The sequence below is a fragment of the Manis pentadactyla genome, chromosome 1 (assembly GCF_030020395.1).
Source record: "Manis pentadactyla isolate mManPen7 chromosome 1, mManPen7.hap1, whole genome shotgun sequence".
NCBI lineage: Eukaryota > Metazoa > Chordata > Mammalia > Pholidota > Manidae > Manis > Manis pentadactyla.
In genome coordinates, this window is record NC_080019.1 from 200,202,881 (window position 1) to 200,308,964 (window position 106,084).

General features: G+C 45.2%; 1 protein-coding gene and 1 pseudogene across 1 annotated transcript; one reads left to right on the plus strand and one right to left on the minus strand.

Moving 5' to 3' along the window:
* Window positions 1–33,358: 33,358 nt before the first annotated feature.
* Window positions 33,359–78,711, minus strand: RPN1 (ribophorin I). Its single transcript, XM_036911543.2, has 10 exons — window positions 78,332–78,711; window positions 66,886–66,950; window positions 56,460–56,766; window positions 51,048–51,257; window positions 50,011–50,203; window positions 37,525–37,624; window positions 36,828–36,966; window positions 36,491–36,610; window positions 35,220–35,465; window positions 33,359–33,968 (listed from the first exon to the last, which is right to left on the minus strand). The coding sequence occupies exons 1-10, from the start codon at window positions 78,590–78,592 to the stop codon at window positions 33,786–33,788; spliced, it is 1,824 nt and encodes a 607-aa protein (XP_036767438.1). The 5' UTR covers window positions 78,593–78,711; the 3' UTR covers window positions 33,359–33,785.
* Window positions 78,712–82,315: 3,604 nt separating this feature from the next.
* Window positions 82,316–92,758, plus strand: LOC118925503 (cleavage and polyadenylation specificity factor subunit 1-like; annotated as a pseudogene).
* Window positions 92,759–106,084: the final 13,326 nt, after the last annotated feature.

Sequence of the window (106,084 nt, forward strand, 5' to 3'; positions counted from 1 at the left end):
ATGGAGGGAACGGAGGGCTGGGGGAGACGTGGGGCCACGGGGGCATGAATAATTCTCTCTGAAAGAAGCATGTCACAGGGAGATAGCTCAGCCAGACACTTCAAATAAAGGCAAGCAGCCGCGGTGACAGTGGACATTCTTTGCCACCGATGCGCTGCTGGGACCTAAGTGCTGAGATGTTGTGAAAGAAAGGCGCCTTGAACCTTTCACAGTTACTTTTATTTAAAAAAAAAAAATTGAGAGCGAGAGAGAGAAATACCACCACAGATGCAGGAATGAGCCTGTGAGCCCTGGGAAAGGCCAGATAACAAGTCCTAGGCCCTTAATTTTACCTCTGTTAAGGAGTGCCAGGGAGCCGGGTCTGGGCACACTCCCCACCTCTGCACCTTGGGCCCCTGCTCCCCCTGCCAGCAGCCCGAACTTCCAGAGCCAGGTCTGACGGGTCCCCTTCAGGTGAGGCCCGGCGGCCAGCCGCCCGGGTCCCTGCTCCCTCATCCGCAAACCGCTTCGCTCGGTCCTCAGTGTGTGACCTTCTCTTTTGACATACTCGCCTTCTCCGCCCAGCCAAGCCCTCAGATCAAGGGTTCTGTCCAACTCTGCTCCACGTTCCCCAGCAGAGCCCTGTGTCCAATATACAATGGTCCCCCATTAAATGTCAGTTGATGAAGACTATGATGGTGGCTTTTTGTAGGTTGGGGAAATAGGGCAATGAGTTTACAAATAATAGCATTCTAGTGAAAAACTGACCTCCTCAATGTCCATTCATAGAGTGATAATGAAATAAACTATGATAAAGCTCAACATGGGACTACTCCAGGAACACGGGAAAGAATGGTATGTTCACACGGACGGAGATCATGGAATTCATGGGCAAAGTTTCAGCTTGGCATATAGGGCACAGGAAAGGGTGCAGGGCTTCTCCCCAAATGACTGACTTGGGCTACCTCTACAGAGTCAGGATTTGGGAGGAGAAGGGGGCACTGAGGGATTTCCACTTTTTAGTATACACATTTGGGTATATTCTAGTTTCTCACAATGAATATATGTTACTTTTGTAATTTAAAAAATTATTCTTAATCCATGTAGTTTAGCTAAACCCTTTCCCAAGCTGGGGCTCCAAGACATATCTTTGCTCAAGAGAGAAGGAAGGCTTGGAAGAAGGCTGCGACAGCTGCAGGGCTCAAGGCGGAAGGGCAGGGTCTTGGCTGCTGTCCTCCTTTCCAAGGTCAGCAAAACATTGTCTGAAATCCTCCAAGCAGATAGCCACTTGCATCTCCTTGGCCAGAACATGTCACAGGGTCACCTTAGCTGCAAGGGAGGCTGGAAATTAGAGGCAACTGTGGAACCACTCAAGGCTTACACCAGGAATGCATTTTGTCTCAGGGAAACCCTCCTCTAGCCCAAACGGCCTCCCATCCTTCTGCATTTCCTCTTGTTTCAAGTCTACGTACAACTTTCTTCTCTTGAAAGTTGGGGTCTAAATCCAAAGGCAAAAGCTCACAGCTCACCCCATCCTGGCTCATGAAAACTTCCTTCAGCTACACCTGGCAGACAGATTTCTGTTGGCATTATCCAGCAATACTTCCTTTTTATTTCTTTTTACAAATTTCCCACCAACACTTCACAGTTGTGCATTTTGCAGCCATGAGGGGAGAGCCTGCCTGCCTAAGAATGCAGCCAGCAGCAAAGAAACCAGAAGCCGAAGCTCCTGAGCCAGCCATGCCTTTTTAAATGAATGAACTGATAAATTACGTTTTCCCCTCCTTCTGTAATGTTGGGTTGAGTTTCTGTCTATTAAAAAATAAAGAGAAGAAGAAGAAGTCCTGGCTACTAAAGAAACGATCTTAGAGCTGAGTTCAATCCCGTGCCCTGACACCGGGCGATCTCAGCCTGGGGGGTATGCATGGAGTGGGTCCTACATCTGTCTGTTTAAAACCCAGATGTGCACGGAGGTCACCTGTGGCCTTGGGAGCTCAGTAGGACTGGGTCACATCACCCATCCAGTGCTCTCCCCAAGATGTCTACAGGTCCCTGGGGGATTCCCACTCCCCTGAGTATTGTGACTCCATGTTACTCTCGTTCTTACTCATCCCTCTGTGCCTTCCCACGTCTCTACCCTGACCTGGAGGTGGAACTTTCCTTAATCCACTCCCTGTGCTCCTAAAACTGCGCATGTGGGACACCAAGGGACAAGAATTTTACTGAAGCTTTAGGACAGTTTAAATGACAGCACTGTAAACCTCAACCGAGTAGGAACACTCTCATTGAGAGTAACTAATTAAGAGTAACGAAGAGTCCAGCGATAACCCCATCACCAAGAATTTCTTGTTCTCCCTTCTCCAGGGGTCCCAGTCCCCCCATCCCCTGCCCCAGCTTCACAGCTCCCTGCTTTTCCAAATTTCAGGTAGTTTCTTAGCACAACGGTGTAGTTTTGTTTAGTCTCTCATCTTCTTCCAAACCCCAACTCTCGTCCTCCCAGCACCCTTCAGAAAGGTATTTCCCTGAGTGAAGAGGCTCCCTCCCTAAGAAGAACTCTGGTGCTGGCTGTCTGTATGTACTCTCTGTCTCCCGGCACTCTATTTTCTCCCAGAAGCATGGGAGTGTGCTGCCTGTTTGGGGATCGAATGCAAAGAGAACGTGGGCCCTCACAGGAAATCAAACCAATTTGATTGTGCAGGAGAAATAAAAGCCTGTAGATTCTCATCTGAGAGAACAGATATATTTACATACCAGAGCAGATCTCTGGTCAGAGTGTCATCAAGTTTATTCTCTCTGGCATTCTCCCACAATGCCGGCAGGCGATGCCAAAATGGCAGTGACATGGCTTGGGATCTTGGCTTCCTCTTAGGCGGTGTCGAGACATTCTGAGTAACCTACAGATATCCTCCCTCCACTAAGGATGTCGTGAATGATGGCAATGAGAGGCCAGGCTCCAAGCCTTGAAGAAATGAGATTGGAAGTCAGAACCGTCCTAATGAAGGGCGGCTGAACTTCCCAGCCAGCCCCGTCCCCTACTGACCGATGAACGCGTTATGGTCTGCAGTACTCAGCACGTCCGAGGCTGGGGGAGCTGTCTGTGGAGCTCCGGGGACTCTGGGGACACTCCAGGTGCCTTCCTGGGGGCCTCCCCACCCTCCCTGTCCCACGCACACCCTGCACCCCAGCACCCCTCAAGCCGCTGCTCCAGGACATGTTCTCGTCATTTCCTAACAACTGAACAGCCTCCTAACTTGGTTTACCTGACTCCAGCCTCTTCCCTGCCTGCTTCCCTCCGCAGCATAGCAGCAGTTTTCCCAAAGCACAAATCCAACCTGGTTAAAATTCATAAATGAGGCCAAGTCCCAGGACGAGGGTCCTTCCTGGCCCACGCCACAGTCCGTTCCAGCCCTTTCTGTCTCAGTGGCCTCTTCAACCCTGCAGTTCTTCCACCTGGGCGACCCTGACCCTGCTGCTGATGTCTTGGCCCCAAAGTCACCACTAAACCAAAATGCCAGAATGTCCTTCAAGAGGCTCCTGTGGGGTCTTTTTTGAATCTCTTCGTTCAAATGCTCCATTCTTGCTTCATCCTCCCCCAGTCTTGGGCCTTTTTTGTCCAGCCCTGGCCCTACCATTTTGCCATTCAACACAATCCCCAGGAAAGCCACCTTTTTTACTCGCTCTGTGATGCTTTCTGATGCCTCATCTCATGTGCCACAGAGACCGTCCTGACTGCTGACCACATGTTGCAATCACCAGGGGAGCTTTTAAAGCCACTTGGTTGAATTTGTCTGGGGTGGGGTGTTTTTGGAAACTCTCCAAAGGGATCCCGATGTACAGACAGGGTAGCACTAGCTGGGGTAATTCCTCTGTCTGCAGCATACACTTAGCAGTAAACACTTGCAAAACAAAGACCAGGCTGGACTTCATGCATTTTATTGATGCAATCCTTGCTACTCAAAGCGTGATCCATGGACAAGCAGCATCACCATCCCCGGAGTTTATTGGAAGTGGAGGGACTCAGCGGCCACCCCAGATCTACTGAATCAGAACCTGCATTTTAGCAAGATCCCCAAGAGACTGAAACACATTAAAGATTGAGCATCCCTGCTCTAAACTTGAAAATGCTGACAGACAAGCACGTGTATACTCCTTACCCCGGGTGGTGCCCGCAGGGGCAGGCAGGAAGCATAAATGAGCAGGGCAGCCCATGGGACGTGCTGAAGAGCGCTGAGGAGGGTGGCTACTGAGTGGCCCCCAGCTGGGGCCTCTGCCCGCTCTTGCCAGTCAGGCCCCAAGCCCAGTGGCTGCCAGAAAGTTCTGCTCTCCAAGAGAACCCTGAACTTTGGGTTTTCTTCCAGTGAAGCCTGCGTGTTGATCACAGCTGCCGCCCTATCCTGCCCCTGTCAGTGTTTTCATAGTGAGTGTGCTTAACACTTCCTGCAACTTATTTATCTGTTGAACTTCCCAGCCAGCCCCGTCCCCTTATTTATCTGTGGCATTATTGTTTCTTGTCTGTTCCCTTCTCGAAGGCAGGGTTGTTGTCTCTTGTGTTCACTGTTGAATCCCAGGGATTTAGAGTTGTCCCTGGCAGATAGTAGGTGCCAACAAATAGGTGTGGAAAGAATTTACTGAGCAGGCCAAGCCAGAGCACGTCTGTGGCTGACCTGCAGTCGGTCACTCGGCAGCTCTGTGGAAGGAAACCGAGGCACAGCCCACTAGCATCGGAGCCCTGGGCTGGGAGGTCATGAGGCCAAGTCCTTTGTCCTCAGGAGGCTCTAAGGTGCCATCCTTCTCTCCTGGTCCTCCCCATCTCCCTCCCTGCAGGATCATAGGTATGGGCGAGGGGCCCCTGCAGGAAGTCCCCTTGTGAGCCTCTGTGGCATGCTTTTGTGGGAAACCAGCAGGATGGGGTGTGTGAGGTGACCCAGAAGATGTCGGGGGCCATTTTATCTAAGCCTTTCTTTCAAGAAAAACCTTGAGCTTAGAGTTTTTATATTCTCTCCAAATTCTTTTTCCTTAAAGGTGTTCATCTGTGCAGTGTAGACCCCTGCAAGATCCCACAAGCGACCACAGTACTGTTCTGTCTCAGCTTCATGGTTTAATATTCTAGAAAGTTCTCTTGCTCCTGGAGGGAGGGGCCCTGAACAGAGGTCACAGGGCCCTTGGGGGACACTCTCTTCCTTGTAGGTCTCTTGCCCCTGCTGAATGGATCTTCCCTGTCCAGGGACCGTTGGCCTTAATGCCGTGCCCCTGAGGTCTGGCCCAGAGCCCCTCAAAGAGCCAGGAGAGAACTGAACACAAGAGGAATCGGGGTGAATTCTCCTGGGGGGAAGCAGGTCTTCAAGCGCCTGCTCCTTCGGGGCCATCAGGGCTGCCCTGGGGCTGGAAGATGGCCCCAGGTCAGCGCCCCCTGCCGAGCCCCAAGCTCCGGCTGCCCTGGAGCTGGGCCATGTCTTCCCTGAGGGGTGGCTGCCCCCGTGAGGGCAGAGACGGCAATGGGGTGGGCGTCTTCCCCCAGGGGAAGGGGAAGCTGGCCGGCGGAGGAGAGGGCGAGGTCGCGGGGGAGAAGGCTGTGAGGCCTGTCAGGATGTGTGGGCCCCAGAGGTTCCCGGAGAGCATGAGAAGCCCCAGCCAGGCTGCCTGTGCAGGGGGAGGCCTGAGGTGGAGGCGGAGGGACTGAAATGGGGCTTGGGGAGGGACCATATCAGCTATGCGGGGAGTTTTTCATTGTTGTTTATTGTTCATTTTTTTTGTTTCACTTTATTATCAGGAACTTTAAGCTTTTACAATAGTAAGAAGAATTCTGTCAAGACCTTTCATATACTCCCCACCCAGGTTCAGCAGTTACCAAGTCAGGGCCAATGTTGCTGACATACGTGTACCCCCAACTCAGGGCCAATGTTGCTGACATACATGTACCCCCATTCCGTAATAGTGTGTAGCAAATCCTGTACATCATAGCATTTCATTGTAAATATTTTAGTATGTATCACACCTTTTTAAAAACTAACATTATCTCCTTAACATTATCAAATACCTAGTGTGTTGTGGGTTAAATTGTATCCACCCAAAAAGACATGTTGCAATCCTAACCCACAGTATCTCAGGTAGTCATCTTATTTGGAGATAGGGTCCTTCTAGAGGTGGCCAAGTTACAGTGAGGTCATTGAGGTGGGCCCTAATCCAATTGAATTTTAAGAAAAGAGGGAAATTTGGTCATAGACACAAACATGCCCAAAGGAGGTATTATGGGAAAAGATGCAGGAAGAATGCCATGTGAAAATCCGAGTCACGCTGTCATAAGCTACGGAAGGTTTGGGGGTCCTGGAAGCCGGGAGAGGCAAGGGAAAGAAACTACCACCTTCAGAGGGAGTGCAGTCCCACCAGTACCACCTTCCTCTTAGCCTCCTGGCCCCCAGAGCAGCAAAACAATACATTTCTGTTATTCAAAGCCACCCAGTTTGCAGCATTTGTTAAGGTAGGACACTGATCTTGTCGATGGTTTGTCAATGTCCATGTCTTGTCAAAATTTCCAGTCATCTCCCAAACGTCACCATTTTTTAGTTTGTCTCTTGAAATCAAGATCCGAACAAGGGATCTTAAGAATTTCAATCTCCTTTCTTTCTTGCAATGTATCTGTTGAAGAAAATCATGTTGTTTGTCCCATAGGATTCGCCACGGAATGGACTTTGCTGTCAGCATTTCCGTGGTGTCACCTAATGCCTCACTACTCAGAATGAGTGTGGCCCATGGGCCACCTGCCCCAGCATCGCCGGAAGCCTGTCGGAAATGCAGAGCGTCTCGGCCCCTCCCCAGACCTGCTGGCTCACAGCTTCCTTTTCAGTCCGGCGACTCGTGCACACACTGGAGCTGAGGAGCACAGGAGCACATTCTCTCCTCTGCATTTCCTAAGACTGGTCATTGGAATTTAAGGCTTGATCAGATTCAGGTCTGATTTTTTACTTGGCAAGACTATGTCCCAGGTGGTGATCGTTACTTCATCAGGAAGGGCCTCATACCTAGGTGTCTGTCTGGTATAATGGAACCAGAAGGTGATCATCAATGCCTAGATCCAGATGCATTCATTCATTAGGTTTCCAAAATGGTGGTATTCTATTTCCACAACTCTTCATTCATTAGTAGCAATACATCCACAAAGGAAAAGTTCCTCTCATCTACCATTTGATTACCTAATGGCACAGTTGATACAGGAGAGAAAGGATAAAGGCTCTGTTCTTTTCCTCTTATGACCATTTTTTCAAAACAATGGTCACAGTGAGCTTTGCTACTTTGTGCTAGTTTTTGGCATCAGGTGAACTCGTGGATTGAAGCATAGTGATGTGTTTACAACTCATTACCATTCTTATTCTTATGGATGCTCAGGTGTTTGTCGCATCTTTGGCCAGTGGGAATCACTCAAGGTGGCCCCCAAGCCTTTTTGACATGACCCCAGTCATCTTGGGTGACTTCCATGCTCTCTCTCTCATACACCTGGATGTTCCAAACTCATCTTGTGTATCTCCTGCCCTAGATCTGGAATCATCCATTTCTCCACAGACCTCCAGTTTCATTCAGTGGAGAAGGGTGTTTAGAGGCCACCATTTGAGTGTAAGGGTGCTCAGTGCTATGGGCTTTGCCTTTTTGGAGGATTTTCATTGAATAAAACACTTTTAACACTCTAACATAAAACACATGAGTTCACGCTTCCAGTCAAATTCAATAACGTGGGATTTGTAACAACCTTTTCAGTTTCCCTGCATATTTCCTTTCTCCAAGCAACAAAAGCAAGCTACAGTCACACCGGGAATGATAGAATACCCTACACTTGCTCATCTGCCTCTCTGCCCACCACCTCCCCATGGCATGATTGGACTTGATGAGTTGTTGAAGGGCATCAGAGAAACCAAGAGAAAGAAGCACTAGCCGAAGTGGCCCCTCGAGTATGTGAGGAGGAAGCTCTGCAGACTGGCTGGCTCTCTGAGGGCCACAGAGCTGGTTGAGCTGTGTCGAAGTGACATGAGGTCTTGAAGGTCACAAAGGGGAATGACAGGAGGGGAGGCCCTTCTCAGGACTGCTCATGGGAGGCTTGAGCAGGAGGCCACAGGAGGGAGAAAAGCCTGAGGGGTGAGACCTCACCAGCCTAGGAAAGAGGCTGAGGGTGGGGCCCTGCACACTCAAGGACCACCGGTACATAAAAAAACTAAAGAATGCCTAAATAGGGTTACCTAAATTACAATATTTTAAGTGTTAGAGCTGTTAGAAAAAAGTACTGCAGTGTGATTAAGCTCACAGGAGATAATTAGAAGATTCATAAAAATATGTTTATATCAAGCTGAAATTACTCTAAAGAGTGAATCTTTGCAAAATACAAATTTAAAGCTGAATGACTAATGCCATCTTCTTTCAACCCTATCAGTGGATTCTGTGATTGTATGTTTGATCTTTTTTTTTTAATTAAACGATAGACTTTCTTATTTAGAGCAGGTTTCAGTTCTTGGCAAAACTGAAGCACAGAGTTCCCATCTACCCTCTTTCCCACATATGCACAGCCTCCCCCATTATCAAAACCCACCATCAGAGTGGTGCATTTGTTGCAATCGATGAACCTACATTAATACATCATCACACCCAAAGTGTGTCCATGAGCGTTCGCTCTTAGAGGTGTACATCCTGTGGATTTGGACAGATGTATAATGATACGTGCTCACCATTCCAGTGTCATACAGACTCACTGCCATAAACATCCCCTGTGCTCTGCCTGTTCATCCCTCCTCCCCTCAGCCCCTGGCAACCACTGATCCTTACTGTCACCATAATTTTGCCTTTTTCAGAAATATCATACATTTGGAACTATATGATCTGCAGCCTTTTCGGATTGGCTTCTCTCACTTAGCAATATGTTTTTTTATGCTATTTTTAAATTTTGGTATCATTAATATAAAATCACATGAGCAACATTGTGGTTACTAGATTTACCCCATTATCAAGTCCCCACCACATACCCCATTGCAGTCACTGTCCATCAGCATTGTAAGATGCTATAGAGTCACTACTTGTCTTCTCTGTGTTATACTGCCTTCCCTGTGCCCCTCCCTATATTATGTGTACTAATCGTAATGCCCCTTTTTCCCCTTCTCCCTCCCTTCCCACCCACTCTCCCCAGTCCTTTTCCCTTTGGTAACTGTTAGTCCATTCTTGGGTTCTGTGAGTCTGCTGCTGTTTTGTTCCTTCAGTTTTTGCTTTGTTCTTATACGCCACAGATGAGTGAAATCATTTGGTACTTGTCTTTCTCTGCCTGGCTTATTTCACTGAGCATAATACCCTCTAGCTCCATCCATATTGTTGCAAGTGGTAGGATTTGTTTTCTTCTTATGGCTGAATAATATTTCATTGTGTATATGTACCACATCTTCTTTATCCATTCATCTACTGATGGACACTTAGGTGGCTTCCATTTCTTGGCTATTGTAAATAGTGCTGCGACAAACATAGTGGTGCATCTGTCTTTTTCAAACTGGAGTGCTGCATTCTTAGGGTAAATTCCTAGGAGTGGAATTCTTGGGTCAAATGGTACTTCTATTCTTAGTTTTTTGAGGAACCTCCATATTGCTTTCCACAATGGTTGAACTAATTTACATTCCCACCAGCAGTGTAGGAGGGTTCCCCTTTCTTTGCATCCTCACCAGCATTAGCAATATGTTTTTAAGGTTCCTCCACGGAAACTTGCATAGCTTGCTGGCTAGTTTCTTTTTAGTATAGAATAAGATTCCATTGTCTGGATGGACCATAGCTTGTTTATCCATTCACCATCTACTAAAGGACATCTTGGTTGCTTTCAACTTTTGGCAGCTATGCATAAAGCCGCTATAAAAATACATGTGTAGGTTTTTTTGTGGACACAAGTATTTTCTTCCTTTGTGTAAATACGAAGGAGCATGATTTGGGGCTCATATGGTAAGAGTGTGTTTAGTTTTGTAAGAAACCGTCCCACTGCCTTCCAGAGTGGTCGCACAGTTCTGCGTTCCCCCCAGCCGTGAAGGAGGGCTCCTGCCGCTCCACGTCCTCACCAGTTGTTGGCCGTTCTGATGGCTGCGGAGCGTTAGCACATTATTGTTTTAACTTACACTTCCATAGTGGCTATGATTTGAGCGTTTTTTCATATGCTGATCTGCCATCTGTATCTCTTCTTTGGTGAGGTGCCTATCAGGTCTTCAGCCATTTTTTCATCAGTTTGTGCGTTTAGTTGTTGAGTTTTAAGAGTTTTTTGTATATTTTGGACAACAGTTCTTTATGAAATAAGTCTTTTGCAAAGATTTTCCCTCAGTCCTTGTGGCTTGTATTTTCATTTCCTTGACGTTTGACCTTTTTGGGGGAACGAAGAAGGTTCGAGTTGAAGACCACCCACATGCAATACCAGTGGACCCCCCCACCCCGCATGCCCCGTGGTCCCTGAGGGGGGAGGAAAGGAGTGTGAAGGAAAGGGAGGGGCTGAGGGAAGGTTGCGCTTGCAGGAGGTCCCCCCTCAGGGGGAGACGCGGGCGCGCGGGAAGCCTGGAGAGTCGGGGATCCACGGGGAACCACCTCCCCGGTGAGTGTGAGAAGGGCAAGTGCGGGGCGAGCTTGGAAGCAGCCCGGGCGCAGGCAGGGAGCCTGTCGGGAAGTGGAGTCAGTGTGAGGCTCTGTCTTCACGGCTGGAGTGACACGCCCGCGACGTCCTCGGGGCCCATCGCGGGGACTTCCTTTTGCCGGGAGCGCGGACCGTGCAGCCAGCAGGACCAGCGGGCTGAGGCGCGCGACCCCGCCGCCGTCACTAGGGGTCCCACTTGAGCTTCTCCGAAAGCCCGTCCCGGCGCGCTCGTCAGCGGCTTTCCGCACGGAGAGTGCGCTCCTGGTCCCTGCACTTGCAGCTGTCAGATCCTAAGAGGGCCGGCGACCAAATGCAAATGTCAGGTTTTGCTAGGTTCACCTACGCCACGCATCCTGGAAAATCAAGACCTTTGAAAACCCACAGTCCAAATCCAAACCGTTCCTAGGGCGCCGCGTGGGAGGGTCACATTCCAGAGAGAACAAGTCCTCAAATATTCCCTGACTTGACAAAGCGGGCCACTTGAAGGGCACCTTCACTAAATCGTTAGCATTTGAGTTCCCTTTTCAAAACCTACACCATCCAAAATAATCCGAGCTGAACATTACTCCAGGCTGGCGCCCAGCTGGGCTCTTCAGGCCAGAGTTGTTGCCAAGTTCACCCGAATTCCTCCGAACTGTGGTTCTCTCTCCCCTGTCCCTGGCGGAACAGAAGTTGTCGCCATGCCTCCGATCAGGCAGCCTCAAATCAGAAATCTTAGCCAAATTTTCTCAGCTCCCAGCTATCTAGAAATAAACACAATAAGGAACCTGAATTCTAACAGGTCTGATTCAGGGTGACTTTCTGCAACTCATTAGTGCCTGGAGAGCCTCCGAGGATCTCAGATTTGGTACCATGGTCCATTGGCCGGGAGGGTGGAAGGCGGAAAGGCTGGAAAAAGTGAAGGGCAGAGCGGAAGTAAGATAAATATTGAACAGCGTTCTGAGTCACCAACCTGCAAATGTCATGGGTAGAAAACACACTGACACGCACATCCCCATGACGACTCCCTGTCCCTCAAGGACAACTGACCTCTGGTGGTCCACGTATGTTCCGAAGGGCACCCGAGAGCCCCTGCCCCGAAATGCTTTCTCTGTAGGTCGCTGTGCCTAGCAGTCCACCATTAAAGATTCTCATCTGCTACAGTACAGACATAGAGAACCTGGCATCAGCCTAAATGGACACTAGTGAGAAGCTGCTGAAATAAAATATGATACCTCCATTGCAATGGAATGCCACACAGCTGTGAGAGGGGGGAAGAAACTCTTTATCGATGGTTCTCCATGAGGTAGTGTTCAGAGAAGAGATCAAGGTGCAGAGCCCTAGCATAAGGAGGCAGAGGAATAGTATTCAGCCATAAGAAAGAAGGAAATCCTGCCATTTGTAACAACATGGATGGAACCTAGAGGGTATTATGTTAAGAGAAATAAGTCAAACAGAGACAAATATGTGTGACCTCACTTATATGTGGAATCTAAACAAAAACAGAAAACATAAATACAGAATGATGGCTGACAGAGGTGAGGGTAGAGGGTGGGAAAATGAGGGAAGGTGGGTCAACAGGTGCAAACTTCTGATTATAATAAATAAGTCATGGAGCTGTACTGTATGGAATGCCCACTATAGTTAATAATACTGCATGTATGTTAGAATTATAATAGTTATATAATAACATGTTATAATCATAACATATATATGAGGGGTGTTAAGAGAGTAGATCTTAACAGTCCTCATTACAAGATAAAACAACTCTGTAACTATGTGATGATGGATCTTAACTATCACACCTGAAACTAATACATGTCAAATATATCTCAATGTTTTAAATGAGCGGGAAAATTTATATGCACATATGCCGTACCTGGGGGTGCTGTCTCTGGAACGCACCGGACCTGGTAATGCTGGCTGTCACTGCAAGAGTGTATATGGTGGGGTGGGGGACAGTGGGGGAGGGGACTTCCGTTGTGTGCTCTTGTGTACTTTTGGATCTAAACTGACATGAATGCATTATCTTTTTTAAAACGTTTAAGGAAACGAATTTAAAAATTGGATATTAGAGACATGGAGAGATGCACAAAGTTCATGATTAAATGAATGCAATTTGCTAACAAGGTACCTACTGGGAGTCAATCTGTGTTTCAAAAAAAATATTTATATAGACTTGTCAATACATAGAAAATGACTTGAAGGATACACCAGACAATAGGCTCCTTTTGGGGAGGCTGGGAAAACCAAGATGTCTTCCACTTTTCATTGTACCCCTTTCTGTCCTGTTTGATTTTTTAAAACAAATGGGGTGGCTGGGGAAAAAGGAAAGGACTGTGGGTGTCATGTGGTTCCGAGTCAGTCCTGGCTGCTGCCGTCCCAGTTCCTCGATGGTGGGCCAGGTAACTGCATCCTGGGATGCCCGTGCCAGCCGCCAGGGCGGCCCTAACGTGCAAATGAAGAACGCAGTGTGGGCGGCTCCCACCGAGAGCCCAGCGTGAGGTCTCCATCTTCATGAGCCTGTCATTAAAATTCACCGTGAAAGAGCAGAAGTATCCAAACTGTTGTTGAACTAGTGGTGGTGGGTACTAAAACCACACAGGTGACAGAAGTGCCTGGAGCTGAATGCACATACCACACACACATGGATGCACACACACGCCACACACGTGCGGACACACACATGCACACACAACATGGTGCAGATAGAACCAAGGAATTCTGCACAAGACCGGCGGACTGAGTCCAAATCGATACGCTGGTTGTGAAGCGTTCCTACTGCAGTTGCACAAGATGCCACCAGTGGGAGAAACTGGGTCAGCTGCACGCAGTCCCTCCCTGTGTTCTTCAACAACAGGTGACTCTACGATCAGCTCCACACAGATTTCCCTGGTCAGAAGGCACATGCAGCTTGCAGCTTCATGAACTTAGCTTGATCGGCAGAGGCAACAAGGCTGCAAAGGGCAAGAGAGAACGGAGGCTTCGTGGCCCCCATGATGTGCCCCATCCCCTCCGAGGGGACTGCAGAGGGGCCGCCACAGTGCCTTCCCTGCAGTTGCACAGGGAGCTGGGGCTGGGAAGCAAGACAGTGCGGGGAGGCCGGGTCTGGCAGACAGAGGGCATAGGGAAAGGGCAGCTGCCGAGGAGCTGTGCCCCGACTCCCTCCGAGGGGTCAGAGGTTTCAGGGTCTTGCATCTGGGGGCAGGCCCGGCTCCATTCCCTACTGTGCATTTGGGCAAGCGGTTTTGGCTCTGAGCCTTGCGCTCCTCACCTGTCGAATGGGGTCTGCACTGGGACCTGGCAGTATGCTGGGCGGTTAACAACCCAGGGATGGATAGTCTGAGAGTACCTGGTGTGTGGTGGGTGCTTAGAAAATGTGATTTCCTTCCCTTGGTGACCTATTAATGAATCAGAGTTGTACAGTCTTCGGGGGACGTCCCTCCCACCTTTTCCCTTTAGTGGGAGACACACCAGGAAGACAACGCTGCCTTCACCTGAAAACGCCAGCAGCACACTCCTTCGCAAGAGGGGCTTCCTTGGAGCAGTAGGCCAAAGTTTCCAGCCCACTCAACATGGAGCCCATGCACCCCAACAGCTGTGCACCTGGCCTCTGCCATCTCCAGGCTCTGTGACCCCAGGCCTGACACTTAACCCCTCTGTGCTGCGGTTTCCTTACCAGTAACCTAGGACCAAGAACCCCTAGCATGACTGTGATGATTAAATAAAATGGAGATAATAGAGGTGAAAGGGCCTTGCACACCTCAACGATTATTTACCAGATTGTTGTCAACCATTTGGTTAAAGAACAGATCTCCCTTCCCTGGTCAACTGTGGATGTGGACCAACATCCTGATGGGTCAGAGGTGAAGTGGTCACAGGAACACTCATACAGCCAGGCACAGCTGCAAGGGCTGGACTTTGGCTGATTAATCCTCAGGACAACTGTTTGCAGAAGTTACTAGTGTTGTCCCTGTTTTCATAGAAGGAAAATAAGACACAGAGAGATTAAGCCATGGCTTAAATTTCCCACATAGCCCCAATCTGCTGGAGCTGAGTAGCAGAAGCCCTTTTATGCGGTACATGCTCTACTAGTTTGCCACAGTCCCCACCACTCCCTATTGTCACCCTGACACTGAGATACTGTTTCATCTCTCAAGGCCCTCATACCCTTGTTCTTCTTATGGTAGAGACATAACTCTTGGTACCCAGGTCTCTCTCCACACTCACACAATCTGGTTTAAGGAGACTCACAGGCTAGGGAGTACTTTTCACAAAGACTCACATGGGTCTAGCCCTCCTGGAGTTGCTCAGTGTGGTAGCCAGGTTCCCATTAGTGGGAACTCAGCAGGAGTGCCCAGAAGGAAGAGATTGGTGTCAACACAATCCGATTTGAGAAGGACCCTCTACCTCCTCAAATTTTTTTACCTGAGTTCCATTTTTTTTAGCATAATTTCTTTGTGCTCAGCAGGGCCCTTCCCTCTTTCAAAACTCAGAAAGGCTGAGGTCTAACACTGAGCACCTAGAAATGAACGAGTTGGTGGAGATCTTTATTAAGAGCTAATCCATGGGCACACAGACGCCAGGGCGGTTTTCAGCACATCTCGCCTTATCCTGTCCCTCTTGACAACGGCTGTGTGAGGTAGTTGCTACTAGTCTCCCCAGTCCCCAGACAGAAAAACTGAGGCACACAGGTTAAGTCACCTGCCCAAGGTCACTGAGACAGGAGGCTGGCGAGTGAGAGCTCCACCTGCCGAGCTGGAATGCCAGAGTGACAGCCGAGAAGCTGTCTCCCTGCTGACGCTCTTTGCAGGTAAACCGGTGTCATCCTCACATGGCCCCGAGACTGGCGCCCTTCTACATACTTAGAGATGAGAAAACGGAGCCTGCAGGAGAGGAAGCCTCTGCTCACACAGTAGCAAGCATCAGGGCTAAGATGGCACCCATCACCCCAGCTCCAGGGCCTGAGCCCCCTCATGCTCCAGGAAGGGAGCAGGAGGTGACAAGGTCACCCTGTAGGCGCTGCCCTCACAGCCCTGGGTGCTGGTGCCTGGCACCATGCAGTGGGTGATGGCACTGGGCCTGAGCAGACATTTCAGAAGGACGGCAGTTTCCTAGGGCTTGCCCCCCAAAGTGCCAGGGCCGTGCTTGGGACTCCTGGGTGAGGGAAGGGTTCTGTTCCTGCCCCCTGATGCCCCAGAGCCATTTAAACTTTCTTCGTGTGCATCCAAAACACACCAGTTCTGATGTCCCTCAGCAGTGGAGGCGGGCTGCCCACAGTCAGCAGGCTTTACGGAAGTGGGCTGGGTGGACACAGCATTTCCTGGGCCCCTGTGGGTGCCGGCCTTTGGCCACACTGAGGGGAGGCAGGGGCTGCTGTTTCAGCTGCCAGGGAGTTCATGAGGCCTCTCCAAGCTTCATCCAACCTGTTGTGTGCCTATATAGCATTTCAGACACATCTGAGTCAACATGAAAATACTGAAGTGCACATTTTAAAAAATCAGGAATTTGGGTTTTTCTAGAAAAAAATATAAGGTTTACCAGCACTGGTCCCACACTCCCACAGAGTGCCCATTAGCTGGAGCTGAGTAGCAGCCACCCCTTCACGTGATACATGCGCTCACCAGTTTGCCACAGTCCCCACCACTCCTTAGTACACCCTGACACTGCAGCACAGATACTGTTTTCATTTCTCAAGGCCTTAACACTATTGCTCTTCTTATGATGGAGACATAGCTCTTAGTAGCCATGTCTCTATCGAAAATTGGGAAATATAAAGTAAATCAAAGGGCCCTGAGTTTTGCTTTATGGCAATGAATATTCATTCATATGGAGTCAGTGTGCAGATCCTGTCCTGCTCATTCATGTGCATTATCAGAGCTGCCCCATAAGGTTGCCAAGATTGTGCACTGCTCATCTTTAGGGTGCCCCACTGAGTCATAGTCTGTGGTCCACAACCCGCACAACCTGACACAGCAGTGGCCCAGGAGGCTTGGAGTTTGGAAGCTCAGGTCTCGGGGCCCTCAGCCCCAGTTCCACACTCAAGGCTGGTCTTCTGTGTGTCCTCTACACTTGCCCTCTGCGGGGTGCCTCTGTCTCTCACGAGAAAGCCCCACGGCAGGGCCGAGTCTGGGGTGGTGTCAGCCTCCACCAGGCCCTGGAACTTCCTGAAAGCACTTCAGATAACGCAGCAAAGATGACCACCAGCGACTGTGGCGCCTGGGACCTCGGCACTCCCCACAAACCTCTGAAAAGTGATCTCAGATACATCTTCTGATCTGTGAAGCCCCTGCATTCAGCCTCCGCGAATGGGAATTCCCTTGCTTAAGATAGGGCCTCAGACAATGGCTACCAAGAACCATTAAAAAAAAAACAAAAAACTTGCCCCTTGCCCCATTTACCTGTTCCTGGAAATTTAGCCTCAGAAAGTCATAGAAAGAAAGAGAGGAAAGAGGGAGGGGAAGAGGGAGAAAGGGAAGGAGGGAGGAGGAAAGGAAAAGTTATATTTACGAAAATGTGCCCTGGGCAGAAACAAGCTTAAATGAACATGGTGGGTATGTAGTTCTGCAGGGAAAAATTGTGTTTGTTCATTTTGTTTTTGTCGTTTCAAAACCTTTCTGCGATGTCACGTCAGTTTGATAATCTAGACTGAATCGGAGCAACCTTAACACCTGCCGTGTCGTCGGGACTCCAGGACACCCTCTGACCCCAGGCCAGGCCACCGGTGCTCAGGAGCAAACGCGGGCGCCAGACCGCGCTTCCCGCCCGGCTTCTCCACGCCGCTGCGGAGTGTCTCTGGAAAGTTCCTTGACCTCTCTTCCGCTCAGTCTCCTTATTTCTAAATGAGGCACAATAGCGGGGCCTACCTTGTAAGGCAGTTGCAGGGATCAAATGACTTAATAAATGTAGAAGTGTGTAGAACAGTACCTAGCTCTTAGTCAGTCCTTCTAAGTTGTAAGTAGTAGTGATAATCGTGGGTTGTGCCATCATATTTGACACCATCACACTTTAGTATCACCTTTCCCATCTTCCAACTCCAGCCCAAACTCAACTCTTCTACGAAAGGCTTGCAGCATTTGCCCCCGGCTCCAGATGATGGGCAGAGGAGAGAAGATTGGGTCCCGCAGGGCCACGACCCCAGGTCCCTGCACCTCCCAGCGGACCCTCTGGCCCTTCCCCCAGCCCCACCTCGTCAGCCTCCCTTCACTTGCCTTTGATGACCCCTCTCTCCTCAGAGCCGCCTCTTCCTCAGCCTGTCCCCACCTTTGTGACCCCCATCCCTCGAGGGGTGACGTGACACTCTGATCCAAAGTTAAACAGCAGAAGAAAACTTTACTCTGTTTTCTTTTTTTCTACTGACATACTTCAAAGTCCATCACAGGCCTCACATCACTTCCACATACTCCAGGAAGCGTCTTGAAGAAACACACACCTTTTCCGCATAGTCAAAATAGATTATCATTGCTAACAAAATAACATTTCATTATGCCATCTAAGAGCGGGACCACAGGCAAATTGAGCAGCAACATTTTAAATCTGGAATGCATCAGACATCAATGATAGGCACCAACAGAAATACAAAATGAGGTACAAAAATGTACAAATGTACCCTGCTGGGGGTGCCAACCAGGGACAAGACGTACAAGCATATGTCTTTTGATCCAGGAAACCCACTCCTTGGAATTCATTTTATGGGCATTTATCCTGTTGAGCAAAGGTGCATTTAAGGGGAGATATAACCCAAAGATGAGACCACAGAAATGTCCATCACCTGGGACAGTTCATTCAGTCAGGGTGGTACATGCTCTGGAGCCTGGACGAATCCCAGGAGAACTAAATGCAGTCACTGACCCTTGACTGGGTCTGTGTCTGAAGGAGAGACACACAAGGGACATCACTGGGTCAACTGGCAGCCTAGGATCACAGACAGTAGATTAAAGTACCATCCTGAGACTAATAACTGTGCTGTTTTATGTCAAAAAATATCCCTACTCTTAGGAAATGCTTGTGAAGTCTTTCAAGAGCCATGAGGCATGCAACTTACTCTCCAGTCATTCCCACAATGCATATACATATATGCACATAAATAAACATGCACGTGTGTATGTATAAGTATACATAGTACCGTGTGCTTGCGTGTGCATACAGATACAGAGAGAGGGAGAAAATGAGAAACTACAATGTAAGCAGTGGACAAATTGGTATACAGGTAATTTTTATACTACTCTTATTCTTACCTTTTTTGTAAATTTGAATTCCTTCCTTAATGGAAAGTTTAGAAATAAAGGAATGAGGCTGAGGAATATAGCCAAGATTCAGAGTCTCCAAAATAAAGGGAAAAACCGGACGCTGCAGCCTGTAAGGGTCATTAATGCTTAGGGAAGAGAGCGAACAGCCACGGGACTGACCCACAGGGCAGCAGGTGCCCCAGGGAGTGCTCAGAGCACAGTGGTGGGGGAAGGTCATCCTCATTAAAAGGATGAGCAAAAACAAATGGGTGCAGGGACTTACTTAGGTAGCCCCGGGAACCATGTTGCCTCTATTTCCCTTGTTAGGTGTGGCCGGCCAGGAGTCCCCACATGGGGCTTGCACACAGTATTGCCATAGTTTGGATGTGCAGCCAGACAGCCCCTGCACAGGAGGGACAGGGCTGGTCTCCCACTTCCTCATGGGCTGGGCTCAGCCACGGGCCTTTGTGGCAGCCCCCAGGGTCCTCCAGCCCAAACTGTCCAGTGCCATCTCGGGAGCATGTTGCTGAGCAGACAATCCGGAATCCCGGACTCCGGTGGACAGCAAATCCCATACCAGCTGAGCCCCCCTAACACCGCCCACGCAGGCCCGAGGGCTCCTCCCTCGTGGTCAGCGGGAAACCTGCAGAGGAGATGTGACCCAACCCTCCATTCCCTGCCCTGCTCAGGCCCTCTGAGAAGGCAGGTTCCTGAAGGAGGGCCGAGACAGTTCAGAGGATTTTAGGGAGCAGAGTGGGGACCCCTTGCCCTGCCAGTTTACCCACTCCATTCCCATTAGTTGGGGCCAGAATAACAAAGGAGCTTCCTCTCATGTGCCTGCTCTGGTCGGAGGACAGAGCTGCCCGGGCGCTGTGATGAGAAGGACTCTGAGGCACTGTCTGAGCTTGAAGGACAGAGCGTACTGATGGGTTACTGGCCATATCTGCAGGGTGTGGAATGGGAGGCTGGCAGTGCACAGACCACACATTGCCAGCCCTGAAGGAAGGCCTCTCCTTTCCCTACATTGTAAGCATAACCACCAGTAAGGAGAAACGTCGGGAGAGACGTGCAGAGAGGTTATTAGAGGGATTATTATTATTATCACTATTATTATAATTATTGTTACTCCACTATTATTACTCTTATTATAGCCACCAGCAGTCAAGCACCTACTTTCAGCTAGGCGCTTTTCAGATGCTGTTCCCATGACAGTCCTCACAATGTTAAGAGAATCAGCAAGGGCTGGGCTCTTGCTCATCTCTGGGTATCAGTTGAATAGAGGCATAAGCATCGTATCCCATTTCACAGCTGATGCAACTGAGGTGCTAACATACTTTGCAAGGTCCCACTGCCAGTAGCTGGTGGACCCCCAAACCTTGACCCCAACTCTGTTTCCCCCCACCCACCCTTCCCAGTCCGGGGCCTGGCCCCCTGCTGCTTGTTCAGAGCCCATCCCCACCCTGAGGCCCCTGATGACATGGGGGACACCTGCCTGCAAAGCTGGGGGTGCTGCTGGGAGGGCCAGCAAGGTGGGCAGGGACCCACCACCCTGCAGGCAGTGGACAGGGCCCCCTGCATCCGTTACAGCCCCCAGCCCAGCCTCTGCCCCCCACACAGCAGTGATAGATAGTTTGTGAAATACCCCGAGCTTGCGGTTGACCAAAATTCTGAAATAATTCCATTGAGACCGGAATTCATGCAATGTTCTGTATCCTGATGTGGTAAAGAAGGCAGCCCACGGGGGGGCAGGGGGCTGTGAAGGCCCAAGGATGGTGAGGCCGCCTCCAGGCCCTGCAGCAGGGGCTCCTGCTGCCCCCCCTCGCCCACGGGCTCCGGAAGGCCCATCTGACAGGAGCGGAACCCTGATAAGCACCACCTGACCAGGAGGCCCCAGGCAGAGAGATTAATGCACAAATTGTCAACAACCTCCCCACGCTGAACCCCCACAGGGGGAGCAGGGCAGATGGGGGGGCACTCTGGGAAAGGAAGGGCAGAAGAGGCCTCAGCCAGAGACAGGCAAGGGGACATCTGGGCCTGACCCAACCCCTCAGCCCTGGCCTCACTCCCTGGCCTGCGGCACCCCAGCCCCAGCACCCAGAGCGGGAAGACACCAAGGCGTGAGGCCCAGCCAGCATCATGGTGGCTGGATTTATTCCTGAGCTGGTGCGGGGCCTGGGCAGGTCCTTCGTGTGCAGGGGGAAGGATGGGAGCCTGTAGAGGCCCCCGTGAGCCTGGAAACTTCCACAGCGAGGGTGGCTCCTGAGCTCTGTGCCCAGGCCTGGGCCTCAAGCTGCCCAGAGCCCCACCCAGCCCTGCTGGCTTCCCGGCCAACACACTGTAAGGGGATGCGGGCTTCTCCCGGGCTGGCATCTCTGCTCAGGGCTGCAGGGCGTCCGTCTACTGCTGCTGGGCAGGAACTCCAGACTTGGCAGGAGGCCTGGGGCAGGCTCCTGTGATACCACGTTTAGGACCTCCTTCAGACCAGGCCACAGGTTCGGGCTGATGAAGTCTCCTTTCCCCGATGGGAAACCAAAACCTGAGGGCAGCCTAGTGGGTTTTCTATAAAGCAAAATGCATTTGTCTAAGGGCTACTCTGGCCTCTGAGATTATGAGCTTCCCACTTTTTAGGGGGTCAAAAACACCTTTTCTGTGAAGAAAGGATAGTACTAGCCAATCAGACACAGCAAACTGGAGACCCATGGGTCTATTTCGTTTGCTACTGGGGTAATTGGGCTTCCGTTTTTAAATCTTTAAGCCGTTCCTTTAGCTGAATTTCCAGCTTTGTTTTGGAAGCTCTGGGCCCCATGTCCCCTGTGTGCCCCAGGCCCCAGCTCTCCCACTCTGTTCCCTACCCTGCTCTTCCCGGCAGTGAGCCTGAGTGACCCCCATTATCTTCTGCCTCGCCTATGTAGAGTCAGGCATGCTGGACCGGCACCCCTGCTGTGTGTTCCACGGCAGGGGACCTCTGCCCAAGCCCCATGCCTAACCCTGGAACAGCTCCCCCATGTAACTGAATCCCTCCATGGGCGAGATGCCCTGGGGGCCCCCATCTCCAGGGACCCTGGCCTCCATGGGCAGGGCAGGCTGCAGGCCCTGCACTGGGTTGGACCCTCTGTGTGCAGAGGAGGTTTCTACCCACACAGCAGCAAGGACCCAGAATGGTAACCCTGGTGCGGTCCTGGGTGACACAGGCCCAGGGGAGCAGGCCTGGGGAACCTCGGACGGATGCCCAGGCCTTCATTCCTCCTCAACCTTTCCTCCACCTCTGCTCCAGCCCTCAGCTGCTGCAGGCACTGGCCACTGATGGTATTTGTGCAAATCCAGCTTCCTCAACAGACTGTCAAGCGCAGGGCCACAACTCAGAGGCCTGGAGCGAGGCAGGGGGCACACAGGAGCATGTGGAACCGGAGGTGGAGGGGAGCAGGATGGCCTGGGCAGATGGGCATAGAGGGGCAGCTGTAGTCTCTGGCCAGGGCCACCAGGGGAGAGTGCAGGGCCCACTCGGCCCCTTCATCTGAATTTTTTCAAGAAATGCGGAAAACTCCAATTTTTAGGTAATATCTCCTGACTTGTAAATGCAAGTGAATTCAACTTTGAGTAATGATAATAACATACGGCAGGAAAAGAAAATTCATCTGCCAGGTAGCTGGTGCAACCTCTCGTCAGAGGCAAGGCAAGTCAGCAAGTTCCAACCTACACACCGTCGATCCGTGTTGTGAGGACAAAAACCCAGCCTGGGAAACAACTTCTGAGTGTCTTTTCTGGAGCCAGGCCAGGGCTGGTGCCGGCCACCCACCTCAGGCAGACCAGGTGTCAGGGAGGTGGGCATAAAGCAGTGGACGGCGACAGATCACTGAAGTGCAGTGAAACAGTGTGAGCATCTTGGACAGGCGTGGAGAGTTTCCCAGGGAATTCCCAGGAAGCTACTAACAAAGCTTCTCTCTGGGTGGATGCTGGGCAGCTGGGACCTGGTAGGGAGGTGGGCCCTGCTGCTTTTCTCTTTACACCCTCTCATCAGCTTGAATGTTTACCAGGAGTGTGTGTCCGCAAAACACAGGATTCTTGTTTAATGAATCTGAACGGTACACTAATGCAAAGGAACAACATTGGAACTAGAATGTACAGAACGCCCAGCAAGGCAGGAACTGTCTCCGTCTGGGAGAGAGGAGAGCAGTGGCATTAAGCCTTCCGGAGGCAACAACAGGACCTGGGTTTTAGAAAATGAATAGTTTTTGCAGGCAGACAAGGAGGGAAGCTTCCTTGAAGACCAAGGAAGTCAGTGGCCCAGGGAACCTGGAGAAGGTTTCATGGAGTTCATGGAGGGACATACTTTAACAGGATAGAGGACTTGAATGGAAGAGGAGATTATGGTAGAGGGCACAGCACAAGTGTAGGCTTGGAGGGAGAAATGACCCTGGCCCATGTCAAGGACAATGGAGTCTAGCTGAGACTCCAGGAAAGCTTATCTCCCAGAGCCTCAGGGGGTTCCAGAGCTGGAACTGCCGCCTGAGAAGACCCCAGGGCCCCATAGGACATGTCCCAGAGTCGCCTCTCAAAGGCCCAGGAGGCCCGCAGTCCATCACTGCAGGATTAAGAGCTGCCTCAGGCCCCCTGCCAAGGTGCACCTGCAGGTCCTCAAGGGAGCCTGGGCCCACAGCATTGATAGATGCAAAAGCCCAGCAACGTGGCATGACTAGATCCCAACTGAAAGCCAGTCACAAGGTCCAAATCCTGCCAGGAGCCTTCTCACCATGGTGGGGACATTAGCTGTCTCTCCCTAACCTCCAGTTTCTTTAACAGGAACCCCCCAACCCCATCCTTGCTGTGGGGTAATTGTGAAGGGTAATGGTATGAGGATACCAAGTTCCCATCAACCGGCTTGGCTTGGAATACGAGCTCCCTAACAATTGCTACCAGTTACCGACACCCACTGTCCAAGCGCTTTACCACCACCAGTCGGCTTAGCCTCCCCAAGAGCCCTTTGTGGCAGCTCCTATGTGACATATAGGCCTATGTGACACATGAGGGAACTGAGGCAGGCAGGGTTACACACGGCCAACGAGTGTGGGAGCCGGGATCTGAATCCTGCCCGGCTGGCTCCAGCTCCAGGCTGTCACCCATCACACCTTTCATGCAGGTGCTACGCTTCTCCAACCTCCCGAAGTAGAATTTGGCACCCCTCGACAGAGCTCCTGCATGCCAGAGAACGAGCCACCATGGGCAAAAGGGGCCCACAGCCAGGGCGAGGGGCCCTGGCCTCTGAGCTCCGGGGCTGCCGGTCCTCCCGAGGTGGGGATTTCCTGGGCGGGGGCGCCCTCTGGCGGCGATGGGCTCAGAGTCCCCTCTGGCCTTGCTAGCGTCTTCAGAGCCAGGTGTGACTGGTGCAGCCCCTGCCTGAACCCCGCCGCCACTCAGGGCCAGGGCCCAGCCAGCCCATTGAGGAGGGGAGACCCAGGCCCGGAAAACAGAGTAGCAACTGTCCAGGGCCACAGAGCACATCCACGAGGAAATGGAGGAAGAAGCCAGACTTGAATACAGCAGCCGGCCTGGGATTAAGGGGGACACCAACATTTATTGAGTGCCTGCTGTGTGCTCTATGTGCATGGTCTCCCATGACCCCTATTAAAAGAAAAGGTATTCATGGCACTTGTTAAAGGCAGTAAGAAAGACTTTATTCAAGGAGGTGGGGGGCTGCTACAGTGGGGTCTTGTACTGGGGGAAAGTGACAGGCCTTAATCCTGCGTACAACTAGGAAAGGGGATTGACAGCCAAGGAGCAGGGTGGGATCAGCAGTAGGAAGTGACCAGGAGGAAACGTCAAGGTGAGGGGCTCTGCCTAGGCCCACCTGCCAGGATTCTCGCTGAAGGCCAGCCGGGGTGAGCGCCCATCACCCAGGGGATGGTTGGCAGCCAGGAATCTGATCAGACATCCGGGTGGGGCAGTCTAGCTAAACTGACTTAGCTAAAACTGGGCCGTGCAGAGAGGAACACGGAAGCCCAGAAACAGGGCCTCGCTGAGAAGAGTTCCGAGGAGGAGCCCGCCCTGTGGATGAGACCCGGGGCTCAGGGACCACACTGATTCCAAAGCCACCCTGCCAGCTGGCCTCCCACAGAGCCACCTCTTCACAGCCCGTGTCCCGTTGGGCCTAGCAGAGTGTGGCGCAAGGCATAGGGACTTGGTCTCCCAGAGCTGCTCTGGGGGCTGAGTTAGACAGACGGGTGTTCTGCCAGCATTTGAGCTGTACCTTCCCACCCTGCACCATACACTCCCATCCCCCGTCTCGGTGTTCCCATAGTAACAGATGCCCACCTAGTGCTCTCGGTGGGCCAGTCACCTGGCCCCTGTCACCTTGTTTGAGCCTCACACTAACAATGACTTTCAGAGTCAGGAGGTAACATTACCCCATTTTATGCATGGGGAGATTGAGGCAGAGGGAGGTGGGTACCTCACCTGTGGCCACAAGCCAGCGATCCCTAGGGCGGCCCAGCACCAGTGAGGCTGGGCTCTCCGCTCTGCCCACCCCTCCCCACTCAGGTCAGCCTCCGAGTCTGAGTTAGTTGCAAATGAAACTCTGTATCTCCACCATCAGTGGGAAACCAGTTTCCACTGGCCTAAATGAAAGGTAACTGTAAAAAGTAATTAGGATGTAAATCAAGCAGAGGGATTCCTTTCAGCCAGATAAGATGGCGGGCAGGGAGCCCAGGCTTCAGGAGCAGCTCTGTCTCCACAAAGGGATTAGGTGTGCCAGGCGTGTTAGACCCTTGCCGCCCCTTCTGGGACTTTCTCCCAGACCGTCCCTGGAGCCAGGACTTTCCTCTCCTCGCCCGGGCACCACGCCCCGAGCCTCTCCTTCTCACCCTTTCCAACACCACACATGGCTGCTCCCTGGGGACGCTGGTGCTGTGGGACAGACTGGAGCTTCACGCCAGGACTGCCATCTTGGATAGGGCTGCGTGTAGCTCCCAGTGCTGTGCAAGCTTCTCCACATAACCGTGGTTCTGCACGTCCCTGCCGCCAGGCCTTGCCCCAGACTTAGCCGATGGCGGTGCGGCCTCAGGAGAGTCGCTCCTCACTGGCTTCCATCCCTGCTGTGGACGGAAGTGAATGACACCACCTTCCCAGGTCGGCCGTAGGGACTAAACAGATACCTGAGCAAAGTGTGCAGAACAGAACGACACCCCCGGGGGCACGATGCTGGCCATTCATGCAGAGCCTAGGACCCGCCAGTCCTCCCTGGGGTCTCCTTGGGGATAGAGGGAGGATGGGGAGGAGCGGGGGAGATATTCTAGGGCAGAACATCATGGATGTACACACAACACGGATGCACCCCCAAGTGAGACCAGCAAGAATCAGCGTGTGCTCTAGAGCCAGGTGGACACACACACATGGAAACACAGCACATGCCTGACCAGGACACACACACACACAGGACACGAACACTCCACGGGCGGCTGTCTGTTGGCTGAGGGCTGGAGGTAGGGGTCAGGATGAACGAAGATGCAGCAAGGACAGAGGCAGTGTGTCCTGTTCTGAGGAAATAGATAAACCTTCTGTGCCCAGTGTGTGGAGATCCCCCAGCCCAGGCCTCACTCACCACCACCCTTCTCCAGCACTGGCAAGTTGTCTGGTCTACTCAGGGTTCAGGCTCCATCCCTGACAGTCCTCCCGCCTGTCCACAGGCTGCTGGATGCCCTCACCCGGGGCTCCAGGGGCCTATCTGGTCTCCCTCCTGGTTCCCTCCTGGCTCCGAGCACCCCATCCCAGTGGCCGGCTTCCTAACACAGGAGCCCTGGGTTCTCCCAAAGAGCTCCGGGTGCCCGTGGGTGAGAGGCTCTGCCTTCACCTTCATCTACTGTTCATCCAAGACTCTCACTGCGATCGCAGACCTACCTTGTCCACTCCAGGCCTTGGGCTGGGCACAAAACCCAGGCCCTGCCAGGGGCTCCCAGCCTGATGGAGGGAGACAGCTGCGCCCTGAGGGGGGCAGGCCAGAATGAAGGCCGCTGAGGCAGAGACTGAGCAAATGAACAGTAAGTGCTCTACAGGAGAGGGGCCGGCATGCGCCAGGTGGAACAGCTGTGTGATAACAACAGCATGCGGAGGGCCTGAGGGTGCAGACACATGCATTTCCGCAGGTATGGGCGCCCCAGAGCAGCCTGCATGCCCTGCGCTGGCATAAAGGAGCACTTGCGAGTGAGGAGATGTGGCCCAGACATTACAAGCAGGCTCTGGGCCCAGAATGCCAGGCCTACCTGCCATGCGAGCCTGGGCATGGTGGGACAATAGCATCTACTGGCAGAGTGGTGGTGAGGGTGACCGTGACCAGAGGAACTCCCAGCACCAACGAGCACGCTGAAGGCCAGCTACTATGTGACAGCGTTCTGGGAGCTTCTAAGGTGCATGAGGGCGGTTACTTGGCCCACTCCCAGCTGTGTCCCCAGGAACACGGGCAGCACCCAGCACATGGTGGGCACTCAGGGAACATCTGGCACATGTGAGTGGGCCCAGTACTGGGGGTGTGCATCTGCGTGTCCACCTGAGCATGTCTGTCTGGGGTCTGGGTGAGACCCATGGGTGTGGGAAGGGCAAGGCACCCAAACATTGGGACCGCTGCATGCCTGTGGCTGTATGCCCTCTGTGCCCGCCGTGAGGGTACACGAGACAGAGGCAAAGAGAAAGCCCCCACCTGCTAGCTCAGGTCAGGCAGGGCCAGGATGGATCTGCTCTGTCACAGTGCCCAGCACTCCCCTGACAAGGCAACAAGGAACCAAGGTGGGTCCTGCGGCACGAAGACCAGACTCAGCATCTTCCCTTGAAAGCCTGGCTCAGCCTGGGGAGAAGCAGGAATTTGAACACACACACATGAAAGCCCTGCGCCTTCCTCCTCCCCTAAGGCTTCGCTGGGGCTCTCCCTGCTTGACTGGCCCCAGCACCCCAGTGTCCATGCCAGAAGGGCCCTCAGACATCTGTCCTTGTGCAGAAAGACTTCAGTCCCAGAGAGGGCAGGGACTGGCCCAGGGGCTGGCTGCAGAGCTGGAACCTGGCCCTGGCCCCAACTCAGCACACTCAGAGCCCCATCTGCTGTCTGAACCCGGGAGCCATGGACACTTATAAAGGCACTTTGTCAACAGCTATGCTCTTCAAACAGAAGGGTGATGCTGATTATTCAAGTACAGGGTGAGCGAAGAGACTCCATCACTTGAGCCAGCTTGCTTGCATCATGTCACTGAGTCCTTCCAGGACGTAGAAGCACATGGTCCCAGGCTCCAGGTAAACAACATGAGACTCAGAGGAGAGCCTGGTCTCAGATGGGTTGCACACCCTCTCAGGAGCCTGGAGTGGCAATAACCACATCCTGATGCAAAGGCAGGGGACAGGGGCTGGGGAAGACAAGGAGGCGGTCGCAGAGGCTGCAGGACCTCAAAGAGAGAGAGGAGACGGGAGCTGAGGACTCGGGAGCCCTGGAGGGAATGTGTGCCGTAAAACATGACTTGGAGGTAGACTGCCACCAGGGTGGGGCAGAGAAAAGACCAGGAGGGAAGAGGCAGAGGGACCCAGTGCATTCATTCATCCTTACTACACCACCTCTGCTGTGCTGCCCTTCCAGCTCCCCACTTCCTCTGGTCACAGCTCGGCTGTCTCCTCCCAGGGATACCTCCCCAACCCCTCACACTCAATCCATTTATCACAACACCCTAATTGATTTCCTTCATAGCATTCATCAGTTCCTGCAATGATTTATTTTCGAGTTTCTTGCCTCTCTAAAGTGACACTTTATTCTACTTACCATAAGTAACCCTGGCGTCTTTTAGGAACAGCACCTGACACATAGTGAAAGTATTTGTTAAAAGAATCACAGGCATTGCCCAGCTGCCCCTTTAGCTCTGCAGCGAGTGAGCTCCCAGTCTGGAGAGGCAAGCAACCCACTTCAGAAGGCAGTGCCAAAGGGTGTAAGGCGCGGGCCTCCAGGGGCATAGGGAAGGCTGCCCAGGAGGTGAAGCTTCAACGGGTCTCTGCTGTTGTCTCTGTAGTGCTGGTCGGAGGCACCACCGATAAGCTCAGAGCTCTCCCCTGAGATCTCTGCCTCAGCCCTCAATCCCATCCCATCCAGTCCTGCTCTTTGGGGGTCCCCTTGTGGAGAAGCCTCTGTCCTGGATGGGCAACCTTTCCTCCCAATAACCCCTTTCCTTCCCATCAGCATTTAAATAGCTCCTGTCTTATAGTAAAATGAATCTTTCTGGATTCCATCTCCGCAATGGAAGTCAAAAATGGGGGCTGAAATCTGGGCTCTTCCCTTCCATCAGCCCCACACGCAAATCCTTCAGACACTGTGATCATGCCTCTTAACAATGCCCCTCCCCGCTGGCTTTTCCTGGTGCCCATACTACTACTGTTATGTCCACTTCTGTGTTCCCTGCCTCAAGTTCTGGGCCTGTCACTGTAAATATGGGACCAGCGACCTGACAGAAGTTGAGAATTTAAAGGGCCCAGATGGAGGCCCACACAGGGACTGGCCATGGTAGGGGCCAGGCTCTGGTTCAGGTGGAGCCGGGTCTGGGGGTTTCCTCCTCCCTCCCTGTCATCTCCATCCAGGCAGGTGACAGCCAGTCCCCAGATCCCAACCCAGCTCCAAAATGGCGCCGGGGGTCTGGGCAGCAGGTCCAAGCACAGGCGTGGGCCTGGGGGACTTTTGGGGGTGCTTCCTGTCTGGGCCTGTGGCCCCCAACCGCTGGCAGCGCGGTTTCCGGCGGGGCTGCGGCCGGGGCCTGCACTATCAGCTCGGCACCAGACGCCCGGTCAGGATACTTGTGGTGAAACTGTGAGGGCGCACTTGGTCCTTTGGGGTTTTCTCCCATGTCAGCCTCCAAGACAAATGGAGGAGGGAAAGTGACACCCAGCCTGTCTTCAGCTGTGTTTTTTCCCCTTTCATATGGGGGCCGACCTATGGGCAGCTGCCTGAGGCTGGGGGCCTGCCGCATGACCAGCTATGGCCGAAAGGGCAGCGCAAAGCCGTGACTAGGGAGAAGGCTGGGGCCAGGCCACTGGGGTGGAGCATGTTGGCCAGGGCTGGACAGATGGGCCTGGCCTGGGGGCTGAAGAGTGGTGCGGAGGCCCCCAGGAGCACTCCTCTCCACCCACCATGAGGGTCACAGAGAGGGTAGGCTGGGTCTGGGACCAAACGACGGGTGCCAGGCGTGTGGGGCACCTCACCCTGCACCACGTGAGGCCAAGCCTGGGCCTAAACTTTACACTCAGGGTCCCCACTTCATCCCCCACCCTCCACCTCGGGACTTACAAGGGGAAACTGAGGCCCTGTTTGCCAATAGGGAAACAAAGGACCAGGGAGGCGCTGGGCTACCCATGGCTTAAGATACTATGTCCCGAAGCCAGGGATGCTAGAGGCCGAAGGAGGGTAGGTGCGGGATGCCTCGCCCGTGGCCCCCAGCCCAGGATGCTGGGTGAGCTGCGGACTCTGGACGGCCTGGCTGGCCCGCGGCCCACAGCATCTGGAAGCCCAAATCCCCACTGCCCTTGCGCGGGGCCGCCGCAGGACTCGCGTGCAGACCCCAGACCCAGTTCTAGCCCAGAAGGGGGCTGCGGTTCCAGGACCCGCACCCCTAGATGGCGCCACAGCCAGGGCATTGGCTTTGGGGAAAGTCCCAGCCGCCTTGAACGTGGGTGCAGCATCGCGCATGCGCTGCTCTCCTAACCGGGGGTCCTCTGCGCCTGCGCCTTCAGCCTTATTTTCCGGCGCACCCAGTGACGTGTCCGAAGGGGCCGCAGACATGAGGGCGCAAGGCGAAACTCCCTCCCCAGGCCTGTGAGCGGCTCGCCGACCCAGCAGAGGGCGCTCAGTGACACTGACCCAGGTTTCTGCCGTTTTTTTTCTTTTACTGTTCCCGAAAGTGAGATTTAACCTAATGTAAAAGGGTTGGGAGAGCTGGTGAAGAAACCCGCCAAATGGCCGGCGATGGTGTCTGCTCAGGGTAACCGCCCTACGGCGCAGCTGCTCCTGAGCCGCCTTAGAGAAGCGGGCGCTGGTAGGCGCCGGAGAGGGGCGGCCGCTGGGGGCTGCTGGGCGCAAGCAACCAGACAATTCTAGGGGAGCAGGCGGAGGCTCGGCTCCGTCCCAGCTAGGGGTGCCGGAGGCCGGGCGTGTGTGGGGCCAGGGCCACCAGAACGCCACTGGGAACACTAGTCATGTGTTCCCAAGAGCCCCCAGGAACCCGGGCTCAGGCCAGAAGCACTGATTGGAGATCAATCAGCCCTGGAAAGAGATCAAGCTGGATGGAATGGAAATAATCTCTAATGCTTAACAAGCAGCCAGCCATATGCCACTTCACGTTTGTGACCTCATCATGTAACACGTCCTACAGCACTGCTCGGTTTTACAGATGAGGAAACGGATGCCCCAAAGACTTGCCCAATGTCATAGTGAGTGGCAGGATTGGGGTCCCTTTGCAGGCCGTCAGACTGCGAGCCCCACTCTCGAACAAGTGTTCTCCATACTCAAGTCCTCTCTCCACTGCCCTTTGGTCCCTGTTGTCTTACCACTGCCTCAAAAACCTCACTGTCCACATTTTCTCTCCTCTATCTTGCCTCCCATTTCCCACTGGATCCTTCCCAATGGCATTTAACACACCTCAATCTCTCCCATCTTAAACTTTCAGCTGAATTACCCTCCCCATCTCCATCCCCCATCCCTCTCACAGCCCATCTTGGGCGTGCATTATCAGTATTCAAAGTAAGCCTCACTTCAGTCCGACTTCCATTCCCACCACCCCACTAACATAATCCTAAATCCCCAGAGAACGACTTCATTACCCGCTCCTAGGACCCACAGGCATGGTTTCTTCTAGCTCTGTGACCTCTGAGTACTTGCTGATTGCTCCTCCTTGAAACGTCTTTTCACTTGGCTCCCATGATACCACATGGCCCTGGTCTCTTAACTTCACCCACTTCTCAGCCTGTGTGTAGTGGTGTGCTCCACGTGGCCACTGTACTTTGGAGTCTAGTATTCAATTCTGGGTCTCTTCTTACTTGACACCCTGTAAAGCACCCGGAAGCCCCACAAGCCCCACCTCCCCATCTCCACAGCCATCTTCATGCTGAACAATTCCCATATTATCATTTCCACTGGACTCCCCCCTCCTCTGAGCTCCAGACCTGAATTTCCAACTGCCAGTAGGTACTCCCACCTGGGTGTCTCAGGCACACCCACCTTACCATGTCTGAAACTGATCATAATTTTCCTCAAAACTGGTCTTACATGCCTTTCCATGTTAAATGAATGGTACAGCAATCCCTCAACCAACCCCAATATTCAAGCCACTCATTCATTCATTAACTCACCTACTGTTTCATACACACTGATCTGAACATATGGGTGAGCTTATCAGGAAAAAACCCTGCCCAGCAGAGATAATCTAGTTATCAGACACCTTTCAACTGGGCAGTATGATGGGGAGACGGGCCTAATCGAATTTGAATGAGCCTGGGGGGGTCATGCTCCCCTGAGACAGTAACCTTAAGCGATTACCTTAAGCTAATTCCTGAATAGCAGGAGTTAACTGGGTGAATACAAGGTGTATAGCACAGCAGAGAGAGAAGGGGGGAGAAAGAATGGCACTCACTTGATACTGTTGATTACCCCACCTAAATCTCAACTCCATCTCTGTCTGTACACCACCCTTGCCCAAGCCATCATCTTTTGCCTGGATTACCACATAGGCTCTCAGGTTTTCTCCCACATCCTTCATTAGTTCTAATGAAGGCCAACTAATGGCCTTCATTAGTTCATCCTCAGCCAAAATACAGATTTAGGCATGTCTCTCACACACTCATTTTAGCAGGAAGCCAAAAGCCTTGACAGACCTACAAAGCACCGTCTTGTTCTGGGCTCCTCCACCCTGCAGTCCTTTGTCATACACTGTCCACCTTATTCTCCCGATTCTCTTCAAGTCCTCAAGCCCGGGCCTATTCCAGGGCCGCTGCCCATGCTATGCTCTCTGCCTGAACATTCCACTCCACGATCCCGTGCCATCTTTGTAACTCCTACACGGCTCAACTCCAAAGCCAGTCTCTCAGGGCAACTTTCCCCAACTCCCAGTGCCATCCAGATTATGCCCAGAACTCTCCAGTACACACCATCAGAGGACCCTTTGCCCCTTTCCCTCGCATAGTTTTGTCCATTTGTGACTATGAATTTGTAATCCATCACTTGACCATCTGTATGCTGTACAACCATCTCTAACTGTGCTCATCATTGTCTCTTTAGGGCCTAGTAGAGCATGTGATGCACAATAGTACAGAACAGGCACTCAAAAAATACACGAACAGAGCCCTCACTTCACCACCCTGTCCTGTGACCATATGTAGGCCAATTGACCCCTGTGGCCTCAAGTGTTCTAACATGTAAAATGTAGCCAATACCTGACATGCAAACATGCTGAGGAGCAAATCCATTGTTTAGATAAAAAGCACTTGATAAAAGTACTGTCCCCTAAGAAATAAGTTATGAGAGATTTTCAACAGAACAAACACAAATGGTCACAGTCCCTGCTTTATTTTCATTTGGCCACACATGCTTTTAAAAACACACATACTTGAAAAATACCCAACCATTAGGAATCAGAAAGGCAGTAAAAAAGGGGGCTTATGGGCTGAAAGAACATCCTAGGCTTCGAAACAAAACCGACCTCCAAAATTTCCTCTGTTCAAAACATGAAGATATTTTGTTTTTAATGGGATTTAAGTTTTGGGTTTGTTTTTTTTTTTAAAGAAACGTGTTAAGGACAAAAACTAAGCTTCTGTGTCACCTGAGGCAGGGCCTGGCTTCTCTTCCTTCAAGTTTTTTGCAAAATACAGATGGTTGCATTCATTGGCCTCCATGTTCACCCTGCCCATCACCCCCCAACCTGTCATCTGTAAGTGCAGCACCCCGGGCCCACCCTGGTGACAATGCATGGGGACTACAGAGCATCTAGGATGTGGTCGATCTTGGTGACAAGCTCCTGTCGCTTTGCAGAGATGAGTTTCTCATTCTCGATGTACGTGTCCTTCTTAAGCTTGCCGGCCACCAGCCGCTCAGCTTCCACTGCCGACTTCAGCACCAGCTCCTTGACCTGTGCATCCAGTTTCTGCATTTCGCTCACCTGGCCAGGGCAAGAACAGGGCAGGGCTTACTAGCGCTCCTCCCATGCACATTCAGCAGGGCCCACCACCTCCCAGGATCCTACAGAACCCAAGCTCCCACAGCAGAAAAGGCTGGCTGTGGAGGGAGACAGACAGGTCTGGCTTCCAATGCCAGCTTCACCCCCTACAAACCCTGTTCCTTCAAGCTCTGACCCTGTAAGCAAGTCTCTTCATCATCTCTGGGCCTCAGCTATTGAAGAAGATTATAAGGACTGAGTATGAAAATACATGAAGGCACCTGGCATGGTGCTGGCACCCTGAAGGAACTCAGAGCGCTCATTCTGTTCCCTTCAGCTTGACAAATTAGGCCCAGGGACTCAGTGAGGCAAGTCCAGTGGCAGGGCGGGTAGCAGCGGGATGAAACGATTCCCCATGATCACCTACTGGGTGTCAGGCTGGAGACTTTTATGGTCACAGTCATTCAAAATTCAGCAAATACTTAGAGAGGCATAGTGCTAGGCATGATTCTAGGCTCAGGAAAATAGTAGTGAAGACAGACTGGACATCTCACCCTCATCAAGCTGACAGATAATAAATACGTAAGCACATGAATAAACTGTTTCAGAAAGTGGCAGGTGCTATGAAAAGGGAGTGCTGAGAGTGGAACGTGGACAGGGGGGCTCAGGGACCCTGAGGAGCTTCTCATCCTCATTTACAGGTAACAAGAATGCTGTCACAACACATTCCAAGCAGGGTTCTCAGCTCTTCCCATGCAGTAACTTTTTACACATCTCCAGCCACTGAGAGATAAATACCAAGAACCCCCATTTTACCGATGAGGAAACCGAAGCACAGAAGTTCAGTAACTTGCCCAGGTTTTCTAAATCTGAATCAGAACCTGGATTAAACCCACAATTCTAAGTCTAGGTTCTTCTTACCAAAGCATGAGCAGCCTAGAGGCCTGTGCAGTCTGGCCTCCGGGAAAGGAAGCAGCTGCTTACAAAACCGGCCATGTGGACAGGCTAGCAGAGCTTTCTCCAAACCCAGTTCACAACCAAGACCCCAAAATTTCTTGTTCCACCACAAGGGTGGGCACCACACGACAAGTCTCTGGCTGGGTGTGATGTTACCCCATGAGCTAGCCAAGAGCAGAGCTGCCTGGTGTGTAGCCCAGGCAGAGCGGCCAGGTGGGGCTCTAGACCGTCAGGTACAATCCCCAGAACATGGCAAGGAGCAATGAGCCGAGTGACTCAGTGACGGCAGACACTTACTTTGTCACACAGGTCAGAGCCCTCTGCCTTCAGCTTGGACTGCAGCAGTGCAATCTCACTAGTCAAGGCTTTGTGTTCCGTCTCCAGGCTCTTCTTGCCGCTGTTGAGGGTAGACACATCCCGGGACTGTTTGTACCTATTGACAGTCTCGTCAAAGTGTCGGTAGAGACCTATTCTCTTATTCACCAGGGTCAAGACCTGCTCTGTGATGCAGGCCACCTTCATCCTGGCCTCTGCAGCTGGATCCTGAGGAAGAGACACTATGGGTGATGCCAACCTCCCAAAGAGCACCCACCCTCATCTGTGCAAACAAGAGCAGCTGTCTTCGTGGCAAGTCAGAGAATCAAACCCTTGGTGACACTGAATCCGGACCAGTTCAGCAAAGGGCAGGAAGGGGGACATAAAGATGAAACAGACATTTCCTCCTTAGTCCAGCAGGGCAGACAGAGGTGAAAAAGAGTCCTGATGCCAGAGTGCTCCACAAAATACGAGTTACGCCTGAAGCGTGGTGGTGTGCCAACAATAATAAAGTGCTCCAAAAACATGATGGAGACACAAAAAAGTCAAATCTGGGGCAATTTGAGCATCAAAATAAATAGCACCACTAGACAGTAACCCATGGAATAAAATAAGAATCCAATCAACCAGCTAATCCATCAGGTAGTAAGAAAAACTATTCCTTCAGTAGAATGCCAACTAACAATGTAAAAGGAATCATAGTTTTTCAACCACCAGAGCAGTAACAGATTCAGACAGACATCGGTAGTAAATGCTACAACTGCAGGGCACACATATATGAAGATACATAAGATATATAAGCATATAGTCTCTGCATACAGAAGCTGCCCTTGGACAGCCTCACTAGTCTGAGGACCCAACTAGATCGATGTCTTTGTCCACGCAGACCCCACTGCTCCCACAGGTTCCACTAAAGCGCTCTCTGCTGTCCCACAGACTGCTCCCTCCAGATGAATGCCTTTTGCCACCTTTTCTGTGGGTCCCCTTCTCAGCGCCAAAACCACATACTGGGATGGTTGCCTCATCCCCACATTGCTCACCCGCCAGTAGCAATCTGTCTCACTTAACATCGCACATTGTGATCACAGCAACAAAAACAAGGCGTTTTTACAGTAGGGATTAGCAGAGGCCACAGGTGTGGAGACTGCCTGCCTTGGGCTTGTGGAGAGGACCAGTGCCCTGGTAAGCAATGAAACACATTAGCAAGGTGCAAAATAACCGAAAGATAGGGAGAAAGCCAAAAGGGAGGGTACCTTTGTGATGGAAAAGTCCAGCCTGACATAGATGATGACTGTGAAGAACAAAATGTAGAATGCAGCCACCACCAGTAGGGGCTCCTGCAGCATGAGCACCTTGTTGAACGTGTAGTGGACCTGGAGGGAGAACCAGGAAGGTGGGCATTTACAGGGCTGCTCGGACTCAGAACCCCGGAGCCTCCAGGCCTACTGTCATCCAGGCTCCCCACCCCAGGCTGTGCCCAAGCCACTGCAGCCCAAGGAGGGAAGATAAAGATGGGCAAGTCCTTGGGCCCCAGTACCATTCTCAGGGGAGGAAGGCACAGACAGAAGGCAGAGCAGTGGAGCCACTGACCACGATGTCCTGAATGTGCTGTTCTACCAGGTTTTTCTTGAAGGCAACAATCACAGGGCGGCCAAATGTGTCCAGGTAGGTGTAGTGCAGCTCATCCGGGGAACGGCTGATGTCATAGGGACTGTCAACCTGGATGTTCCTGGAGGCAGATGGGAAGGAAGAAGTGCCTCAGACAAATGGCACTGACCAGCGAGCTTTATGGAGGGGTGGGAGAGTCCCAAGGCTCAGGGGGACTCCAGAGCCACAAAGTTCACACTCCACTACACTGCCCTCAGGCCCCAAGGAACACCAGGCCTCCTGAGCCAGCTGCCCCCTGCCAGAGAGCCCTGAGTATCAGACCACTCTGCTGAGGCAACACCACCTCCCCACAGCCTGCACTCCCCAGCATCCCCGGTTCTGGCCTGCCCTTCAGAGTGACCCGGCCCACACTGTGCTCCCGTGCACTCTACCCAACACAAGCCCCTCGGCCTGCTCAGGCAACACTGGATACTGCCCCTGCCATGCAAGGCCTGCTCCTGGGGGACAGTTTTGTAAATATATCTTGTGCCCTCATTTGAGTTTAACCTTTATGTTTCAACTACGGTCAAAGTGACGTGCTGAGCACCTACTCTATGCCCCTAGAAAACAGCTGGCCCCTGAGGTACCAACAGGGCCCCAGTGGAGCAACAGAAGCAAAGAAAAGAACAGTCACACTCACTTGGCCCCTTCGGGCAAGATGATCTTCACCGTCAGAGAGTCTATGACTTGCTCATCAAACACATGGTCCACAAACCTCATCTTCAGTGCATACTGGTCCCCTGAAGGATCAAGCAGACACAGGCAATGATGTGACCAACAGAAAAGGGCACAGGGGCTGGAGGGAAGGTAAGAGCAGGAGCACTCTCATCTGCTCAGAGAGGAACACAGACATGCCAGCTAAAGCTAATGAGCTGGAAGATTCTGGAAGGTACAGAGGTCATGGTGGCAGCACTTTTAGGTCTTCCCCAATGTCTACACAGAGCAACTAGATAGGGAAACCAAAAACCCATGGACCATATTAACAAAACTAGATAAGAAGGCATCTCCATGAACCCCAAAATACAAAGGGGGGTGTGTGTCAAAGCACCAGTGGCCATCAGACCTGCACATTAGTGTCTGTGGAGGAGAAAGCAAAAGCCGAGGGAGGCAACAGGGCAACTGACAGACCTGAGAACAGAAGAGCCCCCAACAAACAATAATATTCACCAGAGAGCGTTCTCTCCAATGGGAAAACAGCTGATGGTCAGGAGTCCCACCCCTGCATAGCAGTTAAGTAAAATAGACCCACAGATCTGCAAGCCTAGTGCAGTCTAGTCCCTGAGTACTTGGAAAAGCCCATCAGAGCCCCCCGTCTGGGACAGCACCCTACACTAAGGAATCATTCCTTAGTTGAGGCATCAAAAGAAAGCATCAGGGACAACAGCACTACAGGAATACAGCCAGGGAAAGCGGAGCAAGCACGCCACCAGACTTTTACAAGCACGCCACCAGACTTTTAAATACCACGCTGAAACAACAGAGAACAGGGTGGTTACAATCCCACACTAAACGTTCACGGTAAAAATGAGCAACAGAGAAGTCTCATGGTGCTCCTCTTAGAGTAATTTATATTAAAAATCTACAAAAAGAATGTCCCTATAGAAAATGAAACATACCTGAAAACAAATCAGTACTGTCCTCATTATATCAAAACAAGCTAAAATTATAAAAATGACATATGTATCATGAAAGAGCAACATAAACCAGACTTAGAGAAATTCAGAAAAGTGACTCAAGTCAGGGAAAAATTCCAAAATAAAAAATTGTTTTAGAAATGAAGTCTAAGCTAGAAGGAATAGGAGGATATGAAACAGTAAGGCCCTATGAAAAATAAAAGGTGAAAAGAAGAAAAGTTTTAAATGAAGGAAAGAGTCAAGAGAAATTGCCAAATACTGAAGACGGGCAAAGTCTCAACACAAAATTAACAGTAGCCCCCAGGAGCAGACTTTCAAAAAGGTGTGAAGCTCTAAGCTGGAAGAACACAAAGCCCACCCACCCAGGAAGAGCAACCCAGAGCTACCACGGCCACGCCACAACATGTTCTAGCAGAAATGTTCAACTTTAAAGAAAGAATCCCTTCAACATCCAGATAAAAAGAACACATGACTTACAGGGGGAAGAAACTAGATCTCATCCTACTTTGACAGGAATACTTTATGTATACCCCCCCAAAATCAGAAGTAACATTTTAAGATATTGAAGGAAAGACACGTAAGCCAAGGATTTTTGTATTCAGCAAGTGACTTTAAGCACAAAAGGCACATCCTGTCATCGACATGTAAGCACTTATGCCCTCAAGCCCTGCCTAAGGAACACAATAGAGACTGAGCTTCACACAACCAAAATGACCAGAGCAGTCGAGCATCGCAAGGCCTACCGGTGAGCACTGAATACAGAGCTCCCTGTAGAACTAAGATCAAATTACAAGAGGGAACACTGTGTGATGGCTGTTTGTCCTGACGATGAGCGCACAGCATACCAAAGACACGGGGAGGATATGCAAAAATATGAAAGGTCTTTAACACTATTCAGCCATCCGATTGGAAGTGGTAGTAGTATGACCGTTTTTATTGAGACTTGTATATTCGATGTGGGATAAACAAATACAGCATACTGTAATTTTGTCACCCCGTGTTTCCTTCAGATCCAGGATTCTTGATATGGAATTAGATACAGATATAATACAGGAGAAAATCCCTATAGGTCATACTTGGAAGTAACCTGGAAGTTTATGAATTCATGGTTTTTACACACAGACATAGTACATAGTACATTCACCTGGCTGTCAATTGAGAAGACCTAGAAATTGACCAGCCCAACAGCTGTCGGCATTCCTACTTCTCAGACTGTGATCTTAAAACACCTTTTCTCCAAACAGGCACATGAAAAGATGCTCCACGTCACTAATCATCAGAGAAATGCACATTAAAACCACAATGAGATATCACCTCACACCAGTTAGGATGCCCAACATCCAAAAGACAAACAACAAATGTTGGCGAGGATGTGGAGAAACGGGAACCCTCCTACACTGCTGGTGGGAATGTAAACTAGTTCAACCGTTGTGGAAAGCAGTATGGAGGTTCCTCAAAAAACTCAAAATAGAAATACCATTTGACCCAGGAATTCCACTCCTACGAATTTAACCTAAGAATGCAGCAGCCCAGTTTGAAAAAGACAGATCATCCCTATGTTTATTGCAGCACTATTTACAATACCCAAGAAATGGAAGCGACCTAAGTGTCCATCAGTAGATGAATGGATAAAGAAGATGTGGTACATATACACGGTGGAATATTACTCAGGCATAAGAAAACAAATCCTACCATTTGCAACAACATGGATGGAGCTCGAGGGTATTATGCTCAGTGAAATAAGCCAGGCAGAGAAAGACTACCAAATGATTTCACTCATCTGTGGAGTGTAAGAACAAAGAAAAAAACTGAAGGAACTAAACAGCAGCAGACTACAGAACCCAAGAATGTACTAACAGTTACCAAAGGGAAAGGGACTGGGGAGGGTGGGTGGGAAGGGAGGGATAAGGGGGGAAATGGGGCATTACGATTAGTACGCATAATGTAGGCAGGGGACACGGGAAAGGCAGTATATACAGAGAAGACAAGTAATGATTCTATAGCATCTTACTATGCTGATAGACAGTGACTGTAATGGGGTATGTGGTGGGGACTTGATAATGGGGGCAGTCTAATAACCATAATGTTGTTCAAGTAATTGCACATTAATGATATCAAAATTTTTTTAAAAACACCTTTTTTCCAAGAGAAGAAAATAGTTTTGGGGAGAAACGTCCAATTTGAGGTCTGGGACAGAAAATACATGAGTTGAGCCTGGAATATCTTCTCCTAAGGCAGCAAGGAAGCTAACAGAAATGAATAGGGTCATGTCCAAAGGATTCAGGAACTTAGAGTGAGCTTCAAATGGGATAATCACTGCAAATAAAGCCCATAAAATGATTAAACATATGAAGTATATAACAATTAAGAGAAAAACTTTACTGGTCATCCAGTAAATAAAACGGAAAATAATCAAGTGTTTTCCCTGCAACACTGGGAAACCACGGAGTAGATAACGGGAAGTGTCACCTTACAAAATACACCTAATAAATCCAAAAGAAATGCTAGGCTTAGATCAGTGATTTGCAGAACTAGAATCTAGGCACTGAGCTCCCACCGGGAGGCACCAGACACCACTCACTGCATGCTCTGATGAGGACACATCATCAGTGGGGTCTTGCTAAAGGGATCAAACCCAAGTCTGATCAAGTCTCCAAGGATGGATATCAATTTACAGCAAATACAGAAGGCAGGACTGTATTGACATGCACAATGAGTAAGCAGTCAGCAAAATCCACAATGCTTACATGACAAGTGGGCTCAAGCGCTTCAACAGAACAATTTAAGGAAAAAGATGGAGAAGGAAGCCATGATTAATTGGGACTGGTAAGACAAATTACACTTTCCGTAAAGGCAAAACTAAGAGACTACCTAGACAAGTACACTTCAGTGGTAAAACTGGAGAAACTCAAGAAAGTGATTACTAAGTCAGAATGGTGACTACTACTGGGGAAAGGAAGAGGGCCTCCTGAGCAGCTGGAAAATTTGTTCCTCTTATAAAATATACTGAGCTAGGGGTGGAGCCAAGATGGCGGTGTGAGTAGAGCAGTGGAAATCTCCCCCCCAAAACCACATATATCTATGAAAATATAACAAAGATAACTCTTCCTAGAATAAAGACCAGAGGACACAGGACAGACCACATCCACACCTGCGAGAACCCAGCACCTCGCAAAGGGGGTAAGATACAAGCCCCGGCACGGCAGGACCCGAGCACCCCTCCCCCCAGCTCCCGGCGGGAGGAGAGGAGTCGGAGCAGGAGGGAGAGGGAGACCAGGACTGCTAAACACTCAGCCCCAGCCATCCGGACCAGAGTGCAGACAGTGCATGCGCGGGGCCCTGGATACTAGGGAAACAGAGCAGCAAGAACGGTGAGCGGGTAACGGAGGCCGGCACCAGAGGTCAAAAGAAAAGCGAGCGGCCATTTTTTTTGTTGTTGTTGTTCTTTTGTTTTGGCAAGTGCTTTTTGGAAGTCTTAAAGGGACAGGGACACCAATACTGGGAAACAGGGCAGCAAGACCGGTGAGTGGGTGCCTGAGGTTGGCACTGGAGAATAAAGAAAAACGAGTGGCCATTTTTTTTTTTTGTGGTCGTTGTTTTGTTTTGGCGGGTGCTTTTTGGAAGTCTTAAAGGGGCAGGGCGGGACACTTAGTCCAGAGGTAGGGAATCTGGGAATCTCTGGGCACTCTAATCCCCTGGGCTGCAGGGAGCACGGAGGCCCCTTACGGAGATAAATAGCCTCCCTGCCGCTCCCCCTCCAACACGACTCCACCATTTTGGAGCAGAGCAGCCTGAGCCAGGCCACGCCCACAGCAACAGTGGAGATAAACTCCATAGCAGCCGGGCAGGAAGCAGAAACCCTGTCTGCGCGCAGCTGCCCAGCACAAGCCACTACAGGCCACTGTTCTCCCAGGAGAGGAAGGCCACAAACCAACAAGATGGGAAGTTCTTCCAGCCGTCACTCGTCCCAGCTCTGCAAACTATTCCTAACACCATGAAAAGACAAAATTACTGGCAAACCAAGATCACAGAGACACCAGAGAAGGAGACAGACGTAACCAGTCCTCCTGACAAAGAATTCAAAATAAAAATCATAAACATGCTGACAGAGATGCAGAGAAATACGCAAGAGAAATGGGATGAAGTCCGGAAGTAGATCACAGATGCCAGAAAGGAGATTGCAGAAATGAAACAAACACTGGAAGGGTTTATAAGCAGAATGGATAGAATGCAAGAGGCCATTGATGGAATTGAAATCAGAGAACAGGAACGCATAGAAGCTGATGCAGAGAGAGATAAAAGGATCTCCAGGAATGAAACAATATTAAGAGAACTGTGTGACCAATCCAAAAGGAACAATATCCGTATTATAGGGGTACCAGAAGAAGAAGAGAGGAAAATGGATGGAAAGTATCTTGGAAGAAATAATTTCTGGAAACTTCCCCAAACTGGGGGAGGAAATAATCGAACAGACCACGGAAATACACAGAACCCCCAACAGAAAGGATCCAAGGAGGACAACACCAAGACACGTAATAATTAAAATGGCAAAGATCAAGGACAAGGAAAGAGTTTTAAAGGCAGCTAGAGAGAAAAAGGTCACCTATAAAGGAAAACCCATCAAGCTAACGTCAGACTTCTCGACAGAAACCCTACAGGCCAGAAGAGAATGGCATGATATATTTAATGCAATGAAACAGAAGGGCCTTGAACCAAGGATACTATATCCAGCACAACTATCATTTAAATATGAAGGAGGGATTAAACAATTCCCAGACAAGCAAAAGCTGAGGGAATTTCCTTCCCACAAACCACCTCTACAGGACATCTTACAGGGACTGCTCTAGATGGGAACACTCCTAAAAAGAGCACAGAACAAAATACCCAACATATGAAGAATGGAGGAGGAGGAATAAGAAGGGAGAGAAGAAAAGAATCTTCAGACAGTCTATATAACAGCTCAATAAGCGAGCTAAGTAAGGCAGTAAGATACTAAAGAGGCTAACCTTGAACCTTTGGTAACCACGAATTTAAAGCCTGCAATGGCAATAAGTACATATCTTTCAATAGTCACCCTAAATGTAAATGGACTTAACGCACCAATCAAAAGACACAGAGTAATAGAATGGATAAAAAAGCAAAACCCATCTACATGCTGCTTACAAGAAACTCACCTCAAACCCAAAGACATGTACAGACTAAAAGTCAAGGGATGGAAAAACATATTTCAGGCAAACAACAGCGAGAAGAAAGCAGCGGTTGCAGTACTAATATCAGACAAAATAGACTTCAAAACAAAGACAGTAACAAGAGATAAAGAAGGACACTACATAATGATAAAGGGTTCAGTCCAACAAGAGGATATAACCATTCTAAATATATATGCACCCAACACAGGTGCACCAGCATATGTGAAACAAATACTAACAGAACTAAAGGGGGAAATAGACTGCAATGCATTCATTTTAGGAGACTTCAATACACCACTCACCCCAAAGGATAGATCCACCGGGCAGAAAATAAGTAAGGACACGGAAACACTGAACAACACAGTAGAACAGATGGACCTAATAGACATCTATAGAACTCTACATCCAAAAGCAACAGGATATACATTCTTCTCAACTGCACATGGAACATTCTCCAGAATAGACCACATACTAGCCCACAAAAAGGCCTCAGCAAAATCCAAAATATTGAAATTCTACCAACCAATTTTTCAGACCACAAAGGTATAAAACTAGAAATAAATTCTACAAAGAAAACAAAAAGGCTCACAAACATATGGAGACTTAACAACATGCTCCTAAATAATCAATGGATCAACAAACAAATTAAAATAGAGATCCAGCAATATATAGAAATAAATGACAACAAAAACACAAAGCCCCAACTTCTGTGGGACACAGCAAAAGCAGTCTTAAGAGGAAAGTATATAGCGATTCAGGCACACTTGAAGAAGGAAGAACAATCCCAAATGAATAGTCTAACATCATAATTATCGAAATTGGAAAAAGAAGAACAAATGAGGCCTAAAGTCAGCAGAAGGAGGGACATAATAAAGATCAGAGAAGAAATAAACAAAATTGAGAAGAATAAAACAATAGCAAAAATCAATGAAACCAAGAGCTGGTTCTACGAGAAAATAAACAAAATAGATAAGCCAGTAGCCAAACTTATTAAGAGAAAAAGAGAATCAACACAAATCAACAGAATCAGAAATGAGAACGGAAAAATCACGACAGACTCCACAGAAATACAAAGAATTATTAAAGACTACTATGAAAACCTATATGCCAACAAGCTGGAAAACCTAGAAGAAATGGACAACTTCCTAGAAAAATACGACCTTCCAAGACTGACCAAGGAAGAAACACAAAAGTTAAACAAACCAATTACAAGCAAAGAAATTGAAAAGGTAATCAAAAAAATTCCCAAGAACAAAACCCCCGGGCCAGACGGATTTACCTCGGAATTTTATCAGACACACAGAGAAGACATAATACCCATTCTTCTTAAAGATTTCCAAAACATAGAAGAGGAGGGAATACTCCCAAACACATTCTATGAAGCCAACATCACCCTAATACCAAAACCAAGCAAAGACCCCACCAAAAAAGAAAATTACAGACCAATGTCCCTGATGAACATAGATGCAAAAATACTCAATAAAATACTAGCAAACCAAATTCAAAAATATATCAAAAGGATTATACACCACGACCAAGTGGGATTCATCCCAGGGATGCAAGGATGGTACAACATTTGAAAATCCATCAACATCTTCCACCACATAAACAAAAAGAAAGACAAAAGCAACATGATAATCTCCATAGATGCTGAAAAAGCATTCGACAAAATTCAACATCCATTCATGATATAAACTCTCAGCAAAATGGGTATAGAGGGCAAGTACCTCAACATAATAAAGGCCATATATTATAAACCCACAGCCAGCATCATACTGAACAGCGAGAAGTTGAAAGGTTTTCCTCTGAGATCGGGAACAAGACAGGGATGCCCACTCTCCCCACTGTTATTTAAGATAGTACTGGAGGTCCTGGCCACGGCAATTAGACAAAACAAAGAAATACAAGGAATCCAGATTGGTAAAGAAGAGCTAAACTGTCACTATTTGCAGATGACATGATATTTTACATAAAAAACCCTAAAGACTCCACTCCAAAACTACTAGAACTGATATTGGAATACAGCAAAGTTGCAGGATACAAAATTAACACACAGAAATCTGTGGCTTTCCTATACACTAACAATGAACCAATAGAAAGAGAAATCAGGAAAACAATTCCATTCACAATAGCATCAAAAAGAATGAAATACCTAGGAATAAATCTAACCAAAGAAGTGAAAGACCTATACTCTGAAAACTACAAGTCACTCTTAAGAGAAATTAAAGGGGACACTAACAAATGGAAACTCATCCCATGCTCGTGGCTAGGAAGAATTAATATCGTCAAAATGGCCATCCTGCCCAAAACAATATACAGATTTGATGCAATCCCTATCAAATTACCAACAACATTCTTCAATGAAGTGGAACAAATAATTCAAAAATTCATATGGAAACACCAAAGACCCCAAATAGCCAAAGCAATCCTGAGAAAGAAGAATAAAGTAGGGGGGATCTCACTCCCCAACTTCAAGCTCTACTATAAAGCCATAGTAATCAAGACAATTTGGTACAGGCACAAGAACAGAGCCACAGACCAGTGGAACAGAATAGAGACTCCAGACATTAACTCAAACATATATGGTCAATTAATATTTGATAAAGGAGCCATGGACATACAATGGGGAAATGACAGTCTCTTCAACAGATGGTGCTGGTAAAACTGGACAGCTACGTGTAGGAGAATGAAACAGGACCATTGTCTAACCCCATATACAAAAGTAAATTCAAAATGGATCAAAGACCTGAATGTAAGTCATGAAACCATTAAACTCTTGGAAAAAAACATAGGCAAAAACCTCTTTGACATAAACATAAGTGACCTCTTCTTGAACATATCTCCCCGGGCAAGGAAAACAACAGCAAAAATGAACAAGTGGGACTATATTAAGCTGAAAAGCTTCTGTACAGCAAAAGAAACCATCAATAGAACAAAAAGGAACCCTACAGTATGGGAGAATATATTTGTAAATGACAGATCCGATAAAGGCTTGACATCCAAAATATATACAGAGCTCACACGCCTCAACAAACAAAAAACAAATAATCCAATTAAAAAATGGGCAGAGGAACTGAACAGTTCTCCACAAAAGAAATACAAAGAGATGGCCAACAAACACATGAAAAGATGCGCCACATCACTAATTATCAGAGAAATGCAAATTAAAACTACAATGAGGTATCACCTCACACCAGTAAGGATGGCTACCATCCAAAAGACAAACAACAACAAATGTTGGCGAGGTTGCGGAGAAAGGGGAACCCTCCTACACTGCTGGTGGGAATGTAAATTAGTTCAACCATTGTGGAAAGCAGTATGGAGGTTCATCAAAATGCTCAAAACAGACTTACCATTTGACCCAGGAATTCCACTCCTAGCAATTTACCCTAAGAACGCAGCAATCAAGTTTGAGAAAGACAGATGCACCCCTATGTTTATCGCAGCACTATTTACAATAGCCAAGAATTGGAAGCAACCTAAATGTCCATTGGTAGATGAATGGATAAAGAAGATGTGGTACATATACATAATGGAATACTACTCAGCCATAAGAAGAGGGCAAATCCTACCATTTGCAGCAACATGGATGGAGCTGGAGGGTATTATGCTCAGTGAAATAAGCCAAGCGGAGAAAGAGAAATACCAAATGATTTCACTCTTCTGTGGAGTATAAGAACAAAGGAAAAATTGAAGGAACAAAACAGCAGTGGAATCACAGAACCCAAGAATGGACTAACAGGTACCAAAGGGAAAGGGACTGGGGAGGATGGGTGGGTAGGGAGGGATAAGGGGGGGAGTAGAAGGGGGGTATTAAGATTAGCATGCATGGGGGGGTGGGAGAAAGGGGAGGGCTGTACAACACAGAGAAGACAAGTAGTGATTCTACATTTTGCTATGCTGATGGACAATGACTGTAAAGGGGTTTACAGGGGGGACCTGGTATAGGGGAGAGCCTAGTAAACATAATATTCTTCATGTAAGTGTAGATTAAACAAGAAAAAAAAAGAAAGAAAAGGGGGATTACTCCCTGATAGGATAAAACTAACTGTAAATCAACGATTAATGCATGCTTTAAATATCCTTAATTTTGATCACTTAAAGGGTGTCAGATGACCGGCTATGGAGGTACATTTTTCTGATAATATTCCTTCCTCTTAAAAAAAAAAAATTAAATAAATAAATAATTAATTAATTAAAAAAAGCAGTTCCTGTGTGGTGACCTCCAATGACTTCCTCACAATGGTATAAAGGGCATATCAAAGTGTGGGCAACGGGTCTGTTTGTGTTTATACAGAGGATCAAAGCCTAATTTGGCTACCCAGAAAATGAACTAAGATACGATATGAAAAAGAACTTCCAACATCTGCACTCTCTGGAAGACTCATGCCAGAAGATGACCATCAAAAAACCTCAACAAAGATCCAGGCTATGCTGCAGTTGTAGCTGCATTCATCCCACTGGTTCCTGGACTTGCCATGGGAATGAAGAAGGAGATATCTAAGCTGGCCTGTGCATACAGTAAAACAATAAATTTGACTGGATCTATACTGTTGGAACTCAACCAAGAATTAGGAGAAGTGCAAGTTGTAGCGCTCCAAAATCTTACGACTACAGACTATCTACTGTTAAAAGAACATATGGGATGTGAACAGTCCCCAAGAATGGGTTGTTTAATTTGTCTGATTTCTCTCAGACTGTTCAAGTTCAGTTTGGACAATATCCACCAGGTCATAGATAAGTTTTCACAAATGCCTAGGGTGCCTAACTGGTTTTCTTGGTTTCACTGGAGATGGCTGGTAATTATAGGTCTGCTTTGGTTATGTAACTGTATTCCTATTATGTTAATGTGTGTATGCAATTTAATTAGTAGTTTAAAACCTATACATGCTGAAGTTACTCTACAAGAAGATATGTCAAGGAAATAATCAATCTTCCCATGTTTTCTTCCGTCTGCTACTCCGATAGCTTTTCTTCTTCCTTCCTAATTACAAACCTTAAATAGAATTCATGCCTCAAATCGCATTTACCGAGTATCATAATTCTTCCAAGTGGTAAAGATACCTCAAGACAAATACTGGGCATAAAAGCCACAGGGCATACATCTGCAAAGAAGTAAAAAGCTAACCTTTTCAAACAATATTTCCTCTCTCTCACTTGCCAACTTTACATTTCCCTGTATGGCCCCGGAAGTTGACTGGTTAGCCAGAGATGGGTAAGATTCCTCAAGGGAGGAACAACCTAAGACAGGCACAGTTGCAGGGGGGCCATCAGGTGAGAAATTGGGGAACAACAGAGGTGAGGCTTAGAACCTCACCCCCATTTTGAGAGAAATCTTCTGCATCCATGGATGTTTTATTGCCCTTGTCTAGCTTGGATTAACACTTAGTCTACAGGCACACACCTGATCATCTACATTTGCTCTCTTACAAAACTAAACTATGTTTTCTACCTTTATCTTGCATCTACCTACCACTTCAGCATTTTATTTAAAAAAGTAATAATAATAATAATAATAAGGGAGAAATGTGGGATTCACATATAAATCAAGTATAAAAATCAAACGAATATTCATATTTGACCTGATTGTTTATAGTTCATAATGCGTGATCAAAACCTAAAGTTTCTGTGATGACTGCCCTTGTACTGTTCACCATGTAAGAACTTATTCACTACGTAAGAATTTGTTCACCATGTAAGAACTTGTTCGTTATGCGTCAGAAGATTGGAGACTGACAAGAATTAGGCTTGGGGTGGATTAATGATTGTGTATTGAGCATTGAGTCCCCTATACAGAATTTTATTGTTGTTAACAACCATTTATTTGATCAATAAATATGAGAGATGCCCTCTCCAAAAAAAAAAAAAAATTTACTGAGCTATACATTTGCATGGTTTTCTGTTTTATTTTGTATTAAAAAGGCTTGAAGAAAATATGACAAAATGTTTACAATCATTAGCTCTGGGTGCTTGTGTAAAAGTGTCTATTGTTCTCTGAATTTTTATTTTTTAAATACCTCAATTTAAAAGAATTTAAGCAATTCCATCTTACAAAGACCTGGGGATAAGAGGATCTTTACTATACCATAGGCATGTATTACTTTTACAAAAGTAACATGTATCCACCATGAATGGTTGTTCCTGATATCCCAGCCTTTCTAAGAATGACCAGAGAACACTCCTCCCCCATCTAAAGGAACTGGCAATTGTCAAAACAAGCAAAAAAACCAACTAACAAAAACATGTAAGAAACTAAGGACAAAGAATCTCCCCCTTTCTACTACCTAACTATTGAAGACTGACCCAAATTATAGAGGTACTCATAGCTTGGGAGGTTGTAGCCAACGATGTAATGGGTCTTCCATCCACCAAAGAGAGGGAAGCGAGGCCGAATTTCCATCTCTACAGAGTCATCCAAAATGAGGAGGTGGCTGGTGGACACATTGCCAATCTCATCCCGGTAATAAACGTCCTGGGCAGCGGCAGGGAGGATGGTCTGCAAGAGAGTGGACGTACCTTCTGAAGGCTCCAGAAAGCTCTTCAGAGGAAATGATTCTAAATTCAGAAAAGACTTTGTACACAAAAACCTTCACCATAATACTATTCAATTAAAATAGTCCCCAAACTGAAAACAACCTAAAAAGTCCAATTTCCCCATGACTTCAAAGTTTCTAGATTTTGCATCTACTTCTCAATCAAGGTTGGTTAAGTAGCCAAAATTTTCTAAATAAGTAATGAAGAGAATGGTAAATGCTTTTATGAATACTGAAGAACTCATACAAAAGAGAAACAATCTCTAGTTATCTCCAGGGAGGAGAGCTAAAGATGGAAGAATTTATATCAAAGGACTAAGTGGAAGGGTTACAGAAGGGATGTCTCCACCTTTATTTTATCTTCCAACCCTGTAAGCATATTTTGGTAATCAGGAGGAAAAATGTTAACACCTCAACATAATGGGCCTTTCTGCAATATGTAAGTACATGAATATGCTTACAGTATTTCACTTATTAAGACAAAAGGTACAAAACCTCATATGCAATATGAGCAAACTTTTTTTTAAAACAGCATTATAAAAGAAAAAGGAAATATATAAAAATGTCAGCAATACCAGTGTCTGGATGGTGTTGTTATGTTTTATCTATTACCCAATCTTCTTTAAAATAAAATACTTACATAAACAGGATTTTTTCTTTTTAAGATTTGTTGGTTCTAACACTGTCACTCAATTACTTGCACATCAATCAATCCGAAACAACTGTCCATAGTTAGCTATTTTCAAAGAAAGGGAAGATATGATAAAGTCATAGTTTCTCCCAATGTCCAAGTTGAACACTCTATACCTTAAAAGATCGGATGGAAGATATCCCACTGTCTGGCTGCCTCTGGTAATCATAGCGTGAGAAAGGCCCCTTCAACACAGCCCCCGTGTGCTTCAAGTCCACATTTTCTTCCACAGCAATATTACCCCAATGAGAGACCTCGATGACTCGGGTCATGCTGGTGATAGTCAGGAAAGGGCTGTTGTTTTCATAATGTATTTTAAACGTATCCTGGAGAGGAAATGAACAAGTAGTTCCAAGTTTTAGTGACAGAGGGACCAACACTAGTTGAAACCAAACTGACTGGAGACAATCTATACATCAGCTACAGAGTGGTTAAATATGATGTATCTAATATATGCAACATTTAAAAATAATGTTTACTAGGAATTTTTAATGATACAAGGAGTTAAATACTCATGATCTATTATTAAATGGAAAAGTAAGATATACAAAATCACTTTCAGTGCCAACACTGTCAATTGTATTGTAAAAACAAAAAGTTCTACACTCCACTTACAGCAACTATGTGAATAAAAGAAAATAGAACCTTAAATGAAATAAATGAGAATCTCAACAGATAGGAAGCAGAATTTTTATTTATACTTCCTCCTAATAGTTTCTATTTCTCAAATTTCTACAGTGAGATTTTAAAATTCTTTCTAAATAATTTTTAGTTTTAAAATAAAAAAACTCTGACTAGGAAATGCACATAAGATCTAATCAAGACATGAGCTAGCAAATACCCTCAAAACTCAAGATGATATACACAGCATAACTGAATTTTTCTAACCTGGAGAATTATCCAGAAAAGTTCACAGCACAGAGATGTTTAGCTAACATGTATGGAGCTAACATACATATGTGTCAATCACTCTTTCATGAGCTCTAAATATGTGCACTGTCATTTAATCCTCAAAATGACCCAAAGAAGTACTACTTAACCATTTTAGAACTTAAACAAGGCCTTGCAGATTTGACATATTTAAGGTCGTATATAATTCTAAGTGGCAATAGTAGGTCTTCAACTGTGGAGAAAGTTCTGACTCCAACTTTTAATAGTAAGTATTGCCTCCCAGTGAGGCCCAAGAATATTAAAGGAGATAAATACCTTTGGCAATTCCTCCACTTCTTTGCCAACTTTACTACTTAAGTTAGTATTGAAAAATCTTTCTGGGCATTAAATAATTCAAGTGCCTGTCTATGAACACACACCTAGAACCCTACACAAATGGAAGCTACAAGGACAAAAAGACGAGAAAAAACACCCTTCTTCCCAAAAGTCCATGAAAAGGACAAGGTAAGGTGTATTTGATAATTCTCATAACCCTTGCTATTTTATTCATTTATTCTGTGACTAGATTTTTAAAAGTTCAACTTCATTCATAACCATAATTGTCAGCATTTAACGCCCATACTGGCAAGGGCACAGAGAAACACAGTTTCATACTGCTGGTGCCATAATAAATCGGCTACATCTTTTGAAAAAGAATTCTTAAATGTCCATATGCTTTGGTTTGAAAACTTTTACCTCAGAAAATCTATCTGAGAATATATGAAAAGTAAAAATGCCAAGATATGAACATTATAGTATTAACTAGAAAAAAGCTAACTGTCCAACTATAAGAAACTTGGCAAATGAGCTATAGGACAACAAATCAGGGGATCTTAAATGACCATTAAAAATGGTGTACAAATACAACATAAAATATTTAAAGAATACTCTACGTGGCAAAACACAATACTTTACAGGTAATATGGTCTCTTCATTAAAATGCCCCTATGTTTAGAAAGAAATGACTCAGGGACTAAAACAACAGAAGAAGGTGCGAACTGATGTCAAATATTCAGGGTGCCACTTCTTGAGAAATAGGGGAATATGAATACATTTACAAACCTGCATATATTTACAGAAAGAAACCTTAGAAAGGTAAGCCAGAAACTACCATAAATGCCTACCATGAAACAAGGCAGGTGAGGCAAGAATTCTCTAAATATAACTTGTCATGTGATTTTGACTACAGAATCATGTTCATGTGTTCTCATGTTCAAAAATTTAAATCAATTTTAAAAACTGTTTAAAAGTTTAAACAACCCAAAATAAACAGGCCTAGCTATGTCAAACGGACATTTGAGAGACATAGAAAGCGAGAAACAGCTCCTGGACTTGCCATGGGAATGAAGGAGATATTTACGCTGGCCTGTGCATACAGTAAAACAACAAATTTGACTGGATCTATACTGTTGGAACTCAACCAAGAATTAGGAGAAGTGCAAATTGTAGCACTCCAAAATCTTACAACTACAGACTATTTACTGTTAAAAGAACATATGGCATGTGAACAGTCCCCAGGAATGGGTTGTTTTAATTTGTCTGATTTCTCTCAGACTGTTCAAGTTCAGTCGGACAATATCCACCATATCATAGATAAGTTTTCACAAATGCCTAAGGTGCCTAACTGGTTTTCTTGGTTTCACTGGAGATGGCTGGTAATTACAGATATGCTTTGGTTATGTAACTATACTCCTATTATGTTAATGTGTGTGTGCAATTTAAGTAGTAGCTTAAAACCTATACATGCTGAAGTTACTCTACAAGAAGATATGTCAAAGAAATAATCAATCTTCCCATGTTTTCTTCCGCCTGCTACTTCTATAGCTTTTCTTCTTCCTTCCTAATTACAACCCTTAAATAGAATTCGTGCCTCATATCAAATTTACCGAGTATCATAATTCTTCCAAGTGGTAAAGATACCTCAAGACAAATGCTGGGCATAGAAGCTACAGGGCATAAATATGCAAAGAAATAAAAAGCTAACCATTTCAAACAATAAGGCTTCTCTCTCACTTACCAACTTTACATTTCCCTGTATGGCCCCGGAAGATGACTGGTTAGCCAGAGACGGGTAAGATTCCTCAAGAGAGGAACAACCTAAGACAGGCACAGTCGCAGGGGGGTCATCAGGTGAGAAATTGGGGATCAACAGAGGTGAGGCTTAGAACCTCACCCCCCCGTTCTGAGAGAAATCTTCTGCATACGTGGATGTTTTATTGCCCTGTCTAGCTTGGATTAACACATAGTCTACAGGCACACACCTGATCATCTACATTTGCTCTCTTACAACACTAAACTATGTTTTCTACCTTTATCTTGTATCTACCTACCACTTCAGCATTTTATTAAAAATAATAATAATAAAGAGAGAAATGTGGTATCCACATATAAATCAAGTATAAAAACCAAATGAGTATTCATATTTGAACTGTTTATAGTTCATAATGCATGAGCAAAACCGAAAGTTTCTGTGATGACTGCCCTTGTACTGTTCACTATGTAACTTATTCATTATGTAAGAATTTGTTCTCCATGTAAGAACTTGTTTGTTATGCCTCAGAAGATTGGAGACTGACGAAAATTAGGCTTGGGGTGGATTAATGATTGTGCATTGAGCATTGACTCCCCTATACAGAATTTTATTGTTGTTAACAACCATTTGATCAATAAATATGAGAGATGCCCTCACCAAAAAAAAAAAAAAAAAGGACAGACTTCCAATGGTAAAATTAATAAGTAACCGGGATGTAATGTATAGCATAAGGAATATAGTCAAGATATTGTAACAGCTTGGTAGGGTGATAGCTGGAACCTAGAATTATGTATATAAATGTTTTATCACTGTGTTGTACACTTGAAACTAATGTAATGTAATACTGTGCGTCAACTACCCTTCAATAAAAAATTATTATCTAAAAAAAACAAAAAAAGAAAGCGAGAAACAATTATTTCAAAATATTTTGACTATACATCCTTAGTGACATGTTCTCAACACAGACATGCAAACAAATCTTCAATGTCATAAGGGTTATCTTTTAGAGATGATAATCAAGTGTGAAGGGTGAAATTATATGATTCCTAAGATCTGCTTTAAAATACTGTAACAAAGAAAAAAGAGACAGCTGAAGCCGAGTGTGGGAACATCTTGACAACTGAATCTAAGTGACAGCTCTATGAGAACTGTTATACTATTCTCTATACTTTTGCATGCGTTTGAAATTTTCCATAAGAAAGTATCTTCTAAGCCTTCATTGCTCCCTCGACCTGCAAGGCGCAGGGCCCAGCACGGCAGCCAGCTCACTCCCCCCAGCAGCTGCCCAGCCACACCACACAGCACACACCCGTTCTCCCAACTCTGGGCCTTGGCCGCTCTTGTTGCCTCTGCCCAGAATGCCTTATTTCCTTCTCCTCCAGCTCCTATGCCAACTCTCCAAATGCTACCTCCTTTTTATTTTTTATTATTTGTTAATGTGAGTATGATTTGCTAGGATTAGGCTAGTCTGCCCATCCTTCCTGGAAGCTGACTAGTTTACTCATTACCTAGTCTTGGAGCAGTCATTTAGTTTCACTCATTCAGTTTCCTTACCTATAACCACAAACTCAAAAACAAAAAAACTTAACTATCATTTATGTTTCAAGGAAATATAAGTAAACATATTTAATACACTGAGTACAAAGCCTGGGAAATAAGATGGCCAGTTGTTCTCCCGGTCTCTAGTTCCCTTCTCCTTGGCCTCACCTGAGCTTAGAAGTTAGAGCCTCTGAGAGAGGGAATGCTTATTCCCTACTCGCATTTTCTTTCAGGTAACAAGGGTTCTATTAGTCTAACACTCTTGGCCTTTCCATGCAGAGGACCTAGTTCCTCAGGTAAACAGGAAGTGTGAGAGGAATGCACAACGTATGCTCTGCCCAGCTCCTCTTTGTCTGGACTACTGTGCCCACAGGCAGTCTGAGATCACCTTTATTAGCTGACAGGACCTCCACATGCAAAGACCTGCCCTGGTCCAGCTCTGCTCTATTTGCATGGATGTTTCTGTCTAAATTTGGGGTTCAATATTAGTTAACCTACTATATGTAGATAAACCCCATCTCCTTTGTTGCATCCATGATGAAACTATTTTTTTACTTCCTATCTACCTCAGCACTTTTCTTAATTCCTCAGTTTGTACTGAACTCAGGGAAGAGGGCTGCAATTTACAGGGCTTCCTCAGAGACCTCAGCAATCGCCAATTATCACTGTCACTGGCTAGTATTTGGCACTAACAGGTCATAAATCCTGATAAAATAGTCCAACTCAGCTCAGGTGTCACTGTTTCAAAAATCCAAGTTACAAAGTTTGTGACATTTGTCACATTTTTTTTCCGTATTAGAGTCTTTTTTAGAAGTCTTCCTAAACCTCCCAGCTTCTAGCTATACTCCACAAATGAGAAAGGTGACCCCCATGGAGTCATTTCATAGCAGATTAAAATCTTGTGGGATGATTTCAAAAATGACTTCAGATTTACAGCCACTCCACACCAAGCTTATCAATTAGCAGTCACTCCAGAAAACATTGTCAGAAGCAGAGAGGGATGGCCTTGGACTCCACACCAGCCTACCTGACTATAGGCAGGGATGTCTTTGAAAGGTCCATAATCCAGGAGGTCCTCGGAACGTGTGGGGTTCCCCAACTTGCTGTAGCTCTCCACATTCCGGGAGGCAAGCTTCACACGCATCGTTTGTGTCTTTGTTGGATATGGGGAGTAGAAATAATGGCTCCCCTCAAACACCACAAACTGTTTCTCTGACTGGGTGATCTGGGTTGGATACGGATGAAGCACATGTGTATAGACTGTTTCCACAATGACTGAAATCCTGGCCCCAGGATCAAGGGCGACTGGGAGCTTGACTGTGAAGAATCTCCCACTGGAGGAAAAACAAGGTAAGAGAATTAAGAGATTAGGAAACTGAAAACAGAATAGCAGCTAAAGGCACAGCACAATTCTGTACCCAAAATGAAAGCAGACCCTTAAGAGATTATCTTTAACCTACTAATTTATACATTTTAAGACCAATGCCTGGATGTTCATCTCAAGGCTGTTTATAATAATAAAAGAGTATAAACGCCTAAAGACCCAAGAATAGGGGAACAGTTAAAAACATTTCAAGAGAGCCACAAAATTAAATGCTGGCAACCACTAAAAAAGATATTTGGATCTATCTATCTCTATATATACATATATAGATATGTATATCAAACATGTACAAAATAAATGACAGAAATCAGTTTACAAATGACACAGTATGAGTATTTTAAAATATAAACATACCCAACCACACGTGAAGAAAAGTATTTCAACAAATATTCTACACGATGTGCATATGGTAACTGGCTCAGGGTAGGAGGATAAACTTCACTGTTGTTTTTTCCAATTTGTTTCATAATGAGCTTGTATCACTCTCAACCAGAAAAAAATGAAGCTAGTAGCATTTTAAAGAAAAAGAGATCACCTGGAAACTACTTAAACCCTTAAGGTATTTAAAAAACGGATCTGTTTTCTAGGCCAGAAGACAGTTTTGGTAGACCCAGAAACCAAGAAAAGTGAAGGCATTTAACATGCGTCACAAAAGCACTCTGAAATACTACTGAATATGTACCAAGCTGCCCCTTCTCCCAGGACACACCACCAATTCTTGGCTAAAGTTCCAGATCTGCCTCCCATCCACTCTCTGCCCTGAGTACCAATGTTCACAAAACAGCTCCATTGACCATCCCACAGGGAATTCAATGTACCCAGTATCAAACATGGCCCTGACTCCCTATCTCTGTTTATACTGCTCCTGTCCAGCCAACTCTGCACTAGAAGAAACCTCAGACATTTTCCAATGCTTCACTCTACCCTATCTGTCCCCGGTAGGTGGTTAATCCTGCCTTAGAATGTCTCTCAAATTCATCCCTTCCTGGCTTTCCACTGCGGCAGCCTCAATTCAATTATCTCTTGCTTAGATTAATGTACCTCTTCCTAGTCTCCTAATCTCCATCTCCCTCTTGCCCATCAACACAATCTGATGGTGCCCTCCCACCTTTATTTTCACATTGAACGTTTCAGCCTAACTGAATCTTGCTTTGATGACCTTTCAGTGCTCCAAGGTCATCATTATCAACATCAGTTCTCACTGCAGTGCAGAGGCACCAGCTGTAAGGTGTCTGATTGAGAAAAGGCTGGACAGACAACACAGAGCTGACTGCACTGGTGTCCAGGGGCAGATAGTTTATTTTTCCTATAGCACTTCTCCTATATGAGGAGAGAACATTATGTGAAGGACTTGATTTTGTTGGTAACCCAAAACAAGTACTCATTTACTCAAACAGATTTACTGAGAACCCAGTACACATTAGTTTCTGTACACATTAGACAAGAAAGTAATAAAGACAAATCAGTATAATAGGGGCACTGGTAGATAGATATAAAAAATAAAGTATACTGTTAACAAAAAGTTTTCAAACAGTCCCAACTGTCTGCAGGGTAAAGTCCACACCCCTAAGAATGGTATGCAAAGCACTCCTTAAACTACCTCTCCTTAGACCACCTCCACCTTTGAGCTCTAGCCACTGTGAAGTTAACCAAACACTCCATGGTATGTCAAACCTCTGTGTCTTTACAGATGTCTGCCTAGAATGCCCCTTCTCAATGGTTAGCCCTATTTGTGATTAAGTCAAAGTTTGCTGGGCACTATGTGCCAGGTTCTGTTCTCAGTATGTTATGTGTATTAAATTTAGTGAATCTTAGCTATGATCACCTGAGATTATCTTACTGACGAGGAAAGTGAGGAAGCTTCCCAAGGAGGTCCATCCACACAGCTAGAAATAGCAGCAGAATTTGAACCCAGACAGCAAGCTGCAAAGACCACGCCCCTCACACCTATGCTAGCCTGCCTCTCCAAGAGCTGTGTGGCAGGCCCTGGCCCAGAGCAAGCTCACACAGACAGGGCCCTCCAAAGCCAGTGCAAAGAGGGAGAGGAGTGTCCTAAATACTTACAAGGGGGAGGGAGTTTAACAGCAACTGATTTAAGGCTAATTCTCAGATGTGACATCCTCAGGGCTGGTGGGATGCCCATTTCATGCACTGAGGCTAAAATAGAAAAATCAAGGTCATCACCATGCGTTATAATTTGGCTCCTCAGAGAGTAATGCTTTTGTACATGAAATCAAAGCAACTCAAGGAGAATTAAGCACAGCAAAAGACAACTATGATGACCATACAGAAAACAAGAAAGGCTATGCTCTATGTGAAGGAAAAAAAAAGGATTAAAAAGTAGGATCACACAGCAATTGAAACTATGTAAAATCTATCTTCAAGTATTAAATTTAGTGAATCTTAGCTATGATCACCTGAGATTATCTTACATAGCTAAGATTCACTAAATGGTCCAGAATAAAAATATGTAAGTTGTCATGTTAGGGCTGTAAGATAAACGGCTTGTTTAATATTGCTCTTAAGTTTTATATAGATAAATAAATTTAAACACAATCCCATTTATACCCTTACATAAAATTATTTATGTACAATTGTTGTTATGTCATATTCTCATTATTTCAAAAAATTTCAAAACTAATGAGAAAAACATTTTTAAAACTCTGCTAAGCAGGGAGACCGAATGAAACATTTTTTGAACCACATAAGGACTGACCATTGTACAGTTCAATAGTTTGCTGATCAAAAACCAAATTTTTTATTTCTTCCTATGATAAACTACAGCATAAACGAAGGCAAGGTTCTTTAACCTCAGCACTACTGACTTTCTGGGAGGGATAATTCTTTGCTGGGACGGGAAATCTGTCCCGGGTACTGCCGCAAGTTTAGCAGCATCCCAGGTCTCTATCTAGTGGATGTCGGTAGCGCCCCCTAGTTGTAAATAAAAACATCTCTAAAAACTGCCAAGCGACTGGGGGACTGTCCCCTTCTCCTAGGAATCACAGAGCTAAGAATCTTCTCTCCGCATCATTCCCACATCATTCATTAAACACATATTTCAATGCCTAATACACATCACGCAAAATACTGACATCTGTGAAGCTGGGTGAGTGGATATACAGAGCCTCCTTATTCAATTCCTCCTGCTTTTTATTTGTATTTTTAAAAATATCCTTAATAAAATGTTTGAAAGTAAGTAAATGCCAGGTCCCATGCTAGGTTTTGAAGAAACAAGACAATTAAACCCTGGCCTTCACCGAGCTACATCTAGCTCCTGCAGGGTGTCACTTTCAATGCCAGGAAGGCACAAGAGGAGGTGCGTTAAGGAAGAGAAGCCTGCCCCTTGGAAACAGGATGGTAGCCTACCACAGATGGGAGGCTATCTGCATGGCAAGCAGCTTGCAGTCCTCACAAAGATTCCCCATCTGTTGGTTGGTTATCCCTATCCCCACATAGATTAAAGATCTGATCTAATACAGAATGATGCCGGTTGACCCTTGAACAACATGGGTTTAAACTGTGTAGGTCCACTTATACATGGATTTTTTTCAATAAACACATTAGAAAAATTTTTGGAGATTTGTGACAAGTTGAAAAAAACATTTTCTTTAGCTTACTTTATTGCAAAAATATGTATATAATACATATAAAAAAAGTATGTGTTAATCAACTTTATGTTATCAGTAAGGCTTTCCCTAGTGAACAGTACGCTACTAATAGCTAAATATGGGGCAGTCAAAAGTTATATGCGGATACTACTGCAAAGATGGTGGCGTGAGAGGAGAGACAGAGGCTTCCTCCTAAAACTGGATTCAATTAGAAAATTTAATTGGCGCAACTAATCCTGAGAGAGCAACAGGAAAGAGGACGGCGTCAGACTGCACACACCTGGAGAAAAGAGCAGACCTCACCGAACGCGGTAACGTACCAGAGCTGTAGCTCCATGGAACCCGAGCCCTTCCCCCACCCCAGCTCAAAGGCAGGAGGAAGAGAAACGGAGCAGGGAGGGAGTGGAAGGCTTGGGACTGCTGAATATCTAGCTCCGGAGATCTGCGCTGGGAGCACAAACCTACATTTCATGGTGCTTTCATGACTCGCATGACTACCGGGTTGGAAAGTTAATACAGTCAGAGTTCCTGGGGAGACCGGGATTCCAGCTGCTTGTGGAAAGCAGGGATCCATATCCAGCTGCTCTGGGACAAAAACTTTTACCTGTGTGACCGGCCCACTGGCTCAGTCAGCGGAGACAGGCACAGCAGCCGGGAGGCCAGGAAAAGCTCTTTCCTCCCCCCCCAGGTACCAGTACCGCTCCCCTGCGACCTCCAACATTGCTTCAGGGGCTGAGCAGCTCCAGAGACTACAGCTTCTGGACACTAGAGGGCGCCATATACAAACATGAAATGCCAAAGGAACCTTGTCCAGAGTAAAATTATTAATACAACTCCCGAGAAAGATTTAAGTGATATGGACCTCGTGACTCTTCCTGAAAGGGAGCTCAAAATAAAAACCATCAACATGCTAATGGAGGTCTGGAAAGACATCCAAGAACTCAGGAATGAATTCAGGTTGGAGATCCAATTGTTGAAGAGCACAATGGAGGGTATTAAAAGCAGGTTGGATACGGTGGAGACAATAAATGAAATAGAAACTAGAGAAGAGGAATACAAAGAAGCTGAGGCACAGAGAGAAAAAAGGATCTCTAAGAATGAAAGAATATTGAGAGAACTGTGTGACCAATCCAAGCAGAACAATATTCACATTATAGTGATACCAGAAGAAGAAGAGAGAGAGAAAGGGATAGAAAGTGTCTTTGAGGAGGTAGTTGCTGAAAACTTCCCCAATCTGGGGAAGGACATAGCCTCTCAGGCCATGGAGATCCACAGATCTCCCAACACAAGGGACCCAAGGAAGACAACACCAAGACACACAGCAATTAAAATGGCAAAGATCAAGGATAAGGACAGACTGTTAAAAGCAGCCAGAGGCAGAAATAAGATCACATACAAAGGAAAGCCCATCAGGCTAACATCAGACTTCTCAGCAGAAACCTTACAGGCCAGAAGGGAGTGGCATGATGTATTTAATGCCATGAAGCAGAAGGGCCTGGAACCAAGATTACTTTATCTGGTAAGATTACCATTTAAATATGAAGGAGGGATTAAACAATTTCCAGATAAGTAAAAGCTGAGAGAGTTTACCTCCCACAAACCATCTATGCAGTCTATTTTGAGGGACTGCTATAGATGGAAGTGTTCCTAGGGTTGGATACCTGTCACCAGAGGTAGTAAAACCATGGTAGGGAGGATGGAGCAGCTGATTGCGAGGTAAATGCAAAATTAAATTGACTAACCCCAAAGTCAATCAAGGGATAGACAAAAAGTACAGAATTTGATACCTAATATATAAAGAATGAAGGAGGAAGAAAAAGGAGGAGAAATAGAAAAGAACCTTTAGATTGTGTTTAAGTGAGTTAAGTCAGACCCTTAGATAGTAAGGAAAGTAACCTGGACCCTTTGGTAACCACGAATCTAAAGCCTGAAATGGCAATAAGTACATACCTATCAATAATCACCCTAAATGTAAATGGACTGAATGCACCAATCAAAAGACATAGAGTCACTGAATGGGTAAAAAAACAAGACCCGTCTATATGACGCTTACAAGAGACTCACCTCAAACCCAAAGACATGCACAGACTAAAAGTCAAGGGATAGAAAAAGATATTTCATGCAAACAATAGGGAGAAAAAAGCAGGTGTTGCAGTACAAGTATCAGACGAAATAGACTTCAAAACAAAGAAAGTAACAACAGATAAAGAAGGACATTACATAATGATAAAGGGCTCAGTCCAACAGGAGGATATAACCATTATTATAAATATATATGCACCCAACACAGGAGCACCAATATATGTGAAACAAATACTAACCAAACTAAAAGAGGAAATAGAATGCAATGCATTCATTTTAGGAGACTTCAACACACCATTCACTCCAAAGGACAGATCCACCAGACAGAAAATAAGTAAGGACACAGAGTCGCTGAACAACACAATACAACAGATGGACCTAATAGACATATATAGAACTCTACACCCAAAAGCAACAGGATACACATTCTTCTCAAGTGCACATGGAACATTCTCCAGAATAGACCACATACTAGGCCACAAAAAGAGCCCCAGTAAATTCAAAAACATTGAAATTCTACCAACCAACTTTTTAGACCACAAAGGTATAAAACTAGAAATAAATTGTACAAAGAAAGCAAAAAGGCTCACAAACACATGGAGGCTTAACAACACGCTCCTAAATAGTCAATGGATCAATGACCAAATCAAAATGGAGATCCAGCAATATATAGAAATAAATGACACCAACAACACAAAGCCCCAACTTCTGTGGGATGCAGCGAAAACAGTTTTAAGAGGAAAGTATATAGCAATCCAGGCATATTTAAAGAAGGAAGAACAAACCCAAATGAATAGTCTAACATCACAATTATCAAAATTGGAAACAGAAGAACAAATGAGGCCTAAAGTCAGCAGAAGGAGGGACATAAAGATCAGAGAAGAAATAAATAAAATTGAGAAGAATAAAACAATAGAAAAAAATCAATGAAACCAAAAGCTGGTTCTTTGAGAAAATAAACAAAATAGATAAGCCTCTAGTCAGACTTATTAACAGAAAAAGAGAATCAATACACATCAACAGAATCAGAAACGAGAAAGGAAACATCATGACGGAACCAACAGAAATACGAAGAATTATTAGAGACTACTATGAAAACCTATATGCTAACAAGCTGGAAAACCTAGAAGAAATGGACAACTTCCTAGAAAAATACAACCTTCCAAGACTGACCAAGGAAGAAACACAAAAATCTAAACAAACCAATTACCAGCAAAGAAATTGAAGCGGTAATCAAAAAACTACCCAAGAAAACCCCTGGGCCAGATGGATTTACCTTGGAATTTTATCAGACATACAGAGAAGATATAATTCCCATTCTCCTTAAGTTTTCCAAAAAATAGAAGAGGAGGGAATACTCCCAAACTCATTCTATGAAGCCAACATCACCGTAATACCAAAACCAGGCAAAGACCCCACCAAAAATGAAAATTACAGACCAATGTCCCTGATGAACGTAGATGCAAAAATACTCAACAAAATATTAGCAAACCGAATCCAAAAATACATCAAGAGGATCATACATCATGACCAAGTGGGATTCATCCCAGGGATGCAAGGATGGTACAACATTCGAAAATCCATCAACATCATCCACCACATCAACAAAAAGAAAGAGAAAAACCACATGATCATCTCCATAGATGCTGAAAAAGCATTCGACAAAATTCAACATCCATTCACGATAAAAACTGTCAACAAAATGGGTATAGAGGGCAGGTACCTCAACATAATAAAGGCCATATATGATAAACCCACAGCCAACATCATACTGAACAGTGAAAAGCTGAAAGGTTTTCCTCTGAGATCGGGAACAAGACAGGGATGCCTACTCTCTCCACTGTTATTCAACATAGTACTGGAGGTCCTAGCCATGGCAATCAGACAAAACAAAGAAATACAAGGAATCCAGATTGGTAAAGAAGAGGTCAAACTGTCACTATTTGCAGATGACATGATATTGTACATAAAAAATCCTAAAGCCTCCACTCCAAAACTATTAGAACTGATAGCGGAATACAGCAAAGTTGCAGTATACAAAATTAACACACAGAAATCTGTGGCTTTCCTATACACTAACAATGAACTAATAGAAAGAGGAATCAGGAAAACAATTCCATTCACAATTGCATCAAAAAGAATAAAATACTTAGGAATAAACCTTAAGAAGGAAGTGAAAGACCTATACCCTGAAAACTATAAGACACTCTTAAGAGATATTAAAGAGGACACTAACAAATGGAAACTCATCCCATGCTCTTGGCTAGGAAGAATTAATATTGTCAAAGTGGCCATCCTGCCCAAAGCAATATACAGATTTGATGCAATCCCTATCAAATTACCAACAACATTCTTCAACGAACTAGAACAAATAGTTCAAAAGTTCATATGGAAACACCAAAGACCCGGAATAGCCAAAGCAATTCTGAGAAGGAAGAATAAAGTTGGGGGGATCTCGCTCCCCAACTTCAAGCTCTACTACAAAGCCACAGTAATAAAGACAATTTGGTACTGGCACAAGAACAGAGCCACACACCAGTGGAACAGAATAGAGACCCTAGATATTAACCCAAACATTTATGGTCAGTTAATATATGATAAAGGAGCCATGGACATACAATGGGGAAATGACAGTCTCTTCAACAGATGGTGCTGGCAAAACTAGACAGCTACATGTAAGAGAATGAAACTGGATCACTGTCTATCCCCATACACAAAAGTAAATTTGAAATGGATCAAAGACCTGAATGTAAGTCATGAAACCATAAAACTCAGAAAGAAAACATAGGCAAAAATCTCTTGGACATAAACATGAGTGACTTCTTCATGAACATATCTCCCTGGGCAAGGGAAACAAAAGCAAAAATGAACAAGTGGGACTCTATATCAAGCTGAAAAGCTTCTGTACAGCAAAGGACACCATCAATAGAACAAAAAGGTACCCTACAGTATGGGAGAATATATTCATAAATGACAGATACAAAAAAGGGTTGACATTCAAAATATATAAAGAGCTCACGCACCTCAACAAACAAAAAGCAAATAATCCAATTAAAAAATGGGGAGGGGAGCTGAACAGATACTTCTGCAAAGAAGAAATTCAGATGACCAACAGACACATGAAAAGATGCTCCACATCGCTTGTCATCAGAGAAATGCAAATTAAAACCACAATGAGATATCACCTCACACCAGTAAGGATCGCCACCATCCAAAAGACAAACAACCACAAATGTTGGCGAGGTTGCGGAGAAAGGGGAACCCTCCTACACTGCTGGTGGGAATGCAAATTAATTCAACCACTGTGGAAAGCAGTATGGAGGTTCCTCAAAAAGCTCAATATAGAAATACCATTTGATCCAGGAATTCCACTTCTAGGAATTTACCCTAAGAATACAGCACTCCAGTTTGAAAAAGACAGATGCACCACTATGTTTATCGCAGCACTATTTACAATAGCCAAGAAATGGAAGCAACCTAAGTGTCCATCAGTAGATGAATGGATAAAGAAGAAGTGGTACATATACACAATGGAATATTACTCAGCCATAAGGAAAAAACAGATCCTACCATTTGCAACATGGATGGAGCTAGAGGGTATTATGCTCAGTGAAATAAGCCAGGCGGAGAAAGACAAGTACCAAATGATTTCACTCATACGTGGAGTATAAGAACAAAGAAAAACTGAAGGAATAAAAGAGCAGAAGAATCACAGAACCCAAGAATGGACTAACAGTTACCAAAGGGAAAAGGACTGGGGAGGATGGGTGGGAAGAGAGGGATAAGGGCAGGGAAAAAGAAAGGGGGCCTTACAATTAGCATGTATAATATGGGGGGGGCACGGGGAAGGCTGTGCAACACAAAGAAGACAAGTAGTGAGTCTACAGCATCTTACTATGCTGATGGACAGTGACTGTAATTGGGTTTGTGGGGGGGGACTTGGTGAAGGGGGAGTCTAGTAACCATAATGTTCTTCATGTAATTGTAGATTAATGATAATAAAATGAATAAAGAAAAGTTATATGTGAATTTTCAACCATGTATAACTGTGTAACGGGGTGGGAGGTTGGCAGGCCTAAGCCGCAAGTTGTTTCAGGGTCAACTGTATTTTCTTGCTTTAAAATAAACTGCTACTGTTAAGGGAACCAGATTTCAGCATTAGTCATTAGAAAAGTCATAAACTGGTCCAGAATACATTATAGCCCCTTGCTTATTACCACACTTTTAACTGAAAAAGCCACTAATACACCAGGAACTTTAATTCATAAGCAACTCTTGCAGTTTATGACTCCACCCTGATATGATAACCTATAACAAGAGGGGGCACATGTTATAATCTTGTTATATCTATAATATATTCATTCTGACTGGTAGCTTACCTCTTACCCTTAATTTTGGTTTCTCGTACTTCCAGATTGTTCTCTTCCTCATCTTCTCCCTTTACCTGTAACAGGACAAAGCAGGTTATTCTATCTTAAGTCATTTCGCCTCTTGCCTCAGAATGCCCACATTAAAGTATTCAAACTACTGGAACTTTTTAAAGATTGAATTGCGGTTTAGTAACACTTATTTTTTCATCTGCAACACAAGACTGTTGTCAAAAACTTACTCTTGCACTGAAAAAGCTGTATAATAAGCTCTATAAATACAGAACACTCTGCTGAATGATCAAATACAGGTGACCCTAAAACATGGGTCTGAACTGTGAGGGTTCACGTATATGTGGATTTTTTTCGATAAATGTACAGTATCTGTAACTGGATATAAGGCAGCAGATTCCACCAGTGACGTGGTTGAAAAGGGAAAATGGTGTAAGCAGTGGCCAATAGGGTGATCAAACACACAACCCTTGTAGTTATTAGCATCACCTTCTAACCAAGTGCCCTCTGGACCAGAGAGAAAAGCCAGGATCTGAGAGGAGCACAGCAGCCAAGGCCCAGGTGGGGCAACTCAGAAGGAGGTGGCAACCTTTGCACCTTCCATGTGCACCCCTCCTAGCCCAGGTCTGATACACCTACAGGCAGGTGTCAACCCCACCCTCTGTTGGCTCTTTTCTAGGTTGGACTCTACAACCCTCTTATTTTCTACTTTTCGACTTTGTTGCATCTGAAGTTAAATGATGCATTTCATATGCAATAGGCTACTAAGTTTTGGGGGAATCAAAAGTTATGTGTGGATTTTTCAATTTCATGGGGGTGGGTGGTGATCTGGGGCTGCTGCCTCCAACCCTGTGTACTCAGTCAACTGTATACACATACCAATAGAAATTACCCTTCCCAATATAAAGGCCTGAAATGTTTCCTTCTGGAAGTTTTCTTTCCATTTACATTCAAACAAGCATATGCATAGAAATAAATAGTATTATTTATTACAGTAGCTGAAAAGTCTCACACGTGACCAGAACTGTTGTGACTCTCACCAGAGCAGCTAACGGTGGCAAAAGGCCTTGGGAAAAGGAGCCAACGGCTGCTGCTTGGCACACTTCCTTATTCTTACCCTTCACTGCAACAAGATGTGTGATCGGGGGAAAAAAGTATTAACTCCAGCAGGCTGCAAGAGGAGAGTAGGTGCCTCGAATCATGAGACTGTGGAGCAGACTACAAACCTACCTATACACACACCACTGATCTCTTTGCCAACCTAACTTCCTCGGAAAGAAAAAATTTAAGAATATCTTTTGAGGGCTGAAGCACTGATTTCCAAGAGGGAACACAAAGCTATAATGAGGAAGCTTGTTTATTATTTCTAAAAGCCTAAAAGTAATCATACAAAAAAAATTCCTCGATAAACTTGTACAGGCTAATAAAAACAAATTTACTTTGGAAGCACCAGTCATTAACAGTCTAGTATACTCATGCTTTATCACTATTCAGTTACATGTTGATTTGTCTTAATATTCATTATCTAATACAAGATTAGAGAGACAAAAGATCTCAAATGCAAGATGCATATGAGAGGAAAACTACAAAGACTGGTCCTTGGCAGTAAGAAGACGAAGAACAACTAGCTCTTCATCAATGATCACCATGGTTCCTTCTACCAGTTCCTAAAATTCTACACATAGGGTTGAGGATCATTCACTGAAAAAATTTCTAGCAACCTCACCAAAGCCTCCACATCAATTGTTAGAAAATAGGCCCTCTTTATTAAGTGTATCATCAGGTTGTTTCCCATTGGGATAGAGATGTGAAGGAGCACATAAACCCATTTAACTCATTTCTCTCTTGGCCTGCAAAACTAGCAGGTGATTCTAATCTGGTGATCCCAATGCAGGTCTATACCCCTACCTCACAGCTATCTAGGTCAGAACAGGCAAGGTGGAAGGCACAGTGAAAAACACTTGCACAAAGTTTGAAACAAACTAACCTAAGCCCTGAGGCAGTCATCACTCTAAGACCTCAGATTTAAACAACCTGCCCTACAAGACTACAGACTCCTTGCCTACAGTAAACCTACACCTCAGAGGTTATGAGGGTGAAATGAGAAATGTGCGTAAAATACCTACCACAATACCTCACACAAAATAGATTCTCAGTAACAAATCAGTGCAGTAATCCAGCTTGTAAGCGTTCTCCAGGATGAGAGCAGGTTAGCTTCTGCTGTGGTCTCATTATACCCCCACAACCTCATTAACTCAAGACTAGCTTTTATAAAAGAATGGGATTTCAAATCCAAAACATTCGAAGGAGGCAGCATAAATTTAAATGAAGTTTAATCCATCTTTCCACACGCCTTTGAGTAAAACTGTGCACTTCATCATGGACAAGGCATGAAAGGGGATAGGGGTCATTTCAGAAGTATAATATCTATAAACCCAGCTTTACAGCTCCAGATTCAGTCAGACAGTAAGCTGTAATCAAAAGAAACACAGCACTGTAAATGACTCTTCTCCCAACAAATAACTGGGTGATCGCTTAATGGATGCTGTTTAATAAAAATAGTAATTAAAAAAAACAACAAAACGTTGGTATACATAAACCAACATTTTCTTCCCTTGGGAGTTGTAAATGCGGTCACGGAAATGCCTGCAAGTACACGAGCAAACTTACCAGCCAGTTTAAGAAGGAAAATTGGTGAGCACTGGACTTAACATTTCCACATAGTTTAAAATAGCTATATCACGCGTATGATTTTTTTAAACTAACTTTAACAGACAAAACTTTAAAAAGCGTTCACTAGTGAGGGGGCGGAAGATGGCGGCGTGAGTAGAGCAGCGGAAATCTCCTCCCAAAACCGCATATATCTATGAAAATATAACAAAGACAACCCTTCCTAGAATAAAGACCAGAGGACACAGGACAATATCCAGACCACATCCGCACCTGAGAGAACCCAGCGCCTCGCCAAGGGGGTAAGATACAAGCCCCGGCCCCGCGGGAGCCGAGCGCGCCTCCCCCCAGCTCCCGGCGGGAGAAGAGCAGGCAGAGCGGGAGGGAGACGGAGCCCAGGACTGCCGAACACCCAGCCCCAGCCATCCGGGCCAGAGTGCAGGGAGCTCGATACTAGGAAAACAGGACAGCAAGAACAGTGAGCGGGCACTGGAGGCCGGGTGTTGGAGGACATTAGAAAAGCGCGCGACCATTTTTTTTTTTGCTTTTTTGCTGTTTTGTTTTGGCGAGCGCTTTTTGGAAGTCTTAAAGGGATAGGGACCCCAATACTAGGGAAAAAGGGCAGAAAGACCGGTGAGCAGAGGCCTGAGGCTGGCACCGGAGAATAAAGAAAAACGAACAACCACCTTTTTTTTTTTAATTAAAAACTTTTTTTTTAATTAAAAAATTTTTTTTTCTTTTTTTTGGTGGTCGTTGTTTTGTTTTGGCGGGTGCTTTTTGGAAGTCTTAAAGGGGCAGGGCGGGTCACTTAATCCAGAGGTAGGGAATCCGGGATCTCTGGGCACCCTAACACCTGGGCTGCAGGGAGCAGGGAGGCCCCTTACGGAGATAAATAGCCTCCCAGCAGCTCCTGCTCCAACGCGACTCCACCATTTTGGAGTAGCTGCCCGAGCCAGGCCACGCCCACAGCAACAGCGGAGATTAACTCCATAGCAGCCGGGCAGGAAGCAGAAACCCTGTCTGCGCGCAGCTGCCCACCACAAGCCACTAGAGGTCGCTGTTCTCCCAGGAGAGGAGTGCCACAAACCAAGAAAGGAAGTCCTTCCAGCCGTCACTCGTCCCAGTTCTGCAGACTATTCCTATCACCATGAAAAGGCAAAGCTACAGGCAGACAAAGATCACAGAGACAACACCAGAGAAGGAGACAGACCTAACCAGTCTTCCTGAAAAAGAATTCAAAATAAGAATCATAAACATGCTGACAGAGATGCAGAGAAATACGCAAGAGAAATGGGATGAAGTCCGGAAGGAGATCACAAATGCCAGAAAGGAGATCGCAGAAATGAAACAAACTCTGGAAGGGTTTATAAGCAGAATGGATAGAATGCAAGAGGCCATTGATGGAATTGAAATCAGAGAACAGGAACGCATAGAAGCTGACATAGAGAGAGACAAAAGGATCTCCAGGAATGAAACAATATTAAGAGAACTGTGTGACCAATCCAAAAGGAACAATATCCGTATTATAGGGGTCCCAGAAGAAGAAGAGAGAGGAAAAGAGATGGAAAGTATCTTAGAAGAAATAATTGCTGAAAACTTCCCCACACTGGGGGAGGAAGTAATCAAACAGGCCACGGAAATACACAGAACCCCCAACAGAAAGGATCCAAGAAGGGCAACACCAAGACACATAATAATTAAAATGGCAAAGATCAAGGACAAGGAAAGAGTGTTAAAGGCAGCTAGAGAGAAAAAGGTCACCTATAAAGGAAAACCCATCAGGCTAACGTCAGATTTCTCAACAGAAACCCTACAGGCCAGAAGAGAATGGCATGATATATTTAATACAATGAAACAGAAGGGCCTTGAACCAAGGATACTGTATCCAGCACGACTATCATTCAAATATGACGGTGGGATTAAACAATTCCCAGACAAACAAAAGCTGAGGGAATTTGCTTTCCACAAACCACCTCTACAGAACATCTTACAGGGACTGCTCTAGATGGGAGCACTCCTAGAAAGAGCACAGCACAAAACACCCAACATATGAAGAATCGAGGAGGAGGAACAAGAAGGGAGAGAAGAAAAGAATCTCCAGACAGTGTATATAACAGCTCAATAAACGAGCTAAGTTAGGCAGTAAGATACTAAAGAGGCTAACCTTGAACCTTTGGTAACCACGAATTTAAAGCCTGCAATGGCAATAAGTACATATCTTTCAATAGTCACCCTAAATGTTAATGGGTTGAATGCACCAATCAAAAGACACAGAGTAACAGAATGGATAAAAAAGCAAGACCCATCTATATGCTGCTTACAAGAAACTCACCTCAAACCCAAAGACATGTACAGACTAAAAGTCAAGGGATGGAAAAACATATTTCAAGCAAACAACAGTGAGAAAAAAGCAGGGGTTGCAGTACTAATATCAGACAAAATAGACTTCAAAACAAAGAAAGTAACAAGAGATAAAGAAGGACACTACATAATGATAAAGGGCTCAGTCAAACAAGAGGATATAACCATTCTAAATATATATGCACCCAACACAGGAGCACCAGCATATGTGAAACAAATACTAACAGAACTAAAGGGGGATATAGACTGCAATGCATTCATTCTAGGAGACTTCAACACACCACTCACCCCAAAGGATAGATCCACTGGGCAGAAAATAAGTAAGGACACGGAAGCACTGAACAACACAGTAGAGCAGATGGACCTAATAGACATCTATAGAACTCTACATCCAAAAGCAGCGGGATATACATTCTTCTCAAGTGCACATGGAACATTCTCCAGAATAGACCACATACTAGGCCACAAAAAGAGCCTCAGAAAATTCCAAAAGATTGAAATCCTACCAACCAACTTTTCAGACCACAAAGGCATAAAACTAGAAATAAACTGTACAAAGAAAGCAAAGAGGCTCACAAACACATGGAGGCTTAACAACACGCTCCTAAATAATCAATGGATCAATGACCAAATCAAAATGGAGATCCAGCAATATATGGAAACAAATGACAACAACAACACTAAGCCCCAACTTCTGTGGGACGCAGCAAAAGCAGTCTTAAGAGGAAAGTATATAGCAATCCAAGCATATTTAAAAAAGGAAGTGCAATCCCAAATGAATGGTCTAATGTCACAATTATCGAAATTGGAAAAAGAAGAACAGATGAGGCCTAAGGTCAGCAGAAGGAGGGACATAATAAAGATCAGAGAAGAAATAAATAAAATTGAGAAGAATAAAACAATAGCAAAAATCAATGAAACCAAGAGCTGGTTCTTCGAGAAAATAAACAAAATAGATAAGCCTCTAGCCAGACTTATTAAGAAGAAAAGAGAGTCAACACAAATCAACAGTATCAGAAACGAGAAAGGAAAAATCACGACGGACCCCACGGAAATGCAAAGAATTATTGGAGAATACTATGAAAACCTATATGCTAACAAGCTGGGGAACCTAGGAGAAATGGACAACTTCCTAGAAAAATATAACCTTCCAAGACTGACCCAGGAAGAAACAGAAAATCTAAACAGACCAATAACCAGCAACGAACTTGAAGCGGTAATCAAAAAACTACCAAAGAACAAAACCCCCGGGCCAGATGGATTTACCTCGGAATTTTATCAGACATACAGGGAAGACATAATACCCATTCTCCTTAGAGTTTTCCAAAAAATAGAGGAGGAGGGGATACTCCCAAACTCATTCTATGAAGCTAACATCACCCTAATACCAAAACCAGGCAAAGACCCCACCAAAAAAGAAAACTACAGACCAATATCCCTGATGAACGTAGATGCAAAAATACTCAACAAAATATTAGCAAACAGAATTCAAAAATACATCAAAAGGATCATACACCATGACCAAGTGGGATTCATCCCAGGGATGCAAGGATGGTACAACATTCGAAAGTCCATCAACATCATCCACCACATCAACAAAAAGAAAGACAAAAACCACATGATCATCTCCACAGATGCTGAAAAAGCATTTGACAAAGTTCAACATCCATTCATGTTAAAAACTCTCAGCAAAATGGGAATAGAGGGCAAGTACCTCAACATAATAAAGGCCATCTATGATAAACCCACAGCCAACATTATATTGAACAGCGAAAAGCTGAAAGCATTTCCTCTGAGATCGGGAACTAGACAGGGATGCCCACTCTCTCCACTGTTATTTAACATAGTACTGGAGGTCCTAGCCACGGCAATCAGACAAAATAAAGAAATACAAGGAATCCAGATTGGTAAAGAAGAAGTTAAACTGTCACTATTTGCAGATGACATGATACTGTACATAAAAAACCCTAAAGACTCCACCCCAAAACTACTAGAACTGATATCGGAATACAGCAAAGTTGCAGGATACAAAATCAACACACAGAAATCTGTGGCTTTCCTATATACTAACAATGAACCAACAGAAAGAGAAATCAGGAAAACAACTCCATTCACAATTGCATCAAAAAAAATAAAATACCTAGGAATAAACCTAACCAAAGAAGTGAAAGACTTATACTCTGAAAACTACAAGTCACTCTTAAGAGAAATTAAAGGGGACACTAACAGATGGAAACTCATCCCATGCTCGTGGCTAGGAAGAATTAATATTGTCAAAATGGCCATCCTGCCCAAAGCAATATACAGATTTGATGCAATCCCAATGAAACTACCAGCAACATTCTTCAATGAACTGGAACAAATAATTCAAAAATTCATATGGAAACACCAAAGACCCCAAATAGCCAAAGCAATCCTGAGAAAGAAGAATAAAGTAGGGGGGATCTCACTCCCCAACTATAAAGCCATAGTAATCAAGACAATTTGGTACTGGCACAAGAGCAGAGCCACAGACCAATGGAACAGACTAGAGAATCCAGACATTAACCCAGAATATATATGGTCAATTAATATTTGATAAAGGAGCCATGGACATACAATGGCGAAATGACAGTCTCTTCAACAGGTGGTGCTGGCAAAACTGGACAGCTACATGTAGGAGAATGAAACTGGACCATTGTCTAACCCCATATACAAAAGTAAACTCAAAATGGATCAAAGACCTGAATGTAAGCCATGAAACCATTAAACTCTTGGAAGAAAACATAGGCAAAAACCTCTTAGACATAAACATGAGTGACCTCTTCTTGAACATATCTCCCCGGGCAAGGAAAACAACAGCAAAAATGAGTAAGTGGGACTATATTAAGCTGAAAAGCTTCTGTACAGCAAAAGACACCATCAATAGAACAAGAAGGATCCCTACAGTATGGGAGAATATATTTGAAAATGACACATCCGATAAAGGCTTGACGTCCAGAATATATAAAGAGCTCACACACCTCAACAAACAAAAAACAAATAACCCAATTAAAAAATGGGCAGAGGAACTGAACAGACAGTTCTCCAAAAAAGAAATACAGATGGCCAACAGACACATGAAAAGATGCTCCACATCGCTAATTATCAGAGAAATGCAAATTAAAACTACAATGAGGTATCACCTCACACCAGTAAGGATGGCTGCCATCCAAAAGACAAACAACAACAAATGTTGGCGAGGCTGTGGAGAAAGGGGAACCCTCCTACACTGCTGGTGGGAATGTAAGTTAGTTCAACCATTGTGGAAAGCAGTATTGGAGGTACATCAAAATGCTCAAAACAGACTTACCATTTGACCAAGGAATTCCACTCCTAGCAATTTACCCTAAGAATGCAGCAATCAAGTTTGAGAAAGACAGATGCACCCCTATGTTTATTGCAGCACTATTTACAATAGCCAAGAATTGGAAGCAACCTAAATGTCCATCAATAGATGACTGGATAAAGAAGATGTGGTACATATACACAATGGAATACTACTCAGCCATAAGAAAAGGGCAAATCCAACCATTTGCAGCAACATGGATGGAGCTGGAGGGTATTATGCTCAGTGAAACAAGCCAAGCGGAGAAAGAGAAATACCAAATGATTTCACTTATCTGTGGAATATAAGAACAAAGGAAAAACTGAAGGAACAAAACAGCAGCAGAATCACAGAACTCAAGAATGGACTAACAGGTACTAAAGGGAAAGGGACTGGGGAGGATGAGTGGGTAGGGAGGGATAAGGGGGGAGAAGTAGGGGGGTATTAAGATTAACATGCATGGGGGGGTAGGAGAAAAGGGAGGGCTATACAACACAGAGAAGGCAAGTAGTGATTCTACAACATTTTGCTATGCTGATGGACAGTGACTGTAAAGGGGTTTATAGGGGAGACCTGGTATAGGGGAGAGCCTAGTAAACATAATATTCGTCATGTAAGTGTAGATTAGTGATACCAAAAACAAAGCAAAAAAAAAAAGGGCAGTTCCTGTGTGGTAACCTCCAACGAGTTCTACACAAGGGTATAAAGGGCATATAAAAGTGTAGGCAAAGGGTCTGTTTGTGTTTATACAGAGGATCAAAGCCTAATTGGGCTACCCCGAAAATGAACTAAGATACGATATGAAAAAGAACTTCCAACATCTGCACTCTCTGGAAGACTCATGCCAGAAGATGATCATCAAAAAACCCCAACAAAGATCCACGCACTGCTACAGCTGTAGATGCACTCATCCCACCAGTTCCTGGACTTGCCATGGGAATGAGGAAGGAGATATCTAAGCTGGCCTGTGCATACAGTAAAACAACAAATTTGACTGGATCTATACTGTTAGAACTCAACCAAGAATTTGGAGAAGTGCAAATTGTAGCGCTCCAAAGTCTTACAACTACAGACTATTTACTGTTAAAAGAACATATGGCATGTGAACAGTCCCCAGGAATGGGTTGTTTTAATTTGACTGATTTCTCTCAGACTGTTCAAGTTCAGTTGGACAATATCCACCATATCATAGATAAGTTTTCACAAATGCCTAAGGTGCCTAACTGGTTTTCTTGGTTTCACTGGAGATGGCTGGTAATTACAGATATGCTTTGGTTATGTAACTATACTCCTATTATGTTAATGTGTGTGTGCAATTTAAGTAGTAGCTTAAAACCTATACATGCTGAAGTTACTCTACAAGAAGATATGTCAAAGAAATAATCAATCTTCCCATGTTTTCTTCCGCCTGCTACTTCTATAGCTTTTCTTCTTCCTTCCTAATTACAACCCTTAAATAGAATTCGTGCCTCATATCAAATTTACCGACTATCATAATTCTTCCAAGTGGTAAAGATACCTCAAGACAAATGCTGGGCATAGAAGCCACAGGGCATAAATATGCAAAGAATTAAAAAGCTAACCTTTTCAAACAATAAGGCTTCCCTCTCACTTACCAACTTCACATTTCCCTGTATGGCCCTGGAAGATGACTGGTTAGCCAGAGACGGGTAAGATTCCTCAAGGGAGGAACAACCTAAGACAGGCACAGTCGCAGGGGGGCCATCAGGTGAGAAATTGGGGAACAACAGAGGTGAGGCTTAGAACCTCACCCTCCCTGTTCTGAGAGAAATCTTCTGCATACGTGGATGTTTTATTGCCCTGGTCTAGCTTGGATTAACACATAGTCTACAGGCACACACCTGATCATCTACATTTGCTCTCTTACAACACTAAACTATGTTTTCTACCTTTATCTTGTATCTACCTACCACTTCAGCATTTTATTAAAAATAATAATAATAAAGAGAGAAATGTGGTATCCACATATAAATCAAGTATAAAAACCAAATGAGTATTCATATTTGAACTGTTTAGAGTTCATAATGCATGAGCAAAACCGAAAGTTTCTGTGATGACTGCCCTTGTAGTGTTCACTATGTAACTTATTCATTATGTAAGAATTTGTTCTCCATGTAAGAACCTGTTTGTTATGCCTCAGAAGATTGGAGACTGACGAAAATTAGGCTTGGGGTGGATTAATGATTGTGCATTGAGCATTGACTCCCCTATACAGAATTTTATTGTCGTTAACAACCATTTGATCAATAAATATGAGAGATGCCCTCACAAAAAAAAAAAAAAAAAAAAAAAAAAAGGACAGACTTCCAATGGTAAAATAAATAAGTAACCGGGATGTAATGTATAGCCTAAGGAATATAGTCAATATATTGTAACAGCTTGGTAGGGTGATAGCTGGAACCTAGAATTATGTATATAAATGTTTTACCACTGTGTTGTACACTTGAAACTAATGTAATGTAATACTGTGCGTCAACTACCCTTCAATAAAAAATAATTATTTAAAAAAAAAAAAAAGCGTTCACTAGCAATCTTAAGTATGTTATCAACGGGTTCAGATGATTACTTGAAAATAAGCTATGTGACATCTGACTGTAATGGAGGACGGCTGGAAAGAAGCACCTCCAGGGGGCCAAACACTGCATTCAGGGCCTAAAATTCATTTTAGCTCATTTATTCGTCCTCCCGTTGGGCTACCACCCTAATCGTGGGAAATGAGGGGAAGTTCCGCCCACGAGGGCACCCTGCTGGGCCCTGGCGGGGGCGGCTGGTACCCCGTCTTACCGGGGGTGAGAGCGTTACTGGTCCGAGGCCCCGTGCCAGGGAAGAGGCTCGCTGCGCGGAGTGGCGGGTCGCGAACCCCGCGCGGCCGCCCACGTGAGCGCAGCCCGCGTCGCAGCAGGCTTACGCTGACGTGTCCGAGCGGCGGGGCCGGCGTGCGCGGGCCGCCGTGGAGCTACCGCCCCGCGGACCCGGACGTCCGGGACTCCACACTCCTCGGAGGCCGATAGGGGCGCGGCGCGGGGTCCGAGGCCGGCGCGCACTCACCTGCACGCCGAGGTGCGCCAGCCGGGCCTCGAGCTCGGGCTCCAGGGCCAGGAGGAAGGAGGCGGCGCGGGCGGTGGAGCCGCCGCCCGGGTGCGCCAGGACCACCTCGGCCGTCACCTTGGCCAGGTGGCTGCTGAGGTCCACTGTGCGCTTCACGTCCTCGTTGACCAGCAGAGGTGCCTCCGGGGAGCCGCTGCCCGGCGCTGGGGCCCAAGCCCCCAGCAGCAAGAGCAGGAACAGGCGGGCGGCGGGCGCCTCCATGACCGGGACCGAGCTGAGCTTCAGGCCGCGCCAAGCGCCAAGCGCCGCCGCCGCCCCTCCTGCGGCCACCGCGCAGCTGCTCACTGGACCCAGGCTCGCGCCACAAGATGGCGGCGCCCAGGGAGGAAGGACCCGCCGTCTCCAGGGCAACGGGCGGCCCGCGGGACGCCTGATTGCACACAATTTACTTTAACCAATTTCTTGTAAAAACTGGCCTTTACCGGCATTACAATTGGCACAAATAACGTAGGGGGCGGGGCACGGGGAAGGCAGTATAGCAGAGAAGACAAGTAGTGACTATAGCATCTTACTACGCCGACGGACAGTGACTGTAATGGGGTATGTGGTGGGGACTTGATAATGGGGGGAATCTAGTAACCACAATGTTGCTCATGTAATTGTATATTAATAATACCAAAATAAAAAGAAAGAAAGAAAGTGCAAAAGAGAAAAGAGTGGGAAAAAGAAATTACCTTGCATAATGCATTTTTCTTGTTCACCCCTGAAATCCCACCTCCTAACAAGGTCCCTGGAACATAGTAGGCAATATAATGTTAAATTAATATTGAATATGTTCTGAGTTACTAAATGTTTGCATTAAAAAAAAAACTGGCCTTTAACAATGAGCTCTCTTCCTGCCAGTCTCCCCCTGCTTTAACACTGGCATCTCTGCTCCTTGAAACAATAAAATTTAGCTCAAACGGAGAAAGTAAAAGCCTACGCAAAAGTTTGAGCAAAACAGTATACCTACACAATATTAAAGTATCTCCGCTAGAATATTTAGTATTACAAAGGGGAAAATAGTTGTTTACAGTGGAGAATCCTGGCAGATACCACCTTAACCAAGTAACGTAGGTTAACATTACCAATTATAAGACATATAAAAACCCATAGTGACATCATGTACCCACTAACATGATACACCCAGAAGGGCAGCTCACTTCTATGGTATTGCCACAGAACTGCTGAAAATGCATGTTATCTCAGTGCAACTCTAAGAAACATCAGACAAGACAAGAACACCTTGCCTTTATCCCAGGGAGACCCATTTCAGAATTCTGTCCTCGAGACAATAAATTTGTGTTGTTTGAACTGGTAAATTTACAGAACTTTGTTACAGGAGCAATAAACTATTACAGAAGGTAAGCTGAAGGCAGGGATGTTTTCTAGATTCTTCATCCCAGGGTCCAAGCATGTGGTACATTGGTGGTCAATAAACATTGATTAAATGGATAACTGAACTTTTCATTATAAATATTATTACCCCGTTTTATAGCTGATTAAACTTAAGTATCAAAGCCAGTAAATATCAGGTTGTTTGGAAACCTAGACTGACTCCAAATAAGCTCTTTCCACTATCCCAGGCTGTTGAATACAATCCCAGATATTCACAGACAAAAAGTAGCATTAGGGACACCAATCTAATCCTTATATTTTAGGTATGAAATTCAGGTCCAGAGAGGGTGGCTTACCCCAAATTACACAGCTATTTAAGAGTGGAACTGGGACTAGAAACCTGATCTTCTGTCTTACCATGAACAATGTAAGAAAGGATAGTGTTAAACATTTTAACATAGTCATTACTAAAATGCAATATAGGAGAGTTGCTTTGACAGCAGGCAGTTATAAACTAGGAAGTTCCACCAGGTCTCAAATAATCAATTTGATTTTTACCACCAAGTGACAAGCATACAGCAGATATTCCAGAATGATCCAGGAGTTTCAAATTTCCAGTTTCCCCTGGATAACTTACATATTGGTCACAGTCTCTCTGTCTGTATCTCTGATCATTTACTCTAGGGTAAACCAAGTCATGATCAAGCCTGAGAAAAGAAACTGATGCCTCCTGCCAACAACCATTTCAGTGGGCTTGGAGTAGATCCTTTAGACCTAGTCAAGTCTTCAGAGACTGTAGACCAGGCTGAGGGCTCACTCACGTGACTATTGGCTTTTTATATCTATTGACAGAAGGTGTCAGAGAGAGACAGCAACCAAGGCAGAGCCACAGTGTATTCTGTAACATAATCTCAGAAACAACATACCATCACTTCTGCCATGTTTTACTGGTGACAGGCCCACCCCAGTAAAATGTAGGAGGGATTATGCAAGCATATGAGTGCCAGGAGGTGGGGATTGTTGGGGACCATTCTGGAAGCTAGCTACCACAAAGATTATACAGTGGTGAGTCAGTCTTTGTAATTTTCCACTTGAGCCCCACTCTCCCCGCTTCCCTATTCTGCTCCTCTAAAATGCCCAGTTACCTCAGCACAAATCAGAACACTGCTCAGCTCTTTCCCCTACTGTCAGTAGTTACTGGATAAAATCTCTTTTCACCACTCTACTGCTTTAAAGATAGGCACGTGCAAATATTCTTAAAACAGTAGTGTTTGCCTGTGGGAGGAAGGGAGATAACAGGACCAGGGGGAATTCAGGAGTCTGGGAATGTTCTTTCTCCTGATTTGAGCGGTGGTTACATAAGTGTGATTACCTTGTGATAATTCATTAAACAGTTCATAATTCACCTGCACACTTACAACATTGGCACTTTTCTGAAAGTAATATATTTTACTATAAAAACAAAATATAAATATTAAGAGAAGCAGGCATTAAAGAACACATGCTACACAATATTGTATATTTATATACATTCATCATACCCAGAGAAACTACTGTATTGTTCACAGATGCACACTTGCATGGTGGCTAATGAAGCAATGGTTCTCAAATTTGAGCATACATCAGAATCATCTAGAAGGTTTGTTAAAACCAGAAATGGCTGGGACCCATTCCAGAGTTTCCAATTAAGTAGAGTTGGGTTGGGACTGGGAACTTTCATTTAAAAAAAACTCCTAGTTGATGCTGATATGGCTGATCCAGGGACCCCACTTTGAGACCCACTGTTCTAAAGGCAGAGAAGTGTTTCCCATAAATGTCAGGAGAGCGGTTAATTCTAGAGGATGGGAAGGGTTTGTGAATGGTAAGGGAATACAGGGGGAGCTTCTGGGATGCTAGCAACACTCTCCTAACAGGTAGTTACATAAATATCCACATTACAGTAATTCAGCAAATTGAACATTAATGTTTTATGCACTTTTTATACGATTGTTTTAAAAGTTTTTAAGTTTAAAATGGCATCTTTGTCCCTGACGGCACACATTACTTATTGTACGAAACAGATTAACCCTTGTCTAAGCCACTATAGAAGGTCATTGTTATTTGCAGCCTAACACAATCCTACTTATATGTGATAAATATAATCTTGGAGCTCATGCCATAACAGCACTGCTTTATTCTTTGTAAGGGCTGCATAGTACTCCATTACATACCTATGCTTTCTAGACCAAACCAGTCCCCAGCTTCCCTTGCAGCCTTTGTAAAACGGGAAAGCCTGACACCACCTGCCTCAAAGACTTGTAGTGAGTGCACATGAAGTGTGCATGGCATGTGGTTGTTATTATGTTATTACTATTATCAACGGAGAAGAAACTGTTATCAAGCACCCGGACTGTATTCTGGAAACATTTAATCCTCGCAACAATCCCCCAGAATAAATGTTAGCTCATTTTACAGAAAGGGGGGAAGGGGGATCTCTAATCCCATCACTACCTGGATCTAGCAGGCCTGCAAGAACGGTGAGACCGTTTCTTCACCTGTAAATGGACCTCACCTGTAAATGGTAACAGTAATAAGTGTCTCACTGGGCCGTGGGATGGATCAGCAGGTATGTCCCCATCCCCTCCCCTCGCCGCGCCGCCCCGCCCCTTTCGCTCAGTGCGCAGGCCCAGATTCAACACCGGCCTCGTTCCGGCTAGGCGAGGCATCAAGGCCCCGCCCGAGCAGACCCGGAAGCAGAATCCCCCCCAGGTCAGAGATGGCGCCGCTGCCCGGCCACCGCCGCCAGAGGGCGTGAGAGTCGCCTATGTTGGTTTGCACTTACCTTGTCACATCAGCACCTCGATCCCGGAAATGGAGAGTTTTGCCGTACAAGATGCCTGCTTCCTTTGTGGTTGTGCCAGACGCGAGAGGCTTCTCTGTTCCTGGGGAACGCGGTGATCTAAGCGCAATGACTGCAGCGTAGACTTCTTGTAAAAGATGGCTGCCGGGGGATGCCCAGGTGTCTTCCTCCACGGTGTAGGTAGCCAAATGTCCAAAATGGCAGCCCCCACTCGGGCGCCCCGACGCGGACGGGAAGATGGAAGCGTGCGGTCGCGGGTGTCCAGCCCCTTGGCCCGCCCGCCCTCACCTGCCTTCCATGCCGGGCCTTTGGGTACCCGGAAGGGTGGACGCCGTCTCCGGGGGCACCCCGGCCCGGCTCCTCCGGCCACTCGGTTTGGGGTTACCGATGCCACATCGTAGCGGGTTAAGGGATTTTTTCCCCTCCCAACAACTTCGAGAGGTGGGCAGAACGGGGATTCCTAGTAACTTCAGACTGACTCGGAGACAGAAAGACTTGTTTTTCTATTCTTAAGCCAGGAGACCAGAGAATAACCTGGTGAATAAGAATCCATCATTTCCGGGGAATAACCTGTCATCTCTAGAAAGCAAAGTAGTTATTTATGTACTAATGTGGAATCGGCTCTAAGCATATTAAGTGAAAGAAATAGAAGTGCAGAAAAATGTAAATGGCTATGCTATTATTTAAGACCCACTGTAGCTTCGGGGGAAGCGTCCACACCCACATGGGTAAAGATGCATATGAGCTTTTGAAGGGGAGCAGAATATGTGACTCCAAAATACGCCTGTTTCGCAGGTAGATTCTTTTGAGCTGAAGGAAAACTCTTACGTCGCATTTCATTGCTTAGAAAAATTTATTTTAGGTAAAGGGCCTGGCCAAAAAAGAGAGCTGTTACCAGAGATAACTTTTTAACTGAAAGATGTGTCTGCGTGGCAGGGCAAACAATTGATCATCAAATTTATGCTCTTCTTAGCCTCCTGTCCTTTGAAGCCCCCCACCCCTTATCCCATTCCTTGCTCAGGATGCCATTTACGCTTCAAATACCTGACTGCTTTTGGGTCTCATATCTTAATGGAGCTCCCTTAAGTGGAAAATTAAATTTGTTTTTTGCCGGGTAATCTCCTATGTCAATTTAATTATTAGATCAGCCAAAGAACCTAGAAAAGTAGAAGAAAAACTTTTCTGCCCCAACGCTAGTATATGCAGAATATTTCCAGAGGGACTGAGAAACTTAACAGTGACTGCCCCATCTAGCAAAAGGAAAAGAAATGAAAAGAAACAGGAATGGGAGGAAAAATAAATTTTGTGCATATTTAAAATATATAATTTAAAGACAAAGTTCTTTTATAAGGTTATTATAAAGGCAGAATAGCACAGTATTTATTTAAGTGGGCTTTTTCAGTTGGAACGACATTTAGTAAAGGTTCATAGTACTGATTTTATAAGGATAAAATTTTGAAAGTCAGTATTGTACTTGCTACCAGGAATCCAAATCCAGGTGGTAGCCTGAGCCCTCTTAAATGCTAGATGGAGACTTTCTGGTTTTTATGTTTAATTTTTGGTTTTGGGTTTTTTATTCTGTTTCTGTTTTGAGGCATACTGGGAGAACATGAGGTTTGGCCTGGCAAACAAAGACACTCAAAATCTACTTGTTGAATAAACGAATGCCTTTCTACTACCAACTCACATTTTCAGTGGCTGTTTTGGTGCTGGAATACCTTCCTGTGTTTTTAGGGTTAGGATCATGGAAAACAAGGGCAGCAATGAATTAGAGTTCCAACCAAGTTCTGCCTTAAAATTCCAGAAATGTGTTTCTGATGCTTAAAACAATAAAGCAGTAGCAGTTTCAGAAGGTGGGCACGCTTACACATACCACTCCAGGATATTGGATATTAAATATGGTAATGTAATTAGAGTTTAGTCAAGTTCCCAACCTGTACTAAATGCTCAATCAATATTAGCAATTACTATTTTGGGGCGATCCTGAGTTGCTTGATAGACAGTACATTTTGGTCTCTGATACCTTATGGGGGCTTTTAAAAGATGCTAGTTTCTGTAAGCATCTTACTTTTTTTTTTAAATCATTTTATAGACCTCAGGGTATAATAGAAAGAATTTAGCTCCTTATTGTGTATCCTTGAATAAGTTACTTAATCTTGCAGGACTTCAGTCTCCTCATTGGTAAGACATGAATCACAAAAACATCATTCATAGGGTTACCATGAAACTAATAATTGGAAATAATGTATGTAAAACATTTTGTACAGGATATACAGTAGGCACTCAGTAAATGGGCTCTGATTCTGTAATATCTCAACCCCAAAGTTAAGGAACTAATAATACCTTCCTCAGAGGCAGAACTTCTCTGGTCAAGGGGTAGGAGCAGGGGGCCACAGGGTGACAGTTAACACAGGAAGCTTTCAAGGGGAAGTTGAGGGGATGGCAGTCCTACTGGCTTCAGGGCCTCAGGCTTCCTTCCCTTTCCTACTGGAAAAATGTCAAGGCCTCCACACCTGGTCTACAGGCCCTTGGCAAAGATGCCCTCTTGCCAACAGCCTCCTGTGCTCTGTCAGCTCACTGTCATCTCCTTGGATCATCTTACTGCGCCTCTCAGAGCCATCATTCCCTGTTCCTGAGGCTTGTTTCTCATGCTTTAATATGAAGTTGATATGCATATCATGTTTATAAATTAAAATTTTTTTTAATTGTGGTAAAATTCACCACATAAAATTTACCATCTTTAAAGTTTTTAAGTGTACAGTTCAGTGGCATTGTGTATATTCACTTTGTTGCATAACCAGTCTCCAGAAGTCTTACTCTTACAAAAAGATGAAACTCTGTACCCATTAAACCATAACTGTTTGAAATTCTGTTCCCATTAAATGATAGCTCTCCATGCTGCTCTCCCCTGAGCCCATGGCAACTGCCATCCTACTTTGTCTCTCTGAGTGTGACGACTCTGGGACCTCATCTAAGTGGAGTCACACATTATTTCCCTTTTGTCACTGGTTTATTTCACTGAGCACTGTGTCCTCAAGGCTCATCCATGTTGAAGCATGTGCCAGAATTTTCTTCCTTTCTAAGGCCGAATAATTCCATTGTGCTCCTGCACCACATTTTGTTTATCCATTCACCTGTCAGTGGACACAGGGTTGCTTCCACCTTTTGGCTGTTATGAATAATGCTGCTATAAACATAGGGTGCATACATATTTTAAATATCCAATAGGATTACAGAGTAGGGTGTTTTACAGTTGACGAGGTAACTCTGAATCATTAAAAAAGGCAGTATTGTTAGGCTATTCACAGGGTGATTAGATTTAAAAAATATAGTTGTGCATCATGAGTCATTATGTGGCCCACTAGTGGAACACAGGTTTAAGGTTCTATGACAATTGTGGTCTTCCTTTTCTGCTCTGTCAGTGGACTTGAGGGATTTTGTGGATACCTATTTACAGATGGCATCAAAAACCTAAGCAAGAGGTACACAATTAGGGATCAGAGACCTTTAATGAAGGATTGTAAGGTGAAATACTGGAAATATCTAACTAAGGCCTAATGTTTTCATGGATGAAAATGGTTTTCATCTCAGGGTCATTGTAGGAATAGCAGAAGTAAGGGCAAGTAAAGAACTCACCTAGCCAGCAGTAAATGTTGGCTATGATGGTAATCATGTCTATTGACATGGAAAAATATTCATAATATACAACTGATTTTAAAAAGAATGCAGTAAATCTGGGTGAATGGTATGTGGTGATTCTTTGTGCTATTCTTACAACTTTCCTCCTGTAAGTTTAAATTTATATCAAAATTAGCATTTAAATATAGAATATATTTTTTAATGTATATGAAATAGAATACAACTTTAAGGGAAAATTTATGCACACAAAAGAGACATGATTTTCTTATTAAGGTATCATTGATATACAGTCTTACAAAGATTTCACAAGAAAAACATTCACCCTTATTGAGTTCCCCCCAATACACCATTGCAGTCACTGCCCATCAGTGTAGTGAGAGAGACATGATTTTTTTCTTTTTTTGGTATCATTAACATACAATTACATGAGCAACATTGTGGTTACTAGATTACCCCCATTATCAAGTCCCCACCACATACCCCATTACAGTCACTGTCCATCAGCGTAGTAAGATGCTGTAGAGTCACTACTTGTCTTCTCTGTGCTATACTGCCTTCCTTGTGCACCCCCTCTACACCATGTGTGCTAATCATAATGTCCCTTATTCCCCTTCTCCCTCCCTTCTCACCCACCTCCTACCCTAGTCCCCTTTCCCTTTGGCAACTGTTAGTCCATTCTTGGATTCTGTGAGTCTGCTGCTGTTTTTTTCCTTTAGTTTTTGCTTTGTTCTTATGCTCCACAGATGAGTGAAATCATTTGGTACTTGTCTTTCTCAGACTGGCTTATTTCACTGAGCATAATACCCTCGAGCTCCATCCATGTTGTTGCAAATGGTAGGAATTGTTTTCTTCTTATGGCTGAATAATATACCACTGTGTATATGTACCACATCTTCTTTATCCATTCATCTACTGATGGATACTTAGGTGACTTCCATTTTTTGGCTATTGTAAATAGTGCTGCGATAAACACAGGGATGCACATGTCTTTTTCAAACTGGGCTGCTGCATTCTTAGGGTAAATTCCTAGGAGTGGAATTTCTGGGTCAAATGGTATTTCTATTTTTAGTTTTTTGAAGAACCTCCATACTGCTTCTCACAGTAGTTGAACTAATTTACATTCCCACCAGCAGTGTAGGAGGATTCCCCTTTCTCCACATCCTTGCCAGCATTTGTTGTTGTTTGTCTTTTGGATGGTGGCCATCCTAACTGGTGTGAGGTGATATCTCATTGTGGTTTTAATTTGCATTTCCCTGATAATTAGCGATGTGGAGTGTCTTTTCACATGCCTGTTGGCCATCTGAATTTCTTCTTTGGAGAACTGTCTGTTCATATCCTCTGCCCATTTTTTAATAGGGTTATTTGTTTTTTGGGTGTTGAGGCATGTGAGTTCTTTATATATTTTGGATGTTAACCCCTTGTCAGATATGTCATTTATAAATATATTCTCCCATACTGTAGGATGCCTTTTGGTTCTTCTGATGGTGTCTTTTGCTGTACAGAAGCTTTTAGCATGATGTAGTCCCATTTGTTCATTTTTTATTTTGTTTCTCTTGCCCAAGGAGATGCGTTCAGGCAAAAGTTGCTCATGTTTATATTCAGGAGACTTTTGTATATGTTATCTTCTAAGAGTTTTATGGTTTCATGACTTACATTCAGGTCTTTGATCCATTTTGAGTTTACTTTTGTGTGTGGGGTTAGACAGTCATCCAGTTTCATTATCTTACATGTAACTGTCCAGTTTTGCCAACACCAGCTGTTGAAGAGGCTGTCATTTCCCCATTGTATATCCATGGCTCCTTTATCATATATTAATTGACCATGAATGCTTGGGTTTATATCTGGGCTCTCTAGTGTGTTCCATTGGTCTATGGGTCTGTTCTTGTGCCAGTACCGAATTGTCTTGTTTACTGTGGCTTTGTAGTAGAGCTTGAAGTTGGGGAGCATATAATCCCACCCACTTCATTCTTCCTTCTCAGGATTGCTTTGGCTATTTGGGGTCTTTTGTGGTTCCATATGAATTTTAGAACTCTTTGCTCTAGTTCGTTGAAGAATGCTGCTGGCATTTTGGTAGAGATTGCATTGAATCTGTAGATTGCTTTTGGCAGGATGGCCATTTTGACTATTAATTCTTCCTAGCCATGAACACAGAATGTGTTTCCATTTATTGGTATCTTCCTTAATTTCTCTCATAAGTCTTACAGATTTCAGAGTATAGGTCTTTCACTTCCTTGGTTAGGTTTATTCCTAGATTTTTTTTTTTGATGCAATTGTGAATGGAATTGTTTTCCTGATTTCTCTTTCTTCTAGTTCATCGTTAGTGTATACGAATACAACAAATTACTGTGTATTAATTTTGTATCCTGCAACTTTGCTGACTTCAGATATTAGGTCTAGTTGTTTTGGAGTAGAATCTTTAGGAGACATGATATTTTTATATAAAAAATGTTGATTGTTGTTTCTGGGTGGTAGAATTACATATTTTCCCCTCCTTGGTGTATTCTTGCATTTTCTCGAGATGTCACCAAGTTTTTGTATGTTGTCTTGAGCCTGTATCAGTTCAGTAATTATGAGAAAAACTCTTTAACAGTTAAAGAAATAAAAATCTTAAGTCAAATAATTACCCAATAATTTTTTTTCAATTTTTTAAATTGCAGTATAGTCGATATATGATCCTATATTAGTTGCAAGTATACAGTACAGTGATTCAAAAGTCACCAACATTATTAATCCTCACCCTTACTATTTTGAGAGGCCTGAGCTGCAGGATGGGTTCATGCAGAACATGCACACACCGAGGGTGCAGGTGGCCCCTGATGGGCGCTGTGCAGCCATGCTCATCTACAACTGGCAGCCGGTGGTCTTGCCTTCAGCAGAGACAGCCTTGTCAAGGAGCATGAAGGGGTGAGGGGCAGAGATCCAGCTTCCTGCCCACCTACATCAACAGCATGCAGGCCCTGGATGAGAAGTTCTTCAACATCATGGACCTACAGTTTCTGCATGGCTACTACCAGCCCTCCCTGCTAGTCCTGTCCAAGCCCAACTAGACCTGGCCTAGGGAAGTGCCTGTGTGGCAGGACACGTGCACCATCATGGCCGTTTCACTGAACATCACACAGAAGGTCTACTCCATCATCTGATCCCTCACCAGCCTGCCCTCCCATTGCACCCAGGCCCTGGCTGTGCCCAAGCCCACAGGTGGGGTGGTGGTCTTTGCTGGCAACTCACTGCTATGCCTGAACCAGAGCATGCCTGTATATGATGTGGCCCTCAAGGAACTCACCACTGCACCACCACCTTCCCCCTGTACAACAGGAGGGCATGAGGATACCCTTGACTGTGCCCAAGCAGCCTTTATCTCATATGACAAGATGGCCATCTCCCTCAAGGGCAGCAAGACCTATGTACTGACCCTCAGCACCAATGGCATGTGCAGTGTCCAGGCCTTCCACTTCAGTGAGGCTGCTGCCAGTGTCCTCACCACCAGTATGGTCACCATGGAGCCTGGGTACCTGTTCCTTGGCTCTCGCCTGGGCAACTCCCTCCTCAAGTACACAGAGAAACAGCAGGAGCCCCTGCCAGTGCCATCCCTGAGGCTATGGACAAGGAAGAACCACCCTCAGAGTAGAAACAGATGGACCCCACAGTGGGCCGGTCAGGGGGCAAGTCAGTGCCGCAGGACAAGGTGGCTGAGATTGAGGTTTACAGCAAAAAGGCCCAGTCAGGCACACAGCTGGCCACTTACTCCTTTAAGGTATGTGACTGCAGTCTCAATTTGAGACCCTGTGCCAGCACAAACCATGGGCAAGCCCTCCTTTCTCGCTGAAGTTTCAGAACAGTCTAGAGCTGGGCCTGGAGACGGTGGTGTGGTCCGGCTGTCGATGCTGCAGAGAGCATCCAGCCCCAGGTGGTGATGGCTTTTGAACTCCCTAGCAGCTTTGACATGTGGACGGTCATTGCCCCTGTGTAAGGAGCAGGAGGAGACCCCCAAGGGAAGGGGGCAGAGCAGGAGCCCAGCACCCCTGAAGCAGATAAGGCAAGGGAAGACAGGTTCCTTACTCTGAGCCAGGATGATTGCCATGATCCTGCAGACAGGGTAGGAGATCACGGAGCTGGACACCAGTGGTTTTTGTCCTGCAGGGCCCCACATCTTTGCTGGCAACAGTGGGGATAATCGCTCCATCATGCAAGTGTCACTGCTAGGCATCCTCCTGTTGGAAGGGGTGAACCAGCTGCACTTCGTCCCAGTGGACCTGGGCTCCCCATCATGCAGTGCATCATGACCAACCCCTGCGTGGTCATGAGTGCCAAGGGCCATGGCACCATTTTCCTGCTCAAGAGCGATGAATACAGGGCCACCTGCCTGGCACTGCAGAAGTCACCCCTGCATCACCAGTCCAAGGCAATCACACTGCGTGTACCGTGATGTCAGTGGCATGTACACCACCAAGAGCCACCAGGCAGACCTGTGATGAGCAGGGGACTGCAGTGGATCAGAGTGGAGGGCCAGGGCTCGGGACCAGCCCCATGGTGGATGAGGAGGAGGAGATGCTGTATGGGGACACAGGCCCTCTGTTCAGCCCCAGGAAGGAGGAGCCCCACAGAGCAGCCCCTCCCACCCTGACAGGGACCCCACCCACTTCCCAGCAGAGCCCAGGCCCTGGCACCTGTTGGTGCTGGAGAACTAGCACCGTGGAGGTCTACCAGTTCCTGACTGGCAGCTGGTGTTTCTGGTGAGGAACTTCCCCATGGGGCAGGGCATCCTGGTGGACAGCTCCTTAGGTCAGCCCACCATGCAGGGCGCGGCCAGTAAGGAGGAGGCCACATGTCAAGGGAGCTGCTCCTTGTCAAGGAGATCCTGCTGGTGGCCCTAGGGAGCCACCAAAGCAGGCCTTACCTGCTGGTGCATGAGGACTAGGAGCTGCTTCCCCTGTGACTAGCAGCTTAGCCAGGGAAACCTCAAAGTTTGCTTCAGGGAAGTCCCTGACAGCATCAACCTCAGCAGAAGCAGCCAAAGCTGTCCAAAAAGAAGGGAGAAGGCAGCAGCACTGAGGAGAGAGGTGGGGCCCGGGGCCATGTGGTGTGGTTTGCTACTGAGGACATTTATGGCTAATCAGATGCAATTTGTGGCCCCTCTTAACCCAATGGCTCCTGGTAACTGACCATGGCACCCTTAGGCTGCGTCCCATGGGCATTGATGGCCCTATCGACTCCTTCATCCCATTCCACAATATCTACTGCTCCCTTGGCTTCCTGTACTGCAGCAATCAAGGTGAGCCTGCCTACTTGTCCTGTGACGCCCCATGGCCTGTCAGGAAGATCCCGCTGTGCTGCACGGCGCACCACGTGGCTTACCATGTGGAGCCCAAGGTGTGCACTGTCACCACCAGCATGCCATGCACCCGCATCTTGCACATGATGGGTGAAGAGAAGGTGTTTGAGACCACTGAGAGAGATGACCAGTACACCCACCCCCAGCAGGAGGCCTTCTCTACTCAGCTCATCTCCCAGTCAGCTGGGAGGCCATCCCCAATGCCAGGATCGAGATGAAAGAGTGGGAGCACCTGATGCACATGAAGACAGTGTTGCTGTGCAGCAAGAAGACGTGTCAGGCCTGAAGGGCTACATGGCTGTTGGACCCGCCTCATGCTGGGGGAGGAGGTCATATGCTGCGGGCAGATATTAATTGTGGTTGTGACCTAGGTGGTACCCAAGCTTGGACAGCCCCTGACCAAGAACAAGTTCAAGGTCCTGTACGAGAAGGAGCAGAAGGGGCCTGTGACCGCACTGTCCCACTGCAGTGGCCCTGGTGTTGGCCATTGGCCAGAAGCCCTGTGGAGCCTGTGGGCCAGCAAGCTGAAAGGCATGGCCTTCATTAACACCCAGCTCTACATCCACCAGATGAGCAGTGTCAAGAGCTTCATCCTGGCTGCAGACGTAATGATGAGCATCTTGCTGCTGTGCTTGCTACCAGGAGGAGAGTAAGACATTGAACCTCGTGTCACAGGATGCCGATCCTTGGAGGAGTACAGCATGGCCATCATGTTGGACAGTGCCCAGCTGGGCTTCCTGTTATCCAGCATGACCACAACATCATAGTGCACTAGTACCTGCCGGAAGCCAAGGAATGCTTCGGGGCATGCACTGGGCCGACTTGCACGTGGGGGCCCACGTGAACACCTTACGGAGGGTCCCTTCCTGGGAGTGGGAGTAGGGGGGCTGCTGAGGGGCTATGTGGAAGAACAAGCATAACATGTAGTTCTTCACCCTGGCTGGGGGCATCGGGCTCCTGCTGCCCACACAGGAGAAGACCTACCCACAGCTGCCGATGCGGCAGAATGCACTGACCAGCATCCCACCCCACTATGCTGGCCTCAACCCTGTGCCTTCTGGATGTCACACATGGGCCAACGCATCCTGCACAATGCCCTGCAGAAAGTCGTGGGCCAGGAGCTGCTCAACCGCAACCTGTGAGTACCAAGGATCATGCTGAGCTGGCCAAGATCTGCAACACACCCGACATCATGATGGATGTCCTCTTGGAGACCCACGGAGTTACCACCCACTTCTAGATCTGTGGAAGCTGCCACTGCCCCTACCTCACTTTTGTACAAAACATGAGAAAAAAGATGTTTGATTTTAGCAGAGCTTGTGGTCATTGCAGGGCCTCCTGGCCTGCTGTGGTCAGAGAAGTCATGTCATGCCCCCTACTTTATTCTTCCTTCTCAGGATTGCTTTGGCTATTTGAGGTCTTCTGTGGTTCCATATGAATTGCACAACAATATGGATGTACTTAACGCCACCGAGTGACACACATAAAAATTGTATAGATGGTTAATTTTGTTGTTTTTGGCCACAATCTAAAAAATAAATTTTAAAAAGAATGGACAAAGGACTTGAGTAGACATTACCCCAGAGAAGATATACAAATGGCCAATAAATACCATTTTGAGAAGGTGCTCAACATCACTAATCACTGGGAAATGCAAGCAAAACCACAGATGACATAATAATTCACACCCATCAGGATGGCTAATATCAAAAACCATCAATCAGAACTCTGAGGCGCTGCTGGTGGGAATGTAAAATGGTGCAGCTGTTGTGGAAAACAGGATGGAGATTTCTCAGAAGTTAAACATAATTACTGTATGATCCAGTAATTCCATTTCTGGATATATTCCCAAAATAATTGAAAGCAGATATTCAAACAGATATCTGTACACCAATATTCATAGGGTTATTATTCTCAGTAGCCAAAGGTAGAAACAATCCACATGTCCATTGATGGATGAGTACATAAACAAAATGTAGTATATATGTACAATAGAATATTACTTATCCTTAAAAAGAAAGGAAATTCTGACACATGCTACAATATGGATGAACCTTGAGGAATTGTACTAAGCGAAGTAAGTCAAAAGGACAAAGAATAAATACTGTATGTATTGGGGAGGAAAATTTTTTCCTCTACCCTTCTAGGTTCTTTGGCTGGTAAATTGGTTCATGGTAGACTAACAGGAGAAAAACAAATTTAATTACATAGGCCTGGGGGCCCCACAAAGACAATCAGACCCAAAAATAAGTTGGTCAGCTGAGGCTTACATGACATGCTGCACTAAGGAATGGGATAAGGGCCTGGAGCTTCAGAGGTGAGGAGGGTAACTCACAGGCGATAAGAGCAGAAGCTTGGGGATTAGGTGTTTGCCTTGCCACGCAGATGGCTCTTTCAGATCAAAAGTTATCTCTGGTAATAGCTCTGTCTCTGAGTCAGGCCCCCATCTAAATTCTTTTAGGCAGTTAGGGGAAAGGGGAAAGTTTTTCTTGAGTCTGCTGGGTCCTGATTGCCTTCAGCTCAAAATCCACATTCCAAAGTGCCATATTTTGGGGGCATGTATTCTGCTCACCCTCATATGATTCCATTTACATAGGATCGCTGGAATAGCCAAATTCATAGATTTACAAGTAGAACAGTAGTTACCAGAGGCTGAGGGGGTGGGAGAAAAGGGGAATGCATGTTTAGTGGGGTCAGAGACTCAATGCAAGACGAAAAGAGTTCTGGAGATGGATGATGGTGATGGTTGCACAACATTGTGAATGTGCTAATGCCACTGAACTAAACACTTAAAAATGGTAACATGGAAAATTTTATGTTATGTATATTTGACCACAATCAACAATTTAATTTAAAATTTTTAAATCTATATACTTGGATTACTATATGGCCACTTAAAAATTGGAAGATCTTTAATTTTTCCTGGATTCATATCCTCAGGCAAGGAAAACAAAATTAAAAAAATGAAAAAGTGGGACTACATCAAACTAAAAAGCTTCTGTACAGCAAAAGACACCCTACAGTATGGGAGAATATATTCATAAATGACTCATCTGATAAGGGGTTAACATCCAAAATATATAAAGAACTCATATACCTCAACACCCAAAAAGCCCAATTAAAAAATAGGCAGAGGACCTGAACAGACATTTCTCCAAAGAAGAAATACGGATGGCCAACAGGCATATGAAAAGATGCTCCATATTGCTAATCATCAGGGAAATGCAAATTAAAGCCACAATGAGATATCACCTCACACCAGTTAGGATGGCCACCATCCAAAAGACAAACAACAACAAATGCTGGCAAGGATGTGGAGAAAGGGGAATCCTCCTACACTGCTGGTGGGAATGTAAATTAGTTCAACCATTGTGGAAAGCAGTATGGAGGTTCCTCAAAAAACCAAAAATAGAAATACCATTTGACCCAGTAATTGCACTCTTAGGAACGTACCTGAAGAAAACAAGATCTCTGATTCAAAAAGACATATGCACCCCTATGTTTATCACAGCACTATTTACAATAGCCAAGATATGGAAGCAACCTAAATGTCCATCAGTAGATGAATAGATAAAGATGATGTGGTACATATACACAGTGGAATATTATTCAGCTATAAAAAGAAAACAAATCCTACCATTTGCAGCAACAGTTGCAATGGATGGAGCTAGAGGGGATAAGCCAGGTGGAGAAAGACAAGTACCAAGTGATTTCCCTCATATGTGGAGTATAACAGCAATGCAAAACTGAAGGAACAAAACAGCAGCAGACTCACAGACTCCAAGAAGGGACTAGCGGTTACCAAAGGGAAGGGGTTCAGGAGGGTGGGTGGGAAGGGAGGGTGAAGGGAATTAAGGGGAACTATAATTAGCAGTCACAATATAAGCAGGTCATGGGGAAGGCAGTACAGCAGAGAGAAGACAAATAATGACTCTATAGCATCTTACTACACTGATAGACAGTGACTGCAATGATGGGGGTGAAGGCTTGATAATATGGGTGAATGTTGAAACCACATGTTGTTCATGTGAAACCTTCATAAGATTGTGTATCTATGATACTTTAATAAAAAATAAAAAGAAATACAGGTGGTTACAAAGAATACAGGTTCTTTGTACAAAGAACAAAATAGTAGTAGACTCATAGACACCAAGAAGGGACTAGTGGTTACCAAGGTGGAGGGGTTGTAGTAAGATGTTGTGTAACATCTTACTACACTGATAGATAGGAACCACACTAGAGAGGGTGAGGATTTAATAATATGGGCAACTGTTGAACCACTGTGTTATATATTTGAAACCAACATAAGATTGTATATCAGTATCAAAAAGACTAAGAACAAATGCTGGCGAGGATGTGGAGAAAAGGGAACCCTCCACCACTGCTGGTGGAAATGTAAGCTAGTTCAACCATTGTGGAAAGCAATATGGAGGTTCCTCAAAAAACTAAAAAATAGAAACACCATTTGACCCGTGAATTCCACTCCTAGGAATTTACCCAAAGAATATAATTTCTCAGATTCAAAAAGACATGCACCCTATGTTTATTACAGCACTATTTACAATAGCTAAGATATGGAAGCAACCTAAGTGCCCATCAGTAGATGAATGAATAAAGAAGATGTGGTACATATACACAATGAAATACTACTCAGCCATAAGAAAGAAACAAATTCTGCAATTTGCAACAAAATGGATGGAGCTGGAGGATATTATGCTCAGTGAAATAAGCCAGGTGAAGAAAGACAAGTACCAAATGATTTCCCTCATTTGTGAAGTATAACAATGAAGCAAAACTGAAGGAACAAAACAGCAACAGACTCACAGACTCCAAGAAGGGACTAGTGGTTACCAAAGGGAAGGGTGGGGGAAGGTGGGTGGGGAGAGAGGAAGAAGGGAACTGAAGGGTATTATGATTAGCACACATGGTGTGGGGGGAATCAGGGGGAAAACAGTGTAGCACAGAGAAGGCAAATAGTGACTCTGTGGCATCTTACTACGCTGTTGGGCAGTGACTGCAATGGGGTATGGGGGGGACACAAGAACAGGAGTGAATGTAGTAACAACATTGTTTTTTCATGAAACGTTCATAAAAGTGTGTGTATATCAATAATATCTTAATAAAAAAAGATTGTATATCAATGACACTTGAAATGTGATTTGTATATAGATGATGGAATATTATTCAGCCATAAAAAGGAAATCTTGCCATTTATGACAACATGCATGGACCTTAACGGTGTTCTGCTATGTGAAATAATTCAGACAAAGAAAGACAAATTCTGTGTGCTCTCACATACATGTGAACTCTAAAAAACCAAACTCAGAAACAGAGAGATTGGTGGTAGCCAGAGGTGGGGGTTGGGGAGTAGGAAGGGTGGGGAAACTGGTGAAGGTGGTCAAAAGGTACAAACGTCCAGTTATAAGATAAATAAGTTCTGGGGAAATAATGTATAGCCTGCTGGCTCCTATAATTAACAATATTGTGTTGTATATTTGAAAGTTGTTAAGAGATTTTAAAAGTTCTTACCACACCTAAAAAAACTATATGAGGTGACGGATGTGTTAACATTAGTGTGATAGTCATCATGCAGTTTATACACATTTAAAATCACGACATTGTACACCTTACATATTTACACAATGTTATATGTCAATTATATCTTAGTAAATCTGGAAAAAAACAGGAAGCTGTCTAACATACTGTTAAAAGAAGTTGAACACAAAGAAAATCAAAGGCTTCCCAAGAAAGGAAATGTAACCAATAGTACACTGCTTGGTTGTGCTGGTAAGAACATGATATAGTCCTAATAGATGAGCAGTATTTATTGGTTTTTCAACGTTTAGAGTCCACCTAGAGACTCAGCAAGGAGGACAGTTGTGGTGACAGGACAAAACGTAAGTATTATCAAGTTTGACAGTGTTAAAATTAAAATCACAGGTAACAGAAGTAGCAAGGTGGGAGAATGATCTGAAGGGAAGAGCAGGTGCCCAAATAGCCATATCTTAGAAAACTGGAACTTAGGTATTGCCTAGAGTTGATAGAAAAAGAAAATAAAACCTAAAGTTATAACAAAGACTAAAAATAGTGATAAAAATTATATGGGAAAGAGTGGGGAAGGGCAGTGTGTAAGTGAATTCGGTCTTCACACAGACCGGGAAGTCAATATACCATTCATGTATCCAGAAATAGCAGTATAAACATAATATTTAGAGCTACAGAGGTAGCAACCAGAAAAACAATAAAAGAGTGACTTCTCTGTAGCCCACTGTTGGGGCCAAGAAGGGGTGGAGCAACTTGCTTTTTTTAAAGCCCCAAAGGGCTTTAATACTATTTGTGTATTTGTATGTATGTATATATTACTTAATACTAAATAATATTTATTTTTCCAACCATATACATTCATTGCTTTGATTAAAAAGAACATTAAAAACTATTTTCAAAATCATATTGCAGAATAGCATGTAATCTATGACCCCATTTTTAACAAGAAACCAAAATCCAGCTGTGTATAGATGACTTTAAGCACAAAGAAGGATGTAAAAGATCGGGTTGATGTCTAGCGGGTGGCAATAGAGGGCCTGGGAGAGATTTTTCTTTCCTTTATACTGTTTGGTTTGCACGTGTATTATTTATGTGAATTTTTTCTTTATCTTTCTCTCTCTAAACCACTTGAGAATGAATTGAAAACATCTTTACATTTAACCCCCCTAACTTCAGGGTTTATTTCCTAAGAACAAAGGCATTCCATTATAAAACCAGAGTAGCATTATAAAAACCCAGAATGTTAACATTGATGCAGTGCTGTTATCTGATACATAGCCCCAATTCAGGTTCTTTTATTGTCCTAACAACCTCGTGTATGGCTTTTTTTTTCCTGGTCCCAGATCCAATCCAGGACCACGAGTTGCATTTTGTTTTCATGTCTCTTTCTTTTAACCTGAAACAATTTCTTAGCCTTTCTTTGTCTTTTCTCATCTTGATATTTTTTAAGAGCTTAGGCCAGTTATTTTGTACACTGGCCCTCTGTTTGGGTCAGCTTAATGTTTCCCTCCTGTTCTCCAGGTTTGCATTTTCATCAGAAATACTATACTCTGGTGTCCCTCTCGATTCATCTTGTCTGGAGGTCCGTGACATTACTTTATCCCAATGTTGCTGGTGTTAAGGGTGGTCATTTGGTTAAGGTGGAAGTCCACCACAGTTGTCCACTATAAGTTACTGTTCTGTAATGAATAAGTAATTGTGGGGAGATACTTTGAAACCAACATATGTTTCTTAACTTGAGGTGGGGAAGGACAGGGAGGCTCTTAGAAGAGGGTTTGGTAAAGACCAGCTTCAGGGACCCACTATCTTTCCTGCTCATCTTGACTCCCAGGCCCCCTTGTCAGCACTGGCCATGGCTCTTCTCCTCCATCCCATCCATTTCTTCCCTGCATATCTTCAGAACCAGTGGCTAAATGAGGCCCTGAAAGCATTTCCTCAAATCTGAAACCCAGAAGATAGCAGGGCAATGGGTTCACAGTCTGTTTTTTGAATCTACAGCAGATGAAATGGGAGTTGTTTGGGTTGGAGCAAGAGCAGAGGGCTACAGCCAAACCCAAAGAACCTGCTTTGCCACTGCTGGGCCTCTGCAAGCCCCCAGCCCACGTCCTAGGTCAGCACCCAAGCCTCTGGCCCAAGAGGATTGGTATGGCTTCTCAGGAGGGCTGCCTTAGCTCTCACCCTGTTTCCATTTGCTGCCTTGAACAGCTCTGATCCTGAGGCCCAGGCCACCAGAGTTCTTGGCTTTTGAGAAAGAAATCTCAGCCTGCGCTTAGGCAGCCTCCCACCTTCCCGACGCCATGTCTGCTGCACTTTCTCTTTTGTTTTCTTGGGATCTAGACTGCAGCCCAGAGACAAGGGCAAGGAGAAGGGGTAGAGACCCAGACAGGCTTTTTCTCCTGTTTGCCCCAAACCTGACGGTGGCTGCTTCCTTCCAGCCTGCACTTAGCAGAGGCCGCCAGGTTGGTCGTCCAGGCCTAAGACCTGGAAGATCTCCTGAGCCCTCTGCGACAGACCAGCCCCAACACAGGAGAACTGGGACCTGGCGGATGTCCCTGGCCGCCAGGAGGAAGTGGGCTGCAAGCGGTTTTCACTTCTCCAACTTACTGGGGGTTTCAGAGTCTGTATGTAACAAGTACACCAGGGATGTGTTAGGGCTGAAGACACCAGCCAGGAATGAATCCCCACTGAGTCACTGACCAGTAGCAGCCAAGTGACCCTCCAGGTCATTTCAGTTTTCTGACTCTCACTTTTCATTCTGAAGTGGGGGTAAAAAATAAACAACAGCTGCAGTTGTCCGGAGGGCTAGATGGGATCCTGCAGTGAGCTTCCAAGTCTTAGGAATCAGCATGTCACCTGCATGGTTTGGGACAGATCTTCATGCCACTACTACTCTTAATAATTTCCCCTAATTGGTTTGTCTTTTAGACATGTCCTACATAAATAATGCTAACAAAATTGGGTTTATTTCACATATTTTCCTAGTCTACCTTAATACAAACGGATAATGCTTACAATGAAAATTGTTCATGTGTGTACTACAGCGAGTGATGGATGCAGAGAGATCACTCCCTCTGTGCTTCTGCACCACCACCAACACCCTCACCCCAAACCCCCAACCTCCCCACCCTCAGTCTCCAATTTAACCTCGATGGCTCTGTTTGTAAAGAAATGAAATAGGCCCAAATCTCTGTGATGATAGGTATTTTGACTCATTCGTTATGTTGTTGCAGACACTCAGTTGGCCTGAGTCATGGTCAGGATTGTACACCTTTTAGGTGTGGGAGGCAGTGACAGCAGAATATGTCACTCCGAAATATGCCGCTTTGGCATGTGGATGATTTTGAGCTGAAGGAAGTCAAGACTCAGCAGACTCAAGAAAAACCTTTATGTCCCTTAGCTACCTAAGAGAATTTAGATGGGGGCCTGGCTCAGAGAGAGAGACCTATTACTAGAGATAACTTACTATCTGAAAGACCTAGTGGAACGGCAAGGCAAACATCTAATTACCAAGCACCTGCTTTTCTTGTCCTGTGAAGTACGTTCTTCCCCTTTGGAGCCCTGGAGCCCTGTCCTTCCAGTCCTTGGCTCCAGATGGCATACAAGCCTCTACTGCCCAACTTGTCCTTGAGTTTCATATCTTTGGGGCTCCGATACATACAAAATTAAATTTGCTTTTCTCATGTTTGTCTGTCTTATGTCAATTTGATTATTAGACCAGCCAAAGAACTAAAACAGAAGAGGGAAAAACTTTTCCACCTCTACAGCTGACATGTCAGAAGCAGGACCCCTGCAAAGGAAGGCTGTATATCCTCACCCTAAGGGGCTTTCAGAAGTGGCTTATCCTCCTGCATATCCACCTGCAGCAGGCCAGGCCAGCAGAGCTTCCTGGTGCCCACATTGCCTCCTGGGCATAACAGCAACAGGACCTCCAGGATGTTAGCCAGAGCCTGAATTAAAGCTACATTTTAGGTGGCATGCAGCTAGGTAGTCAGTTCCATCTGTATAGCCTCTGCATTAATTAGGGTTCAGTTACAGGGAACAGAGGCCATTCTAGCAATTTTAATCAGAAGGGGATTTAAGACAGGGGATTAGATGCATACAAAATCACTGGAGGGTCTAGAAGAATGACACTAGGTGGGCATCCAAGAATGCACCCAGAATAACAGCAGAACTGGCCTACCAAGGGAGCTGCAGTCTCTCCCACAATGGGAAAAGGAGGGAGTCAGTAGGCTATCACTGGAACTGTGGTGCAGATAAAAGGAAGCTATCACCACTGCTACAGCTCTCTTAGCTCCCACAAAGCTGAACTGCTGCTGAAACCTAGTATTTCCCTGGCCATGATAGCCAGCAGTCACAGCCAGGGAAGCCAAGATGACTCCCACCTCACTCCTAGCTGTGTCAGTGCATTTAACTGGTGGAGGTAACCCTCATCCAGAATTCCAGCTGCAAGGAAGGCAGGGAAATGTAGTTACTGGCTTTCTAGCCTCTGCAGCATGTAGAGGCCCACTAGGAGATTAAAATGGATAATGAGAGCCATGGTCAGACAAATGAGGCGTCTTCACCTCCAACACCTGGGCCCGCCAGTCTCCCCAACCTCATCTCTATCTGCTCATCCTACCCATCTGCTTTGTGTTCAGCTGAATTGCTGAGGTCCTTCCCAAACTCAGTGTCTTTGCTGAAGATGTTCCCTGTGTCTGGAATGGTCTTTCTTGCTTTTCTACCAGGTGAATTTGGATTGCCTCTTCTTAAAAGCTTTCTCTTACCTCCTGGGAAAGAAAAGTCTTGGTGTAGGCTTCTAGAACTTTTTGTGTATACCTTCAAGAGGGCAGAGACTAGGTCGCACCTTTGTTTACACAGCTGAGCAAGGTCTGGGCCAATTCCTTCTATCCTTTTAGCTCTTCACACACACACACACAGACACACGTGTGTGTGTGTATATATATATATAACCAAAACAGTAACAAAATTTCTGGTACAGTTTAAAGATTTATATTTACCAACCTAATGCTTTTAACATAAAAATCATGCAGGGTAACCAGGATATTTTCAAAATAAATACAGAAAAAATTTAAACATGTAAATTTATTAAACACAAACATAAAATGTGTTAATGAAAAAAGGTATTGGAAACTGTAGGAGAGAATGCTAATTTTGTCTCAAATCAGTTCTCCACTAGTTATCATATTATCATGTCCTTCAATTTTAGCTGGATATATAGTCAACCAGATCAAATACTACATTTCCCAGACGCCTGTGCAACTATGTGTGGCCATATGATTAAGTCTGGCCTATGGAATGTGGGACTAATCGATAAATGCAACTTCAGGTGCTCTAAAAGGAAAGAGGTGTTTTTATTACTTCCAGTAGGCAATAGGCCACATTGGGACATGCAGACTGGCACATACTTCAGGACAGTTGAGCAACAATGTATTTGGAGACTGGTTTCCTGATGCTGCAAAGCTGGGCTATTAATAGAAGGAAACTTCTATCTGTCTAACATACAAGTATTTTGGTTTTCTTTTGGAGCAACTGAAAGTACACCCTGATTATTCATGATTTGGAGTTATGGAATTATATGATGAGCATCATGTCTTGCAGTTATAATTTCATCTGGAGACAGCATTAAAATTCTAAATGTAGGACCTGCCTGTGAATGTGAGAACCAAGCCAGTGTTCCTCTTGAGTCTCCGTAACAGGTGCTAGACTTAGTCCCAGAAAAGACACTTGCTACATAAAAGTATTAATGATCTATAAAGTCATATGTATTTTTACTGTGTCTCAGGTATTCTTTGTCAAGGTGGCCTGTTGCCAGCTCTAAAGGAATTCCAACAAGATACAGAAAGCTTATTACGCTGAGAGGTCCATCATCCTGAAATATTTAACCTAATAAGAAGTCCACGTGGGAGGGATTAAGGAGATAATGATTCATTCATTCCAAGGAAAATTACAGCCATTAAAATAATGACAATTGTGTGTCAATGGATAATAAGCTTTAAAGTTATGTTAAATCAAGAGAGATTATAAAATAATACTCCAATTGGGAATCCAACTATCAAGAAGCATGTATATAAAAAGAACAAAAAATCGTATCACCTGCTCTGGGCTAAACCTGCTGACTCTTAAGGAAACACAATTTTAAAAAATGAGATCTCTCACTGGAGGTGGGGGCAAATGTTTCACACTTCTGCCACTTACTGTGATGTAAGCATGTCCAACATGGCTGATTTCAAACTACCAGTGGAATTTCACTGAACCAGGAATTGGGAGAGATTTGCACAAGTGGCTCTCAACAGTCAGAGCAAGCTGGCTCCAGCGTACTCCTGGAGCCTTCTACCACCTAACAGTTGGGAGGTAGTTGTTAAATGAATACAAATTTATTCACAGAATGGAATGCTAATCAGTCATGAGAAGATTATACTTTAGAATAATATAGCCATATTTGAAAAAGTCTAGGGTTTATTTTCAAATTTAAAAAACAGTGAGGTGAGTGAGGTGAGGGAAAATATGCAGTATAAGAATTTGAAAAATTGTCTTCTCCAGACAACTGGCAAAAATGGTCTGAATCAACTTTTTGAGAAGTTGAAATAGGCTAAAGGCTTGAAACAACCTGGAGAAATTTATTCAAGAATAATGGTGAATGTCAGTAAGAACAGGTTTTATGACATTTTAACTTGCCCTATACTCATTCCCTGTTCTCCAGCTCCACAGTACCCTTCAAAAATAACAACCTGCATACCTTGTGTAGCATGAGAGCTGCCAGAGGAAGAAAAATGGAGCTAGAACTCTTTCAAAGGTTCATTCTTAAATGATTGTCATTATTTGACCCACCTGGTGGTTCCCTGAAAGACCTAGTTACCAGGCTGTTTGCATGTGATCTGACTTGGAGCTCACTCACTGTGTGAAGTCTTCTTTCCAGGGGGCATTAACAAACAATTACATGCAAGTGTTTTAACTTTGTGACTGCTGGAGGCAACAGATTCGAGTTGGATGAAACAATAGACTAAAAAAAAGGAAAAATTAGGGTATAGATGTCCATAGGGGCTTTGAAAGTTTTGCCATATTCCAGGAAATCTAGGTGGTCCTGCACATGCAGAAGTCTGTGTGATCAGGGATGCTCACGTACTCAGGAAAGAATTGAAAAGGCCCTAAGCTGTCACCTTTAGTTAACCCTGAATCACTGCATAAGCAAGAAATGAAGGCTAAGGTGGAGTTTGTAAACTGCCTGCCTGCACATGAAAAGCATGACCTAACATGCACTCAGCCTCTTAGTAAAGACTGTGAGATTGGTTCCAGGCATTTAGAGAAATCTCTGTCCCATTATTAGCTGACCACTAAGCTAACTGAGTAGACTTCAGTGGCTTTATATGACAAATAATACATATGCTACATAATTAGTTCAGGGCAGTTGCTTAACAACTGCAATGGGCAGTGGTGGCAGTAGACCTTGGAGAAGAAGAAAATTTCTAGAGTTTCTAGAGTTGCAATTCAGTTATTTAAAATGTCCAGTTTTAAACAACAACAACAACAAGTATGAGGACATTTCCCAAATCATTCTATGAGGCCAGTATTACTTGAACACCAAAACCAGACAAACACATCACAAAGAAAACTATAGGCCAATATTTTTGTAATTATAGGTATAGAAATCCTTAACAAAACACTAGTAAGATGAAAGACCTACACTCTGAAAGCTACAAGACACTAATGAGAGAAAGAAGATACTAATAAATGGAAACATATCCTGTGCTCATGGATAGGAAGAATTAATATCGTCAAAATGGCCATCCTGCCTAAAGCAATCTACAGATTCAATGCAATCCCTATCAAAACACCAATAGCATTCTTCAATGAACTAGAGCAAATAGTTATAAATTTCATATGGAACCACAAAAGACCCAGAATAGCCAAAGCAATCCTTAGAAGGAAGAATAAAGTGGGGGGGGGGGGGAATCTCGCTTCCCAACTTCAAGCTCTACTACAAAGCCTCAGTAATCAAGACAATTTGGTACTGGCACAAGAACAGACCCATAGACTAATGGAACAAACTACAGAGCCCAGATATAAACCCAAGCATATAAAGTCAATTAATATATGATAAAGGAACCATGGATATACAGTGGGGAAATGACAGCCTCTTCAACAGCTGGTGTTGGCAAAACTGGATAGCTACATGCAAGATAATGAAACTGGATTATTGTCTAACCCCATACACAAAAGTAAACTCCAAGTGGATCAAAGACCTGAATGTAAGTCATGAAACCATAAAACTCTTAGGAAAAACAGACAAAAATCTCTTGAATATAAACATGAGTAACTTTTTTCGGAACGCATCTCCTCCGGCAAGGGAAACAAAATAAAAAATGAACAAATGGGACTACATAATGCTAAAAAGCTTCTGTACAGCAAAGGACACCATCAGCAGAACAAAAAGGTATCCTACAGTATGGGAGAATATATTTGTAAGTGACATATCTGACAGGGGGTTAACATCTAAAATATATAAAGAACTTACATGCCTCAACACCCAAAAAGCAAATAATCTTATTAAAAAGTAGGCAGAGGATATGAACAGACAGTTCTCCAAAGAAGACATTCAGATGGCCAACAGACACAGGAAAAGATGCTCCACATTGCTAATCATCAGAGAAATGCACATTAAAACCACAATGAGATATCATCTCACACCAGTTAGGATGGCCAGCATCAAAAAGACTAAGAACAACAAATGCTGGTGAGGGTGCGGAGAAAGGGAAACCCTCCTACACTGCTGGAAGGAATGTAAGCTAGTTCAACCATTGTGGAAAGAAGTATGGAGGTTCCTCAAAATGCTCAAAATAGAAATACCATTTGAACAGAGAATTCCACTCCTAGGAATTTACCCAAAGAATGCAGGAGCCCAGTTTGAAAAAGACAGATGCACCCCTATGTTTATCGCAGCACTATTTACAATAGCCAAGAAATGGAAGCCACCTAAGTGTCCATCAGTAGATGAATGGATAAAGAAGATATGGTACATATACAG

What these genes read in the sequence shown, in the direction of transcription:
- RPN1 (XM_036911543.2), bottom strand. Translation starts at nt 78,592, where the DNA reads ATGGAGGCGCCCGCCGCCCGCCTGTTCCTGCTCTTGCTGCTGGGGGCT. An exon ending in TGGCGCACCTCGGCGTGCAG is followed by an intron (nt 66,951 to 78,331) that starts GTGAGTGCGCGC and finishes GTCCTGTTACAG; the next exon opens with GTAAAGGGAGAAGATGAGGA. An exon ending in TGGACTTTTCCATCACAAAG is followed by an intron (nt 35,466 to 36,490) that starts GTACCCTCCCTT and finishes TCTCTTCCTCAG; the next exon opens with GATCCAGCTGCAGAGGCCAG.